Here is a 122,161-nt window from a genome sequence, read left to right on the forward strand (position 1 = left end):
ACTTTCACTGGAACTGATTAAACCAGAATAGTATGCAGATTTGGCTGAAGCAATGCAGTCCTTATACAACAAGATATGATCATTGGACATTTCTTTCTGTATGGTAAGTCCAGTTTTCTTGAACAGACAAGTCCTTTAGCTTTGAGATGGCACAGGTTAAGAGTAAACCATGGTGCTGAACGGGAAAATGAGACAGTTCGGTGTTTAAGTGGAGCAAATATGTTAAGAAGGTTATGGAAGTTGACGTTATAGTGAGAAACAAGTTCATCTGGGGATGAGGAGCTGTGAATAAATGGATGGTCATAAATGGCAGATGAAAGATCAGCAAGGTTAACATTACTAATTTTCCTAAATGTGATGTCACGGGGAGTACAGGTTTTGGAGGCTGTTGTATTTACAGTAAAAGAAATAAACTTATGATCAGATTGGGGAAACAAATGGGCTTTACAGTGAGTGGGGGTAACGCCAGAGCAGCAGACCAAATCCAAGATACAGTGGCTTGCAAAAGTATTCGGCCCCCTTGAACTTTCCCACATTTTATCACATTACAGCCACAAACATGAATCAATTTTATTGGAATTCCACGTGAAAGACCAATACAAAGTGGTGTACACGTGAGAAGTGGAACCAAAATCATACATGATTCCAAACATTTTTTACAAATAAATAACTGAAAAGTGGGGTGCGCGTAATTATTCAGCCCCCTGAGTCAATACTTTGTAGAACCACCTTTTGCTGCAATTACAGCTGCCAGTCTTTTAGGGTATGTCTCTACCAGCTTTGCACATCTACAGACTGAAATCCTTGCCCATTCTTCTTTGCAAAACAGCTCCAGCTCAGTCAGATTAGATGGACAGCGTTTGTGAACAGCAGTTTTCAGATCTTGCCACAGATTCTGGATTGGATTTAGATCTGGACTTTGACCGGGCCATTCTAACACATGGATATGTTTTGTTTTAAACCATTCCATTGTTGCCCTGGCTTTATGTTTAGGGTCGTTGTCCTGCTGGAAGGTGAACCTCCGCCCCAGTCTCAAGTCTTTTGCAGACTCCAAGAGGTTTTCTTCCAAGATTGCCCTGTATTTGGCTCCATCCATCTTCCCATCAACTCTGACCAGCTTCCCTGTCCCTGCTGAAGAGAAGCACCCCCAGAGCATGATGCTGCCACCACCATATTTGACAGTGGGGATGGTGTGTTCAGAGTGATGTGCAGTGTTAGTTTTCCGCCACACATAGCGTTTTGCATTTTGGCCAAAAAGTTCCATTTTGGTCTCATCTGACCAGAGCACCTTCTTCCACATGTTTGCTGTGTCCCCCACATGGCTTGTGGCAAACTGCAAACAGGACTTCTTATGGTTTTCTGTTAACAATGGCTTTCTTCTTGCCACTCTTCCATAAAGGCCAACTTTGTGCAGTGCACGACTAATAGTTGTCCTATGGACAGATTCCCCCACCTGGGCTGTAGATCTCTGCAGCTCGTTCAGAGTCACCATGGGCCTCTTGGCTGCATTTCTGATCAGCGCTCTCCTTGTTCAGCCTGTGAGTTTAGGTGGACGGCCTTGTCTTGGTAGGTTTACAGTTGTGCCATACTCCTTCCATTTGTGAATGATCGCTTGAACAGTGCTCCGTGGGATGTTCAAGGCTTGGGAAATCTTTTTGTAGCCTAAGCCTGCTTTAAATTTCTCAATAACTTTATCCCTGACCTGTCTGGTGTGTTCTTTGGAATTCATGGTGTTGTTGCTCCCAATAGACAACCTCTGAGGCCGTCACAGGGCAGCTGTATTTGTACTGACATTAGATTACACACAGGTGCACTCTATTTAGTCATTAGTACTCATCAAGCAATGTCTATGGGCAACTGACTGCACTCAGACCAAAGGGGGCTGAATAATTACGCACACCCCACTTTGCAGTTATTTATTTGTAAAAAATGTTTGTATGAACCGGAAGTCCAGGTATTACTCCAGTGTTGCCAACTTACCTAGTACCGGAAGTGCTCGTGTTGTGTTTATGGTCTCTTTCCTTTGTTAATGACAGCATACAGGGGTTACATTATTTATACCCCAACACTTTAAATGACAACTAATATCAACGAAATACGGGGAAAAAAACCGTGTGCTGCGCCAAGAGTTTTTTTTTGGCTGTACATCATTAACAAATTAGTTTCGTGACGAAATATTACTATCACTCTTTTTTCCCCTGGTTCATCAACGCCGCACGGGAAGAATTGTTTTTGTCATGTGACAGGAAGTATATGTTGAAGTTCGACATATTTCGAACATTATTCGGAAGTGTGTTATTTACAATGTAGCGACACATAACTCTAACGTATTGAAATACGACAGTTACAGGTTTTATTTTGTTTGGTTTTTTATTTTGTCTGAGAAGCTCAACAGTGTTGCCATCAGTTGCTTATTAGATTAGCGGGTTGTGATCTCTGTGACATGCTAGATTTAGCATTTAGCATACTGGCTACCTTGCTATGATCCGTCACCACAACCATCTCGACTTGGGTGCTCTCTTTTGACGGATAACGCTGGTCAATAAGTCCGCTTTCAGTTTCACTTTTTCCCCCTATTTAGCTAGTGCCCCTTCCTTAATGCCGGAACATATTTAACTACCTTGGGTTGCTGTTGCTGTCCCACTAAATGTTTCTAAAGTCCTGTCCTGAGTGCTCTGACATGACATGGCCACCGACTGACAGTGGCAATAGGCTGGTACTGACAAGAACTCAAGGATGGATCGATAAGGCAGCTGTCGTCTTTGGCGGTGAGTCAGTGGCACTTCTGTTCGTAAGAGTAACATTTGACCGATGTTTGTTGTAACACGCATATGCTAGCTAACTACTGACTTTCCAGTTGAGGAATTTCCAGTTAGTCCTTCTGTACTAACACTGGATAAATCAAAACATTCCTGCTAATCCCATATATATGTCGTTGCTTCATTAATAGTAGCCGTTTCTGACGACACGTGATTGAATAGCTTTAACCTGGTGCCTGCCGCGACTATTTCGGTGATGAAACCAGCTGCAGAACCGCTGATTTGTAAGGATACCAGTTTGTAGAGAAGGTTATCACAGCCTGGCTGCTACATTTGGCTGAAGAACAGCAAACCTACACCCCCAAAACTGTGGCGAAGCGGATTTTAACGTTATGCCATGACAACTACCTCAAAGTACTAGACCGCAGTTGGTTTGTCAGTGTTTCCAGCTGTTGAATGGAGGCATTAATGAGGAGTCAGTACAAACTCTGTGTTGAAAGTCGTACAGAAGCACGTTCTTAATTTTGGTTATGAACGCGGCAGCAGTTGCTTATAAATATGTGTGTTTACGAAACGAATTTCAGGTCTCTTAGTGGGGCACTGCACAGGTGACAAGTTAAAGAGCAATTCATGGAAAACCTGTGTTAGTAAAGTGTTCAGCCACCACATGCTGATAGAGTAGCTTCAGTCCTCGGATCTTTACAGGAGGGGTAAACATAATTGCTCCAACAGACACCATACTTTCATGTTTTCATGATGGTGTTGAAGACCATTTTCTGACCCCTCAGGCAAAAATCTCCCATAGTACTGGTATGGTGATTGTGAAAGTTATAGCATATGAATCACACAATTTTCATTCTCGTACAATTCAGTGAGTGCCCTGTGAACTGAGTAGTTGAAATCCCACATGAAACCAGTCCCATTAAGACAAAATGTTTCATTTTGGAGTACAGGCGCTCTCTCACAACCACTATAGCTTGATTTCTTTAAGCTGTCGTCTGTCTGTATCTGACTTGTAGCAATTTACTGGAGGTTTATAGGAACATAATGCAAATGGTTAAAAAAAAATTGTCTATGTTTATTAGACATTTAACGGCTCCCTCGTAAGACCTGCAATCAAGAGGGTCAATCTTTCATCATCACAATTTTCTCCCACCACGGGGTGGTTCTCATCACCCCCCAGCCATCAGGATGTTGGAGGGCCTTGTTGCCTGGGTGCTGAACACATACCTAGGAAAATATGTTAGCAACCTAAACACAGATCAACTCTCCATTGCTCTTCTGAAAGGTAATTACACATGCTTAAATTGTACAGACGAGTAACTTCACTTCTTTCATTTTTGCTTTTGTTTCTTCTTCTTGTCTTTGTCCATTTTCCTCTCACCTTAGTCTGTTGTACTTGATGGCTGCCACTCCAGACTTTAACCAGTTTATGGATATTAGTTCTAAGTAAAATTTATTCCAGGGGGTGGAAGATTGGCACACCTCTGCTATGCCGGTAGACTAATAGTGGTTTGATCTGCTGCTGTTTTAATGATATGCAGCTCAATCCCTCCATAAGCTTCAACTGGTTCAGAACTCTGCTGCTCGCATTATCACCAGAACCCCCTCCTACCAGCACATCACCCCTGTTCTTCAGGAACTTCACTGGCTCCCTGTGAAATTACGGATAATATTCAAACTTCTTCTGCTCACCTTCAAGGCCATTCATAACCTCGCTCCTCCTTACCTTTCTGACCTGTTAACCACTACCTGTTCTGCCCGTTCACTTCGATCTTCCTCTTCTATCCAGCTTGCTGTACCTTCCTTCCGCCTCACCACCATGGGAAGCAGAGCTTTCAGCTGCTCTGCTCCCAGGTTGTGGAACTGCCTACCCCCAGAAATAAGAAACATTGGTTCTCTCCCCCAGTTTAAATCCCAACTCAAAACTCATCTGTTCAAATCTGCATATTCACTGTGAATCCACTGTTTGTTAATTTTATCTTGTGCTTTTGTTTTATTGTTCTTATTTTGCCATTCTATGTGTCTTCCTATTGTAAAGTGTCCTTGGGTGACTTGAAAGGCGCTCACAATTAAAATTTATTATTATTATTATCATTATTATTATTAATATAATGTTAACTATGTGTGGTCAAAGGGAGTGTGTCAGGACATCTAAAACAGGCAGTGTGCTTGGAAAATCATTAAGAGACGGTGTAAAAGCTGTCAAGGTCATATTAATCAGTCTGAATTCAGACACTTTTAAAGGAGTGTGCAGCACCCTTAGTAAACATGGTGTTTATCTGTTTATTGTTATTCTTCAGGTGCAGTGGAGTTAGAGAACCTCCCTCTGAGGAAGGATGCCCTTCGAGAGTTTGACTTACCATTCGAAGTCAAAGCAGGTGAAACACATTCACTGATATCTGCACATAGTGTAGAGACAACTACTTTGTTTAAACAGATCTGTATCTGTGTGAATACACAGAACTACTTGTCACTTATTTGCTAAGTGCAATCACCAGCAGTCGAACGAGTGGTTACCCTAATTTGTCAGACTGGCTGAAGAATATTTTCAGAGTGCCTACATGTTCTTATAAAACAATTGATTTTGGGCATCAGTGTATCAAAAGAGGCAGTGGATATAATATATCTCTGTATCGATATTTCCTCACACATTTATTTGGTACCAGAAACCTTTTGTGTTGTGTTTGTAGTCCAAGTAGTGTCATATAGAACTAAAGAAACGTAATCGCAATGCCATGCTCTATTGGCAATTGTTGGCCTGTTTCGAATTTGCCCTTTGTTAGCAAATTAGTTTTAAAAAGTTGGAAAGTCAGTTCAGATCTTTATTATGCAAATGGCAGATTTTTGACCTTTTTCATTGGGATTTTCAAAAGCAACACTTGACTTTTGGAGGTCTATAGTTATTTTTTGATAGCTTTCGATGCAGGGAATTGCTCTGTATTTGTTCTACAGTGTTGATACTGTTTACCATAAAACTTTACCTAACATGCTTAAGGCTGTGGTGGATATCTTTGGCTCTGCTTTAAATTGTTTTTTTCCTATTTATCTGATAGGACTTTCTCTGTTAGGGCGTGTAGAAACATTGTCCTGCCAAATGCACGAGGAGTGTGTGGCAAAGTATTTCTGCGCAGTGTACCAGGGGCAAGTTTTTCTCTATCATTGCCTTTCTAACAGTGGGGTGTTCTGCAGACCTTACCCTGCCACATACCCTCTGACCGGCCGGGAAGCCATCTAGCGTAGTCCAGCAGGAACATCTGCTGTCTGCGCCTGTGTGAGATGGTTGTCACAATGAGGCAATGATGGAATTCGTGAATTAGACACTTCCAGTCCCAACCCATCTCTTTAACCAGGCTCACCAGAGAGGTGATTTAGCCTCTCTCCATTCTTTCAGGAGGTTGAGGTGATATATTTGTGTGGTACCCCCCCTATTCAACCGTACCACTGCATAGTGAACATCCCCTACTGGCTGTATCACAACGAAGGGCCATTGCCACTTGGCGAGTAACTTTGAGCTGGATGAAGGGAGCAATGAGTGAAAATTGTCTGAGCTGACATTCCTGACCCTGGTGCAGATTTTCCTGAGATAACCTCCCCAATCTGTGAAGTTCTGCTCTTAGGTCCAGAACCTATTGAATTTTGTTCTTAGGTGGGCTTGGACCTTCCGCCCAGTTTTCTTTAACCAGATCCAACACCCCGAGCGGCTTCCTTCCAAACAGTAACTCAAAGGGAGAAAAGCCTGGGGAGGCCTGGGGAGAGTCTAACCAGGGTTCTAATTGCATTCGTCCCTGTGAATGAACTTACAAAGCATGAACTTCAAGGTGTTATTCACTTGCTCCACCAATGCCTCAGCAGATGGTAGACGCTGGTTTGAATAGACTTGATGCCTAGTAACTTGTAAAGCTCCTTTAACCCTCTGGGGACAACAGGCACGCCGGGAAATCCATATCACATGACCGATTTAAGATGACATAGCATCAAAATGCAGCCCCACTAAGTCTCCATTTTTCCATGTTTGCAGTTATTTCATGATTCAGGCTTTAAAGGGTGGCTGCAAAAATATGACAAATGATACCTTTTGGATTCAAAACTGCAGCAATTACTCTCTTTAGTTCCAAAACATTACAGCATTTTGGTAAAAGAAGAGGTTGTACAACACAGTGTGAATAATTTTTGTTGTCACTTTTTTTGAAAGGTGTTGCTGCAGTCAAATGGAATAAGCACAAATGCTGTAAGGAGTCTTTGGTGGGTTGTGGGTTCTGGCTCAGCTGGGGAGGGTTGGAGCAGTGGGTTCAGGGGTGGTGTGAGGGGAGGCTAACCAGCATTGCTGGTCTCCATCGTCCAATCATGGCTTCCGGTCGGGCCTACACAAATAGGGGAAAAAGCTGTGGCCAACAAAGTGCAACAAAATAAACTCCCACAGCACTGCAGTGCCTTATGTGTCGGGTTCTTTTTGTGTTACTGAGTCATTACTCAGTTGGGGGTTTAAAAGCCATTTCAAGCCTTACGATGCATGATTACAGACATGACATAACATCTGCAGTATTTAAAAAAGTACTTAATCTGTTTCTTTTACTAGGCTTCATTGGAAAGATCACTCTCCAGATCCCTTTCTACCGGCCTCACAGTGACCCATGGGTCATCTCCATGTCCCAGCTCAACCTGATTGTTGGCCCTGCCCAGCTGCAGGAGTATGACGGAGAGAGGGACAAAGACGAGGAGAGAGAACGCAAAAAACGCCTCCTCAAAGCTCTCGAAGACAAATTCAAAGTAGATCAAGAGTGTTTTGTTTTTTCCCAGAAATGGTTATTAGAAAATAACAACGTAACAATACATTCATCTTGCAATGTAATTGTCTAATTGTTTACTAATAAACTTTGCCTCAGTGAAAACGCTGTTGTAAATTGTAGATGCAGGCCACTGCATCAGTTCTTGCCTAAACAATTTAAGGTTATCTCACCTAACTATTATTTTTGATTGTGATAAAATGATTTTCTGTCTTATGTCCAGACGAACTCATGACATGGCAAGTTGTCTGTCCGTCTGTCCATCCAGAATTCACAGGAATCGCTTTTATCTCAGACACTGATTTTATGATGTCTGGCTTTTCTACTAAGCACAGTTATCTTTAATGTATTTTTCGTATGTCTTTGGCTCTTTCAGAATGAGTGTGAACAGACAGGAGAGTCGTACTGGTACTCTGTGACTGCCTCATTAGTCACCAGAATTGTGGAAAATATTGAGGTAAGACATGAGATACCAGTTGAGATTATATCATAAGCAAGTAAAGGTAGAATAATTATTACAAACAGCCCAACGAATAAACAGAATTTGGTCCTTTTATGTTTTCCCCTCACAGCAGATCTCAGCGGTGGTGGATTGTTTGTTGGTCTCCTGTGGTTTGTCTTCAGCAGTTAAAAATAAATAAATAAATGACCTCCTTTTTTCCATGAAGCAGCTTTTAAAAGAAATCTTCCTGAAAAGTCTCTGAAAATAGAAATGTGCATGCAGTCAGCTTGTGATCTTTTTTTGAACAAGGAGCGGACGGTGACCAGAGGGTCATTTTGGCCTGTTGTGAGCACATGACATGTGAACAAATGGTTTACAAACTACACAGAATACACACATCAGGCACAGTTCTCTCAGGGTCACATTTACTGCAGACTTTGAATTTCTTCATTTATGAACAACGACACAGCTGGTTCACTTCATTCAAAAGTTAGCTTAACTCTTTGGTACTAAGGTAGTTCTCATTATCTCCCTTTGAGTTACAGACTGATCTGTGACTGAATGATGTTTTTTTTATATGTCTAGCTGAAGATCCAACATGTGCATCTACGATTTGAGGATGACTTTTCCAACCCTGAGAAGCCCTTTTCCTTTGGCGTTTGCATCAACAATATATGTGCTCAGAACCCTTCCAGGGAATTGGTAAGTGTTAGTTCATTTCATAAAATCCAATCATTTGTTATATTCATGAGAACAGATGATACAGTAGTCCATTTGGGGTTTTGGGGTTTTCTCTGTATTATTGTAGGGTCTTTACCTTACAGTATAAAAATATATATTTGCATTAGAAAGTTTAACTGATATGCATTAATATGTCATTGTTCTTGTTCTGATCATTCTCAGCCTCTTTCATGAAATGGGCAGTCATTACACATAGGGTTTAGGGGTGGGTTTTGATTATTGATTTATCGATTAAAATCGATTCTAGCTGGGATAACGTGATATCGATTCATTAAAATCCTGAATTGATTTTTAATATAAATTTATTTTGCCCGAAATGCCAGAATCTCAGGTTAAACCTCACAAAATTTCAACAACCACCAAACAGCTAAAACTGTAAATGAGACCAGGTACACGGAGTCTGCACAAAGATGTAAACCCAAAGCACGGACCCACCGACGGATCAGAATCAGTGAGATGTCGCCTTTCTCACCCGACGGCACGGACACGGTCGGGGCTTCTGGTGATTCTGGTGTTTCGGCAGGTCCGCACTTTGTGTTTACGTCCTTTTTGCGCTAGATTCTGAAGCTGTAGGTTTTATCTCTCTCCAAACAATATTGACCGAACCAGCAGCAAAAGAAGATCCAAACTACGCTTCACATAAACATCGTCATGAATTCCCTCTGACTTTTACTGTTTTGCTTCCACCACGATAAAAATCACACTTCATGCACAGCTCTCTCTCTCTCTCTCTCTCTCTCTGTCTCTGTACTTCAAGAACAGTTTCCCGTCTAAAAATCTGTTTTCTGCATTATTCGCTTGCTTGTTACGCACAAGTCTACTGTTGTTTACAGTGCTGTCAGCCGCTGTTTTTTTTTTTCCTTTTACTTACTTCTGAAAAGAAAACCTCATTTCTGCTGTTCAATAGGCTACTGAACAAATTTAAACTTTTTAAAATTATGCAAAATTGCAAAACGCTTAGCCGTGTCTCTAATAAAACCTCTGTAACTTTGCTCTGCTTCTCTTCAGCAGCATCAGGTAACGTTCATATGTTGATTAATGGTTTTCTTTCGTTTTTGATCTACTGCAGAATATTTTTATAAAATCCCAGGCCAGGAAAATCACCTTCACGTTTTTCTGTGTTTTATCTTCAGCTACTTTGACACAAAGGCATCTGCTGTGATGCTCACACCTTTGATAAAGTCTCGCAAGTGTCAGCTTTCTTTTTATAGATATAAAAATGTGGAAATGTACTGATGCATGATCTGAATTATAATATTTCTGACTGTCTGAGGCAAAATTTCCCCGATTCGAATTAAATTGAATCGAATCGTGGATCGAATCGATTCGGGACCTTGTGAATCGGAATCGAATCGATTCTAGAAATCGGTGACGATACCCAGCCCTAATAGGGATGTTCCTGGCGACTAATTTCTTAGTCACGTAACTGTGGAAAAAAAAAAATACGACTAAGAGACTACTCTGAAACTAAGACACACTGAGATGTGTAATAATAATGACTGCATTATTATATTACTCAGTTACATCTGAGAACTGTTTAATGAAAAATGTCAAAAACTAATAACAAAGGCGTTTTAAACTATTAAGGACATTCTTAATAATAAATCATGTGTCACATTATCAACATTAAACATAGCGTAATGTTGATAATGCAAGATCCGAGGTGCCGCACAGTTAAGTAGCAGAAGAAAAACAATTAAAATAAACCAACATGTTGCTATAAAAGCTATCACCTCGTATGACTAAAATGTGATCAGTTAAATTGCGACTGAAAAATGTGGAGCATTGTGCTGTGCATTATGATTCATGTGGTTTCAAAATTCATGACAACCACTAAAATGAAGGTTAAAATCTAAAATAACAAATCAGTAAATCATCCAACTATTTTCTTCCGCTTATCTGAAGTTAGGCCGCATGGCAGCAGGAAAGCCCAGACGTCTCTCTCGCCACCTCCTCCAGCTTATCCAGGGAAACGTCGAGCCTTTCCCAGGCCGGGTGATAGATGTAATCTCTCCATCTCGTCCCGGGTCTACCCCTGGGTAGGACATACCTGGGCGGAGCACCTTACCCGGGAGGTGACAGCCTTAGCTGTCTATTTCGATTCAGGATGAGTAGTGGCTCTACTCTGAACCCCTGCTGAATGATTGAACTCCTCACCCACCTTTCGGAGAAAGTTAATTTCCAGGTGTATCCGTGATCTCAGTCTAATAGGCTTAGCAAAAACATCAGGTCTAGATTAACAGATTTATGCCGTTTCTCAACAACAGTGTGCCATCTCGTGGCGGATGTCTGCATAATATTTAGGACAATAATTTACCAGCAATGGGCATCAATTCAAATTTTAACTATTAGATTAAAAGACTATTATGTCTGGTACCGACCAGTGACGACAGTGACAATTAGTCGGCTAGTCGGCTAGTCAACTAGTTGTGGAAATGCCTAATCACAAGTCATCCTCCTTAATGCTGTACTGGACATTATGTGTTACATTAATGCAAAATTGCCCTGGAAAGCACTAAATACTGTTAATAAGTATTACTGATGAACAGCGGAGTGTCACAAAAAGAGATTCTGTGTGCCTTTTCATTTTTTTCTGTGGAAAATTAGAAGCATTATCAAACATTTCCATTAAGAGCCATCACTCTGTTAATATGTCAGCTCTGTCTGAGACATGGCCTAAAATGAAATCAGTCAGTTAATATCAGATGTGCATCACATTTACAAAAGAGGTTAGAGGGTAAACGGCTCCTTTTATTGATTAAGGACTTGGTTTGGTCTTTGGATTTGAGGTTAGTGGTGGTTTTCTTTTGCAGGTCCAGAAGCTTTTCAGACAAAAGCAGTTGGAGATCGAAGACTTCAGTGTCTACTGGGACACTGAGTGTGAAATGCTGGGAAAGCTGCCCATTAACCAGATCCAGGTCAGTCATATGGTGAACTTGGTGGCAGATCTCTGGAGTATTACAGCTTAGTTCTGAAGACCACCTGGATGGCTTGTCTTTAAAATTCAGTTCACTGAAACTCTGATAGAATGAACAAGTGTCTTCCAAAATACATTCACTCATTTGCTGTTTTGATGATGATGAAAAGTATTTGGGTTGCATCAAATAACTATGATTTCCATAGCATTACAACACATTCAGAAGACGATTATTCTGATGACCATAGTCCTGCATGGACCCAAACTGTGTTTGTGAGATGACGCTCACAGCATCACAGGTCCACCTGATTGTTATACCGTGAGGATCGAGGGTTCAGGATTTTATTTTATTTTGTCAGCTCTCTGGGTATAGTCCACCAGTTAGAAATCCTCTTGGACTATGATCTGTGATTATACAAAGCTAGATCAAAAGTAAAATCTGCTCAAAAGAGATACACCATATGAGTAGGCTAATTGTTTTTTTAACTAACAGGATGCCATGAGCCAGTGTATGCAAAGCCGTGACCATCAGTACATCTTTGAGCCGGTGTGCGCATCTGTGCTGCTCCGAAGAAACACTTCCAAGGAGCCTTTGAGGTCCCGACACACCCCACGAATCGAAGGCCAGGTTCAGCTGGAGTCTATGTCTTTACGCCTTTCACAGGTCTGTATCAAAATCTAACGTCCTCTTTGTCAACAGTGACAACTGTTTCTGTAATATTACATATGTGAGTATTTCGTATCCCCAAAGAAGAATTTGAGGGTCTCCATAATCCCACAGTCATGCTGTGGGCATGTATAATTGAAGCAGTGTCTGGCCATAACTGGGGCTGAGATAACTGATGTAGGTAAACAACTGTACAGTGGCCCCCTGGGATGGATAAGATTTGCCCTACAAGTTCCTCAAGGCTCTGGATGTTGTAGGGCTGTCCTGGCTGACACGTCTCTGCAGTGTTGTCTTGGGTGGTACCTCTGGATTGGCATACTGGGTAGGTGGTTCCCCCTGTTTAAGAAGAGGGACCAGAGGATGTGCTTGAACTAGGGGGATCATCTAGGGCTGCCCTTTGTCACTGATTCTTTCATAGTTTTTATAGACAGAAAATCTAGGCTTAGCCAGGTAGTGACCTCCAGCTTTCAGTGGAGCGATTTGAGGCTGATCTTGAATTGGTGGGGATGAGAATCAGCACCTCTAAGTCTGAAACCATGGCTCTCAGCTGGAAACGGGTCAAGGACAAGTTGGAACCCCAGGTGAAGGAGGTATCGGGGTCTTGTTCGCTAGTGAAGAGAGAGCAAAGCGTGAGATTGACAGATGGATTAGGGCTGTACAGATCTGTTCTGGTGAGGAAACAACTGATCATAAAAGAGTTGTGTAATTTTTAAAACTGTGTATATACTGTATATTCTGTGTATTTATTATCTCACTCTTATTGCCTGTTTATGCCCTGTCCTTATCTTCAACGTCATGCTGCTCTGTTGTATGTTAATTGCCCCTTGGGGATAAATAAAGTCTTTCTGATTCTGATTCTGAGCAACTGGTCAATCTGGATTCCTCACCTATGGTCCCAAGCTATGAGTAGCTATGAGATCATGGATACAAGCGGCAGAGATTAGCTTCTGGGTAGCTGGGTTCTTCCTTAGAGTAGAGCCGCTGCTCCTCCACCTCGAAACGAGCCAGTTGAGGTAGTTCGCAGGCGTCTGACTAGGGTACCTACTGGAGGGCGCGTAGGTGAGGTATTCCGGGCATGTCCTACTGGGAGGAGGCCCCAGAGATTACATTTCTTGGCTGGCTTGGGGACGTCTCAGTGTCCCACTGGATGAACTGGAAGAGGTGGACTAGGTGAGGGAAGTCTGGGCTTCTTTGCTCAGGCTACTTGACCCACAACCCGACCTCTGATCACCGCTAGAAAATGGATGTATGAATTTTCCATGCTTAGGAACTGAAGCTAATCTAGAGCTTTCCCACTCAAAAAGTGTTTAATATGGACCAAGGCTAGAATTTTGGATGATGTTTGTTGTCTGTGTGTCTTGCCTCTTAGGTGCAGTACCAGCAGATCATGGCCTTCCTTAAAGAGCTGGATCGCAGGGAAAGAGAGATGTTTTACAGAAAGTGGAGACCGAAAGTACCTATTTCAGGAAAGTAAGTTTACACTTAAAGGTACAGTGTGAAAGATCTCACTGCTGGATGTCAGTAGATTGCAGACTGTAGTCAACTGAATTCCATTTTCTTACCTCTCTTGATTGAACTCCATAACACTGGCGACTATGACCAAAGTCATTTTAGTTTCTGAGTTATAAACTATTACTTTCTCTTAAAAAGATGATATTTGCGAATAGGAAATGACAAAAACGTGAACCTTTGTAATTGGATTACTTTATCCCTATGCTGGTCCCGATGTCCCTTTCTTTCATGTTTTTCTTCTTTGGTAAAGGACACTTTCTTTGATGATAAAACATAGGTGTGATCCTTGATATCTTGATTTGAAGGTATATCTTCAAGGTGTACACGCAAATCAAATTTGCCCCCACAGCACGCGAATGCCTACAAGTGCTTTTCTTCACCTGTGGTTTACTGTGTATTTGCCTGGTCTCTAGTTACATGCAGACACACACAAATACGATTTGTCCGCATCTGCCTCCGATCACCAAACTTGCAGCCTCTGATCCAGCATCCACTCTGCTCCGCCTCAGTCTGCAGCTCCCTCTCCTCAGCTCTGCTGCTCAGACTTGAAATTATTTGACCATGGAGTTTCCTCTTTATTTGCTTGGATTAGTTTTCCACACTCTAAAGTCTCTCTCTCTAAAGAGTTCAGCTACGTTACCCCGCTGCTCAGAACAGTCAGTAACCCAAGTCTTCACTCACATTCTCCCCGATTTGCTCCGGTTCAAGAAATCCCATCCTCAGCCCTGCAGCAATTATTTATCTCTTATCCAACCATAGCTCCCTATAGATTTATTTATCAGTCACATCTAGCTTGCGCTGGCTGTTATAGCAGCCTACATGTCAAAATGTGTGTAAATAATTATGTTGCTAGGCAATCCAGTGTGGCGATGCAGTGATTCTACATTAATTTCTGTGGGGTCAAAATGATGTCTGTTTTTTCCTTTACCAGTAGACTTGATAACATGCTGTACTGTATTTTAATACTCGGGTTGTTGTTTAATAAACCTTTGAAATCATGCAGCTGCCGACAGTGGTGGATGTTTGCCATCCAAGCCAACCTGAGTGACATAAAAGAGCAACGGCGGCGAGGCAGTTGGGACTTTGCCCTGCAGCGCGCCCGGGACTCCCTAACCTACACCAGCCTCTACTTCAGAAGGCTCAAAGGAGTCCTGAGTCCTCAGGAAGAGGTACTTCAGTAAGAGAAAGATGAGATGAATAATACATATTTAGTATAACATGTTGCTAATATAAAAAAGAAAAAATCTAATCCTAATAAAAAATACCAAAAGTACACAGGGTTGAGTTTTTTTTTTAAATGATGGCTAGATCCCTTACTCAGATATTCCTATTGCCCACATCTGTACCATTTTCTATAGATAAGAAAATTATTTTTGTATAAAATCTTGCTTAGCTGAACAGTGATGGCATGAAAAGTGTGTGAATACACTAACCTCATTATCTTCTTTGGTTTAGTCTTGTTGTCTGTCCAAGTGCATGGATAGGAAGGCAGTTAATTTGTACTGTACTGATCTTTCAAGATTATATTCTTTTGAGAATATTTCCTTGGACTTTTTCATCTAGAGTGAGCTGGAGCGGGTTGAGGATGAGCAGACATTTGAAGAGCTGCAGATTCTCAGAGAAGTTGTCCATGAGTGGTTTCGAAAGCAGGAAGTAATTGCAGAGGTATTCTCAGGTTTTTTAAATTGTAAACAAAAAACGCATTGTGTCATTTCCCAGCCTTAGGTAAATGCCTTTCAGATATTGTGTTGTCATTAATCACCACCACCCTTAAACAAGTCAGCCTACAAAAAATGCAGCCATCACTCCTCAGACGGTCATTGATCTTTGTGAATGTCATCTTATTTCTGTGTTACCTCTTTCAGAATGCACGTGAGCCCAGCAGTGAGCCCCAGACGTGTTCATCTACAACATCTGTTCCAAAGAGCGGGAGTTCAGGAATGATCCAGTACCTACAATCGTGGTTCCCAGGCTGGGGGGGCTGGTATGGAGAGTCCCAGGATCCAGATAGGCCACAAGAACTCCTGCAAAGTCCATCCTCTTGGAATATTCTTGGTGAGCTAGGCGATGGTTGTACCTTTCACAAATGCCAGCTGCAAACAGTTTTACATCTATTTTTCGTCTATTTGTAAACTCTAGTTGTGGTAGTGTAGACATTTCTTGTGAAGCAATCTTCTGTTTGAAATAATGTAAACATTTAATATTTTTCCAGCAGAAACAGAAGAATTGTTTGACCCCTTGGAGGACTCTCACACTTTGAACACGTTCACCAGGCGAGATCATCTGTTTGCCCGGTTGGACTTCTTACTGGAGAAGGGTGGAGTCACCCTCTTCCACCAGGACAAGTGTGGAGACACGCTGCATGAGAGTGGAGTCATACAGCTGGAATTCTCTGGTATATCAAAGCAGGAATTGTGTCTTTTTAAATGTCTAAACTCAAGCATCTCAAATGAAAAACCAGAATATTTGCACATCTAATCTGCTGTGTGTGGAAGAGTTGGATTGAGGAGGCTGTACTTTGGTTAGATTTATTAGAGAACCATTAATACTCTTTCAACGATGGTAACACTGGATAGAAAGAGAACAATGGTGGCTTTGTTGTGAGGGTAAAATGACGACTGTAGAGTGAAAACTGTGGCCACAGCAGCAGTTGAAAGACAAAAAATTCAGATAATTTTTCAACTTCTCCCACTCGGGCAGTTAATCAACCCTAAATGGACCCAGCAGCTCTGATAAACTGTAGCATGTTTGTTCATTTGTTTTGTGTCTTCATTCACCTGCAGGATGGAAACATAGTTAAATACAGTCTGCATTGATTATCAAGAGAGGGGGGTACCCTGGGTGAACAGGGTACCCCCCTCTAGAATAGAAATATTCTAGTTGAGATGGATGATGTCACGTAAAATATTCATGTCCTAGCCTTACAGATAAGGACCTGTTAGAGACATAAGAAACCAGCCAGTTAAGAGTCACATAACTGATGCGATCAAAGTCTTTGTTCCAACAAGGGACTGATGTTCACAATCTATTATAAGTTTAATCTACCTACAGCTATTTTTCCCATAGACTGGTGGGAAAATGTAGTAAACTCAAAACCTGTGCACGTCTGTCAAAATCCAAATGACTATAACTGTTTCCACAGGGGTGAAAGTGATGGTGGAGTCTCTCCCTCGCTCAGAGTCCTCCTTATTGTCTGTAAAGCTGGGAAGTTTGTTCCTTCGAGACTTGACCACTCAGGGCACTATCTTTCCTGTCCTGGTGTCGCCCAAAACGGTAAGCAGTGATGGCAGAGCATCACATAAAAATATTGAAAAAGTGAATTGCAGTTCCTCAAACACACAGTTAATATATTTTGCTGTTACATGTTATAGGGGAACGTTGTTGTTGCTGCTAACCAGTCATCGAGCCAGTCCAGCACTACTTCTGGTAAGGTTTTTGTTTTGTGTTAATGTTAATGATGAATTACAGTTATGAAGTAAAGTTTTATGGAAACAGAATAAAATAATTGGTTTGTTGAGCTTGTGGCTTGGGTGCGTATTAAATTGTGCACAAATGGTTGGCGGAAGATTTCAGTGTGTCGATATTTGTGCCCTGCCAGTGGATTAATTTAGACCATCTCATCATTTTGTCTGGAAAAATAGTTTGCTGCTTTTATTAAAAAAGCCCTTTGTAGAGCCAGAGCATCTTACTTTTCATCACTAATTGAAGAGATAAAAGCAACCCTAGGTTTCTCTTCAGCACTGTAGCCAGGCTGACAAAAAGTCAAAGCTCTGTTGTGCCAAGCATTCCTTTAACCTTAACTAGTAATGACTTCATGAACTTTGTCTTTTGCAGTCTTCTTCCTAGAAGTCCTACTATTAATTAATGTTTCAATCTTAAATATGATCAACCTATTTCGATTAATCTGCTGTGTACCAAATGTACCAAAGATCTTCAAGCTGGCAGTATTTAAACTGTTACTAAAAACCCATCACTTGACCCTTCTCTCTTAGCTAATTACATTCCAATCTCCAACCTTCCCGATCATCTGCAGAGGAATGGTTTATTTGAAGAGTTTCAGTCAGGTTTCAGCACAGAATATGGTTTCTGGGTGTGGATTCATCGACCTCAGTGCAGCGTTTGATACAGTTCACCATAATATTTTATTACAGCGATTAGAGCATGCTGTAGGTATTACAGGAACTGTGCTATAGTGGTTTGAATCATATCTGCCTTCTACTTTGATAAAGTGTATAGTTAGAACTGGATCAAGTGACCCTGAATCCCCTCTTAGTTACACTGCAATAGGTCTAGGATGATTGATTGATTGATTGATTGATTGATGGATGATATTTTATTTATCCCGAGGGAATAAATAAATGCTGGGTGATTCCCACAATGCATTGAGTGTTTCTTCTTCATTCACCTTTTTCACTCACTGTGTTTATACACCACTCTGCATTAATTATTATTAATCTCTGGCTCTCTTCCAGAGTGTGTCTTTGTCCTGTCTTTCTTCTCTCGTCCCAACCGATCATGGTAGATGGCCGCCCCTCCCGGAGGGTGGTTCTGCTGGAGGTTTCTTCCTGTTAAAAGGGAGATTTTCCTTCTCACTGTCACCAAAGCATTTGCTTATAGGGGGTCTCTCTCTGTTTTCTTTGTATTAATGTAACTAATGTCTTTAAATTACAATATAAAGCACCTCAAGGCGACTGTTGTTGTGATTTGGTGCCATATAAATAAAATTGAACTGAATTGAATGTTATGTCTGTGAGATGGTTACTCATAACTTTTTCTCTAAAGAGCAAAATTTTGTTTGTGGATAAATTCCTAAAGCCATTACTATTTAAGGTTGCTAGTTAAGATTTAAAGGATTGATTGGTTCAACAGAGCTCTGACTTTTTTGTGAGCGTGGCTACCGTGCAGAGAGAAACCTAGGGTTGTTCTCCTCTACAGAGGAGCCACAGTATCCAGAGCCGTATGCAGTGAAGATGTAAAGCTGAGATAATCCACCTACATGTTAGAGCAGAGTTCAGGTTGCTGTTCTGTTCTGTGTTGGCACATGGCACTGAAGAAAATAACAGTAGAGGAATTGTATTCTTAAACTTAGTTGCAGCATTTTCAGAAAGACACCTGCTGTGATGAAACTTATTACCCAATGCTGTGTAATCCATTATACGGGGAGTTATGCTTTTATTGCATACTACCAGATTTCAGTGACTATTTCCTTTTTTAACATAACACACTTGAAAACACTTTGTTTGTTATGTTTCTGTCAGGATGCAATGCGGAATGCGTATCATGCCCAGTGTTTGAGATGATTTACGAGCGTAACCCTGTGAGGTGCAAGTTTGAGAGAAGACTGGAAGTAAACACTAGTCCACTGAACATAATCTACAACCCACAAGCTATAAAAGAAGTGATCGAATTCTTTTATAAGGGAAGAATTCACACCTCGGGTAAGTATATTTAAAGTGGATTTTATACCTTGCTGGTTTTCCTCTGTAGCATTTTTTTGCAAGCACTGAGACCAAAAATATGTTCTGTAAGTGAGTGGTCATGTGATACACAATTACAAGCAGAGTTGACTGATTGAGACTGTTTAAAAAATGTTTACTGTTTAAATACATTTCTTTCATACCCAGGTTTTGGGTATCAGTCAGAACTGGAGCTGAGAGTGGCAGAAGCTGCAAGGAGGCAGTACAACAAGCTGAAAATGCAGACCAAGGCAGAAATCCGACAAACCATCGATCAGCTGCTTGTGGGAGAGTTCATTGTAAGAAACATTCTCTGAATTCAATTACATTTTTCAGGTCAATTCAGTTTTATTTATATAGTGCCAAATCACAACAACAATTGCCTCATGTTGCTCATGGTGGTATGAAATAGTTAAATCACCATTAAATCTGACTGGTGTCTGATTCGTAGGAGAACAGTAAGCGCTGGACCATGAAATTGGACATCTCTGCACCCCAGGTGATTTTTCCTGATGACTTCCAGTCAGGAGACCCAATGCTTGTTGTTGTTGATTTAGGCAGGATTCTGCTGACAAACTCTCAAGGTAAATCAGCTGTTTCACTAATATGCCTCAGTGTCTTTGTTCTTTTTCCCACTGTTAGATGCTTAACAGTGATATCTCACTTACCCCTGCTATTGTATCCATTGTTTTTCAAGATGACAATAAGTCCAACTCAATGGCTACTCAGCCAGAAAGAGAAAACATAAGTGATGATGAGTACCAGACTCCTCTTGCAACCCCACCAGAATCTCCCCCACCTGAACTCGATGTGCCTTTGAAAGCACAGGTGAAATACCCTGAGTTTACAAGCTTCAGGTCTCTGGAAGGTACTCAGGCCTATAGACAAAAGCTTTATGAAAAATACTCCTTATCCTTCAAAGACCTCCAGATAATGGTCGGTCGCTATAAAGACAACTGGAAACATCTTCAGGAGAGTGAGGTAGGGCCTACACACGTGGTGGAGAAATTCAATGTCCTCTTGCAGCTTGAGCAGAGACTGCGCTACACATCTGACCCCCAGCTCCCCGGTGCTGTGCTGTCAGGAACCCTACCAGACCTCAAGATCCATATGAACCTTGAGAAGATGACTGCTCTTAGGAGTTGTCTGGCTAGACTAAACAGTCCAGCTGTAAATGAAGGAAACAAAGGCCAAGAGAAGAGTCAGACTCTCAGACCTTCTGATCCTCTTACCCTCCGCCATGAAAAGATATTTCAAAGAGAAGAGAGCTCATGGAAGCTGCAGGGTTCAGCCAAAAATCTGACTCAGAGCGTGATGACATTGGAGCAGCATACACGTGAAGTCTTGGTGGAATCCCGTCTACTGTTAGCTGAATTCAACATTAACTACATGCAGCTTGGTGTAGAGAGTGATGGGCGGTACATATCTGTTCTTAAAGTGTTTGGCACAAATGCTCATTTTGTCAAGCGACCATATGATGCAGAAGTTGCTCTAACTGTCCATGGTCTTCTGCTGGTGGACACCCTACAAACTTACGGCTCAGACTTTGACCTCCTTGTTGCTTCTCATAAGCATCTCAGTTTTGACATACCCACAGGCAGCCTAAGAGAAAGCCAGCCATCATCTCCTGTTTCAGCTAATGGCAGTTCTCCTCCACATCAGCAAAGCTGTACTGAGCAGTCTTCTCACCTGCCCTCAGATGGACTCTCCCCCTTCAGTTCCCTTTTCAAAGACCAAGAAGCCCTGATTAAGCTTGAGTACCAGTTTGTCAGCTCAGACTGCCCCTCCATGAATTTGGAAAGCTCCCTTCAGGTTACAAGCATGCAGGTCAATAACCTGGATATCATTCTCAACCCTGAGACTATGGTAGAACTGCTCAAGTTCCTGCAGAAGTCTTTCCCCAAAGAAGAAGGCACCTGGACGTCACCAGTGCAACACGATAAAGCACAACAACATACAGAACAGGACTGTGGTGAGGAACAGGATGGGATATATCAGTCCACCTATGACCAGAACAAAGAACTGACCGTGGAGATCCATCGCCTCAACCTGCTTCTCCTCCGTACAGAGTCTACCAGCACTGTTTTAGGCACTGAGAAGAAAGGTTTGAAGATTGCCACTGCCAGCATTACTGGTACCAAGGTCAATGTGTCCATGGGTAGCCGGTTGGACATTAACGGTTCACTTGGATGCATGCAGCTGGTGGACCTAACCCAGGAGGGAGGCCGAAGCCAGTTTGTGGTCAGCATTGGTAGTGTTGAAGACTGCTCCCCAAGTCTTGATGGATTAACATTCCTCCCCGACACACGAGAACGTTCTCCTGCAGAAGCTTTGAATTTCCACCTTATGGAGAAATCCCAAGGAGAGTGTTCTTTGAAACTTCAAATGGCATCATTGCACTACAACCACTCAGCTAAGTTCTTAAAGGAACTCAGTCTCTCAGCCAATGAAGTAGAAGACAATTTCCGCTCCATGTTGAAAAGAGCTGCCACGAAAGTGTCAACAGTTCTAGCCAACAAAACAGCAGAGTATAGTGGGATGGTGTCACTCTTTGAGACGCCGTCACGGAAAATTCGATCTTTGAGTCAGAGCTGGGTCTATCCGTTTGAGGATGAAGAGGACGTTCCCATGGAGGAACCTGAATCCACTTTAGATACATTCTTAGTAAAACTGACCCTGAACATTAGCATTGAATCACCAGTTGTGTCCATTCCCCGTAAACCTGGTCACCCGGAACTCTTGGTTGGTCACCTGGGAAGCATAACAATCCAGAATTTTGTTGCTGGACAAGACTCAGAAGAAGAAAGGTTGCAGGTGTTGGTGAAGGACATTTGCCTCTATTCACTCAAAATGACTAATTTAGTTGTGAAGAGGCTAGGCAAAGGGGTTAATGCTGGCAGCGTGTCACCAACTCACGACAGGAGCAACACTCAGGATGGACCACAGTTCACACGTCATGACTTCTTTGAATCCTTAAATAAGGGAAAAGGTGAGCACGCTTAAAATTTCTAGGATAGTTTAATTTCGAATGGCAGATTCTCTCCATGCTAATGCAAGTATGTTCATATAAATTTTTTCTTTCATTAGCTTTCCATATACTGAAAGACACCACTATACAGTTCACCCTGGAGAAAGTTCCTGTTGATCGAGATGCACAGTTTACCCTCCTCACCACAGAGGAATCCTTCAAGAGCACAGGACTACTGAGAATTGAGGGCAAATTTGTTAATCCTGTTAAGGTATATAACATAACTATATATACATTCTGAATATGAGTCACTATTCATGAATGAAGGACTGGTTACTTCTAAATACATAAATTGAAAACACAGACTGGTGATTTTACATAGTACATTAAGGAAAGCACAACAGTGCTTGCACATCAGTATTACAACAGAGCTGGGCCCAATTTAACTTTTTAACATAAATGCTGTCCTTACAATAATTCAAAACTGTACTTTACCTTTCGTTCTTTAAACTACTGTCAGTAGATGTTTCTGTAAAGTGTTCTTGACATCAATACTGAACAAAGAACCATGAAGTAGAACATTTTTAATTGCTTATAGTAGGAAAAACCTGTATTTCTATAAAAGAAAAATTCTGAACAACAGTAATGTGACAGTTACTGAATATTAATGTGTGAGAAGTGTAAACTATATTTAAACAAAATTTATAAACAAGATTACAAAAATAACACAGATTCCTTGATTTCCTCCATTAGTTTATGAGCTGGTCTGTAACATGTAGCAAGTCATGTAATTTATCATATATACAAGTTGCTCCAACACAGAAAAAGGTCTAAAGGTCTAGTTCAGAGACCTAAGCTAAAAGCTGTGAGACATCTATGAAGCAGTATTATGACCACAATAAGAAACAAATATAGTATTGATCATTTTTAAATTAAAGTCAAAGTGAAAGTTTGCCTAGAAACAACTGTAATCTCCACATTTTGAGTTTTTTCTCAAAATAGAATTTCAACTTTATTCTCAAAATGATCTGTATTTGTTTTTTTCTTAATGTGGCCATAATACTCTGTCGTAGACACCAGATTACCCAAGCAAAGGAGTTAAAAAATTCACCATCCATGCATGTTTTTAATATAGAGAAAACTATAAATAGAGACAAAAAACATTTTTTATTGTAGGCTGTAACACATTGCTGTAGAGCTGTGCATTTTAAAATAAAAGTGGAATTCAGGTGCCAGCCGCTCGTGGAACTGCAGTTTGTGGCACATCTGCATCATTTATATTTTTCAGAGGTGGAAAGGTGGAGAGTGTTTTGTATTAATCTTCCTAAAATATACTTGTAAAAAGTTAAATGTAAGACTTTCATAATTAAAAGCAATAATTTAAAAAACACAGTTTTTGTTTAGATGTAACTGCCTCTCTTTTTTTCCAGATTTTAAAGATACAAATTTTAAACTGACTCTATTATTTTAATAATTTTGGCTTTTCACAACATCATATGGTTATACCAAGACTAGCTTGACTGGCTTCACCATTCCCTTTTGAGAATACTTTATTCCAATGCAGCTGAAACACCTTCTGCTTGAGGTGAAGTCAGATATAACATATTATGGCTATGCAAGTCTTACTGCTGTTACTGCTGGGTTATTAATTCCTTTAACATTTCATTCTGGTGACAGGTGTTCCTGTGCAAGCCTGTGTATGAACAAGTTCTCCAGACACTGGACAATTTGTCCCTGACTGAAGAGCAACATGTTACACCGAGCCAGCCGCCCACACCCCCACCACCAACACCTTCCTGCACCAAACCTCACCGCTTTCCCGACCCCCAGGGAGGAATGTTTGCAAGGGACCCTCCCCATTTCAGCTTCTCTCACATGTCACTTTCATCTCCTTTGCCTCTACAGTCGAACAAACCTACAATGGACTCTTCCTCGTTCACTCAGCTAAAAGTCACCTTACATGTGGCAGAATTGCAGGTTCATCTCAGTGCTGATCTAACACAGGGGTCCCAGGGCTTAGTCAGTTTGCGCTTCCAAGATTTGGAGGGAGACTTTACCAAGGATCACCCTCATTTACTGGAAATCCAGCTGGCTCTTCGTTCCCTGCTCATGGAAGACCTTTTGGAGCAGAATCCCGAGTCCAAGTACAAACATTTGATGGTGTCTCGCGGAGCTCCCAAACCTTCCACCTTTAGTCCAAAGGAGTACCTTTCTCAAAGCTGTCCGTCAGCATCTAATGCTTTGTACCCAGTCATGCCTCGGTCACTGCCCGCTCACATGGAGGAGGCTCAGAATGTCTTCCAGCTGTACCAGAGGCATCCCAGCAACCCTTCATCTAGCAGTCGCAAATCCAAGAGGGGCCCGGACTGTCCCAGCACTCCTCCTCCTTCTCCGAGCCACCACACACCCTCTCCTAACCCACCACCAGATTTTGACGAGTCACTTGTCCATATCAGTGTACAGCTGGTTGACCAGAACCATCCAGAGTTCAGAACGCATTATGGGAGCGTAGGCCGAAGTGTGGACGTTGACTTTAATTGCCTGGACGTTTTGATCACGCTACAGACCTGGGTGGTTATTCTGGACTTTTTTGGTGTTGGCTCTACTGCCAATAATCATGCAGTGAAGGTGCCTGTGACACCCCAACCCGCGCCGGGAGAGCCTCTCTATGAGCCAGACAGCGGTGAGAAGGACAAAAGAGAGCCTGTCAACACCAAAGTCGACCTAAAGGTATGTCACGTAGTGTGCTAAAAGTTATGAGGCCTTATGCTGAATGCATATGGATTCAATAACTAAGAGATCCTGTATGAAAATATAGTCTGTTTATCATTGATGCGGGCTGCATTGCTCTAAGGATAGCAATGTAAGGTTGTCAGACACAATTTTTAGGGCCCGAGCACTGAGAGTGCGAAGGCCCTATTGTATCTGCTCTGTTTGTTATCATTATTATTATTATTATTATTATTAGGGCCCGAGCACTGAGAGTGCGAAGGCCCTATTGTATCTGCTCCGTGTATTATTATTATTATTAGTGTGAATGCTTGTAAAAGCATTCACAGTATTGTTCTTCTAATCTTTATTATTAGTGTGAATGCTTGTAAAAGCATTCACAGTATAGTTGTTGTAATCTTTATTATTAGTGTGAATGCTTGTAAAAGCATTCACAGTATTGTTCTTCTAATCTTTATTATTATTATTATTTCCTATTCCGTACGTTTTTCGCCGACTATCTCCTTCAAAACCGTTCAACTTAGAAAAACCATTCAAACACCGTTAGATTCCTCTTCTTTTGGAATGGTGTGCTTCTATTTTTCTCATTTTTAACATTTATATTTTTAATTTTATTCAACTTTTTCCAACAAAAATTTCCCATGTATTTCAATGGGGAGACCCTTCAAATTCTCCTTCAACTTACTCATTTTTAAACTGTATCTACTTCAACATACGTTGACATAGAGCCACCATTCAAACTTTAAAACGAAGACAAGACATTCAACTATTCAACTTGTATTTATCTTTTCAATATCTATTATACTTTTTCTTCAGTTCCAGTTTAGGTTTCATGATGTTTTTTCACCCGTTTCAGAGTTTATAATGGGTGTGTATGGGACGGAATGTTGGGGCTAGAGTGAGACAGCTGAACTGCTAGAGTGAGAGGAGCAAAAAAATTAATCTTAAAATCTTTTTTAAAACTGCTGCTGTGTCCACGGTGTTTGGTCTACAGGTATGATTTTACCCTCAAAACGTAGCCATCGCTGTCCTCTTTCATCCAATGTGTTTACTATTGTACTAGGTGTTATGGTTCTTTCATAAATGTCACCAAAGCACAGCCTCCTCCCTCCAACTCCTCCATAGACTCTAATGTTAAAATGGCTCAGAAAGTTCCTTTGAAAATCAGAAGAGCAGGCTGTCTTTACACTGTCACCACGTCCATATAATAAACTCCACAGGCATGAAAACTGAGAATTAGGTAGACTGGACATTGCTGTCACTCACGGTGAAAGAATTTTGTCAATAAGACCTGTACTTTTCATTTGGGAGCGATTTGTTTCGACCTGACTTTTCTGTTCATTTTAAGCAGCAAAAGTGAGGCGCATGTCTGTGCGCGTGTGTATGGAGCCAGTGGGTGCAGTCACTATAGCAACCAGGCTCACACCTGCCTGCCTAACGAGCTCTGTCTCTCACTGTGCCAAGATTCATCTTAAACACTTCTCTTTCAACTGCTGCTGTGTCCACAGTGTTTGGTCTACAGCCATCATTTTACCCTCAAAACGAAGCCATCGTTGTTCTCTTTCCAACACTGTCTTTCAAAGCTCAGAGATGTAAAGTTTTTAAACTGTGTGGATCCAAGTGGAGGGATCACATTCTAGTCATTCAGTGATTCAAAGAATATGAACTTTTAATATTCATATCGATGTTTTCTGACTCTAAATTTTCTGTTCTCATTTCTTAGGTTTTCCAAATTTTAATTTAAAAACTTTTCAGCTATTTTCCAACTTCTTCTGTGTGAACATCAGCTTTCAAAAGTTCTGCACTTTTGTTTTCAGGTTAAAAACTCTGTATTTTCCAGCTCATTCAACATTTTTATTTTTCACTTAAAATTCAGCAATTAATTCATTTCAGTGCATACATTCAGATTCAAGCATTCACACTGCAGTTTCTTCAGAAAATGCACTTTCTAGTTATTATTATTATTATCTATTCCGTACGTTTTTTGTAGTCCTACTACTTCAAAACCGTTCAACTTAGAAAAACCATTCAAACACCGTTAGATTCCTCTTCTTTTGGACATGACTGCTTCTATTTTTCTCATTTTTAACATTTATATTTTTAATTTTATTCAACTTTTTTCAACAAAAATTTCCCATGTATTTCAATGGGGAGACCCTTCAAATCCTCATTCAACTTACTCATTTTTAAACTCCTACTACTTCCACATACGTTGACATAGATCCACCATTCAAACTTTAAAACGAAGACAAGACATTCAACTATTCAACTTGTATTTATCTTTTCAATATCTGTTATACTTTTTCTTCAGTTCCAGTTTAAGTTTCATGATGTTTTTTCAGCCATTTCAGAGTTTATAATGGGTGTGTATGGGACGGAATGTTGGAGGTTAGAGTGAGAGCTTCAACTGCCAGAGTGAGAGGAGCGAAAAAGTTAATCTTAAAATATTTTTTAAAACTGCTGCTGTGTCCGCAGTGTTTGCTCTACCGGTCTGATTTTACCCTCAAAACGTAGCCATCGCTGTCCTCTTTCATCCAATGTGTTTACTATTGTCCTAGGTGTTATGGTTCTTTCATAAATGTCACCAAAGCACAGCCTCCTCCCTCCAACTCCTCCATAGACTCTAATGTTAAAATGGCTCAGAAGGTTCGTTTGAAAATCAGAAGGGCATGGTGTTTTTACACTGTCACCACGTCCATATAATAAACTCCACAGGCATGAAAACTGAGAATTAGGTAGACTAGACATTGCTGCCGCTCACGGTGAAAGAATTTCGTCAATAGGACCTGTACTTTTCATTTGGGAAGGATTTGTTTGGGGCTGACGTTTCTGTTCATTTTAAGCAGCAAAAGTGAGGTGCATGTCTCTGTGCGTGTGTATGGAGCCCCTGGCTCAGTCACTATAGCAACCAGGCTCACACCTGCCTGCCTAACGAGCTCTGTCTCTCACTGTGCCAAGATTCATCTTAAACACTTCTCTTTCAACAGCTGCTGTGTCCACAGTGTTTGCTCTACAGCCATCATTTTACCCTCAAAACGAAGCCATCGTTGTTCTCTTTCCAACAGCGTGTCTTTCAAAGCTCAGAGATGTAAACCTTTAAAACTGTGTGGATCCAAATGGAGGGATTATATTTTAGTCATTCAGTGATTCAAAGAATATGAACTTTTAATATTCATTCAGATGTTTTCTGACTCTAAATAGTCTTTTCTCATTACTCAGGTTTTTCTAATTTACATTTAAAACATTTTCAGCTATTTTCCAACTTCTTCTCTGTGCTTGTCAGCTTTTAGCAGTTCAGCACTTTTGTTTTCAGGTGAAAATTTCTGTATTTTTCATCTCATTCAACATTTTTAACTTAAAATTCAGCAATTAATTCTTTTCAGTGCATATATTCAGATTCAAGCATTCACACTGCAGTTTCTTCAGAAAATGCACTTTCTAGTTCTATTTTATTATTATCTATTCCGTACGTTTTTTAAAGTCCTACTCCTTCAAAACCGTTCAACTTAGAAAAACCATTCAAACACCGTTAGATTCCTCTTCTTTTGGACATGACTGCTTCTATTTTTCTCATTTTTAACATTTATATTTTTAATTTTATTCAGCTTTTTTCACCAAAAATTTCCCATGTATTTCAATGGGGAGACCCTTCAAATCATCATTCAACTTACTCATTTTTAAACTCCTACTACTTCCACATACATTGACCTAGAGCCACCATTCAAACTTTAAAACGAAGACAAGACATTCAACTATTCAACTTGTATTTATCTTTTCAATATCTGTTATACTTTTTCTTCAGTTCCAGTTTAAGTTTCATGATGTTTTTTCACCCGTTTCAGAGTTTATAATGGGTGTGTATGGGACGGAATGTTGGGGCTAGAGTGAGACAGCTCAACTGCTAGAGTGAGAGGAGCAAAAAAATTAATCTTAATATCTTTTTTAAAACTGCTGCTGTGTCCGCGGCGTTTGCTCTACAGGTATGATTTTACCCTCAAAACGTAGCCATCGCTGTCCTCTTTCATCCAATGTGTTTACTATTGTCCTAGGTGTTATGGTTCTTTCATAAATGTCACAAATGCACAGCCTCCTCCCTCCAACTCCTCCATAGACTCCAATGTTAAAATGGCTCAGAAAGTTCCTTTGAAAATCAGAAGAGCATGGTGTTTTTACACTGTCACCACGTCCATATAATAAACTCCACAGGCATGAAAACTGAGAATTAGGTAGACTGGACATTGCTGCCGCTCACGGTGAAAGAATTTCGTCAATAGGACCTGTACTTTTTATTTGGGAACGATTTTTTTCGGCCTGACTTTTCTGTTCATTTTAAGCAGCAAAAGTGAGGTGCATGTCTGTGTGCGTGTGTATGGAGCCATTGGGTGCAGTCACTATAGCAACCAGGCTCACACCTGCCTGCCTAACGAGCTCTGTCTCTCACTGTGCCAAGATTCATCTTAAACACTTCTCTTTCAACTGCTGCTGTGTCCACAGTGTTTGCTCTACAGCCATCATTTTACACTCAAAACGAAGCCATCGTTGTTCTCTTTACAACACTGTGTCTTTCAAAGCTCAGAGATTTAAACTTTTTAAACTGTGTGGATCCAAGTGGAGGGATCACATTCTAGTCATTCAGTGATTCAAAGAATATGAACTTTTAATATTCATTCAGATATTTTCTGACTCTAATTTTCTTTTCTCATTACTTAGGTTTTTCTAATTTACATTTCAAACATTTTCAGCTATTTTCCAGCTTCTTCTGTGTGAACATAAGCTTTCAAAAGTTCTGCACTTTTGTTTTCAGGTTAAAAACTCTGTATTTTCCATCTCATTCAATATTTTTGGCTTAATATTCAGCAATTAATTCATTTCAGTGCATACATTCAGATTCAAGCATTCACACTGCAGTTTCTTCAGAAAATGCACTTTCTAGTCTTTATTATTAGTGTGAATGCTTGTAAAAGCATTCACAGTATTGTTCTTCTAATCTTTATTATTAGTGTGAATGCTTGTAAAAGCATTCACAGTATTGTTGTTGTAATCTTTATTATTATTATTATTATATCATATTCCGTACGTTTTTGTGCATCTATCTCCTTCAAAACCGTTCAACTTAGAAAAACCATTCAAACACCGTTAGATTCCACTTCTTTTGGACATGACTGCTTCTATTTTTCTCATTTATAACATTTATATTTTTAATTTTATTCAACTTTTTTCAACAAAAATTTCCCATGTATTTTAATGGGGAGACCCTTCAAATCCTCATTCAACTTACTCATTTTCAAACTGTATCTACTTCAACATACGTTGACATAGAGCCACCATTCAAACTTTAAAACGAAGACAAGACATTCAACTATTCAACTTGTATTTATCTTTTCAATATCTGTTATACTTTTTCTTCAGTTCCAGTTTAAGTTTCATGATGTTTTTTCAGCCGTTTCAGAGTTTATAATGGGTGTGTATGGGACGGAATGTTGGGGCTAGAGTGAGACAGCTGAACTGCTAGAGTGAGAGGAGCGAAAAAATTAATCTTAAAATATTTTTTAAAACTGCTGCTGTGTCCGCAGCGTTTGCTCTACCGGTCTGATTTTACCCTCAAAACGTAGCCATCGCTGTCCTCTTTCATCCAATGTGTTTACTATTGTACTAGGTGTTATGGTTCTTTCATAAATGTCACCCATGCACAGCCTCCTCCCTCCAACTCCTCCATAGACTCTAATGTTAAAATGGCTCAGAAGGTTCGTTTGAAAACCAGAAGTACAGACTGTCTTTACACTGTCACCACGTCCATATAATAAACTCCACAAGCATGAAAACTGAGAATTAGGTAGACTGGACATTGCTGTCGCTCACGGTGAAAGAATTTTGTCAATAGGACCTGTACTTTTCATTTGGGAGCGATTTGTTTCGACCTGACTTTTCTGTTCATTTTAAGCAGCAAAAGTGAGGTGCATGTCTGTGCGCGTGTGTATGGAGCCAGTGGGTGCAGTCACTATAGCAACCAGGCTCACACCTGCCTGCCTGCCTAACGAGCTCTCTCTCACTGTGCCAAGATTCATCTTAAACACTTCTCTTTCAACTGCTGCTGTGTCCACAGTGTTTGCTCTACAGCCATCATTTTACCCTCAAAACGAAGCCATCGTTCTTCTCTTTCCAACAGCATGTCTTTCAAAGCTCAGAGATGTAAACCTTTAAAAGTGTGTGGATCCAAGTGGAGGGATTACACTTTAGTCATTCAGTGATTCAAAGAATATGAACTTTTAATATTCATTCAGATGTTTTCTGACTCTAAATTTTCTGTTCTCATTTCTTAGGTTTTCCAAATTTTAATTTAAAAACTTTTCAGCTATTTTCCAACTTCTTTTGTGTGAACATCAGCTTTCAAAAGTTCTGCACTTTTGTTTTCAGGTTAAAAACTCTGTATTTTCCAGCTCATTCAACATTTTTATTTTTAACTTAAAATTCAGCAATTAATTGATTTCAGTGCATACATTCAGATTCAAGCATTCACACTGCAGTTTCTTCAGAAAATGCACTTTCTAGTTAGTGTGAATGCTTGTAAAAGCATTCACAGTATAGTTGTTGTAATCTTTATTAGTGTGAATGCTTGTAAAAGCATTCACAGTATAGTTGTTGTAATCTTTATTATTATTATTATTATATATTCCGTACGTTTTTTGGCATCTAATTCCTTCAAAACCGCTCAACTTAGAAAAACCATTCAAACACCATTAGATTCCTCTTCTTTTGGACATGACTGCTTCTATTTTTCTCATTTATAACATTTATATTTTTAAAATTATTCAACTTTTTTCAACAAAAATTTCCCATGTATTTCAATGGGAAGACCCTTCAAAATCTCCTTCAACTTACTCATTTTTAAACTCGTATTACTTCCATATACGTTGACATAGAGCCACCATTCAAACTTTAAAACGAAGACAAGACATTCAACTATTCAACTTGTATTTATCTTTTCAATATCTATTATACTTTTTCTTCAGTTCCAGTTTAAGTTTCATGATGTTTTTTCAGCCGTTTCAGAGTTTATAATGGGTGTGTATGGGACGGAATGTTGGAGGTTAGAGTGAGAGCTTCAACTGCTAGAGTGAGAGGAGCAAAAAAATTAATCTTAAAATATTTTTTAAAACTGCTGCTGTGTCCGCAGCGTTTGCTCTACTGGTCTGATTTTACCCCCAAAACGTAGCCATCGCTGTCCTCTTTCATCCAATCTGTTTACTATTGTACTAGGTGTTATGGTTCTTTCATAAATGTCACCAAAGCACAGCCTCCTCCCTCCAACTCCTCCATAGACTCTAATGTTAAAATGGCTCAGAAGGTTCGTTTGAAAATCAGAAGAGCATGGTGTTTTTACACTGTCACCACGTCCATATAATAAACTCCACAGGCATGAAAACTGAGAATTAGGTAGACTGGACATTGCTGCCGCTCACGGTGAAAGAATTTCGTCAATAGGACCTGTACTTTTCATTTGGGAACGATTTGTTTCGGCCTAACTTTTCTGTTCATTTTAAACAGCAAAAGTGAGGTGCATGTCTGTGTGCGTGTGTATGGAGCCAATGGGTGCAGTCACTATAGCAACCAGGCTCACACCTGCCTGCCTAACGAGCTCTCTCTCTCACTGTGCCAAGATTCATCTTAAACACTTCTCTTTCAACTGCTGCTGTGTCCACAGTGTTTGGTCTACAGCCATCATTTTACCCTCAATACGAAGCCATCATTGTTCTCTTTACAACACAGTGTCTTTCAAAGCTCAGAGATTTAAACTTTTTAAACTGTGTGGATCCAAGTGGAGGGATCACATTCTAGTCATTCAGTGATTCAAAGAATATGAACTTTTAATATTCATTCAGATATTTTCTGACTCTAAATGTTCTTTTCTCACTTCTTAGGTTTTTCTAATTTACAATTAAAACATTTTCAACTATTTTCCAACTTCTTCTGTGTGAACATAAGCTTTCAAAAGTTCTACACTTTTGTTTTCAGGTTAAAAACTCTGTATTTTCCAGCTCATTCAACATTTTTGGCTTAATATTCAGCAATTAATTCATTTCAGTGCATACATTCAGATTCAAGCATTCACACTGCAGTTTCTTCAGAAAATGCACTTTCTAGTTATTATTAGTGTGAATGCTTGTAAAAGCATTCACAGTATAGTTGTTGTAATCTTTATTATTATTATTATTATTATCTATTCCGTACGTTTTTTGTAGTCCTACTACTTCAAAACTGTTCAACTTAGAAAAACCATTCAAACACCGTTAGATTCCTCTTCTTTTGGACATGACTGCTTCTATTTTTCTCATTTTTAACATTTATATTTTTAATTTTATTCAACTTTTTCAACAAAAATTTCCCATGTATTTCAATGGGGAGACCCTTCAAATCCTCATTCAACTTACTCATTTTTAAACTCCTACTACTTCCACATACGTTGACATAGATCCACCATTCAAACTTTAAAACGAAGACAAGACATTCAACTATTCAACTTGTATTTATCTTTTCAATATCTGTTATACTTTTCTTCAGTTCCAGTTTAAGTTTCATGATGTTTTTTCAGCCATTTCAGAGTTTATAATGGGTGTGTATGGGACGGAATGTTGGAGGTTAGAGTGAGAGCTTCAACTGCCAGAGTGAGAGGAGCGAAAAAATTAATCTTAAAATATTTTTTAAAACTGCTGCTGTGTCCGCAGCGTTTGCTCTACCGGTCTGATTTTACCCTCAAAACGTAGCCATCGCTGTCCTCTTTCATCCAATGTGTTTACTATTGTCCTAGGTGTTATGGTTCTTTCATAAATGTCACCAAAGCACAGCCTCCTCCCTCCAACTCCTCCATAGACTCTAATGTTAAAATGGCTCAGAAGGTTCGTTTGAAAATCAGAAGAGCATGGTGTTTTTACACTGTCACCACGTCCATATAATAAACTCCACAGGCATGAAAACTGAGAATTAGGTAGACTAGACATTGCTGCCGCTCACGGTGAAAGAATTTCGTCAATAGGACCTGTACTTTTCATTTGGGAAGGATTTGTTTGGGGCTGACGTTTCTGTTCATTTTAAGCAGCAAAAGTGAGGTGCATGTCTCTGTGCGTGTGTATGGAGCCCCTGGCTCAGTCACTATAGCAACCAGGCTCACACCTGCCTGCCTAACGAGCTCTGTCTCTCACTGTGCCAAGATTAATCTTAAACACTTCTCTTTCAACAGCTGCTGTGTCCACAGTGTTTGCTCTACAGCCATCATTTTACCCTCAAAACGAAGCCATCGTTGTTCTCTTTCCAACAGCGTGTCTTTCAAAGCTCAGAGATGTAAACCTTTAAAACTGTGTGGATCCAAATGGAGGGATCATATTTTAGTCATTCAGTGATTCAAAGAATATGAACTTTTAATATTCATTCAGATGTTTTCTGACTCTAAATAGTCTTTTCTCATTACTCAGGTTTTTCTAATTTACATTTAAAACATTTTCAGCTATTTTCCAACTTCTTCTCTGTGCTTGTCAGCTTTTAGCAGTTCAGCACTTTTGTTTTCAGGTGAAAATTTCTGTATTTTTCATCTCATTCAACATTTTTAACTTAAAATTCAGCAATTAATTCTTTTCAGTGCATATATTCAGATTCAAGCATTCACACTGCAGTTTCTTCAGAAAATGCACTTTCTAGTTATATTTTATTATCTATTCCGTACGTTTTTTAAAGTCCTACTCCTTCAAAACCGTTCAACTTAGAAAAACCATTCAAACACCGTTAGATTCCTCTTCTTTTGGACATGACTGCTTCTATTTTTCTCATTTATAACATTTATATTTTTAAAATTATTCAACTTTTTTCAACAAAAATTTCCCATGTATTTCAATGGGGAGACCCTTCAAATTCTCCTTCAACTTACTCCTCTTTAAACTGTATCTACTTCCACATACGTTGACGTAGATCCACCATTCAAACTTTAAAACGAAGACAAGACATTCAACTATTCAACTTGTATTTATCTTTTCAATATCTATTATACTTTTTCTTCAGTTCCAGTTTAAGTTTCATGATGATTTTTCAGCCGTTTCAGAGTTTATAATGGGTGTGTATGGGACGGAATGTTGGGGCTAGAGTGAGACAGCTCAACTGCCAGAGTGAGAGGAGCGAAAAAATTAATCTTAAAATATTTTTTAAAACTGCTGCTGTGTCCACAGCGTTTGCTCTACAGGTATGATTTTACCCTCAAAACGTAGCCATCGCTGTCCTCTTTCATCCAATGTGTTTACTATTGTACTAGGTGTTATGGTTCTTTCATAAATGTCACCAAAGCACAGCCTCCTCCCTCCAACTCCTCCATAGACTCTAATGTTAAAATGGCTCAGAAGGTTCGTTTGAAAATCAGAAGAGCATGGTGTTTTTACACTGTCACCACGTCCATATAATAAACTCCACAGGCATGAAAACTGAGAATTAGGTAGACTGGACATTGCTACCGCTCACGGTGAAAGAATTTCGTCAATAGGACCTGTACTTTTCATTTGGGAAGGATTTGTTTGGGCCTGACTTTTCTGTTCATTTTAAGCAGCAAAAGTGAGGTGCATGTCTGTGCGTGTGTATGGAGCCATTGGGTGCAGTCACTATAGCAACCAGGCTCACACCTGCCTGCCTAATGAGCTCTCTCTCTCTCACTGTGCCAAGATTCATCTTAAACACTTCTCTTTCAACTGCTGCTGTGTCCACAGTGTTTGCTCTACAGCCATCATTTTATCCTCAAAACGTTGCCATCGTTCTTCTCTTTCCAACACTGTGTCTTTCAAAGCTCAGAGATGTAAAGCTTTCAAACTGTGTGGATCCAAGTGGAGGGATCACATTTTAGTCATTCAGTGATTCAAAGAATATGAACTTTTAATATTCATTCAGATGTTTTCTGACTCTAAATTTTCTTTTCTCATTACTTAGGTTTTTCTAATTTACATTTAAAACATTTTCAGCTATTTTCCAACTTCTTCTCTGTGCTTGTCAGCTTTTAGCAGTTCAGCACTTTTGTTTTCAGGTGAAAATTTCTATATTTTTCATCTCATTCAACATTTTTAACTTAAAATTCAGCAATTAATTCTTTTCAGTGCATATATTCAGATTCAAGCATTCACACTGCAGTTTCTTCAGAAAATGCACTTTCTAGTTATTATAATTATTATTATTATTATTATTATTAGGGCCCGAGCACTGAGAGTGCGAAGGCCCTATTGTATCTGCTCCGCTCATTATTATTATTATTATTATTATTAGGGCCCGAGCACTGAGAGTGCGAAGGCCCTATTGTATCTGCTCCGTTCATTATTAGGGCCCGAGCACCGAGAGTGCGAAGGCCCTATTGTATCTGCTCTGTTTCTTCTTCTTCTTATTATCATTAGGGCCCGAGCACAAAAGTGCGAAGGCCCTATTGTATCTGCTCTGTTTCCTATTATTATTATTATTATTATTATTAGGGCCCGAGCACCGAGAGTGCGAAGGCCCTATTGTATCTGCTCTGTTTCTTCTTCTTATTATTATTATTATTATTATTATTATTAGGGCCCGAGCACCGAGAGTGCGAAGGCCCTATTGTATCTGCTCTGTTTCTTATTATTATTATTATTCAGGCAAAATACGGGCCTTTTTGAGGGCCTAAACATGCTCAAAAACTCATGAAATTTTGCAGACATGCCAGGTCTGGTGAAAAATTTTGTATTTTAATGGTTTTACATATGAGCACTGAGAAATGGCTCTAGAGCGCCACCTATGCCTTGTTAAATGCAGCCCTACGAACACATCGTAGGAGCTACATGTATGAAATTTGGCACACATGTGTATTATGCCAAGACGAACAAAAAAGTCTGTGGGCCCATTGACGCAAACCCAACAGGAAGTCCGCCATTTGCAAGTGAAGGTGACATTTTGGCTCTAATTTTGCAATTTCCATGCCTCGAACTTTTTCGAACTCCTCCTTGGGATTTGGTCGTATAAGCTTCATATTTGGTCAGTTTCAACTACACACCTGGGCCATGTTAAATTGCGGAGCTTTTGAGTTTTCGCGATACTGTTAGGCCGTGGCGCCACGGCGAATTTCGATGACTCGCCATGAAAATCTTATTGTCTCTCATTCTGTCATACATGGTCCGACGTGGACCAAAGAGCACACATATGATAAGGCTCCACCCCTGAACATATTTCAACTGCCATATTTGACACCAGGGACAGCGCCACCTAGTGGCAACAGGAAATGTCATGTTTTACACTTTAGGGTACAGTATTGTGATCAGTGACATCTGCAGCCTCAAATTTCTCCAGGAAAGCCTTAAGGAGTTGGTCTTGGGTTACAGTGAAAACTGTGAGTTTTCGCGAAAGGGTGTGACCCCTGCAGCATGGCGAACATTGATGTCTCGCCATGAAGAAACAAATTAGTATAACTCAATGAAATCCAGTCGGATCAGAACCAGACTTTACAGGGATGATTTCAGACCCCCCCCTGAACAGATTGATGTGCCCATTGTCAGGAATACGTAGAGCGCCACCTAGTGGCAACAGGAAATATCATGGCTTTCATTTTGTTGTACTGATTTTCACGGTTTCATCGTGGGCACCTCAAAAGCGGTGAATATCACCATCAGTCCCTCATGATGCTTCAGTGAGAAAATTTTGACTTTAAACTGAACGGCGCACCCTGGTGGCAACGCGGTTCACCATGAAAGATGAAGTGGCTTTTGAGGGGCTTGGAAAGTTTAAAATGTCGTGAAATTTGGCGCACACCTCCAATATGATGAGGGCTTTCTTTTGATTTTACCATTTTCATTGAATAGCACAAAATGGCTCCACAGCGCCCCCTACAAAATTTCAAAACAACAGCCCCTGCTCTGTGTTTTATGGATGAGTCTGAAACCTGGTAAGCTTATGGAAGATATCAAGATGTACAAAAAAGTCTCTTCGAGCAATATCCCAAATCCAACAGGAAGTCAGCCATATTGAAATTAATGTGTAATTTTGGCGACATTTTCCCTTCTTTTCAGGCACCGTTCTTTGACGAACTCCTCCAAGGGATTTCATCAGATTTACACGATTTCCAGTGCGTGGAATCCAAAGACCTTTGTGATGTTAAATTGCAAAGCTTTTTACGTTCAGGGAAACGGGGTGGTCGTGTCGGCACGTGGAGTTTCAATCACACGCCAAAAAGCAGTAACCTGCTGTCGCTCAAAAACACAATGTCCAATCTCTCCCAAAGGTCGCAGGCGTGATGAGCCTCGAGCTCGGAAATGTTTGTTATGCCATTTGTCAGTAATGGTTAGAGCGCCACCTAGTGGGACGACTATAATAATGGTTGAATGAGATGAAATTTTAGCTGGTGGTTAAATGCATGAATTCCATCAATGTGACATCAGATCGGAAGCGCTGGTTTTAGGTGTTGGGCTTGGCTCGACGTGCCGGGGGTGCGAGGGCCCTCATATCGCTGCTTGCAGCTTTAATTATTAGGGCCCGAGCACTGAGAGTGCGAAGGCCCTATTGTATCTGCTCTGTTTCTTATTATTAGGGCCCGAGCACTGAGAGTGCGAAGGCCCTATTGTATCTGCTCTGTTTATTATTATTATTATTATTATTATTATTATTATTATTATTTTTTACCGAAATGAATTGCCTTTTTGAGGGCTTTAACATGCTCAAAAACTCATGAAATTTTGCACACATGCCAGGTCTGGTGAAAAATTTTGTATTTTAATGGTTTTACATATGAGCACTGGGAAATGGCTCTGTAGCGCCACCTATGCCTTGTTAAATGCAGCCCTACGAACACATCGTTTTAGCTACATGTATGAAATTTGGCACACATCTGTAACATGCCAAGACGAACAAAAAAGTCAGTGGGACCATTGACGCAAACCCAACAGGAAGTCCGCCATTTGGAAGTGAAGGTGACATTTTGGCTCTAATTTTGCCATTTCCATACCTCGAACTTTTGCGAACTCCTCATTGGAATTTTATCGTACAAGCTTCATATGTGGTCAGTGTCAACTACACACCTGGGCCATGTTAAATTGCGGAGCTTTTGAGTTTTCGGGATACGGTGAGGCCGTGGCGCCACGGCGAATTTCGATGACTCGCCATGAAAATCTTATTGCCTCTCGTTCTGTCATACATTGTCCGACCTTGACCAAAGTGGACACATATGATAAGGCTCCACCCCTGAACATATTTCAACTGCCATATTTGACATCAGGGACAGCGCCACCTAGTGGGAACAGGAAATGTCATGTTTTACACTTTGGGGTACAGTATTGTAATGGGTGACATCTGCAGCCTCAAATTTGTCCAGGAAAGCCTTAAGGAGTTGGTCTTGGGTTACAGAGCTTTTTACGTTCACGGAAACGGGGTGGTCATGGCGGCACGTGGAGTTTCAATCACACGCCAAAAAGCAGTAATCTGCTGTCACTCAAAAACACAATGTCCAATCTGTCCCAAACGTAGCAGGCGTGATGAGACTCGAGCTCGGAAATGTTTGTTATGCCATTTGTCAGTAATGATTAGAGCGCCACCTAGTGGGACGACTATAATCATGATTGAATGAGATGAAATGTTAGCTGGTGGTTAAATGCATGAATTCCATCAATCTGACATCAGATCGGACGTGGTGGTTTTAGGAGTTGGGCGTGGCTCGACGCGCCGGGGGTGCGAGGGCCCTCATAACGCTGCCTGCAGCTTTAATGTAATTTTGTTTCTTTATGCTGTAACAATTTAAGATGATGTCATTTAAGTGTACGCTTTAAACTTAAATTCGAGTAATACAATTATAAATAATAAGTAAAATAATTTGCAAGCGTTTTAGACCTTTTTGATACCGTCCCCAAGTTTTTACAGGCTCAAAAGAAACTGCACAATTGACCAAAGAGTAGTTTCATGGCTAGATGAAAAACACCTATACAGCATGTAGTCAAGTCAAGAACGTACTTAACAGGTAGGTGTATTATTTTCAAAGTCTGCAATCAAGAGATACCATAATAATTCAAGAACATAAGCTTCTGTCACGCTGCTAGAAATAAAAAAAGGAAGGAAAAGAAGGAATTTTGTAGCACAATGATAATAGGAGAGGGATGCTGGGGAAAAACAGGGCTTACCATGCATACCATGTCATTTGCTAATCATCTAGTAAATAAATTAGCAAATTCATCAAGTGTTGTTCATAACAATCAATCATGCTGTGGACCAACAGGAGAGACCTACACAGTAGAAAGATGACACCTGGAACACACAGCCCTGCTAATCCTGATAATCACAAATGAATAGATGGGAGTGAACTAGTCTCTTATGCATTTAAAAAAAAAAAAAATAGAATCACCTTTCATTGTCATTGTACAGTACAACAAAATTGTGGGTGCCCCACACCAGCTGTGCAGGAGTGAAATATGAATAGGGTGGAATGATTGTACAGCATTCATTTGTAAGGACATCAAAAAAAAAAGAATTAAGTGCACAAATTTGCATTAACGCCACTCAGGTTCAGGTTAGGCAGGCCACTCCTCCTAATCATCAGAGGTCAGAGGAGAATGGATTGTTACAACCAAGGTTTACAGAAGAAGAAGAAGCACCTCTGAATACACAGCACATTAAATCTTGAAGTAGATGGGCTAAATCTGCAGAAGACCATACCGGGTGCCACTCCGCTCAAATCATCTCAGACAAGTTTCTTGAACATAAGTTCACTGTACTGTAATGGCCTCCACAGTCTCAATCGAATTAGAGCACCTTTGGGCTCTAGTGCAACAGGAGAATTCAAATCATGGATGCAGGCAACAGATTGGCAGTAACTGTGTGATGCTGTCATGTCAGCATGGACTAGAATCTCTGAGGAGTGTTTCCAATACTTTGTTCAATCTGTGCCAATAACAACTGAGGCAGTTCTACTAGCAAGGTGTCCTTGATAAAGTGGCTGGTGAGTGTAAAGTGGCAATTCTGAAGTGATTTTTGTATGCTAACCCATTCCCATGTTTTCATTCATAGGTTCATTCTTTGTCTCTTGTACTGAACAAGAAACTCAATGAGCTTGCCAAAGCAAGTGTGTCCAAATTATCTGCTCATCTGGAGATGTTTGGTATGAATGAATCTCTTTTATTTTATTTTCTATATTGTAAAAGCAATAAAACAAACTGTGCCTATTCTGATTTTATCTTATTACTATCGATTCACCAAAATGTATATTGTTGTTATATTTTGTCTGGTATTTCAGACGGTGACATGGCATTACAAGGAACTCTAGGAAGTTTATCTCTGAGTGACCTGACCCCACATGGTGATCTCTACAGAGAGCGCTTCACTACACAAGGAGGGGAGGCACTGATCTTCAATATTCTTAAGTATGTATCACAACAATGTTTGAAAGACTGTTCCTCTGTGCTAAAGGAATTAGAAGTATCGTGCTGTTTTTAGTCACCAGTGTACTCTGTTCTCCTCAGGTATGGCCAGCCTGACCCTGACCTGGAGCGGGAATGTGACATCAAGGTGTCTTTGCAGATGGCGTCAGTGCATTACGTGCACACACAGCGCTTTCAAGCTGAGGTGGCAGCCTTCATCCAACACTTCACTCAGCTACAGGATGTGCTAGGCCGGCAGCGGGCTGCAGTGGAGGGCCAGCTTGTGAGTGCTGTCTGCTATAGGGCTGCCGTCATGGAATGACAACAGCATGATTTCTTTACGCTGCAGTTTTTACATTAGCAAACCAAATGTTAGTGAAGTTGGTGTTATTGCCTGTAGCCCCTTGTAAAGTTATGCATATGTTCTCCAGGCTGCATTTCATTTGGTTAGATATAAAGATGTTTTCTTAACCAAGGAAAGACTTCAGTTGTCCTCTGTAGTCTTCAGGCCTTTTAGTGTTCTTAAGAAGGTGCATTCCTTCTTTTGGAGAATAGATCACATTGTCGATTTGACCACTGCTAAAGTGGCACAGTTCACTCTTGGGCACAGCAGGCTTTGTCAGTAACTACACTTTGCATGACTGTTTTTTAATTGGAGGGGCACTCAATAAGCGCAGGTGTTTATTTGTTAATTTTTTAATTAGATTGTGTTCGTCCATTACATTTCATGATAAATCACTGGAGAGATTGTGCTAACCAACTGGGGTCTTTAAATTTGTTACATATTATTCATTCCTTCCTCCCTGTGTCTGTCTAAAGGTACGTGATCAACCTCAAAGGGCATCCAGAGTCCTGCTGGATATTGAAGCTGGGGCCCCAGTTATTCTCATCCCAGAGAGTTCCTGGTCACCAAGGCTCATTGTAGTCAACCTCGGTCAGCTGAGGGTGAAGAACCGCTTCCTTCCAGCAGGGGCTTATGGGACTTTTTCCCTCAGAGACAAGGTAAAGAAACTGACCATGGCACATGCCTTTTTCCCTTCACTGGTGAGTCATGCTTCTGGTTTCATCCATGCATGGAGTGATGCCTGCACCCCATTTCTCTTCCACTCTTTTCTAATTTCACCACATTTATTATTATTTAAATTATACGTAAAAAAAAACAAAACAAGTCACTTCACACACTAATAGTACTATACATTAGTATTGTACTATTATTGTCTGAAATGAATAGAACGTTGCCTGATGTTTAACAAGTGATTATCAAGTGTAGTTCAATTTCTGATTGGCTTTGGTGTTTAACCAGCTATTATGATAATTGTGTGCACGTCATCACTTTTTTTTTTTGGAATGATGCTATCTACCTGTGTGTGTGTGTGTGTGTGTGTGTGTGTGTGTGTGTGTGTGTATGTGTGTGTTTGAATGACAGTTTGTATGACACTTTGGTCACTGTTACTAAATGTTAGGAATTATTTTAGATATTTAGGTTATTATGATAAAGTATTTTGAAAATTGTATTTGTTTTTCGTGTATATTATTTGATGTCTGGGCCTTTCTAAGCTTTGGGTAAGCTTTTCCACAGTCCCCTCTCATAAATATATATGTGAAGCAGTTTATAGTGTGTTTTGCTTTTAGTTATTTTGACATTTAAAAAAAAAAAGATTTACTATTTGTGTGTATGTAGAAATCAATTTTTAAAAGTACTTGGTGTTCAACTTTACAGCTGTTTTCTTTTTCTTTTCGTTTTTTTAAAGGAGCATGTCCACAGTGCGGCAGAGAGATGCAGTGATCAGGAGACGCGCAGAGTCTCCACATGCAGTTCGACCTCATGCACAGGTCTGGGCCGGCCTGAGAGGCCACAAACCGTAGACACAGAGAAGGCACCTGAGAAGGATGGCCCTCGCAGTTTAGGTCAGCATCTCTGTAGCTACTGTACAATCCCAAAAAAAACAATGAATGCAAATGCTAATTAGCAAGATGAGTAATTTCTAAGTTCTTAAAGCCCTTGATAAGGAAGCACAGCCATTTCACACATCTCTAGCAGTCCTTGGTCTTTCATAGTGTTTGCAGGCCGTCATTTATGCACAGCTCTCTTAAGGTCCCACCACACCATTTTAATCTTGTTGAGGTCTGGACTTAGGTCTTGGACTGCATAACTTATGGCTGAATATCTCCACTTTCACCTCATCTGTTCAAAGGACATAATAGAAGTCTTATGTTTTGTTCAGCTGGAGCTTTGCAAAGTTTAGCCCTGCTGCTGTCTTCCTTTAAGAGCGAGGAGGCTTTCCTCTAACTCTTCCAAACAGGCCATATTTTCTGTAATTATACTGTTATGAAATGTAACATTTAACATGCCAGTTGAGGCCTGTAGAGAAACAACATTGGACTGATTCCCATCATTCTGGTACAGGATTAATATGTATCAGAATGATGAGAAGTGAAAAGAATTATGAAAGTAAGAGCAGCCAAAGGAAGCCATGTCATCTATTGAAGATGGTGAAGGCAGTGCTATAGCATTTGTCCAAAACACTATGAACCTAGCTGTATGTGGTGTGTCTTTATCCCCATTAGAAAACCACGTGTGCTTGTTGGACTGCATTGCATTGGACCTGCAGGAGATGGATATCTTTGCTGCTGAGCGTTTGCCAAGTCAGCCCTTGGACAGTGGTGGTAAACCTCTTGAATATTCAGACCTGGTCTTTCCTTCCTATTGTGTCCGTCGCACTGGAAACAACCTGCTGAAAGACTGCTGCCGCCTCAAACTTAAAGTGGAGCGCAACCTGGACAAGTAAGCCCTGCTTTTAAATGCTCATAACAGGCTTTTTCTTTTCTTTTTTTCTTTAGCAGTGGAAGCACCGTGAAGTGAATTTTGTTGAGATTTGGCACTAAATTAATAAAACTGAATTGAAAATCAGTTTTCAGGGCACATTTTCACTGTCCATCCATTATTTGTGTGGATGCCCTAAAAGGGCTTCCACACTGAGTTCCTGTTTCTCTTTATTGTGTGGATGCTTTAAGGCATCCACACTATTGTTTTCCTGTTTCTCTTTATTCTTTATTATTATTCTAGTTGCGTTCCGTACACTTTTTGGCACTTAACTACTTCCACAATTTTTGTGCTATTTTCACCGTTCAAATTTTAAACTATTCTCCTATTTCTGCTAATGTACGCTATATCTTTTGGTATTTTTCACTATTATACTTTTTAAAATATTACACTTTTTCCCTTTAATTTGTCCCATTGAAATGAATGGGAAACTTCCGCAATTCTGCTAAAACTTGCTTGTTTTTGAAACTTAACTATTTCCTCATATTTTCACGTAGAAACTCCATTCAAACTTTAAAATGTTCTCAAATTATTGGGCTATTCCTGAATAAATCAGCTTTTTCAAATCTTTTACCGTTTTATTTTTATCCCTCTTAAAGTTTTGAGTTGCAAAATTGTGATTTTTCAGGAAATACATGCGTTGTTATGGTTGCTATGCACTTGGCTTTCAGTGTGCCACTGTAGGTTTCGCAGTCTTCTCTTCATGTCCGAACAACTTCTTGCTACTTGCTCAATTTTCACTCAACTTCCACAAATTATACATCAAAACGTAGGTATTTTTGCTGGCTTTCAGAAAATGTCACCATCATTGTTGTGAGATTTATAGAATTTTGGCAAATCTCCTCAGACCAACACAAAGTCTGAAAACTCTCCATAGAAAGTCAATGGAGAGTTTGTTCAAAATCACCGCTTGATTTCTGTAATGAGAGGCATATTCGAATCGTCATATCTCCTTAACGAAGCGAAGTTAAAACATGAGGCTTGTCCCAGTATATCTTCAGACACTCCTGACGCTCACAATTCAAGAATTTTTTTCTCACCTATTACCGTTCTGAGATGAGTTACACTTGTTTGAGGGTAGGAAATTCGTCCTTCGCTCAGATTTCTTCAGATTTCAAACTCTGGAAACGAACCACTTTTTTCTCTCGTCATATCTTTTTGATGGATTTCCACAGAGACCTGAAAATTTCCATGACTGTTCACCAAAGCCTGCTGTCTCTTACGGTGAAAGAATGATATCGATACTCCAAATAGATTTAGAGTTAGAAAGCGTTGTTTGAGGGCAGGTCAAGGCAGTTTTTGCTTCGCCTCTACTCAGTTATGGTGCATTACAAGTCAAATATCTTTAATAATTCATATTTTAATGATAAATTGTCAACACTTGAAGATTCCCCCATCTCTTCTGAACAAAACGGTGTAAGAATGACCGTTCTAGCCCCTACGGTTAGGAAATTATGGCCATTTGTTTGAGAGGAATCCTCACTATGAGAAATACACTGCAGAAATCCTGTCTCTCTCTGTGCTGAGTGTGTGTAAAAACGGCTGCACCTGTTTTGGCGGGAAAAAGTACACAGCCTCTCTGATTGGTGGATTCAAATTTAGCAGCTCCCAGGCTGCTTGACTGACCTAGAAAGTTGCTCCTCTCTCCCTGTGTGTGTGTGTGTGTGTGTGTGTGTGTGACAGAGAGAGAGAGAGAGGGAGAGAGAGCCTTTTTATGGGAGCATCTTATTGTATGATTTAAATTCAATATATTTAGACTGGTTGACTGAATTTGATCCTGTGTGTGTCTCTCTGTGCATGTGTGTTTCCATATGTGTCCATATTTGTGATTGTGTGACTGTTATACTTTTTTTTGCTGAGTTTTTTTTCATTTAACAAGTACATTTGAAGGATCCTTAGCATGTTCAGCATTTTTTCAGCTGTCCATTTTGCTTTTCCAATTTTACTGTTTAAGTTATTACTATTGTGCTGAATCATACTATTTCTGCTATTTTATAAGATTTGTGCTAAATATAGTATTTCTGCCAAATATAGTATTTCTGATTAATTATAGTTTTTCTACCAAATCATAGTACAGTATTTTTGCTTTTTATAGGATTTTTATAGGATATTTATATTGCTCAATATAGTAATTCTGCTTTTTATAGGATTTGTGCTTAATATAGTATTTTTGCTTTTTATAGGATTTGTGCTTAATACAGTATTTCTGCTAAATGTAGTATTTATGCTTAATCATACTATTACTATATATTTCTGCCAGGTCCCCAGGCAGCCAATCCTCTGAGGACTGAGACATTCAAATTTACATATCAGGGCCTGCACGGCTTCCCAGCCAGCCAATCATATCTGAGGTCTGCCCTTTCTTCTCTCGTCATATCTCAGCGACGGATGTACAAAGAGCAATGAAAATCGCAGTCAAAGTACACCAAAGTCCGCTGATTCACCCAGTACAAGAATTATGCTTCTAGTTCACCTAGCTTTTGAGTTACACGACGTTTTGTAACTCCAAAAACCAGCATTCTTCGCCTCTCACCGCGATCTAATTCTGACTGCTCATGACCCTGTTTTCCAATAGCTCACTGTCTTTCCCAGTGGCGCAGCTGGTAATGACACGGGTCTGCAACCCAAAGGTTGTGGGTTCAATTCCACCTTGGTTAACATGTTTTTTTCCCTAAAAATTAATACACTATCACAGACCACTAATTCATATTGATCATTTATTACAATTCTGCAAACTTTTTAGCAGCTTTTCTAATATGGACCTCAGATTCTTGTTAACACTCCATGGCACAAATACTGTTCCCTTTAGGCTCTGTGAATGTGTGTGTGTATCAATATTTCTCCCATTTTAAAGTATTACTCCTCCATAATAGTATTTCTGCTAAATCATAGTATTTTTCCCAAATCATGGTTTTTGTGCCAAATCATAACATTTGTGTTATGTTATAGTATTACTACTAAGTGGAGGAATTTCTGTCATGTTACAGTATATGTGCTGATTACAGTATTTCTGCCAAATATAGTATTTCTGATTAATTATAGTTTTTCTACCAAATCATAGTACAGTATTTCTACTTTTGTACTTGTACTTAATATAGTATTTCTGCTTAATTATAGTATTCCTGTCATTTTATAGTATTTGTGCTAAAACATAGTATTTCTACTAAATACAGTATTTCTGGGTAATCATAGTATTTCTATATATTTCTGCCAGCTCCCCAAGGAGTTAATCCTCTGTGAGGAGTGTAATATTCAAATTTACATATCAGGGCATGCACGACTTCCCAACCAGCCAATCATATCTGAGGCCTGACACATTCAAATTTGCATATTGGGGCATTCATGGCTTCCCAGCCAGCCAATCATATCTGAGGCCTGACACATTCAAATTTGCATATTGGGGCCTTCGTGGCTTCTTAGATAACCAATTATCTATGTCATATATCTATAATATTTCATATTTTTATTTTAAATGGTCAACATTTCAAGATTCTCCCATGTCTTCTGAACAAAACGGTCTAAGAATGACCGTTTTAGCCCCTACGGTTAGGAATTTATGGCTGTTTGTTTGAGGGGAGTCCTCACTATGAGAAATACACTGCAAAAATCCTGTCTCTCTCTGTGCTGTAAAAGACTGCACTTGGTGCACCAGTTTTGGCGGGAAAAAGCACACAGCCTCTCTGATTGGTGGATTCAAATTGAGAAGCTCACAGCTGTTTGACTGACCTAGAAACATGCTGTTAACAGCGCCTGTTCACTTGCTGCTGCTGCTGCTGCTGCTGTGTGTGTGTGTGTGTGTGTGTGTGTGTGTGTGTGTGTGTGACAGAGAGAGAGAGAAAGCCTTTTTATGGGATCATCTCATTGTAAGATTCAAATTCAATATATTTAGACTAGAGCTGGGCGATAGAACGATAACGATATGTATTGCGAAATAACTTTTTCTCGATAGAAAAATGAAACTATTGCGATAGACCACAGCTCTCTCCCTTCCTGTCTTAAAAAAAAAAAGCACAGCCAATCCAAATTAAGTAGCGCATAGCCGAACCAATCACAGCCGCAGCGTCACGTCACGTGGCTTGTTACGTACAGCACAAGTGCCCAGCCGCACATGTGTATTTGTTTGGGAAGCAGCCAGCCGCCGTGCCGGCCGGTTAATGGAGAAAATGAGTTTGCCCGCTAGAGAAAAATCAACCGAGTGCTTGGGTGATCAGGCTACCGAAGAGAACACAGATGACGGTTCCAATGCCGGAGAGATTGTCGAAAGGAAGGGCCAGAGAAGTTCCGTAGACTGAAAGCGCTAATTCGTCATCGAAAACAACCAGGAGAATCCCTGCGAAGCAACAACAGTCAATTGAGTCAGCTTTCTCCAGCGTCTTACCATATGACAAAAAAGCTAAGAGACATAGCGACATAACGAATGCCATAGCCTACCGTCTTGCTAAAGACATGCTACCAATAAACACGGTCGAAAATGAAGGATTCAAGCAGCTAATTGAGGTAATAGCTAAGCTATACAACAAGGAGAGATTGAGAATTTCCTTTTAGTTCTCAGTTTATTTGATATTGACAAAAGTTAGTCAATTTTGTCTGTTCTTCTGTAAAACAAACTAAGATTTATTTTTAGAATTAATATTTTGTTTCTAAGTGGAATTGACAATTTAGTAGTCTGTTTTGTTTGTTCTATTTTGAAACTTAAATGCTTTAGCGGCTACCTTATGTGTAGTTTGCAATATTTGCCTTTATTTATCTGAAACTGAAGTCTCATGTTCTTTAAGTACATCTGCCCTGTTGAACTTATTATGGGAAATAAATATTTAAATCAAAACAAGCTGCTGATTATTTCACATTTTACTTGTGAGCAACGGCACATTTAAATCTTACAAATATAGTTATTTGGCTTATATCGTGATATATATCGTTATCGCCTGAAATGAAAAAAACATATCGTGATATGAAAAAATCTTATATCGCCCAGCTCTAATTTAGACTGGTTGACTGAATTGGATCTTGTGTGTGTGTCTCTCTGTGCATGTGTGTTTCCATATGTGTCCATATTTGTGATTGTGTGGCTGTTATAATTTTTTTTTGCCGATTTTTTTCATTTAACAATTATATTTGAGGGACCCTTAGCATGTTCAGCATTTTTTCAGCTGTCCATTTTGCTTTTCCAATTTTTCTATTTAAGTTATTACTATTGTGCTAAATCATACTATTTCTGCTATTTTATAAGATTTGTGCTAAATATAGTATTTCTGTCAAATTACAGCATTTCTGCTATGTTGTACTGTTTCTCTAAATCATAGTATTTCTGTAATGTTTAAGAATGTTTGGCTAAATATATTCTTTCTGTTATCTTATACTATTTCTCCTAAATTCTTGTATTTTTGAGAAGTTATCGTGTTTCTGGTACGTTACAATATTTCTGCTAAGTTCTGCTATGCTATTGTATTTCTGCCAAGTATTATGTTTCCTCTAAGATATTGCAGTTCTGCTAAGTTACTACATTTTAGCAAAGTTCCTTTGTTTCTGCAAAGTTTTTACAATTTCTGCAACTTTTCAGCTTTTTCAGCTAGTTTTAGCAGACAGCTTCAGCTTTAAAGCATCCACACAGCATTTTTGCAGGAAATGCAAATTTTTCTAGTTGTATGGATGCTTTAAGGCATCCACACTATTGAGTTCCTGTTTCTCTTTATTCTTTATTCTTCAAGTTGCTTCCGTACGTTTTTTGCACCTTAACTACTTCCACAATTTTTGTCCGATTTTCACTGTTCAAGTTTTAAACTATTCTGCTATTTCTGCTAATTCCGGCTATGACTTTTGGTATTTATTACTATTATACTTTTTAAAATATTAAGCTTTTTATGCAATTTTTTGTCCCATTGAAATGAATGGAAAACTTCCAAAATTCTGCTAAAACTTGCTTGTTTTTGAAACTTAACTACTTCCTCATACTTTCACGTAGAAACTCCATTCAAACTTTAAAATGTTCACAAATTATTGAGCTATTCATATATGATTCAGCTTTTTCATATCTGTTACCGTTTTCATCTTATCCCTCTTTAAGTTTTGAGTTTCATCTTTGTGATTTTTCAGAAAATACATGCGTTGTTATGGTTGCTATGCACTTGGCTTTCAGTGTGCCACTGTAAGTTTCGCAGTCTTCTCTTCATGTCCGAACAACTTCTTGCTACTTGCTCAATTTTCACTCAACTTCCACAAATTATACATCAAAACGTAGGTATTTTTGCTGGCTTTCAGAAAATGTCACTATCATTGTTGTGGGATTTATAGAATTTTGGCAAATCTCCTCAGACAAACACAAAGTCTGAAAACTCTCCATAGAAAGTCAATGGAGAGTTTGTTCAAAATCACCGCTTGATTTCTGTAACGAGAGGCATATTCGAATCGTCATATCTCCTTAACGAAGCAAAGTCAAGACATGAGGCTTGTGCCAATATATCTTCAGACACTCCTGACGCTCACAATTCAAGAATTTTTTTCTCACCTATTACCGTTCTGAGATGAGATACACTTGTCTGAGAGTAGGAAATTCGTCCTTCGCTCCGATTTCTTCAGATTTCAAACTCTGGAAATGAACCACTTTTTTCTCTCGTCATATCTTTTTGATGGATTTCCAGAGAGACCTGAAAATTTCCATGACTGTTCACCAAAGCCTGCTGTCTCTTACGGTGAAAGAATCATATCAATACTCGAAATAGATTTAGAGTTAGAAAGCGTTGTTTGAGGGCAAGTCAAGGCAGTTTCTGCTTCGTCTCTACTCAGTTATGGTGCATTACAAGTCAAATATCTTCAATAATTCATATTTTAATGATAAATTGTCATCACTTTAAGATTCCCCCATCTCTTCTGAACAAAACGGTGTAAGAATGACCGTTCTAGCCCCTACGGTTAGGAAATTATGGTCATTTGTTTGAGGGGAATCCTCACTATGAGAAATCGACTGCAGAAATCCTTTCTCTCTCTGTGCTGCGTGTGTGTAAAAACAGGTGCACCTTTTTTGGCGGGAAAAAGTACACAGTCTCTCTGATAGGTGGATTCAAATTTAGCAACTCCAGGCTTTTTGACCCACGTAGAAACATACAGGAAACATTGTATGTACAGCCCCTGTTTGTTCACTTTCTGCTGCTGGTGTGTGTGTGTGACAGAGAGAGAGCCTTTTGATGGGAGCATCTTATTGTATGATTTAAATTCAATATATATTTAGACTGGTTGACTGAATTTGATCCTGTGTGTGTCTCTCTGTGCATGTGTGTTTCCATATGTGTCTATATTTGTGATTGTGTGACTGTTATATTTTTTTTTTCCTGATTTCTTTGATTGAACAAGTATATTTAAGGGACCCTTGGCATGTACATCATTTTTTCAGCTGTCCAGTTTGCTTTTCCAATTTTTCTATTTAAGTTATTACTATTGTGCTAAATCATAGCATTTCTGTTGCTTTTTAGTACTTCTCCTAAATCATACTATTTCTGCTATTTTATAAGATTTGTGCTAAATATAGTATTTCTGCTAAAACATAGTATTTCTACCAAATATAGTATTTCTGATTAATTATAGTTATTCTACAAAATCATAGTACAGTATTTTTCCTTTTTATGGGATTTGTGCTTAATATAGTATTTCTGCTTAATTATAGTATTTCTGCCATTTTATAGTATTTGTGCTAAAACATAGTATTTCTACTAAATGTAGTATTTCTGGATAATCATACTATTTCTATATATTTCTGCCAGGTCCCCAGGGAGTCAATCCTCTGTGAGGACTGTAATATTCAAATTTACATATCAGGGCCTGCACGGCTTCCCAACCAGCCAATCATATCTGAGGGCTGAGACATTCAAATTTGCATATTGGGGCCTTCGTGGCTTCTTAGATAACCAATTATCTATGTCATATATCTATAATATTTCATATTTTTATTTTAAATGGTCAACATTTCAAGATTCTCCCATGTCTTCTGAACAAAACGGTCTAAGAATGACCGTTTTAGCCCCTACGGTTAGGAATTTATGGCTGTTTGTTTGAGGGGAGTCCTCACTATGAGAAATACACTGCAAAAATCCTGTCTCTCTCTGTGCTGTAAAAGACTGCACTTGGTGCACCAGTTTTGGCGGGAAAAAGCACACAGCCTCTCTGATTGGTGGATTCAAATTGAGAAGCTCACAGCTGTTTGACTGACCTAGAAACATGCTGTTAACAGCGCCTGTTCACTTGCTGCTGCTTCTAAGCCAAACAATCATCCATGTCATATATTTCTAAAAATTCATATTTTTATTTTAAATAGACAACACTTGAAGATTCCCCCATCTCTTCTGAACAAAACAGTATAAGAATGACCGCTCTAGCCCCTACGGTTAGGAAATTATGGCCATTTGTTTGAGGGGAATCCTCAATATGAGAAATAGACAGCAAAAACCGGTCTCTCTCTCTGTTCCTGTGTGTGTGTAAGGGTGTACCTTTTTGGGGGGGAAAAACACACAGCCTCTCTTATTGGTGGATTCAAATTTAGCAGCTCCAGGCTTTTTGACCCACCTAGAAACATACAGGAAACACTGTATGTACAGCCCCTGTTTGTTCACTTGCTGCTGCTGCTGCTGCTGCTGCTGCTGCTGGTGTGTGTGTGTGTGTGTGTGTGTGTGTGTGTGTGTGTGTTTAGTGAGAGACAGAGAACCCTACCCTTTTTTGGCAGCAGTGGCGGAGCGGGGGGGTGGCTTACTGGGCTTAAGCCCGGGTAGTTTTGTCAGAAGCCCGGGGTCTTTTGGAGTGTAATTTTGTCATAGTTAGATGCCTGGCTGACAACTGTATAAAACAAAAAACTACACACAATATTTGAAGCACATAGTGCACATTGTGGGAATTTACGACTGTGTGTAAATCCCCCCTAATATTGGTATGATCCGAGCTCAGGCACTAAGCGACTGAGCGAGGGGGCAGGGCAGCTGCTGCCTGCAAGTGCGCTGAGAGAAACGGAGCCAGGCAGACAGAGGAGAGCTTAAGTTCGACCAGGTACCAAAGCAAATCATTCGTACTGTACAAATAATGTGAATATGACGGTTTATCATGAAAGATTGATATCAAACTGATCACTTGACCCATATTACGTTACTTGCTCTTCAAGTGAATCAACAAATGGCGAAATGAAAAGCCGAACAACAACAATGCTGTTTCTTTAGAGAGTCTTAGCTTACATGTGTGTTTATTTCATATTTTCAGTTGGTACCCTTCATGGCTAAATAAATCGGTTTCAGTAATGTACAGATACACAAGAATGGACATAAGGAGCTTCTTTCAAAGAAAAAACTGTGGTAGATGTTATTTAATATATTATGCTTTGTATGTTGTTCAGTATATTTCTATGCAAAACAAGAGGAATTTCAATACACAGCAGTTTATTCACAGTTTAAAGCAGATATTTACATACACATATGGAAAACACAAGAACATTTTTTTTACTGTATAACATCAATTTAGAGTAAATTTGTTTTGTTTTGAACAAATAAATATTGAAATATCTTTTGAATTAGTTAAATGTCAGAATAAAGACAGACAGAGCTGTCTATTTTTTATCACTTTCTTTAAATTTAGGAGTACATATACACTAAGTTTATTGTTAATTAATAAGAAAACTCCAGACGATTCCATTCTGAGCTTAAGAAGCTTCTGATAGGTTAGTAGAGTCCATGTGAGTAAATTGGTGGCACATCTGTGGATGCATATAAAGCAAAACACAGAGCCTGTTTCTTTGACATGGGAAAATCAAGAGATATCAACCAAAACACCAGGAAAAGAATCGTGGAGCTCTATAAGTGTGGCTCAATTTTGAATACAATTTGGTGCCATTTACAATTAAGAAATACAGATAGTTTCTCTCTTTACTCTTAAAGTTAACAAATATGTTTTTATATTTATCAATCTAAAAGAAAATAAACATTTAGTCTGATTTGATGTTACAATTAAAAAAGTGTTTGTGTTTTGATCTGAAGAGTGTGTAAATATCTGGTTTCCACTGTATATTTGATGATTGTCAGCACAAAGAGGGAGAGAGAGGAACAGAACAGAGATGGAACAAGAGCAGGTGAGACAGACATGTTGGTCAAATCGTTGTTTACCAAAAGTATCACCGTACTCATGTATCTCGTACCTTGTGTTTCTTTTTAGTTTTGTTATTTTTCAATTTCAATTTTTTATTAAGTTATGCAGGCTTGTTTGCACAACAAGGCTAAATAATTATATAAACTTTTTTAAATACTGTACTTTGGTAGAATTAAAAAATAAGTGTAGTGCAGATCTATGATGATTTTTAGTGCTACTATCATCTAGTTCTGATTCTAGTTCTGTCTTGGTTAAGTCCTAAGTAGTCCTGATTTTGAACTGTTGTAGTCCTGTTTTAATTCCGGATCATTTCTGGGTCTGCTTGACCCCCCCCCCCCCCCGAATCCCACATGCATACTACCCTTTAGGGCTAAGCCCCGGGTGTTTCAAATGTCTGCCTCCGCCTCTGTTTGGCAGCATCTCATTGTAGGATTTAACTTGAATATAGTTACACCAGTTGACTGGATTAGATCTTGTGTGTGTGTGTGTGTGTCCCTCTGTGCATTTGTGTTTCAATATGTGTCCATATTTGTAATTCTGTAAGTTATTACTATTCTGCTAAATTATAGTATTTCTGCTACTTTTCGGTATTTGTGCTAAATACAGTATTTCTGCTAAATCATACTATTTCTACTATTTTATAGGATTTGTGGTAAATATAGTATTTCTGCGTAATTATAGTATTTCTACCAAATCATAGTATTACTGCTAAAACATAGTATTTCTGACAAATCTTGATAGTTCTGCTATGTTATTATACTTGTAATTAAGTATAGTATTTCTGCCAAATCTTAGTATTATTGCTAAATCAAAGTATTTGAGCAAAATCATAGTATTTGAGCATATTCATTCTATTTGTGCCACAGCATAGTATTTTGCTGAATCACAGCATTTCTGCTATGTTTAGGTATTTTTGGTTAAATAAAGTATCTCTCTAATCTTGTACCATGTTTGCTAAATTCCTGTATTTCTGAGAAGTTATCATGTTTCTGCTAAGTTACAATATTTCTGCTAAGTTCTAATATGTTATAGTATTTCTGCCAAGTATTATGTTTTCTTTACGTTATTGCAGTTCTGCTAAGTAATTACATTTTTGCTAAGTTCTTATGCTTCTGCAAAGTTATTACAAATTTCTGCAACTTTTCAGCTTTTTCAGCTAGTTTCAGCAGACAGCTTCAGCTTTAAAGTAGAGCAGGGCGATATGACCAAAAATATTTATCACGATATACATTTGAAAATTTGCGATAACGATATAACTGATGATATAATTGATACTAGACAAAATACTTTACAACTCCACAACTTTATTAGTGCAAAAAACCTCATCAATGTATTTTCACTTAAACAAGCAGCTATTTTTTATGTGCATTAAAGTTATATAAAAATTTAACAGTGCAAATGTAAATTCCTTGCTGACAGTTTAACCAAAAGGCATTTCCAGTGGAAATTGGCCGACACATCCTCAGCATAACCATGTATAATATCCACAAAACTTAAAAAGAGGTTATACACACACAATACGGTAATATTATGTTGAAGCACAGTACGTATCACTCCGCGAGGCTCCTGCCTACGATCGCCGTAATGCTCTGACAATCCATCAAGCGGTGCAGCTTCGTAGCTTAGCAAAGTCGTACTGAAACATCTCACAGATTTTCGAGCGCGTGTACCACATAAAATCGTTTCGAGGTCAGTAAACACAACCAGAATTCATACATAAGGCACACGGGATTATAAGGGGCACTGTCGATTTTCAGAAAAATCAAAGGATTGATTTTAAGTGTGCCGTATTTTCCAAACAACACGGTAATAACGACGGCCCGCTAGCATGCGCTACCAAAAACAGTGCTTTGTTGTGTATCTGACAGACGAAAGCTAAACCAGTTCCACACCACTGAAGTTGCAGCATTTTTACAAACCAGTTCTGGTTCATCCGTTTCATTTAACGATCCACTTTCGCTCTTCTCATTCTGCGTCGCCGCCATGTGCATATGTAAACAAAGGCACTGCGCATGCGCGTTTTACCCATATTCTATCGCGATATTTCATTTTCCTATCGTTGTCCAAAATTACACCGGTATTACCGTGAACGGTATGATATAGCCCAGCCCTACTTTAAAGCATCCACACAGCATTTTCGCAGGAAATGCAAATTTTTCTAGTTCTTTATTATTCCTGTCGCTTCCGTACATTTTTCGCCATGGAACTAGTCCCACAGTTTTTATCTGATTTTCGCCGTTCAGATCTTAAAAAATTCTGCTATTTCTGCTAATGCCGGCTATATCTTTTGGTGCTCATAACTTCTATACTTTTTGAGATATTGAATTTTTTTTGCAATATTTTTGCCCATTGAAATGAATGGAACACATTATCAATGTGGTCACATATTTCTGCTCGCCGGGCTGAGCTGTGTTTTAGCTCAGTGAGATGAGCAGCCGTTCTCACACTGGGAGGCCCGGGTTCAAATCCCGCTTATGGCAACAATTTTTTCAGTTCACAGTTAAACTTTTTTAACTGTTTTCAACACAAATTTTAGCCTTTTCACCCCTTTTCAGCAGAATTTTCAGTTTTTTCACCATTTTTCAGCACAAATCCCAGCTTTTTCAGCTGTTTGCAGCAAAAACCTCTTTTTAGCAGAATTCTGCTCATTCACCTCTTTTCAGCGGAAATTCTGCTGATTGAGCTCTTTTCAGCACAATTTTCACCTCTTTTCAGCCCAAATTCTGCTTATTCACCTCTTCTGCAAAATTTTCAGCCTTTTCACCTCTTATTAGCACAAATCTCAGCTGTTTTCAGAAAAAAACTCTTTTCTGCAGAAATTCTGCTGATTCACCTCTTTTCTGCAGAATTTTAAGCCTTTTCACCTCTTATCAGCACAATTCTCAGCAGCTTCTGCTCATTTCAGCAAAATTGTCAGTCTCTCCACCCATTCTTTTTCAGAATGAGTTTGGCTCAGTGAGATGAGTGGCCGCCTTGAGAGCAGGAGGGCCAGGTTCAAATCCTGCTCACAGCAATTTTTTTTTCACCACTTTTGAGCAAAAATTTCTCCGTCTTTACCGCTTTCAGTAGAATTTTTTGCTTTTCACCACTTTTCAGCAAAAAATTTCTGCTTCTTCACCTGTTTTCAGCAGAATTTTTAGTTTCTTCATCGCCATACAACTTTTTGCAACTTTTCAACTTTTTCAGCTTTTTTCAGCAGACATCTTCAGCGCTAAGGCATCCACACAGCATTTTCGCAGGAAATGCAAATTTTTCTAGTTCTGTGTTGTTTTGCTTCTTTACCGTAAAATAAGTCATTATAACTCAGGGCATTTAGGTTCACGAGCACCCAAATTTGGCTTTGTTGGGTGTGCCTCCAACTTTGGAGGATACTGAAAAGTACACGTTTTCAGTATATCAAATTTTTTAATCCTACGCTCATTGACATGTTTAGTTTTAAACATCAGCAACTCTCCCATGAATAATGGGATAATGTTCAGAGAAAACCTTTATCTGTAGCAGATGCTAGAATTGTGTCAGTATATGACCATACTCATAATCCAAACCTGGTCCTAACTCAGAGAGCTCAGCCATGTGGTACCCGACATGTCCATCCAAGGCAGCCTGTCATCGGTACACTGCTCTCTGGATGTGGACCACTACCATCTGATCAGAGGGCTACTGGAGAACAACCTGGGAGAGCCTATTGAAGAGTTCCTGCGACCCTACAACCTGCAGGATCCCAGCACCTATGTGAGAAAGCACACATACGTACACCTGAGCAGTTTACAGTGCATTGTAGTACATTTTTTTCATGACAAATAAGGATATGTCATATATCCTACAAAATATAGCATTTGCTGGTTTTTGAAGTCTTAAATACTGCAGAACATTTACTCATTTTAAAAAGCTTTAAAAAGGAGCGTAAAGCTGACATTGGAAAGTCAAGGGAATTCTTCAGGTGAGGCTAGGTGATGGGTAGTGAGGACAGCAACTACAATTATGGAAGATCTCATTGCCAGAATGGCAAAACAGATTAACTCCTTTTTCATATTTCAGTTTACAGACTGACTTTCTCTCTCTCTCTCTCTCTCTCTCTCTCTCTCCCTAGACGGTGTTGAGTGGAGATGTTTATACCAACTTCTCATTCTTGTTGGACATGATGGATGTCAGTTTGGAGCTACTATACAATCCCCAAAACAGTGAACACAAATGCTCATTAGCAAGGTAAGTCCTTTCTGAGTTTGTATAAAGAAGCATTTACAGCTATTTCACGGCTCTTTAACAGTTTTCGGGCTGGTGTTGTTGTGGAGGAGCTACAGCGTTCCTTCAGTTCACTGAGATTTGCAGGCAGTTGTTCATGCACAACTCTCTTACAGTACCACCAGAGCACTTCAGGTTGTTTGGACTTTGAGTCATGGTAGCACCTTGTGGGCGGGGTTTCAGCCATGGTGTTATACAGCAGGTAACAGGTATGGTCATTTTCCTAAGTAAATATATTTCTAAAGGTGCTATTGACTTGAAATTTTCACCAGATGTCTGTAACAACCCATCCAGTCCACACATGCAAAGAAATCCAACCATAGATGTCCAAAAATTATGTCACTGAAATTCATTTACTGAAAGCATTTATTGGTGATGACAGTTTCAAGGTGCCTACTGTATGGGGAAACTAGTCAAATACATTCCTCAAGTGTGATTTTGGCCCATTCTTCCACAGAGTCTCCAAATCCTGAAGGTTTGAGGGCTCCTTCTTTGAGCTCTGAGCTTTAGCGTTTAGATTTTCAGTTAGATTCAGGTCAGCTGATTAGCTGAGCCATTAGAGCAGCTTTATTTTCTTTCTCTAAAACCATTTGATTATTTCCTTGGTTGTGTGTTTGGGATCATTGTCCTGCTGAAATGTCCACCCTCATTTCATTTTCATCATCCTGGTAGATGGCAGCAGATTTTTAACAGGAATGTCTCTGTATGTTTTCCATCCATCCTTTCTTCAGTTATATGAAGTGGTGTGTGCTGAAAAACAGCCCTACCTCCAAACTTCATGGTATGGTGTTTTGGGGGTGATATGCTGTGTTTTTTAGACCTCCAGGTCTAAAAACACAGGCTATAGTTTCCCAGTATTTCACAGGCTTTCTTCAGCAATGGAGTCATGTGGTGAACGTGCATACAGGCCGTGGAGATTGAGTGTGTTACTTATTGTTTTCTTTGAAACAATCGTACCTTCTGATTCCAGGTCTTTCTTCAGCTCTCCACAAGGGGCCCTTGGCTCTTGCACAGCTATTGTGATTGTGATCTTGGTGGGCAGGGTGGATGTGGAAGGATGTGTGCCTCTGTGCAGTTTCTGTGTGTGTATGTGTTTGGCCAGTCTTGGGTCCCTCTGGGACATTGGTATTGAACGGTAACAACCCCGTGATGTAGGTGCTTAGTGGGTGGTTGCTAGCCTGCTCCCTGGTTTGGTCACTTAGGCCTCTCTGTTGTGCAGTGAGAGCTGCGCCAGGTGTCAGGCAGTTCTTGGGTGGCTGGTGTCTGGGGCCCCTTCCTTGGCTCATGCTGGGGACAAGTGCTCATGCACAGACAGACACATTCTCTTGAATGTTTGTTTGTTTACCTCCCTCTAACTTGTTTTATGACTTTTGTTGCCCCTTAGTATGTTTTGCAGTAATAAGGTCACAAAGGTCTTTAGGGTCATGACTTTCGTTGTCATGACCCCCTGTTCTACATGTGTTCAATACTTTTTTCATTTCTTATTGCTAATTGCACTTAATTTATGGAAATCTATAATTAGATTTCATTGCTTGTGTGGATTGTATGGCTTGTTACCACATCTATTAAGAAATTCATGTCAATAGCACGTTTAGACATATATTTACTTAGAAAATCAGTGTGGGGTTAAATACTTATTTTACCTACTGTAGATTTCCTGCTATGCTTGGGATCATTGTCCTGCTGAATGACCCGGTTTAATTCAAGCTTTTATCTGTGGGAGACGAGGCCTCACATTTGACCCTAGAATTTTTGGTATTGAGATTCTGTAGACATGTTAGTTTGTTTGCCATTTTGGACACATGACAATGTGGGATCAAGAGAACCCACATTCTCTAAGCTTGTGTAACCTCAGTTACACAGTCCACGCAGCCTGACCAGTTACGCTCTGAGCTGAAGTGAAACTGAGGGTGCCTCAAACTGGAAATGGAGACTGTTTGTCTTCAGAGTAAATGCTGTGCCTTATGAACCGTGTTGGCTGCAGCACCAAGGCACAACTTTTATTTTGAGATTAATCTTCTTCATTTGTGGTTTGCGTCACTCTTTCTTAAGATGTACTACTGCTCAACTCGTAGTTTGCAGACAAACGTGAAAAACTACAGCAACTGTGGCAGTCTGCTAGCAATCAAATCAAACACTTGGAGGTTTTCTGGTACAATACCTTCTTTGCATTCAAGGTCACCTACCAAAAGCCAGAAACCTCCAGAAACCTCCAAAAACCTCTGCCAGCCAGTGGGGGAATAGACATTTTTCCCTAGCAAGTGGTGCTTTTATCATGTCTAATATAGTGGACAGTTCTTGAGCTATGTGCACGGATGGTTCATGGTCTCCATACTTAGTGACTGCAAGTGACTGCAATCTAGCCCGTCACTGCTCTAGCATTAAGCTAACAGTTGGCATGAGGTGTGCTGATATGCTGTATTTGGTTTTCTCCAAACGTGGCACTGTGCATTATAGCCAAACGTCTCCACAGAATTTTATATCATTTGGTATTGTTTTAGTTTGTGCACCAAGAAGAAATGGAAGGTATATGTCTTCTTTGATTTCCTACAAACATTAGCTAAAAGTTGCAACTTGGGTTTGGTCATCTAATATTCGATGGATGAAATACTGTGGTGGTGTTCGAGGGATTTAAAGTGGTAATTTTTTTTTTACAGGGGAGTCTGAAACTATTCCATTTCACCCTTTTGTTTTTATTTTTCTTGCAAAGGTTCGACTTCCTTAAATCAAAGCTGCTCTTTGAGAGTTTCTCTAATGGATCCAAGTCTGTCAACCTGGTGTCTCATTCCCTGCTGGCATATGACACTCGATACACCGGGTTAAATAAAAGAGCTGGTGAAGATGATGGGACAAGGCACAATGTATTTGATTGCATTCTCCAGGCATCCAAAACAGGCGCTAACCGGGCATCCTTACAGCTTGAACTGCATTATAGGTAACACTGGAGAACATCTTTGAACTGGAAGAAGTGGACATTCTAGATAATGTTAGTCACATACATTATGATCCCCCTTTCTGCAGATCCACACGTGAGTCTTCCAGCTTCACAGTGGTCCTCAATAACCTCAGGGTCTTTCTGATCTTTGACTGGGTCCAGCTGGTAGGGGACTTCCTGCAGAAGCCGACTGAGAAGATACCCAGTGATGCCAGACATCATCAGCGCTGGCCTAGTAACACTAGCACAGATTCAGGTTCTAGTACCATGGCCAGCACAATAGGAACTGTTATGCCAAAGACGGTCAAGAGTGGGGTAGTCACCAAGAGGTCCACGGTGTCAGTCACCCAGGAACGCTGCCTTGAGATCAAGATCAACGTCACAGGTCAGAGATGAAGAACAAAGAAAGAAAACTGTGTGTGCTCTTATATTGAAAAGTAGTCAAAGTGTAGCTGTTGGGATACCAAAATGTAGCTTAAACCTCAGATTACAGTGTCTACACACAGTACTGTAACTAATGCTACTAGCAGTCTAACAGAACCTTTTTTTTTTAAGATTTTATTTTTTACTTGACTTCAAAAATACTTCCATTTAGCAGTTGTATTTTCACTGCAACTACAAATGAAAACAGCTGTAATGAAAAATGATTGGTTTTTCTTCTGGAAGACACTCATTATATGGAGCTAACGACTTCATAAGGCTTTTATGTTTTTCTTTTTTTGTCACAGTCCTTTAGTGCTTGTGAAATATTGGGAAAAGATTGCTTGGTCTGTCACAGTCAGGTTTGCTGAGTTTGTAAGTTTGCCCACCAGTAAAGAAATGATCAGTCTATAATTTCATTGGTAGGTTTATTTGAACAGTGAGAGACAGAAAAAATCCAGAAAAATGCATTTCAAACAAGTTGTAAATTAATTTGTATTTTGAAGGAAATAAGTATTTGATCCCCCATCAATCTGCAAGATTTCTGGCTCCCAGGTGTATTTTATACAGGTAACAAGTTGACATTGGGAGCCTTCTCAACTCGTTACCTGTATAAAAGACAGCTGTCCATAGAAGCAGTCAATCGATCCAGATTCCAAACTCTGCACCATGGCCAAGACTAAAGAGTTTTCCACAGATGTCAGGGACAAGATTGTGGACCTACACAAGGCTGGAATGGACTTCAAGACTGCCTCAAAGCAGCTGGGTGCGAAGGTGACAATGGTGCAATTATTTGCATATGGAAGAAACATAAAATAACTGCCAGTCTTCCTTGGTCTGGAGCTCCACACAAGATCACCTCGTGGAGTTTCAATGATAATAAGAACGGTGAGGAACCAGCCCAGAACTATTCGGAAGGAACTTGTCAATGATCACAAGACAGCTGGGACCATAGTCGCCAAGAAAACAGTTGGTAACACACTAGGCAGTGAAGGACTGAAATCCTGCCGTGCTCACAAGGTCCCCCTGCCCAAAATCGAGCTATTTGGCATCAACTCAACTTGCCATGTTTGGAGGAGGAAGAATGATGTCAATGACCCCAAGAACATCATCCCCACCGTCAAACATGGAGGTAGAAATATGCTTTGGGGGTGTTTTTCTGCCAAGGGGACAGAACAACTGCATCACATCAAAGGGAGGATGGATGGGGCTGTGTAGCACCAAATCTTGGTGAGAACCACCTTTCTTTAGCCAGGGCATCAAAAATGGGTCGTGGGTGGGTATTCCAGCATGACAATGATCCAAAACACACAGCCAAGGATTTGCTCAAGAAGAAGAAAATCCCCCCTGAGATGTGTGCAATACTTGTGGCCAACTACAAGACACGTCTGACCTCTGTGATTACCAACAAAGTACTAAAGCACGTTTTGCAAAGGGATCAAATATTTATTTCCTTCATGAAGATGCCAATTAACTTGTAACTTTGTCGAAATGCATTTTTCTGGATTTTTTGGTTATTGTTCTGTCTCTCACTGTTCAAATAAACCACTGAAATTATAGACTGATCATTTCTTTGTTAGTGGGCAAACTTACAAAATCAGCTGTATACCCTATCTCCTTTACGTGACCTGCTGTATTTCTCTCACGATCTTCATGCACAACTTAGTTGCTGTATACACTTCCATTTTAAAATGCTATGTTATTAACAATTATGTTGCATTGTGTTAAAAAACAGGACTTGCACATCAGGCAGTCACTGGTCAGACAACTAAAAACTTTTTTTTAAAATTTATAGTTAAAAAAAAAAATCACATATATTAACTTACATGTCCCTGAAGTTGAGCCTGAGAAAAGTATATTTGCATAACTTTTCATCTCCTGCATTTGTAAATTATGCCAGGGCCTACTCAGAAATATTTTGGGTTATCCTAAAATACCTGACCTGCATATTTTACTGAGTTTGCCATTTTAAATATTTGCCGTTTGGTGTACAGGAACAGAGTTTGTGGTTGTGGAGGATTCATCCTGCCTGGATACCAATGCCATCATTTTAAAAGGCACCACTGTCCTTACCTACAAACCCCGTCTGCTGGACCGACCCTTCTCTGGCAGCCTGGCAGGAATAGAGGTGACAGCTGAGACTGCTAGTTGTAGTACTGCTGCTGATTTATCACATTTCCTTTACTCAGTTCAAAGAGATGATGTTTAAAAATGAAAACACATTAAATGATCTAATTGTGGTATTACTATTATGGCTCTACCAAAAAGTTCATCTGGACATAGCGCTTTCAGTGGAGAAGCGTTTCATCACTTATCCACCCATCAAGTGTGACGTCCATTATTTATTTAACAGTCCAAGTCAAAGAGGCCATTTGCATGAAAAGGGAAATACAATCTCTGAATCGAGGAGGGGGCCTGAGGGTACATCTTTCGCCATCTTACAATGCTGTGATTGCAGCTATTCCCCAACTCTCTGTGAATGGTACTCATGGCCATTGATCAGTTGAGATTGATCAATGGTCTTTGATCAGTATTTGCTGATCAATGGTCATGATGCATATTAATGGTCAAGAAATGACCTCACAGCCCATTGTTAGTCAGCAGTGCTAGTTTCAGTCAATATACAAATGTTCTGTTTATAATGATGAGGAAACCTGCATTCAGCTGAAACTGCAGAAGTCACTTGGATGAGTTAGTAGGTTAGCATATGAAAACTGCTATCAACTTCAACTCCTTTGATTCTGAGGAATTTTGTGATGCCAGGTATTCTCATGTCGGCTGGGCAGCGAGCAGGAAACTGCACTCTCCATCATCGACCCGGTCAATATCCAGCTGGAGCTGTGTGGGAGCCCCACATACCAAAGCAGTTCAGGTCTATTGGACGCCTTCAATGTAGAGGACATCCCACCGCTGCTGGAGGTTAGAGGTTTACAATCAACCTGTGTACAGTAAACTAAGGTCGGGGGTTACTTGCAAGTTCAACATATTTTTAAAAGAGACATAGGATAAGATATTGCATTATATTGGCAGGACGCCGCGAGGATTATGAAGAAAGCCTTGCTGTCCAGGCTGCCTGTTAGTGCATAGAAATGGACATGATTCAAGTTTAATGACAAATGGCTTTGGAATAATGATTACACTTGGTGATTAAAGCTGGTAACTGGAAATGCACATGAAGCTAACTGTACTTGTGGGAAAATCTATTACAAACAATGGGAAAATACCCAGATTCCTTTCAGATTATTATATTTTTGGACACTTTCCTTAAACTCAACTCCACCTTTTCTGCCTCTATGTCAATAAAATTGAATTCACATATCATTTCCAATCATTGTTTATTTTTTGTTAATGTTTGATAGCTTCAACTAGTAACTACATAAGTTTGTGAAAATATTATCAATGAGGCTGAGCATGGCTGGTAAAGACTAGTACTGCGATTGAGGTTTCAGAATTTGTCTTATTATAGTTTTGTCATTAAATAGTTGAAGTTGGAAGACATACGTTAAAAAGCTTTGAAAGCAGATATGCAGTATTTCCCAGTATTTCTTCACAGAATGTAACATTATTGGATTACCTAGTTAGCTTTGGATCTGATATTCTGGCAGATTCAGTTTCCAGCCCTAGACATCCGTCTGTCCTACAACGACATACAGCTCTTCTTGGCCATCACCAAGTCTCTCCCTACTGCGAGTGCCCCACTGCCTCATGTCTCTGACACCACTGCTCCCCCCACCAAAGGAGCCAGCCCTGCACCCAAAGACATCTTCAGGCAGAAGACTGAGTCACTTATAGGTATGCTGTACTGATTTGTAAGTCTTCATAGATCAACATTTTTGAGAACATAATGCCTTTAAGTTTCTTGAAAACATTTCATCCAGCAAGCTTCTTCAGTTCTAAGGTCAAATGGTGGAGGGTCCCAGATTTTAAGCCCTATGGGAGTGTCCCCAAGAGGGACAAGGACCCCCTATTGATCCTCTGCCTAATCACACTAAGCCAAGGTGTGAAAACAGGTGTGGGTCACAATCAGCCATGGTTTTGGGTGAACCCACTGTGAAGCCTAGCCCCACCCTATCATGTGATTTCCTGAGGTCAAATGGCCCAGGATGTGAGTGGGCATTAAGGCTGGAACTCTCCACCAGTTGCTATTAGAACTGAAGAAGCTTCTTGGATGAGAGGTGAAACATCTTCAAGGAAACTTAAAGAAGTCCACATGCTTTTCTTTCCAAGCTCCTTAGACCAGTTTGCATGTATATGTATACTTTTTTACATTATTAACTCATTCCTGAGTTTTTAGATTGTATTTTTAGTTGCACTGATTACTGAATATATGCTGTTATTCCACTAAAATATGTTTCTCCTCAGAGGGTCAGCTAACCCACTTAGAAGACCTTGGTTTCAGGAAGGAGGACTGCAAAACAGCCCTGATCCACTGTAAAGGTGAGTGAGACTATTAAAACTGGAAGTAGATGAAATGCTCTGTGAAAACCTTCGTAAAAATCCAATTGTTTGTCCATCAGGTCAGCTGGATCAAGCTGCAACATGGCTGCTGGAGAATGCTGAGAATATAGCAGGTCATCCTCGAGCCAGGGCTAACTCTGGGACCAGCAGCCACTCAGCTCCTTTGTCAGGAGTGGAGGTGAAGGCTGATAGCATCTGCATCTGTTTCATCGATGACTGCCTGGACTGTGACATACCGCTGGCAGAGCTAACCTTTTCCAGTAAGTCTCTCTAAATAATGGTTGTTACCAAAGACATTTAAAATTGATTAGCCAGCATCCAGTAGTTTAAGCTCAAGTGGCATATTTTAATCTTACCTCAGCAACCATTTATTAGATTCAGTTAGAAGTTACTGTTCTTGTGCCCACTAGTGTGGGCTGTTGTAAATTCTGGTCATTTAAAATCAGGGCTAGTTTCACATAACTGCCTCGTCCTAGTGCAAATTTTCTCCCTGAATCTTCAAACAGTCAAAGACCAAAACAAATAATGTTGGAAAACAAAATTGAAAGCACTTCTTTTATATTACTAGAGGAAATACTTTAGTGTTGGAAATTTTAGACCTTAATCATAAGATAAACAGGTAAGCACCTTTAACTTCACTAAATCCAATGAACAGCATCCACCTGTTTCTCAGCCTGATCTCAGAGTCTTTGTTATTAAAGGGCTTTACGTGCTGCAGCGCATTGGTTCCATCCAAGAAGGCAACGCTAGCTTCACTCTGTCTGGAGACTACTACAACCGAGAGCTGTCAGGTAATAGGATTTACTTACTGCATGTTTACACCATATGGTGAACATTCTTTGTTTCCTATATCTGTGTTTATGCAGATTAATCAAATAATACTTTTGCTTACAAAAAGAGTGTCTCAGTAGACTTTTACAATGGCATTATAAAATGTATTAGGATGTTTCACAACAGAGTTCAGAACTCTCTCTGTCTAGAGAGACATAGAGAGAATATATATGTGTGAAAAACGTGTTTACTTATTTTACAGCCATTAGAAAAACAACAGCTCATTTTCATGTTGTCAGCAGCTTTGTATAACAGAATCATGTACACCACGGTCAACAAAGTGAGTCATGTCAAGATCAGCCACTGTAGGCAGGCCAGGCCTCTTCTACTGTCACTGCACATTGTACCCACAGGGGGGCACTGAGGCCTAGTGGAGGACCCTAAGAGTCCATTAGGGCGCAGTTCTAAAGGTATAGAGCACAGGCGTTGAACTCCAGGCCTCAAGGGCTGGTGCCCTGTAGGTTTTAGATGTGTCCTAGATCCAACACAGCTGATTTAAATGGCTAAACGACCTCCTCAGCATGTCTTGAAGTTCTCCAGAAACCTGGTAATGAACTAATCATTTGATTCAGGTGTGTTGACCCAGGGTGAGATCTAAAACCTGCAGGACACCGGGGCCTGGAGTTCGACACTTCTGGTATAGAGCTACAGCCTCCAAAGCTCATCCTCCTCTCTGATCTGAGAAACTCAGATTCCTTCTGGCTGCTCTTTTTAAGCAGCTCTTTAAAATGGGCACGTTCCTGACAACAGAATGCTCTGAATGCAAAACCAAGATTTGTGAATTATATTCTGTAAATGAGAGGAAAACATTCATCCACCCAACCATCCATCTATCGAGGAACAAGGGCCTGACTTTAACATTGTTCCTGAGATGAGAGAAGCGACATCCACACACAGTCCTACCTTATAGAGGAAAGGTATAACAGAAGAATATAGAGAGCCAAGAGTTGCTATAAACTTTGACATAATGTTAGATAGGCAGAAATAGGAGCATCAGTTCAGGCAGTATTTAGCTCTAAAAAATAAGAAGAAATGAATACTAACATGATACTGCATACTACACAGTGTTTTGCTAAGTTAATCTCTGTGTGCGTGCCAGGCTGGGAGCCCTTTATTGAGCCCTGGCCCTGCATCCTTTCGTGGCAGCAGCAGGCCGCTGGTCGTCTCCATCCTCCACGTCTTAAGATGGGGATTCGAGCCAAGCAGAGACTGGACATCAACATCACTTCTGTCCTGCTGGGTAAGTAAGGAAGGTCTTTCACACAGTGTTTCCAGTTACAGTGTTAAAATTGTCCCACATGGCAGACCTGTGGCTCATGTGTATGTCTGGACTTTTCAGAACAATACACCACCACCAAGAGCTCCTGGATAGCTGACTACTGTAATGAGGAGGACCAGGCCCCCCAGACTTCGCCCCCCATGCCCTGGATAGGCTCTTCAGTTGATCCACCCAGCTTTGGACAAAGTAAGTTACAGCAAATCGGTAACAACTAATACGTGTCTGTGAACTCTAGAACTGTTTTTTAATGTGTAAAAGAGAAAATCCAAAAACCTAAAATCACCTGAATAATAAAGTCACCGTTTCAATTGTCATCAGCACTATTATCAGTGCAATGCTAACACTGCAAGACAAGCTGCGTGACATTTCCAGTCTTGTAATTTTGTAAAGCTGAATGAACAGTTAAATTGTGTTCTTTGAACAGTTTTTATTTGTATTGTCAGCTCAGACCTTCCTTACTTACCCAGCAGGACAGTAAGATTGTTGCCAGGGTAAGAAAACAGAAGCCCGCCTGTTACCTTAGTTTAGAAGCTGGTCAAGCGCTGGTTGGTTATCCTGTGAGACACTCGGTTGATAAGCTGCTCTCTTCTAAAGAAAACACTTAAGCTGCCATTCTCTTTCTTTAGTTAGCTTTTCCTTCAATACATTTCAAAGAGCCAGTCACAAAGTCGCTCACATTATCCCCAGCTGCTAGATTTTTCTGCTCCCTCACTTGAATAAGATGGGAATCATCTACTTGAGTGTTGGTTGGGAGAGGATTTTCAGTGCAGTGCTGGTGTTCTTGTTTGAAGGATGACACTAACCCTCTTGTGTGTTCCCTCTGCATGTGTCTCTGTTTCAACTATCTGTCTCTACTATCAGGTGCGCCTCTTGCTCACCTTAGAACTAGGAGCACAGCCAGCTTGACTTGCCTCGAGCAGCAGATTCATTCCAGAGGTACAGTTCAGAGTTAAGCCACCGACTCAGCCTCCTCAGTAGCATCAGTACCACAGTTAGGGATTTTTTTTTAAACTACTGGAGCGCTGGTTAGGTTCTTGTTTTGCATGCCTGTCCCTTTTAGGAACCACATACCCCATGTGTTTCCACTGGTACACAAAGCCAGCTTTTTCCTAAGCTCTGCAGACCTTTTGTTCTTCTGTGTAGTCTCTTTAGTTCAGTACTTGTAATTCGCGTTACTACTTGAACTAAACCTGTGAAGTTGAATTGTAGCTGACCTGATGTCAGCATCGTCATCATTTAAAAGGCACCTGCTTCATGCTGGGAACCTATTTTAGGTACTAAACCCAAACTGTTTGTGCTCAAAATTGCCACAAGTTGTTTAGAAGTGAGAACAAAATGACTTCTGTTGGCTAGCCTCACTTCATCCATTGATCTGTCCATCTGTTTTCTTAACTGTTTGAGCCTATCCCAGTCATAGGGCGAGAGGCAGGTGCACCTTGGACAGGTCCCCGGGCTATTACAGAGCTAACACTGACAGGCAGAATCATATTCTCAGCTGCAGGCTGCCAGTCACCAGTTACCCCAACCCAATGTCTTCGGACTGTGGGAAAAAGCTGTCGTACCCAAACAACACAGAACATGCAAAGCTGGCCGATGGGTTTGAATCTTCTCATCACTGCATCACAGTTTGTTGTGTGTTCCCTTATTATACTAGGCTCACTCAGATTCTTACTAGCACCAAAATGATCATACTCTATAAATTATGTCTGATATCAGTATTAAAAATGCCAAACTACAGACAAAAACAACAAAGAAGCCGACTTACAGCAAAGCCGCTCCATCTGTTCATTCTCTCTCACTCTCTTTTCTCCTCATGTCTGCAACCTAAAGCTTTTAAATAAAAAAAATGTGGTGTTTCCATCTTCTAAGTGAGTATTGTTAAGTTTGTGTTACCAAGTGAAATGCAATACTTCGTGCATTTCAGTCTCTGGTTGTGGATGAACTGCTAAAACCTGTCCTGGATGTTAAACTCTTGTGCTTGCACATATCATTCCTTTTGGCAATTGATCATTAATTATTAATAGTGTACTCACACAGGGGAAAAAAAAAAAACAACCTGCATACAAAGAAATAGGAATGACTTGGAATGGAAAAAAATGTCAAAATGTCAACATTTACAGCTCTTTACCAAAAAATGTTAAAAAAAAAAAAAAAGCTATTTGAGTCTAACATGAAATGACTATGAGCAGATATAAAATTATCATTTAAATCTGTGTGAAGACAACAGAATGGGGGCTTGAACATAAAAAATAATTCTAATAATTCTAAAGTGGATTTTTTTAAATGAACAAATAAAGGTAAATTTAAATTTTATACTTTTAAAAATAAATCCACAGATAAAATCGAACTTTGATACACGCGAGTTTGATTTTCCTCTCTGACATGTCTCCTTTGCTTATGATTCACTGATTCCTTTAAACAGTCATAGATCTTCACACTCTGGAAATCACTGATTGGAGACAGAGGTGTGACTAAAAGTACTGTGAGCAGAGTCAGCTTGACTTCAGCAGCAGATTCATTCTGTTGTGCAATCAACTTGTGATCTCCCTGCCTTTCAAGTGAATGCTTTGAAGACCATTGCAGTTAGTTGCCGTTGTCAAAGCCTCAAAAAACAGGGATAAAAATGGCAATAAGACTGAGTTAGTCAAGGTCAAGGTGGCATATGCAATCAGTTAACAGAGATAACAGCAATTAACTGTGATAACTCTCAAAGCTGCTGCCGTCTAAAGACTACAGATTTCATTTCATTAATGACAAGCACTCTACCATGAGCACCTGCTGGAACATACATTTCTCCTGAACAGGATGACTCCATTGCCTTCTCAGTATCTGTGAACAGACTGTTAGTATTCTAAAGCCACTGTCTTCACTGTAGTTATCATTTACAGTGAAGACAGTGCTCATCAGCACCCCCATCTGCTCAGCAGCGCTACAAACATTACTGGAAGGATTCAAACTAATCCTGCAGTTTATATTAGGATGAACCATTTTCAGTATTATGTGTTTTATTTATATATATTTAATTTTATTGTTATCCTTTCCGTTCCCTATTCTCATCCGTCATCCACGTACACCTGCTATCTGTCTGTCTGTCTATGTATATGTATATATACAATTCTTTTAATTCTGTTTCTATCAGATGTCAAGTTGTCTAAGAAGAGGCAGCCCTTTGTCCCCTATGCTCTACGCAACCATACAGGATGTACTATGTGGTTTGCCACTATGACTACAACACCCACCAGGTAAGTGTAACCATAACGATCTTCATGTATGCAATCTGCAGAAACACCATGTTTCATAGAAATGAACTGCCAACAAGTGAACAGTGAATGTTCTCTGACAGCGCTGTTAATGCTGAGTGTATGTACATCAGTTTGCTAACACCACAGCTTTCTCAGTTTGGTTTTAATATGTATGAAGCGTGAATTTACACAGCAAGGAATTGCCTCAGCTACGAAGAATAGACAAGTACCTGAAGCTCTTTACATGTTTCCCACAGGGTAGCACTCTCCCACAGCAGTAGTGCAGACTCCATTTCTGATGTCCACAGTTCAGGATCTGATGACAGCCACAATGTGAGCCAGTGGAGAGAGGTGCTGCCTGGGGAGGAGATTCCCTTTGAGTTCGAGGCCCATGAGAAACTCCGTCATCGGTACTGCTCGGCTTCACGTAGCATCCAGTGACTTGGTTGACTGTCTTAACCTTTATTCCTCCTGGTGTGATGATTTGTGATAACACAGCAGGTTAACTGTGCTATAAATAAGCAGCTGTCTGAAATTAAGATGTTGTCAAGAAGCTGTCTGCTTTGCTCAAATGATGATATGCAAGAAGAATCTGAATGATATTTGCTTAATATAAAGCATTTCACATTTGCCTTTTTACTTAAAAGAAAACTGTCAGTACATTAACAGGGTGAATAGCAATTTGGTTGAGGTAAATGTTACAAGAACATCTCCATCCAGCCTGATGCAGCTCATATTATTAGATGGTTCATCTCTATAGAGCTATGGGCCCTTACTGTGTGTCACTGCCTTTTTCAATACAGACACACTCATGAGCTGAAACTGCACCAGCTGCTGGTTCGTGTATGTGGATGGGAGCAAGTGAAGCCGGTGTCTGTGGACAAAGTGGGCATTTTCTTTCGTTATGCAGCTCCAGACAGGAGCAGCTCTTCCAACACTGTGAGCGCAACTCAAAAACAGAATTCATATTAGTAATGCTAAGGTTTTCTGCCTTCTAGGGTCAGATGATTTTTTGTTGTTCTTTTTTTTTCATCTTAAACATTTTTTGCTCCTTTACTTTCCCACAGGTCGGCAGCCCTATTAGCAGGACCAACATTATCCACCCACACGTTTACGTAAGTATGCCACATCTTGTTTCCAGATTAGTGAACAGCAGAGAAAGCAAGCATTTTGAAGAGAGTCTAAAGCTACGGTAACAACTTAATGCTTGTTACGCAGCAGGAAATCAGACTGTGAAGAAACAGCTCTGTCAGTCTTTAGTCTAGTCAGGTTTTTCACAGTTTTCAAATGACTTGCAACAAATAGCAGCCCAATATAATACATGACAAAGGATGATCTAGTATAATGTACCTTGTACATTGTTGATTATCATCTAAAACTACAAATCAAAAAAATTAAGTTCAGTGGAGTTAAAAGGACAAAGAAGCTGAAGACAAACTTACTGCATTTGTCAAAGTAATTACAAAAGTTCTAAGCTGTTCTCAGAAGTTAAGAGACTCTGAGTGTGAAGCGATGGATGGCTTTGACGTGACTGTTGCTAATAATACACCTTATACTTAATGGGTCCTCAGTTCTCTGCCCTGCCTCCTGTGAGAGTGGTCTTCTCCATCACAATGGAGGGCAGTGCCAGGAAGGTGGTCACAGTCCGCTCTGCCCTCATGGTCAAGAACCGACTGGATGTTCCTATGGAGGTCAGACTGGATAGCCCCTCCGCGCCTGACAGTAAGACGCTGCTCAATTTCCCATCTACTGTAGGGTCATTTATTCTATCAACCATCCAATCAACCACTGATTTATCCTATTTTTAAATTATGTTTTATTGTATGCAGTTTAGCTCATTCTATTTTATTTTCTTGTCTTCTGTTAAATCCTTCTATTTGTTTGTGCGACTGTGTGTTTTGACAGAACCAGTAGTGTTGCCTCCAATCCTGCCTGGCCAGGCCTTGGCAGTCCCCCTCCACTTGACCTCCTGGCGGCTGCAGTCTCGGCCTAAAGGCCTGGGTTTGTTCTTCTGTAAGGTTCCTATCCACTGGACCACGGTGGAGCGGCCTGGAGAGATCAGCAGCAGTAAGAGGGAGTGTCAGTCAGCAGACTTTGATGACAGCCTCAAGCACAGCTTCAGGTATATGTGGTCAAACATTTTTGCTCTTTCTTCTCGTCTCACCTGCGCTCGATAGCATTCTTTTTGTTTCCCCATGTCTTGCAGGTTTTGCGTGGTCATAAAAAAGGAGAACTACCCAGACCAGCAGCCTGCCAACAAATACGTTTCTGGCAGTACAAAGCAAATCTATCGACAGCCAGGGCACACGGTCTACCTTCTGCCTACCATGGTGCTGGCCAATTTGCTGCCCTGTGACATCAGCTACTACATTAAAGGAATGTCCATTAAAGGCTCACTGAAGCCGGGAAAAGAGGCTGTGCTCCATGCTGCTGACACCTCACAGAACATGGAGCTGGGTGAGCATTAGCCAAACATCAGCTGGTGTTTATGTCATAAAGTTTTAATCTCAGTCTCCATGTTGATGATGTGCATCCTTCTCTAGGAGTCCTGCTGGAGAACTTCCCTGTGTGTAAAGAGCTGCTGATTCCGCCGGGAACTCAGAACTATGTAGTACGCATGCGCCTGTATGACACCAACAAACGTCTTCTTTGTCTCACCATTCGGATCATTTTACGAGCACAGGGAGCATTAAAAATCTTGATTTCTGCCCCCTACTGGCTTATCAACAAGACTGGTAATGTTTTTTGAACGCAATAGTTACTCTGATTTTTAAAAGCAAATACTTTCCCGGAAGCTTCTGTTCCCTAAAGCCAGTTTTATCCCTCAGGTCTGCCATTAATTTTCCGTCAGGACAATACCAAGACTGATGCAGCAGGCCAGTTTGAGGAGCACGAGCTGGCCCGTAGCCTCAGCCCATTGCTCTTCTGCTACACCGACAAGGAACAGCCTGCTATGTAAGTGTGTGTCATAAACAACAGGGATTCCACAGTAAGCCTCAAGTTCTACCCAGCAGGAGCAGAATTTGATTCCTTCATTCTTACTTTCTATTTATTTCCCCATCTATAATGATCCCAGGTGTACAATGCGGATTGGTAAAGGAATCCATCCAGATGGAATTCCTGGCTGGTGTCAAGGCTTCTCCCTGGATGGAGGAAGTGGAGTCAGAGCAGTCAAAGTGATCCAACATGGAAACAGGCCTGGCCTCATCTACAACATCGGCAAGTTGGTCTATTCACAACCGGTGTTAGCCGAATGATTGAATGATGTGTGGCAGATTTTATCATAGTATGTTCGTGACCTCTCTGGATGATTTGCTGTCAGTGCTGATGCAACAAATTCATGGTTACATTTTAGATGAGTTAATATTTGTCCTCTAATCGTTTTCTTAGTATTCTCCCTCATTTTTTGGATCCGTTTTGAGTTATTTTGTGCCTTGTAAATGGTGGTCTTTTGCCCTGATTCTATAGTTCTGTGCAACAAAGATCTTTCTCCAGCTCTTAAATGTCGCCCGTTAAAGCACGCTCTTCTCACTACCCCAAAATATAATGACAGTTCATTAACTGTTCCCTGTCTCACTGACACAGGTATCAGTGTGCGCAAAGGAAAAGGACGCTATAGAGACACACACATCGTAACCTTTGCTCCACGCTACCTGCTGGACAACCGATCTACACACAAACTGGCCTTTGCTCAGAGAGAATTTGCAAGAGGAAAGGTGAAAGAAACTCTGGATAATACTTATTTTATTTTTTAGTTCTTGTGCACAGGTGTTTTAGAGTAGTGGCACCTTAGAGTGAGGCAGAGATCTTTGTTTCATACTCCTCTCTATCATTCCCTGTCTTTACTCTTTACTCTGACCTGTAAAGATACGATACGCAAACAGGAAAAAAAACTCGATAAAAAAAAATCCTGTCCCTACATAAACAAACCAACCAGGTTCAGTGCTTGACATCCCTGTCACTCTGGACTTTTACTTTTAACTAAAAGTAAAAGGTGACTAAAACAGTGCTTCTTTTTGCTTTTCTGGTTGGTAACTAAGTAAATAATGAAAGATAAATAAAGTAATAAAGTGATTCCAGGGAACCAGTATTCCCATAACAACAAATATTCATGTGTGTCCTAGGGTACGGCCAACCCGGATGGTTACATCTCCACCCTGCCAGGCTCCAGCGTTGTCTTTCACTGGCCGCGAAATGACTATGACCAACTGCTATGTGTGCGCTTCATGGACATCCCCAATTGCACATGGTCAGGAGGCTTTGAGGTTAACAAACCCAAGTCTTTTCATGTAAATATGAGGTGAGCTCCTACTGTATGCAGACACATTAATCTTTTAGTAAATGTCCATGTTGTCTTTCCGTGATGCCAAAGTCCCTCTAGAAGAAGCATGTTTCCTTACTCAGCAGCCAGCTTGATGAAATTTACATGCAGTTATTTAAAGAAGTTGCCATTTCTATTCAAGTGTAGCGCGGCCTCTAAAGGAAAAATTCAAAAGCTGAAATGATATACTACTGTGGAATTCCTATGTGAATGTGTAGTCTGGATTATTTGATTGCCATGTCCCGCTCTCATCTGTGTCTGCTATGACGTGATTAGGTCAGGTCATGGCAGACAAATTCATGATAAACAGCTCCATCTGTCACTTGATGAGGTGTTTCGAATGTTGCATTGAAAGCAATCTTTTTACTGGCTGTAAAACTTTTTTTCTCATGAATTTTGTTTCTCTGATAATCTGAGAGAATATTTTATGGATAAAATCTCTTAAATCTTGAGATTTCATTTTCACCCAGGTGTCATCCACATAGCCGAGCCAATGACAATGACCAGGGTAGGATAACAAAGCCCTGTTTTTCCACTTCTTCCATGTACAAGTTGCCACAATGGCTGAAACTGGGGAGCCCATGGTTAATTAATGGACTTCTTTGAGTAGTTTTGTAGGAATGAGGTCTAAAAGACACGTTGATGGTTTGGAGGAAATAATTATTGAAGTTAACTCAGAAAGACCAATTGGAGAAAAGACTAGATAATGTAGATAATATTACATCTGTGAGATGATTATGAGTAATTTTTTTCTCTAAGGATTAAAATTTTATTTGTGAAGAAGTTCATGAAGTCATTACTAGTTAATGTTAAAGGGATTGTTGGCTCAGTAGAGCTCTGACTGTTTGTCAGCCTGGCTACAGTGCTGAAGAGAAACCTGGGGTTGTTCTTATTTTCTTCAATCAGTGAAGAATAGTAAGATGTTCTGGCTTTGCGGAGGGCTTTCTTATAAAGCAGCAAACTATTTCTCCAGGCTAAATGATGATCCTCTAAATTTGTGACACGCCATTTCCTCTCCAGCTTACGAGTTATCTGCTTTAGGCTACGTGTTTGAGAATTATACCACGGAGTCAGGTACTTCGGATTTGAGACCTTAGTTTTCACAGGAGCTACAGTATCCAGAGTCGTATGTAGTGAGGATGTAAAATTATCAACAAGATAATCGACCTCTGTTGGAGTAGCGTTCAGATAGCTGCTCTGCTCTATGTTGGTACAGGGCATTGAAGATGATAACAGTGGGTGGATTATAATCTTAAACTTAGTTACAGCACTTTCAGAAAGACATCTACGGAATGGGGGACAGTTAGTGAATAACGAAGAAGGTTAGTAAGGAAAAAGTGAGTTTAGCTATGAAGAGTGGAAAAGTGGTTCGTGTAAATACCTACACAGGTAGGAAGATGTCTCGGAAAAAAGGACAGTGAATGTTTTACTGAGATTGTTTTTCACAATCTTGGAAATTGAAAGAAATGTGCTGGTATCAATTTTCAAGAACAATGGTGGTGTGTAGAGCTGAGTGCAAGTTAGAGAGATGGTTTGCACATGTGCAACTGAGAGATGGTGGATACAATAGACAAAGGATGTTGAAGATGGAGCTGCCAGGCAGGAGGAAACCTCAGAGACAATTCATAAATGTAGTGAAGGAGGACATGAGAGGGTTGATGAGACAGAGAAGGATACTAGGGAGCAGGTGTTACAGACAGACAAACAGAAAGATATTTCACAATATTGTAATGTATTTATTTGATTTTATTTGTATCTTATTTTAAAAAGGGACACACTGGGGAATTGTTTCTTCCTACGGACAGAGATTACCCTGAAGGGAGCCACCTACCAGATCTCCTTTACTGACACTGACCAGCTGCCTCCTCCTTTCCGCATTGACAACACCTCTGAGGTTAGCCCTAACTGTCAGGTGCTTCTGTTTTAGTCAGATAAACAACACCTGTACCCAAATCACTGGACTCGCTGAAGTCTTTCCTCTGTCTTTGACATACACACATCCACTGTTAGCTCTCTTAGAAAGACAAAATGACATGCTTTGGTAGAAGTTCAGTAATGGTAAACTTATGTACCACTCTTCTACTCTCAGCACTCTGTGTGCTTTTTTTTTTTTTTTTTACACATTTCACAAAACTTTATCAATTCCAAAGGAAATTCTTGCATCATGTGGTTGGCTGCTTCCACAAACAATAAAATAAAACATTCACTCTTTAAAAAAAAAATGATAATAATACAAGCCTCACACAATCAAACACCCATTTATGTACTTTATTCTGAACCTGAGTGCTTTTGTCTAACGTTCACGCACACTGTCACACGTTAGGTAAACCAACGGTTCAGTAACTTGCCCAAGGATACTTTAATGTGCAGACTAGAATAGCTTCTGATTGGTAAACCAGATGCTCTACCTTCTGTAATGGATAGTATACTAGAGACAAAGGGTCTTATTATTAATTTGGAACTTTTGGGGCGTTGTACTGAGAGGAATTCAGAATCTTTTTTTTAAGATCCATAGCAGTTATGGTCTGGTTATTTGTTATTTCTTATCTTTTTATGTCCTTTACATGCAAAAGTGTCTGGGTTGGCTTTGTTATCTGTTACACGTCTTCAGTAAAAATGAAAGACAAATGGAGCATTAGAATAAACTCCTTTGTTTTAATTGTTGCAGGTGCCTATTCAATTCTGGCAGCACGGTGTAGTTGACATGCAGCTGCACACTGAGGTGAAGCCAGGCGCAGTGCTAGACTATGCCTGTGATGAGCCTACATTGCCCCCGTGCCTCATACTCACTGTGAAGGGAGCTGGATCTTCTGAGGTCACAGCTGACATGAACTTCTTCCGAGAATACAACAAACTCTACTACGAGAACTTCATCTACATCGCAGCCACGCACACTTTCTCACAGTATGGCTGAAGGAATTAAAAAGGACATCATTTTCTTTGTTTTCCTTTTTTTAAAAGTTCAAAGGTTCATTTTGTATCTGCAGGACTGTCGAGAGAAGACTTGTTGGGAAGAAGTGTTTGGTGAGCTGTGCTGAACTGGTTTTAGATGTGGACACTAAGACTCAGAGGGTCATCCTGAGGAAGAAGGTAGTATATTTGTTAGATTATACATTGTTAAATGTAAAACAGAATGCACTGATTTACAAGTAATTTAAGATAGCGATGTAATTGATTTATTTATTGGTTATTACCTTTATTTAACCATAAAGCTTCACTGAGATAAAATCTCTTCTTCATGGGAGACCTGGCCAGGTTAGCGGCCATATAAACTCAAAACATCTCAAAAAGGCAATGAATGCAATAGAAAAAGACAAGAGCTACAATATGACGTAGATCCACTTTCCCACAACATAAGACTAATGGCCTCCCAAGAAAAACGTCCAAGTCTCCTCCATCACATTGCTTGTGATGAAATTTAAAACTACCAATAGATGTAGTCAAGATATTTAATATGTCCAGTGTGTCCTGGGTCTGGGTGTCTTCCCAATGGGACATGCCCAGAACATCTCCCCCAAGATGCATCCTATTTAGATGCCTGAACCATCTGAACTGGCTCCTTTCAATGTGGAGGAGTAGCAGATCTACTCTGAACCCCTCCCGAATTGCTAAGCTTCTCCCCCTGGCTTTAAGGGAGGGCCAGCCACCCTTTAGAGAAAGCTCATCCAGCATCCAAGATCTAATTCTTCCAGTCACTAGCACTTGTCTATAGGTGAGTGTAGCAACTTGGATTGACCGGTAAATCGAAGGTTTTTCTTTTACGCTCAGCTCTCTCTTCACCACCATGGACCGTTACAACGTCCGCATAACAGCAGCCGCAGCCCCAGTCCATCTGTCAACCTCCCCTCTCCCTCCACTTGTGAACAAGACCCCAAGATACTTAAACGTCCCCACTTGGGGCAGCAACTCATCCCTGGCCTGGAGTGGGAACTCCACCCTTTTTTGCCCGAGGACCATGGCCTCCTCTCAGCTCTGGAGGAGCTCATTTTCAATTCCTGCCTGTTCACACTTGGCTCCAAACCTCTCCAGTGCGGCCTTGGTTAGCTTGTGGGACTTTGGAGGCAGCTAATGGATACCAGGATGATAAGTCGTATGCCGCTCAGGCAGTGGCTGAAGCAAAAATTCAGGTCTGGAAGGAGTTTGGTGAGGATAAAGACTTTTGGATTGCATTGAAGCAATTCTGGCAAACCATCAGGCGACTCAGGAGGGGAAAGCGGTGCTCTTCCCACATTGTTTACTGTTCAGGTGAGGTGCTGTTTCTTTAACTAAGGATATTGTCCGACGGTGGAAGGAATACTTCGAGGACCCCCTTAATTACATTGACACGCCCTCCGAAGAGGAAACTTCAGTCTGGGGACGAAGGGGACAACTCATCCATCACTTGGTGTTAGATCACTGAGGCAGTTAAACAGCTTCTTGTTGGCAAGAGGCCCTGGGGCGGATGACGGTGGTACCTCCAGACTGGCAGACTGGGGTGGTGGTTCCCATCTTTTAAAATGGAGACCGAAGGGTGTGCTCCAACTATAGGGGGATCGCACTCCTCAGCCTCTAGACATTTACTAGACAATTAACTGCATCCCTCTGAGTATTCTGGTGGTGCTTCTGGAGCATGAGGTGTCCGGCCTATTGCTTCTATCCATTTGGTCCTTATACAACCGTGCAACAGCTTGAATCTCCAGTAATAGGTGCCCACTTTTAAAAATGGTCAATTTGCTAATACCACACTTTGAATACTACCTGGAATTGTGTTAACGCATTCATCTGTGTGCAGATGAAAGTAGCAACCCAGCAGCAAAACTTGCCATCAACTCAAGTTTTATTTTGAAACAAAAAAGGTTTTTTGGGCATGTGTCAGGCTGATCAGAAAACCTGTTGCCATTATCTTTTCCTCTGTGTGTGTGTGTGTGTGTGTGTGTGTGTGTGTGTGAGAGAGAGAGAGAGAGAGGGAAAAAAAAAGAAAGGAAAGTGATAAAAAGTATAATCATTCTGTATACATGGATTATTGTGCAGGAGCCAGGGAAGCGCTCCCAGCTGTGGAGGATGACTGGGACTGGCATGCTTTGTCATGAAGGTTCATCTCCACCACAGAGCAAACCAGCTCAGCCACGCCCACTGGACTCCTCTCTTGTACTGGACATCGCTGGACTTGCAGCTGTTAGCGACAACAGGTTTGTTCTCTGCAGCTCAAGAATTCTCTCTCAGGAGTAATTTTCAGTAATTTAATGACCCCAGACCATAAGCTGAGATGAACTCTGGGTGTAAAAAGTATTTCTTTGCCTGTCTACCTCTCCCAGCTTTGAGCCACTGATGCTGAGGAGGCCAGACTCACGACGCAGCACCACCCAGACATGGTACTTCAGCTCAGGCATGCTGACCTGTGGCCTACCTCGACTGGTAGTACAGGTAGGTGCACCACTAGCTTAGCATATTATTGTGCTTGTCTTTTTCCTTTCATGATTTTCTTCAGTTTTACACTATTCGGTGACTGGTACTCTCCAGGTGAAAGGTGGGGTTGCCGGCCTGTATGATGGAGCAGAGGTGGTGCTAGGACCAGATTCTGGACTTCTGGAGCCTAGTCTTGAGCAGCAGTTCATCAACCAGAAGATGAGGCCGGGTTCTGGGGTTCTGTCAGTCCAGGTGCTGCCAGATGGACCCACACGTGTCTTACAGGTGAAAAACCCAAAACAAGAAGGTCTAAAGAAATGACAAAAAGCTGCTCTTAAAGGATTGTTTTGACAAATAAAAAACACAGCAATTACAAACAGTTTCATCTAACAGGCTCTTCAAAATAATAAATAAGAAAATGCATTCTCCTACCCTTTGTTCATCTTAAAAGGTCACACCAATAGTTTAACCTGCTTGTTTGTTGTAGTTTGTTGTTGTTTTACCTGGTTTACTAGAAACCACAACGTACCAGGGAGTTATCAATCTTTTCTTCCCTACATGGCAAACTCGCCTACCCTGTAGATTAGGTGCAGTACTCTGTTTTCAAGCTACAGGTACTTGAAAACAGGTAGCTTGTTTTAGAATCTTTAACATACTGTTATCAGTGGGAGAAACGTTTCATCACTTATCCAAGTGTCTTCTTCAGTCTCAGCTGACTGCAGGTTTCCACAGCCTTATAAACACTACATTTGCACAATGAATAAAACTAACACCACTTGCAAAAGAGGAGCGGATCCGACAGAGACTTACAATGCAGCCAGAAGAGAGAAGGATGCCACACCGAAGGGAACAAGTGGGTGAAAAATATGTCTAACAGACAAGTCATCCAAGCAGAGAAAAGCAAAAGGGTTGAACTTTGCTGTGACACAGAAACAAATCCCTCTAGTGGAACTGATCACAGCCACAGAAACAGCAACATTGCAGACGTGGAAGCAAAGCAACTGTGGACAAAAGTTTCGGCCTGTCTCAGCAATGCAGCACCCCCAGCGTCCAACATCCAATCGCCTGTATGATCAACCTCACCAAGGATTGGGTCCCCCAACACAAACAGAGTAATATAGTGTACACTGTTAAGTGCCAGGAGAATTGCCATGATGTATACATCGGGCAAACCAAACAACCTCTGGCGAGGCAGATGGCACAACACACAAAAGAGCTAACTTGTCAGGCCAGGACTCTGAGGTCTATCTTCACCACAGTGGACACTCTTTCAATGATGAGGATGTACACATCCTGGACAGGGAGGAATACTGGTTTGAGTGGGGAGTCAAGGAGGCCATTTAAATGAAAAGGGAAAGACCATCTCTGAATCGAGGAGGGGGCCTAAGGGTACATCTGTCACCATCTTACAATGCTGTGATTGCAGCCATTCCCCAACTCTCTGTGAGTGGTCAGTGACCAGTAGGGATGGGTATTGATAAGATTTTCACGATTCCGATTCCATTTTCGATTCTGTTTAACGATTCGATTCTTTATCGATTCTCTTATCGATTCTTTTTAGAAAGGAGAACACTAAGGTCGATTAGCTTAGAACTTTGTTTTATATCTTCTCTTTAAACCAGATAGAAATTTAGGAGTAACATGGCCTTACAAACCCAACAGTGAGATCTTAAGAGATCCACAGCCTACGGCTCTTCAATGGGGTGTCACAGGGTCCCCAGGAAAAAAAATTGTAAATGTAAAATAATAAAATAAATATTCTTCTGTAGCAATATCAAAGTATAACATAAATTATTCTGTAGCAATTACACAAGAATATCCAGTAATATCCCTGCCTACAATTAAACACATTCACTTACTGAAAATCGGGGGCATCTGCTGTGGCAAATGGGTGCAAGCCTTTGACCACAAACTTAGTCACTGCTCGGTGACATTCGTCTATCCTGGCCTGAAAGGAGACACTACCGGTAGACTGCAGCGAGAGCTCCTGGCATCTGAGCCAGCTGGACTCTGTCTGTCTCTCTCATCATGGTCGCCTAAATGCAGCGCACAGTAATGGCAGATCGTGCTAACATAATATGCACTGTTAGTTGCTGCTGGGTTGAGATTCACGAGTCCGGAGCGGAATTAAAAACACGACATTCATTTAAGGTTATGGCGTGTTTTGTGAGCAAATGCTTTTGCATATTCGTAGTGTTTCCTCCTTTAAATGAAATATCTACTTTGCAAGTATTGCAAGTTGCCCTGTTGTCATCCGTTCTCGTAAAGTATAACCAAACTTTTTAGCGTTTGAGCTGCTTAGGCGGCATGTTTCCTGCCAGGTAAATGACACTCCGCAACGTGGTGACGTCATTCGGGGTGACTGGAATTGATAAGGGAATTGTTTGCAAAAATGGCAAACAATTCCAAGGAATTGAAACAGTGGGAACCGGTTCTCAACAAGAACCGTGTTTCGATACCCATCCCTAGTGACCAGTGGTTAATGATGTGCAATAATCATCAAAAAACTGACCTCGTAGCCCATTTTCCACAGGTGGTGCTTGTTTCGGTCATTATGCAAATGTACAGTTTATAAGGTTGCAGAAACCTGCAGTCAGCTGAGACTGAAGAAGTCACTTGGATGAGTGACAAAATGTTTCTCCCTCTGAAAACGAGAAGTCCAGATGAACAGAATCAAGTTTTTGGGATCATGATATTGGGAGCAGGTCTTTATAGTCCCCTTGCAGGACTCCTTGGTCTTCTTGTTAATGAAGAAAATTCTTTCTCACTCAAGCTTGTTTTGACTCATTATCCTGCTCCTGAATATGCTATGGTCGATAGGACACCCCCCAGTAATTGTGTGAATCAGAAGCCAAAGGTACACTACCAACCCACTCATGTTTCCACCCTAGAGACTAGTCAATGTATTCCAGGGGACAGAGCATGCAACACTGAACCAAGTTAGAAACCTCTGGCTAACATTCCTAAAAACACTGGTAGCGAACAACTGTGAGCAACAAAATGATGCATGACAGGCAAATCAGTTCCTGTGTGAGCGTGGCTTGAGACAAAGAATTGAATGTTCTTGAATGGTCACCTGATTTTAACCCATCTGAGCATGTGTTTTTATTTACTGAAGGTGGCATGGTAGAGTAACACATTTGATGTTGAAAAAAAATTACAATTCCATAATACAATTGTTTTTGAGTTCCAGAGTCTGTACTTCAGTCATTTATATTTGACCTGACTCCAGATGTTACAAATCTGATAGACAGTCTCTTTGGTTTTTCTTTTCTGTTCACATACTATAAATCTGGTAACTGCTTCTTTTACAATGTACCAGATATTTATCACGTTAATGATCCAAAAATACTCATGAAAATATCTGCATTTCATCACTGTGAATGTCCTCAGTATTGATTTTGGTTTAAACTGCATTTTTTGCAGATCAGTGATTTCAATCAGAGGAGAATGATGAGGAGCTCCCCTAGTACAGAACAGGATCGGGGCAAAGATGATGTGAAGAAGAGAGAGGCTGAGCAGGAGCTGGAGGTAAAATATGGAAGAAATATAGTATCATCAGAATCCAACTATTTTTAGACATTGAATTTATAACACTGAATTTTTATCCTCCAAATTTCCCTGCAAAAATATTCACCTGCAAAAATTCACCTGCAAAAAATTCAACTGCAAAAATTCACCTGCAAAAAATTCACCATCAAATATTCACCTGAAAAAAATTCACCTGCAAAAAATTCACCGTCAAATATTCACCAGCAAAAAATTCACCTGCAAAAATTCACCTGCAAAAATTCAACTGCAAAAGTGATGAACTTAAATGACCCAAGCCAGAGCAATCAGCACTAGATCGAGTCGAGCGGCTCTCAGCCAATTAAATTACGCTGTTTGATCACATGACATCGTTAGCCAGCAGTGTGTCTCCTAGAAGATAGCTGTTTAGAGGTGAGGGATTAAGGCTGTATCCCAATTCAGGGGCTGTATCCCAATTCAGGGTCTGCAGCCTTAAAGTACGCAGCCTCAACGATCTTCCAGGGCCGCGTACTCAAAGACCGCTAAGGCCGGAAGTGCGAGGCTCGTGAAATTGGACGGTCTAGCCTCCGTCGCGCTTCCCAGGTTGCCTAGCAACCATAACACCAACCACTGGAAACGTTTCATACAGCTTTGTTTGACAGAAATGAAGGAGAACAATTTTGTTCGTGTGTTTGTTTCTACACCAGCTTTGTGTGATTTAATAAGTATCTGAGGCTGAGACCACAGGACTGTAAAACATGATTGTTGGCCTTCATATCTGTACTGAACAGTCATTTAAGATTAGCTAGTAAACAACAATTAGCCAATGTTGTTCATGAGACTAAAGTCAGTGTAAATATGATATGGCCAATATTATAGTTATTATATTAATCATTATAAGTTATTACAGCAGTGAGTTTGAACTCTCAAATCAAATAACTTCTATTGTCACATCACATGTGCAGGTACACTGGTACAGCACATGTGAGTGAAATTCATGTGAGTGAACTCTGTGTCAAATACTGAGCTTCAGTAAAGATTCAAGTTCCAGTTATTTATAAGTCCTATCACCTTAAATCTTCACTCAAAGACAAGTATCTCTGACAGTGTATATACAGATGTATTATATATAAGAGACAAATGTTGTTCGTCTAATATGTTGGCATTACTAAATTTGGCTCAATGCCTACATATATGTGTAAAAAGAAAATGTACGAGCTGTGATAACTGTTTCTGATAGAATGAAGATCAGACTGATATATGAAATATTCCTTTATTGGGTGAGAAAATCAGACCATGTCATAACTGCTTTAAGTCATACAGAATAGATATCAGAGCCTTAAACAGGCCGACTTCTGCTAAATGGGTCAAACTGGGCAGAAAGTCTACAAACACATGACATCCTTATAGAATATGATGTAACACTATAGATCAACTTACCTCAGAATATATAAAGCATATAAACAATTACAGCAATATGATGCAACAAACACAGCAGTGCTACTAATCCAAAATACTCAAAGCTTCATAGAACTGAAACAAACATTTATTTTTAGCTCCATTCTGCTGCTGATACATACTTTAGGTTTCTGAATATTAAACTTGTTGCTGCCTTTCATAGTGTGTAACTTGAAGGCCCTGAGTACTTTCTCCCACACTGAAAACACTGGGATGATAACATTATTTGAACATTACCTAATAAGACTGATTCAGGACCAGTGTTGGTCAAGTTACTTGAAAAAAGTAATCAGTTACTAATTACTGACTACTTCCCCAAAAAAGTAATCCCGTTACTTTACTGATTACTTATTTTCAAAAGTAATCAATTACTTAGTTACTTAGTTACTTAGTTACTTTTTAAAAAGACGATTTACAACCTGAATAGGTGATAAAGCGATAGATCTTTCAGCCCAATTCTACTTTTTCTGCATAATCCATCATACAAAATGTAATCAAATGGAAACGTCTCTTTTTAAAACTTTAAACTTTAAATCTTTTAACATTATGCATCAAGCAAAAACTTAATTATATGCAACATTCTCTGACTGGAAGAAATTTGTTTAACAATTAAACCTATTTTCTGCACATTCCAGCATATAAAATAAAATATTTTTTTGTGTTTACACTCACTCTTTCAAATAGATGAAAGTAAAACACAGCAGAAAATAAATAAAATCAAAGACTCAGCGGTCCTGTTGCTCTATTTTCACCTGTAAAGCAGGACTGGGTTAGGCGGAGGTTTACCCTGGTGCAGGTGTGCCGCAGCGGTCAGTGGAAGAATCCGCGAGTTTCTCTGTGAATTTCCCATTACAGTCGTAGCGCACTCAGTGCTTGCTTGGAAGTTTAGGGGTTTTTTTCGCTGTAAAAAGAAGTTTTCTTCCCACGCACAACGGACACTAATGTTTTTGTCACTTTTTATGGAATCAAACTCAAAATAAGGTCAGTACTTCCACGCTTTGAACGCTGCATGCTCATACTCTCTCGCACTTGATATATTATGATCTGCACACAGCTGTTGTCACGAACGTCGCACTCGCTTACGTCACTGTCATGAGACATTCTCGCAAAAAATCACGGTTTTAGTAACGCAGTAACGCAGCGTTCCTACGTGAAAGTAACGGTAATCTAATTACCGTTTTTGCAATAGTAATCCCTTACATTACTCGTTACTTGAAAAAAGTAATCAGATTACAGTAACGCGTTACAAGTAACGCGTTACTGCCCATCTCTGTTCAGGACAGACAATTAGTTATGTTAAACTTTCCTAGCAGTCCTTCACAAACAGGGAACAGTCTGTCTATTCTCTCCATCTGTCAGCTGCTGCTGGCTCTTCCTCCTCCTCTTCCTCACACACTGCTGAGTTTGTCCTGGTGGATCATCAGGGGTGCAAAGCCTCACAGATGATGTGCAGCAGTGGGTCCCTCAGTCTGTCCTCACTCTGGACACTTGCAGTTGTCACACATGGAAATCAAATGTGTGATAAGCTGCAGGATTCAAACACAAGTGTAACTTATAAATACATGTTCATACTTTTATTCCACAATCAGAGAGAAAGAAACAGAGAGAGAGTGCAGGACAGACAGACAGGTGACAGTCTCAGGTGTACACACTGCTACAAAACAGCACAAGAGAAGGAGGATTTAGTGTTTGTGTTATTACGAGTGCTAAACAAGAAGAGTTCCAGATGGTCCAGTGGACACATGTGTGACTCCTGTGATTAAAGCATCTTTCTTTCAGCTTAACGAGTGAACCGTCAGCTCGTTCAAACACACGTTAAAGTCCGTTTGGCTCCACACCACCGAACAGAGGCAGCAATATAACACAGCTAACATTAACAGTGCAGTGAATCCTGCTTGTGCCGTCATATTCAGGACTGCAAACCGAGCAGCATCACTGACTTTCAGCTTGTTGTGTTTGTGGATATATGACTGACTTTAATTATCCATAAAATCATCACATTCTCTGTAAGAGAATCAGTGAGTACTAAAAATGTGCACCTTTACCTGTGTGTTTTCTGGAACAGGAACAGGGTGATATCTGTGACACAACTCCCACAGCTGGTTGGGACTCGTGTTGTTTTCTGTTCGCAGTGGATGGTTGTCCCATCCACTGCAAAATGTATTAAAATCATCCTCCAGTCGAGGAAGAAAGATGTAATGGCAGCAAAAGGTGTGCGCAGCATTTGAAATGTCAAGAAGGCCTTCTTCCTCAAGGTTGTGAAGAACATCGTAGTAAATGCATGCAACGGCCACCCAGAGGTCTCTCCACAGTCGCTCTATTCTGAAATAATATATAAAAAAAAATATTTAAATTAGGTATGGCCTTTCTTTGGTGTGTATGAGAAATTCCCTGCTTGTTTCTAACCCTACATGAAATGTGTGCATGACAACAGTAATAATACATTATCAGGGCATGTAGGAAGGACCCAGGCATATCACTTAAAAGGTGCCAAAAGGGTTGTAATGATCAGTGGCAATACATGAGATGACAACCAGACCATTAACACAGAATGAACATTCAGGGAAGGAAGTAACAGACTGGAAAAGGTGTGTGAATAACTAAAAATAGGGCAGAGTCCTGAAGGCTCTTTGGGGTTTGTAGGACCTGTCCAATATTTTCTTCCTTGAGGGGTAAATAATGGAAATTGAAAGAAACAACAACAACAAAAACACCTGACACATATGAGACAATATATCCTGCTGGATAGGGCACTGTTCTCTAAAGACATTTTACTATAAAACTTTTTTCATAAAACTATTGTTACGTTCTTTGTCTAGGCGAGTATCGAACGCAACAAGAAGTTGGCCCACCCACACACCACCCAACTAAGTACACAAACCACAATATCTTCTAAAACTGCTAAGCAGCCATTTATTTTGCTTCAGCTGTGAGCAGTGCCAAAAATAACAAACAAAACTCCCTACTGGTCCCTATGCTGTCCTACACAAAATAAAAACCAACCAAAAGACAATCCACTTACCTAACTTTCTAACAAAAACAGGAGAAAACTTAATCAACAAAAATGGCTTCTCACGCCTACTATGCTGCTGCAGTGAAGGATATATACACAAGGTGAACAAAATGTACGATCGCTACTTGACAAGACTATTTACAACTATTTACAAAACTAAGACACTAACACCAAACACACGAGTGGAACATGGTGGATACACAGACGGACCAGCCAGCACAAAGACAGAAGACGCGACTTAAATACACAGAGAAACACAGGGAGATTACACACAGGTGGGGAACACAGCTGGGAATAATCAACCAGACGAGACAGAGGTAAAACTGAACACACTCACATGAGACGCAGACCTTCACAATAAAACAGGAAATGAGAACACTACACCAAGACGAAGACCTGACACTGAGAGACAGAATGACACATGGACCCTGAACTAAACTAAACGTAAGATACAACCGAGAACAAAATCCTTAAACATGACATAAAACACTGACAACATTAAATCATAACATTATACCCTTTAAATGTTTATGTATTTTTAAATAATGGAAATAAAGCTGCAACACCTTCCATCTTATGTCAGAAACATTTGAGGTTGACAGTATTTTATGAGAACAAACCTTTGATTGTGCACACTCATTCCTGAAATGAAACTGCCTCTTCCTGTGCCACGAACAGTAAACATCAGCCGTGCAACCTCCACATTTTCCCATCCGTGGTTGCAACGAATCCTGAAAACAAAGAAAAGCACCTCAAAACATTCGAAGCTTTAAACAAACTTAGATCTGATAATAAAGAACAACTTATGCCTTAATCAGAGTGTTTTTAAAAAATGTAAAAGAATCCTTAAAATCTTTGATTGCTACTGCTCTAGAAGGCATAAAAAAAAAAAATTGTCTCATGAATGCACTTTCCAGCATGTGTCAGTATGAAGTTTAATTTAACACAGCTGTTAAAACATTTTTCAGGATTTACCGGGTTGGTAACAATTATTTAGATTTATTGAATTTATAGGAAATTACACAAGTGCCATCTTGTATCATTATGATCTGTGTAAAGAGACAAGTTTAAGAATATTTTTGCAAAAATACGTTAAAGTTGGAAGTAATTGGCCGATGTTCCAATCTTGAAGATCAGCTGTGCCCATTTGTTGCACATTGTGGGAATGGAGAAGTTGAGGCCCTTGCAGGCTACCCACAATTTTCCCCAAACTGAGCGACCCAGCTAATTCAACACCTTTACCAAGCAGTGCTGTTATGTAATTGGATACAAGGGGTGAGACAGTAATATTTTCCCTCCTTGGTTGTAGCTCCCTGACATTACAAGGGTAATCATTTTATGATGTCGGGTTCAGTGTTACACCAGGATTTCAAATACAGTATCATCATCAATAAGAATTAGTATTATCATTTCAGAATTGTAGGTAACCACTTTTAAATGCCATAGACTACTTATTTGTTTAATTTGATGTATTCTCTCTAGGAGAAAGCAGAGGGAATATCCCGTTTAACTTATGCTATCTGTTTAAGTTTAGATTTGTAAAGATATTGACCATATCCTTTTCTGAAAGTGTGGATATAATGGATGGGGTAAGGTACTGGCATGCCACAACTTTATAGTTGTTAAATTCTGGGTACAAGTATACATGCCCATCTTGTACATGTTTTTTAATATTATTATTATCATCATCACCACCACCATCCTACCCAATTACATGTTTCTTTTACTCAGGTTATGCTGTTTTAATGACTTTACAGTATAATTTACATTGTGTTCCTTCAATTTTCCCTAATTGTATGTTATATTAATCCCATATTTCCGTTTTAATATTTCTAATGTTTGCCTTGTTTTCTTCGCTGCCTGGTCTGCTTCTGTCTCGCCTGTATGGATGCATTTACACCTAAATTTCCCCAACAAATGATGTTTTAATTCACAACTATTCCAGTGAAACACGAGTCTCCCATCTTCCTGATACCGGTCTCGAGTTTTTGGTCACCAAAGCACACACCAACTTCATACTGACGGACATATCACTGCCCTATTCCCGCCTTGTCTGACCGTGTTTTGTGGCTTTGGTTCACTTCACCTCACTCTTCCCCATTCTTGTCATTAAATCAGGCCGTTCTGCAACCATGGCAGCCATTCACTCTATGGCTTTATTCATGGTGTATTTTACCCCTTCACCAAATGCCGTTCTCGTTTCCCACATTATATTTGCAGTGTTCGTCTATCTATCAACATCTGTGGAGTATGGTTTTGTACCGAGTATCCTATTTTGTAGAGCACAGCATGTAAAGGTTAGCTCGGTTAGCAGGATGGTAGCATGTAGCGCTTAGTGAGACACGCCTCAGACGAGTTGAGCAAAGACCCCGTCTGTGTACTTTTATACGTGACCAACGGATTTAAATAAAATTAACGTTTCAAAAGACAAACTTGAAGATAAAACATAATATACTTACCGGAGAACCGCCAGGGTTTGCCGCTCCTGAATTCAAAACTGCCTCTGCAGACAGGCAGGGGAGGCGCGGAAATTTTCTTTGAGTTAGTCAAACGTTTTCCTCAGTTCGAGTAGATGATAAAATAAAATAAAAATGAATGGGATTTTAAGTAGGACTAGGCGTCCTGTAATGATCTCTATTTAGGTGAAAAACTTAATCCCTCACCTCTAAACAGCTCTCTTTTCAGGAGACACACTGCTGGCTAACGATGTCATGTGATCAAACAGCGTAATTTAATTGGCTGAGAGCCGCTCGACTCGATCTAGTGCTGATTGCTCTGGCTTGGGTCATTTAAGTTCATCACTTTTGCAGTTGAATTTTTGCAGGCGAATTTTTGCAGGTGAATTTTTTGCTGGTGAATATTTGACGGTGAATTTTTTGCAGGTGAATTTTTTTCAGGTGAATATTTGACGGTGAATTTTTGCAGGTGAATTTTTGCAGGTGAATTTTTTGCAGGTGAATATTTGATGGTGAATTTTTTGCAGGTGAATTTTTGCAGGTGAATATTTTTGCAGGGAAATTTGGAGGATAAAAATTCAGTGTTATAAATTCAATGTCTAAAAATAGTTGGATTCTGATGATACTATATTTCTTCCATAGTAAAACAACTTTAAATGCATCTATTATGCTGTAACAGAATCTTTCACTTCACGTATTTATTTGTAGTGTATATATACTTTTTAATTTGGGGATTCAGATATTCTCACAGTTTAAAAAAAATGTGGAGCTATACCAGCTTCCCATTTGTAAGAACGAAGACTGGAGGCTGTGCTGCAACTACAGGGGGATCACACTCCACAGCCTCCCTTGAAAAATCTGTTCCATGGTACTGGATAGGAGACTTCGTCCATTAGTCGAACATCAGATGCAGGAAGAACAAGAAGGAACATTGTCATGGAACTGGACCAGCTCCTAATCCTCTCTATGGTATTTGAGGATGTGTGGGAGGCATTTGACCACGTCCCTCAAAGTGTCCTGTGTGGGTTGCCTCAGGAGGATGGGCCTTTGCTACGAGCCATTTGGTCACTGTACAATTCAATTCCATTTTATTTATATAGCGCCAAATCACAACAAAAGTTGCCTCAAGGCGCTTTATATTGTACAGTAGATACAGAGAAAAACTCAACAATCATGTGACCCCCTATGAGCAAGCACTTTGGCGACAGTGGGAAGGAAAAACTCCCTTTTAACAGGAAGAAACCTCCGGCAGAACCAGGCTCAGGGAGGGGCGGGGCCATCTGCTGCGACCGGTTGGGGTGAAAGAAGGAAAACAGGATAAAGACATGCTGTGGAAGAGAGACAGAGATTAATAACAGATATGATTCGATGCAGAGAGGTCTATTAACACATAGTGAGTGAGAAAGGTGACTGGAAAGGAAAAACTCAATGCATCATGGGAATCCCCGGCAGCCTACGTCTATTGCAGAATAACTAAGGGAGGATTCAGGGTCACCTGGTCCAGCCCTAACTATATGCTTTAGCAAAAAGGAAAGTTTGAAGCCTAATCTTGAAAGTAGAGATAGTGTCTGTCTCCCGAATCCAAACTGGAAGCTGGTTCCACAGAAGAGGGGCCTGAAAACTGAAGGCTCTGCCTCCCATTCTACTTTTAAATACTCTAGGAACAACAAGTAGGCCTGCAGTGTGAGAGCGAAGTGCTCTAATAGGGTGATATGGTACTACAAGGTCTTTAAGATAAGATGGGGCCTGATTATTTAAGACCTTGTATGTGAGGAGCAGGATTTTGAATTCAATTCTGGATTTAACAGGAAGCCAATGAAGGGAAGCCAAAACAGGAGAAATCTGCTCTCTCTTTCTAGTCCCTGTCAGGACTCTTGCTGCAGCATTTTGGATTAACTGAAGGCTTTTCAGGGAGTTTTTAGGACTTCCTGATAATAAAGAATTACAGTAGTCCAGCCTGGAAGTAATAAATGCATGAACTAGTTTTTCAGCATTACTCTGAGACAAGATATTTCTAACTTTAGAGATGTTGCGCAAATGGAAGAAAGCAGTCTTACATATTTGTTTAATATGTGCGTTGAAGGACATGTCCTGGTCAAAAACGACTCCAAGGTTCCTCACAGTGTTACTGGAGGCCAAGGTAATGCCATCCAGGGTAAGAATCTGGTTAGATACCATATTTCTAAGATTTTCAGGGCCGAGTACAATAACCTCAGTTTTATTGATATTTGATTTGATTTGATATACCTTTATTAGTCCCACAAGGGGAAATTTCATAAGGCTGCCGACCTATTGCACGCAATGGCGGCGCCATCTTACCCTCCGACCATACATACATTACACAAAAACATCACATGGGGAAGACAGGTCAGAGAGGTATAACAATGGAAAATGCACCACATAAGGAAAGATAAGGAGAAAAAAATAACTCCCCCCAGACTGAGCTCCAGTAGGGAGATCAGTTTGAGAACAGAAAAAAAACACCTCTGCACATAGCACATGAAAAAAACTCTTAATACACCAAAGAAACACATGACAAGCAACAGGGGTGGGTAAAGGGTGAGAGACAGCCGATTTAGACAGTACATCCGGGCCTGCAGCCTGTGCGCTGGTCTCCTTGATCCACCGTCAGCATCGGAAGGGAATAAGCGTCGAAGGCGTTTGGAAAGGGAGGGGGGATGAGTGTGTGCAAATCAGTGTATATGTATGTGTGTGCATGTCCAGAGTTCAGCTGAGACAGTGTCCTTCGCCCTGCCAGGCTAAGTAAACGGTCCTCCAGCCAACCCAGGTGGCCTTGCATAGAATGGGAAGAACAGTCACAACACAGTCGTTATCAGTGTGTTTTTGTTCGGCTCCAGCCTTGCGACCGCAGCCGGCGCCGAGAGGGTATCCGCATGAAGTGATGGTGCTTTTTACTTTAGTGCGAACAGCTCATATGAATTTCCAAGCAGTTCTACAGTCCAACACTGGTCTCTCAATCTCCCGTTGGAGAGCCGCGAGCTTCGCCATACTTGCGCTCTGTGATGTCATTCTTGTGCCCAAAGAGCCGATTCTGAGAACTCACGACAGTGTGCCTCCCCGAAATGTCATCCAATTTACGCTCAGAGATGTTATTCCGAGCGAGCCCTTCCGAGATGTAATCCAGTCTGCACTCAGAGATCTTATTCTGAGTATTCACAGCAGCCGTAGCTTCTCCAAGATCTTATCCGTGCTGCACTCAATGAGCCCATTTTGAGAAACTCACGCCTCGTCCCATCGTTTCAATCCCAGCGGGCAGCCTTGTGGAGGTTTGAACAGCCGGTTCCGCTTTCTTAATTCTTCGATAAGTCAGGGCCAAGCCAGCTCCGATCAGCCAGAACCCTGTTACCATGGTTCCGAATAGGTAGATATCTTCAGCACTCAGGCTCACCCAAGCCCAAACTTATCGTTGAGAAAGGGGTGTCAATTGCATTTAGGGACCAGTTGATCCAATCCATAATTCCTCTTTTAGGTTTTAGAGAACAGACTGTGAGAGAGTGTTCCAGGGAAAAGTAATACAAAAAACGCGAGACTAGACAAGGACACAAGAGGCTAAGCAGGGAAGCTAAGGGAGAGGAGGAGGAGGAGAGGAGAAAAAGTGCGACCGCCTTCGTCAAGAGCAAGAGCAAGATCTGAATTAAGAAGCAGAAAGTTAGAGGCCATCCAGCTCTTTATGTCTTTAAGACATTCCTGCAGTTTAACTTATTGGTGTATGTTATCTGTGTTATGATGATTTCTGATATGAGGTTCAGTTCTACGGTGGTGATCGCAGGGTGTGCACAGGTCAAGTGCCACTATGACCCTCCAGAAAATAACGAGGCCAGGGGATGATCGTTCAGCTCTTTAATGGCAGATTTAGTGTGGGTGTGGGTATGTATGTGTGTGGTTCTACAAAACAGAATGAACAAACAGAACACAAATTACAATCAAATGCAGACAACAATAATCACTATATAACCTATTACAGGCCACATACTTGTCTTATAGGCCTTACTACTAAGCTGGCAGCCTTTACTTATAGTCTGAACCTTATTTGGCAACAAAGAAAATAAACATCGTTCCAGCACTTAACTCTTGTGCCCCACTCACTTATGATGCCAAACAAAGACGGCAAATACACATAACAAATCACCAACTCAAACTGAACTCAGTTTGGCCTAGGCGAACTTAGCTTAGCTTAGCCCAGCTTAGTTTAGCCCAGCTTAGCTTAGCTTAGCGATAACTTAGCTTAGAGAAAATGTACAAACAGTGGATGTCCAGAGAGATAAAACATACAGGCTATCCTTCTTACACAAGAAATATCCTGTAACTCACCAGTCTTATGGAAGCACACTCTCAATGAACCCGCATAAACTGCTCCCGAGCATAACTTGTGATTCACACTGCCTCCATGAATACCATTTTTCATCCCAGTCAAAACATTACTCACAAAACGGTGAGCAGTGTTTTGCCTCTAGTGGCGAGGCAGAAAACTGCATCACAGTCCTGCCTTCAGAACAATCTGGCTTCATGGATAGATAGAGTTGGGTGTCATCTGCATAGCAGTGAAAATGTATACTATGTCTTCTAATGATACTGCCTAGGGGAAGCATGTATAATGTAAACAGAATTGGTCCTAGCACCGAACCCTGTGGAGCACCATAATTGACCTTAGTGTGTGAAGAGGATTCTCCATTTACATGTACAAATTGGAGTCTATTAGATACAGGGAGTGCAGAATTATTAGGCAAGTTGTATTTTTGAGGAATAATTTTATTATTGAACAACAACCATGTTCTCAATGAACCCAAAAAACTCATTAATATCAAAGCTGAATGTTTTTGGAAGTAGTTTTTAGTTTGTTTTTAGTTTTAGCTATTTTAGGGGGATATCTGTGTGTGCAGGTGACTATTACTGTGCATAATTATTAGGCAACTTAACAAAAAACAAATATATACCCATTTCAATTATTTATTTTTACCAGTGAAACCAATATAACATCTCCACATTCACAAATATACATTTCTGACATTCAAAAACAAAACAAAAACAAATCAGCGACCAATATAGCCACCTTTCTTTGCAAGGACACTCAAAAGCCTGCCATCCATGGATTCTGTCAGTGTTTTGATCTGTTCACCATCAACATTGCGTGCAGCAGCAACCACAGCCTCCCAGACACTGTTCAGAGAGGTGTACTGTTTTCCCTCCTTGTAAATCTCACATTTGATGATGGACCACAGGTTCTCAATGGGGTTCAGATCAGGTGAACAAGGAGGCCATGTCATTAGTTTTTCTTCTTTTATACCCTTTCTTGCCAGCCACGCTGTGGAGTGCTTGGACGCGTGTGATGGAGCATTGTCCTGCATGAAAATCATGTTTTTCTTGAAGGATGCAGACTTCTTCCTGTACCACTGCTTGAAGAAGGTGTCTTCCAGAAACTGGCAGTAGGACTGGGAGTTGAGCTTGACTCCATCCTCAACCCAAAAAGGCCCCACAAGCTCATCTTTGATGATACCAGCCCAAACCAGTACTCCACCTCCACCTTGCTGGCGTCTGAGTCGGACTGGAGCTCTCTGCCCTTTACCAATCCAGCCACAGGCCCATCCATCTGGCCCATCAAGACTCACTCTCATTTCATCAGTCCATAAAACCTTAGAAAAATCAGTCTTGAGATATTTCTTGGCCCAATCTTGACGTTTCAGCTCGTGTGTCTTGTTCAGTGGTGGTCATCTTTCAGCCTTTCTTACCTTGGCCATGTCTCTGAGTATTGCACACCTTGTGCTTTTGGGCACTCCAGTGATGTTGCAGCTCTGAAATATGGCCAAACTGGTGGCAAGTGGCATCTTGGCAGCTGCACGCTTGACTTTTCTCAGTTCATGGGCAGTTATTTTGCGCCTTGGTTTTTCCACACGCTTCTTGCGACCCTGTTGACTATTTTGAATGAAACGCTTGATTGTTCGATGATCACGCTTCAGAAGCTTTGCAATTTTAAGACTGCTGCATCCCTCTGCAAGATATCTCACTATTTTTGACTTTTCTGAGCCTGTCAAGTCCTTCTTTTGACCCATTTTGCCAAAGGAAAGGAAGTTGCCTAATAATTATGCACACCTGATATAGGGTGTTGATGTCATTAGACCACACCCCTTCTCATTACAGAGATGCACATCACCTAATATGCTTAATTGGTAGTAGGCTTTCGAGCCTATACAGCTTGGAGTAAGACAACATGCATGAAGAGGATGATGTGGACAAAATACTCATTTGCCTAATAATTCTGCACTCCCTGTAGATATGATACAAACCACTGCAGTGCAGTACCTGTAATACCTACAGCATGTTCTAATCGCTCTAATAGGATATTATGGTCAACAGTATCGAACGCTGCACTTAGGTCTTGCAGGACAAGCACAGAGATGAGTCCACTGTCAGAGGCCATAAGAAGATCATTTGTAACCTTCACTAAAGCTGTTTCTGTGCTGTGATGAGCTCTGAAACCTGACTGAAACTCTTCAAATAAGCCATTCCTCTGCAACAAGCGTTGCCAAAGCCTGTTCTGCATTTCCAACAATAAGTCAGACTTGTTTCCCGTGGGTGTCAGCCATGGCTGCCCTTGGTCACTAATTCTACTCATAGTTTCAGTTTCTAACTATAGCCAGGTGGCTGAAGGCCATATTCATATTTGGCCTTCAGAATTTCATCTCTTCTTTTTTGCAGATACTGTGGTTCTGTTGGCTTCATCAGGTGGTAGCCTTCAGGTTGCATTGGAATGATTCACAGCAGAGTGTGATGTTTCAAGAATGGGACCTAGCACCTACAAATTTAAGGCCATGGTCCTTAGCTGGAAAAGGGTGGAGTCCTCCACGTGAGCTGCTGCGTCATGTGGAGAAGTTTAAGTATCTCAGGGTGTTGTTCATGATTGAGGGGAGAGGGGAGCAGGAGACATGGCTGCAGTGATGCTCTCTGGTCTGGCCTTCTCCTTAGAGATAGAATGAGGAGATAGTCGTTTGAGAGAGTCTTAGAGAAGAGCTACCATTCCTCCACATCGAAAGGAGCCAGTTGAGGTGGTTCAGTAATCTGGCAAGGATGCCTCCTGGGTGTTCCAAGCATGTCGCACCAGGAGAAAGCTGATGGATCCGCTGGAGAAACCCTCAGTGTTCTCCTGGTTAAGCTGGATGGGGTGGGGAGAGGATGATGATGATGAATGTATGGATGAATATTATCTTATTATTTTCTGGAACTTTTTACATTGTTGCACTGGTCTTGGTTAGAATAGGCTTTCTAGAAAACCTTAAAATGGTTCTCTCTAGGAATCATACACTTCTTCTCTGTAATTATACCCAGGTGTTGGTGAACTTGGAGGAGGGGCTAGGGTTGTCTCTGGTCAACAAGGTTCCTGAGGAGCTTGTTTTTACTACGCTGTCTGGTATAGATGTCCACTTTACTCGCACTGCTGCCAATGAAGTGTTGGAGCTGAGCATCCACAATATACAGGTGAGCGTATTGCACATTTGAAAATATTTACAGTACTTAATAAACGTATTAGAGGACCACGCAGTGTGAGGTTTATTCCACAGCTACTTTAAATGAACACTTTCACATGCTCAGGGTATCTTTCCATTATCTGGATTTACTTACCCTAACGCTGACAATCAGGATAAGTTTCACACAAAGCTGGCTATCAACGTTAACACGAGGTTTCACTAATCTGTTTTTTCTTAGCTGTAGCCTCTGTGGTGTATGATAATCTGGCAGTAAGCATAAATTACCATGGCAACATACTGGTTTACAGTAGGAAGTAAACCACCTTCATAATACATAAAACCCTAGAGTAAGACAGTTTTCCAGCTGCCTCTCTCTAGTGTAGGACACCGCTCTGCCGTCAGGTCCCAGCATCCTACTCGCGCCTCCCTTGACACCACACCCTGAACCCAGCGCTCCGCTTCTCCCCTGCAGCTGAGCCATAAACCACTTAAAATCACTTAAATTTGAATTCATGTTATTAAAAGACACATAAATGACTTCAGTTAAGCAACCAATATTTTACTGAAATCTGTAGTTTCAGCTTAAATGGGTGGCAGAATGATACAGTGGTTAGCATCATTGCCTCACAGTAAGAAAGTCCTGGGTTAGAGTCCAGACTGGGGCCTTTCCGTGTGGAGTAAATGGGAAATGGACTGATTCTTATATAGTTCTTTTCTACACTACCTGAGCACTCAAAGGATTTTATACAACTTGCCTCATTCAGCCATTCATACAGGCACTTTTTTCTATGCTTACATCCTTTCTATCTAACACTTACACACATTCAGCCCCACATGACCTTGAATTGGAATAGAGCGGTTGATAATATAGATAAATGAATGCAAAAGATGCTTCATTTTACATTCATGTGTTATACATGCTAAAAATTAAGAAAACAATGTTACTAAGTACAGTGGGGAAAATAATTATTTGATCCCCCTGTGAATTTGTAAGTTCACTTACAAAGAAATAAAAAGTCTCTAAATTTTATAGTAGTTTAATTTTGTTGGAGAGAGACATAATATGAACCAAAAATCCAGAAAAACACTTTATATAAATAACAGTCAAGCACAGGCATGGATGCTTTGGAGTTGTTTTTCTGCTAAGGGTAAAGGATGACTTTGTTGTATTAAGCGGCCGATGTATGGGATCGTGTATGGTAAAATTTTGGATGAGAACCTCTTTCCCTCAGCCAGAGCGCTGACGGTGGGTCATGAGTGGGTCCTCCAGCATGACGGTTATCCAAAACATACCAACAACATAACCTAACAAAGGAAAGGCCAGAGAAAAAGCACATTAACGTCATGGAGTGGTCTGGCCAGTCTCCAGACCTCAGTACTGGAGAAAATATGTGGAGGGAGCTAAAGCTTCGAGTTGCCAAACAGCGCCAAGAAACCTAAAGGACTTAGTGGGTTTTTTTGTGAAGACTGGTGGGCCAAAATCCTACAAGAAACATCTTATTACTGTGTTTGCCAACAAAGGTTTCTAAGTCATTTTTTAGCTCAAATACTTAATTCACTCAATGACATGCAAATCAATTTGTAACTTATTATGAAATATGTTTTTGAATCAAAATTAAACTGCCATAAAAATGAGAGATTTCCCATCTTTGTATTGTAAGTGAGCAAATTTACAAATAATTATTTAACTTGCTGTACTTTGAGTCTGATGAGTGCATCTGGAAAGTATTCACAACATTTAACCTTTTCCAGATTTTGTCATATTATTCCAAAATGGATTGAAATTTTAAATTTTTTTTTACACACATACCCTATAATGACAAAGTGAAAAAGTTTGCTTGAAATTCTTGTAAATCTGAAAATAAAAATATAACATGTACATAAGTATTCAGTCTGACACTCCAAATTGCAGAACAAGTGAAGTGCTGTGAATGCTTTCCTGATGGACTGTATATGTAGTGAATGTTTCGCTAACTCTATAAGTACTTTTTCTGTCACATTGTGGTTATCAGGTGGATAATCAGCTCTTGGGTACCACTCATCCCGTCATGCTGTGTGTGACTCCCAGTTCCAGTGAGAGCAGTGTAAGTGACAGTGGCCCAGCAATGCAAGTCAATTCAGTCAAGGTTCCTAGCAGCCTCATGCTTACTGACCTCTACAAGGTGAGTACCACACTGTGCTCCTCACGGGTGATCACTGGGTGTAGCAAAGTAGATTGATGAAACTGTCAGAAAGGATATTTTTTAACTGAACCTTGATATTGTTTTAGAAAACAGATAGCTTTGTTGTACCAGAATCTTGTGACTAAAGATGTAACCATCATATATACACAGCACCTGATGGTGACAGCTCGTCGCTTCACTGTCATAATTGAGGAGAAGCTGCTTCTCAAGCTGCTCAGTTTCTTTGGATATGGACAGACAGATGCTGGTGGGTCTTTGTTTCAGCATCATTGTTAATAGTGGTGAGAGGCTCACTGCAAAACTCATCATTTTTATCCTTATCCAGAGCTGGAGAAGTTGGATGAAAACCTCCGTGACAAGCCCAATGAGGACACTGGACCTCCAAAACGGTACTACTTTGAGAATTTGAAGATCAGCCTTCCTCAGGTGAAACTGAGCGTCTTCACCTCTCACAAGCTGCCTGCTGAACTCAAGGTAACCAGACACTGATCTTTTTTTATAACCAAGCTTTTAGTCTGAAATTACTTTGATAATGCAAAGTGGCAATGTCTTTGATAGAGAGCAACATGTCCAAAAACCAAAACTTAATGGTAGACATAACTATTCAAAGGTTTTATTTTCTTAAAGCAGTTGCTCAGCATTTTGAGAATATTTTCTCTTTTCCTGAATACGGTGTTTACATGTAAATATATTTTGGTTAACCTAACCAAGTATAAAAATGGCAGTAGTTTGCATCTTTATATATAATAAAGCTAAATTAATTGTTTAAAGTTGAAAAAGTCTTTGTAAGGCAGATGAAACCTTAAAGGATTGATATAACAGTAGACAGGCACCGGTTACGTGTAGCTCTCACTGATGCTGCCAACAGCAGCAATATTTAGGTGGGTGATATCTAGGACACAAGGTTTCCAACCAGAACATCATATTCTGTCACAGGAGCTCAGTGCTTTTCACTTCTTACATTAAATACTTATAATGTTTTGTCTGATCAGATTGTTTTCACACCATAAAATTGTGACTTTGCTGATTATTTTATGGACTGCAGCTGTCACCATATTGGGTTTTGGCCTGACTTTGCAGGCACTCTGCATTTGTGGCATAAAACAATTCAAGTATCCGAGAGCTGCCATGCTACTACCTTATATTATTACATGATTTGTTTTTCTTTTCCTTTTTTTTTGGTCATTTTAGGCCCTGAAAGGTACCCTGGGCTTTCCTCTAGTTCGCTTTGAAGATGCAGTCATCAACATGTACCCATTCACAAGAGTGCATCCCTATGAGACACAGGAGATCATCATCAATGACATCCTTAAACACTTCAGAGAGGTAATAGGGGACACTCTTTATATATTTACATATATGTGTGTGTGTGTGTGTGTGTGTGTGTGTGTGTGCGTGTGTGCGCTTAGCATAGTAGTAAGACTGTATTTGCCTTTGGAGCATTTGTATTAAGTAAGGGTCCCTAGGCTAGAAGCCCCATGCTAACCAATCCTACCTCTGATATGAGCGAGAGACTGAAGCCATACCAGCTCAGACGTCACCCAGATTAATAATGTCCCGCGTCAGGTGTTGACGAACCAAGACACACTGATGAGAAGTGGGCTTCTGGAGCAAGAAGGCACAAGTGAGCAAGAAATGAGAATAGGACACTGTATACACTACAATGCTGATAACAACAAAGAAGATATAAAAGATGATAAAAAAGATGATAAAAACTGGACTTGACAGTAGCCCTAATTTTTAACGAATGAGAATCGATAAGCAATATTGATAATGGAATCAGAATCACTACATTCTTATCGATTCTTATTCCCATCCCTAGCTGCCTAAGACACTTCAGGCTGTGTTGAAAAATACCAAATACAGACTTTCAAGCTTTGTCAAATTGTACAGCCTCTGTTTTGCCTTATATACTGTATTTCCATATACATATCTGTATTTTTACATACCTTTCAATAAAAGGCTGCAGCTATTGTATCCCATTTTCATAGCAAAACAAAAAGAAATGTGGTGAGCTCAGGAATTTTGCACAGAGATTTCATTTAGAAGAATTTAGTAGAATAAGAAAGGAAACTGAAAACTAGTGCCATTTAATTTATAAAAAAGTAAAACGGGTTTATAAAAAAAAAAAAAAAAATCCACTGCAAGCTATCACATAGACAACTATGTCATGTGCTGTGGTAGACAGTGTAGCTTGTGTCAGAGCCTTACAGTGCAATGTTGTCTTTATGTAGGAGCTCATCAGTCAAGCGGCTCAGATACTTGGGTCTGTGGACTTCCTGGGGAACCCCATGGGCCTCCTCAATGACGTCTCTGAGGGCATGACTGAACTCTTCAAACATGGCAATGTGGGTGGTCTCATACGCAGTGTAACCCACGGTGTGTCCAACTCTGCAGCCAAGGTATGTATATCTTAGCTTTGGTTCACGTTGCTTCTCACTTTTTAGGTTTGGTTAAAATCAGATAAACTTTATTCATTCCCAACATTCAGGGAAATTCTGTATTTGTTTGATATTTTTTATATAGTTTATATACCCTGGTCATTAGGTATGAATGTCATCTTTTAATCATTTCTTTGAACTTTTCTTTTTCCAGGTTAGAATTATTGTGCAGCATCTCTAATGAGATTAAAAAAAAAACAGATTCGGGTACACAACTTCAAATTTATTTTGGATTTTCTGCAAATCCATACATGATCAAAAATATACATAAAGCCTCAAATATATACATTGACATTAGAAGAGTAAAGTAAGTTTTGTTGTTTAGGTCTATAATATCTTTTAAATCGACAATGCCAGCCAATGACAGCAAATCGTGATTTAGTTTTAGTCATAATTTAGGCATCTAAATTCTTTTACTTAGTTTTCGTTGATTAAATATTCTAAGATTATGGTAGATTAAATCTGAAATGATTCTGTTTAGTTGCCTAAAATGTGAAGTGTGAAAGTTTCCTGTGATTCTAATGGTGAGAGTTGCTCCTCACAGTTTACTTACCTTTCCTTTGACATCAAACATGAAATGTGTCCATTACTTCATCCAGTATTTCCTACCAAGCGCTGACATTTTGTTGCGTTTTCATGAAAGTAGGGGAGCTCCGTCGTTCTCACCTCACAAGCGTTTCAAGTCAAGAGTTCTTTATTTGCGCCTTTTTCTGAGTTTTTGGTGAGTGCAACTTTCCAGCTGCCTTGCCTGGGTCAGCCTCCCCTGACACCAGACCCTGAACCCACTCCTCCACCCCTTCCCTGTAGCTGACAAGCGCGAAGGTGGTTTTGGTTAATCAGCTGATGGTTGGGCCATTATTTGGTCCAGAGTTTTGTCATATTCCATATGTACTGTCATTGGGTTATAATGGGCCACATGGAAAATCATTTCCCAATGGCTTTTAGGCACCAACATCTGGGTGTGTTTCTCTTCCATGTGAGTGTGTCGACTCAAGTCTGCATGCAGCATTACTAAGCATTGCTAAGCTTCGGATGCATTTGATGATACTTGTTGTAGAAAAGTGTTTTAAGTGCTTGAGTAGAATAGAACAGTGTATAAAAGAACCAGTCTATTTACAGTGTGGTGGGACTCTGCTTTGTTTGTCAGTTTGCAGGCACTTTATCGGATGGGCTGGGAAAGACTATGGACAATCGGCACCAGAATGAACGAGAGTACATCAGATACCACGGAGCCACCAGTGGAGAGCACCTGGTAGCAGGGATTCATGGATTGGCTCACGGTACAGCTTCAAAACCTTTCTTTGTCTGGGTAATGATAGCGCTAGTTGATAAAAGATTCATTTAATGATTGTCTGAATGAAGAGCCTCCTAAACCCTTAAAAATGTATTTTATGTAAACTCTGACTGTTGTCCATATGCTAAAATAGTACTGGGGCGAACAAATTATTGTTGAAAAAAAAATTTACAATCAAACGATACAGATTACTGAATGAAAGATAACACTAAAATGATCATTGTTAACAGAAAATATTTGAGCCCTTTGGAATAAGTGTGTGTTTCAGAATTGATTTTTTTTACATAATTTGAGCTGATCTTCAACTGAAATACAATTGCAAAAAAAGTAGTCAAAATTCATACAGATGATGACAGAATTATTAGCCCCCTATGGAAATTTTGAAAAGTCTAAAAGTGCTGTTAAATAGAGCAAGGAATTTTTTAACTATTATCCACAAAGGGCGAAAACATGGAACTTAGTGAACCTTCCCAAGAGTAGCTGGCCAACCAAAATTACCCAAAGAGCGCAGCAGCGACTCATCCAAGAGGTCACAAAAGGCCTCAGAACAACATCCATATACCAGAAACATTACTCATATGAAATAACAAAGTTAGGGATTGTCTCCATGAAACTAAAGACCCACTGCCTGTTCTCCTTGAAGCTAGCATTTTTGCAAGTTTGTACATCCTTTTAAATACACGTTCTGTCCTCTCTCAGGTATCATTGGAGGCATGACGAGCATCATCACTTCCACAGTGGAGGGTGTGAAGACGGAGGGTGGAGTCGGTGGCTTCTTCTCTGGCCTGGGTAAAGGCCTTGTTGGTACTGTGACCAAACCGGTGGCTGGAGCTCTGGACTTTGCATCAGAGACAGCCCAGACAGTCCGGGATATGGCTAGTCTCAGTAATCATAGGTGGGTTAAGTCTGTTCCCTGTAGTATTTGAATCCAAGACATTATTTTATTTTGTTAAAGTGATGTTTTGTTAAAGTCAGTTTTATTTTTCAGGTAATTTTTGTTTGGTTTTTTTTGTTTTGTGCACTTTATGTTCAACATATGTATTTTGTTGTGCCTGAAATGAACAAATAAATGAATGAATGAATGAATGAATTATATAACCTCAACCTCAACATGCACCAGCTTATATTTTGACCATGTGCACACATGGCAGATTAGGCCACTCTGCGTGTTGGGTGGAATGAATTATTGGCCGTATTAGAATAGCATTTGCACTTTACAATAATGGATTATATAGCAGTGGGGAATAAACTTCATTTCAGTAGATGTCTTTCTGATAGTGGTGAAAGTTAGTTTAAGGATATAATTCCTCCACTGCTATCTCCTACAATGCCTTGTGCCAACATAGTGCAGAGCAGCTACTTAAACTCTACGCCCCCAGACGTCAGTTATCTTATTAAAAGTATTACATGCTTGGTGCATACAAGTCTGGATACTGTGGCTCCTCTGAAAAGGAAAGATGTAACTGAAATGTGCAATCTACATTTAGCCTGAAGATGCTTTGAAATACTTTGTTACTCTATAAAAAAGCTCCCTGTGAAGCTAGAACATCTTACTGTTCATCACTGATTGAAAACAATAATAGCAACCTTAGATTTTTCTTCAGCACAGTACAGTTACTTTCAGCATCACTGACATTTATTTAGACTCTTTTTCTCCAACTTCAGTAATTATTACTTCAGTAATTCCAAAACATCAACATGTGTTTAAGACCATATTCCTATAAGACTGCTCAATGAAGTCCTGCCATCTACAATCCTTTACTCTTAAACATGCCTATCTCTACTAATAACCTAGGTACCACAGACCTTCAAGCTAGCAGTTATTAAACCACTACTTAAAAGCCATCGCTTTACCCATCTGTTTTAGCTAATTATAGACTCTGTAATTATAGACAATCTCCAACCTTCCTGTTATCTTAAAAATGGTTGAAAGAGTAGCTGTAAAACAGCTAACAGATCATCTGCAGAGGAATGGTTTATTTAAACAGTTTCAGTCAGGTTTCAAAACTCATCACAGCACAGAAACAGCTTTAGTGGAGCTTACAAATGATCTTCTTATCTCCTTCTTCTTCTTACAGTGTGCTTCTTCTTCTTTAGCCACTCCTTTGTTGCCTTGGTGGTATGTTTTGAGTCATTGTCATGGTGGAAGACCCATCCAGTGAAGGTCTTCACTGTTCTAGCTGAGGGAGGGAGGTTCTCGTTCAGGTTTAAATGGGTCAGTTGATCCCAGAAAGTTGTTTTTGGTTTCATCTGACCACAGCACTTTCTCCCAAGGCTTCTCTGAACCATTTAGACCTACATTCTTATCTGGCACGCGAGATCATTTCAAATGTCAGTTGTTAATGGTCCATTGGTATGTGGGAGCCAATCTTCAGCCCTGCTGAGAATCAAGAAGAGATTCCTGCTAAAGTACTACCAGCATGTACACTTTCCAATGAGACTTTCCATAACATCCTGGATCAAATTTACAACTCAACGTCTCCAGTCTCCCTCGGAATGCTGTTACAGTTCTGCCATAGGTGGCCCCTGTATGCCTGGCAGAGGCATACGTTTTAGGTGTGCCAGGTCTGTCCAGCATCCTCCCTTGCCATCTGATCCAACTCACCACCATGTGTTCATCAGTTGACAGCTCAGCCCTTGTCTTTACCCGAGTGTTCAGAACATATGGCTGCAGATCTGGTGATATGATTACAAAATCAATCAGATCCTTATTTATGTCTCTAAAATGTGAAATCTCTAAAATTTAGACTTAAAGTGTAGACTTAAGATGAAATGTCTAGAACGTTACTTCTTCTTTGGCTAAAATAAGATTAATTGAATAAACATTACTCATGTGAGAGTAATTTAGCTGATAAAATTAGGATTTAAAAAAAAAAAAGTGTGGTTCATAAAAACTCATTGATAGAAAAATCCTCATTCATACCGCTGGGGTGCAGACTCTTAAAACGGAATATCCAAAATGCTTCTCTTTTTTTCCGGATAAAATTTATATTGCCACCTCTTTGGTTTAGTTTAATGGCTTCTATGCCTAGGAAAAATAATGGTGAATTTGGATGTTTATCATTGAAGTGTCTTGCAACAGGGCTGGTTAAATCATTCCTTTTGATCAAACTTCTGTGCTCATTAATTCGATCTTTAAGAGGGCGGGATGTTTCTCCTATATATATTTTATTGCATGGGCATTGTATCATGTAGATTACATTTTTAGTTCTGCATGTGATAAAGCCCTTTATGGCAATGGTTTTGTCACCTATAGGGTCTTTGAATGTCTTGTAGTTAAGCAATTTTTTAGAATGTTTTACTATGACCCTGATGAAGGCCACAAGCCGAAACGCGTTGGTCAATTATTAAAGTTGTTCATCTTCCCTCAAGTGTTGCTGGAGTTCCTGCTTTGTGAATTCTTTCATCCTCTCTATGCACCTTGGAAGCAAGTGAAGTTGTGCCAGAAATTTTTTGCTGCAAACTGTGATTTGCACAGAAGTCCAACAACAAAACAACACTCGGGTTAAGATCCGGGAGGCCGTTCCTCCCATTCACGACCCTCCAGGTCACACTGTCGTTGCCTACATGAGTGTTGAAGTCTCCCAGTAGGACAAAAGAGTCCTCAGGTGGAGCACCCTCAAGCACCCTGCCCAGTGTTACGAAATCAGTTTTGCCCTGGTTCTTTTATTCGTCGAAGCATCCAGAAACGGCACCGGAACTCAGTAGTTATTTCACAAACCTTTATTCATCTTTATTCATCTTCATTTAAGCGTGCACTTCTAGAAAGGAAGACGAGGCCGGTGTCCCTCTGCAAAATCTTCATCCCTTTGTTAGTTACAGCCAGCTTTATAGAAGCTACCGCATCATAAAACCCCCACGGTGTGCTGCAAACTCTGTCTCTGTGTGTATGCACGAGCATGTGAGTGCCTGTGTGTGTGCGTACCCACGTGTCTATGTGAGTGCACGTGAGTGAGTGTGCATGTGGATGTGTGAGTGTAACAGTTTAAGCACTGTGTGTGTGTGTGTGTCTCTGCGTACGTGACTCCCTGCCGGTCATAAAAGTCCATCTCCCTTCCAGACCACCAAACAAAACTCCCAGTGCACTGTTCAAAAAACAAAAGAAAAAATAAAAATAACAGATCAAAATGAAAAACAAAAATTAAATAAAAATACAGAAGCCCGGTCTTAGGACTTGTCCCAGAATATTCTTTTTCTAATAGGTGAAAACACACCAAGTCTAAGACTTGGTGCCATGGTAAAACCTTCCCCATACATTAGAAACAAAAAACAAAACAAAACAAAAAAACAAAAAATCTGCTAGTTTTATTCATTTAAACTCTGGCTGCAGGATTCTGTTCACCCCTGTTATCATGTTCCCCAAAATAATACTAATTCAGTTGTCTATGTATCACTTCTCAACCCACTCAATAAACCAGACAGGATGATGGTAACAGTATTGCCTACTTAAAATTGTGTTTGATTCTAATGAGCTTCATTGTGTGTGTGTGTGTGTGTGTGTGTGTGTGTGTGTTAGTAGGGTTAATACATTTTCTATTTCTGTGCGTTCTTTTATGTACCTTCCCCCTTTTTTCTGAAACAAAACTCTGTTCACTCCAAGTTTTGTTTCAGAAACGTCTAAATGAAAATCTCTGTCATAGTCAGGCACAGCTAAACCCCAAGTGCTTGCAGGTTACCATCGGCAACCACGCTGTGTGTTATTAACCCCTTCTACAAATACCCTCTTTTGATGTGTAACACTTTATGTATGATTTTGTATTCTCTGTAGTGCATATCATGTGCATGTGTGGTGTTGCCTTTCCTTTTCTCTAACAGTACTCTTGCATACCTCAGTGCTTGTCTTCCTCCCCCTTTTGTGGTGGTCTGGACACTTTGTCAATCCTCCACTTCAAGGCAGTCGTTTGTCTCCCCAGATTCCTTAACCCAATTTGATTCCCCACACTAAAACAGCCTTCATCTGTCCTGACCTGGTCCTCTCTCTCCGTTCTTCTCTCCCACTTTGCAGTCCAATCGCAGCTTTGTCCCATGTATGCTCCCACTGTCTCTTTCATTGCCATCATGCTCCAAACACGGCAAATGTCAAACTCCAACAATCTTCTCAAAAGTCCTTCACACACAGTGAACTCGCAGCATGCTGGAAACGCATCTCCATTCATCCAATCAAGATGATGGATCTTCTCTTTCTGATGCCGTTTGCCCATAGTGCTGCTGGACCTCTCTGCTCAGGACTCTGGTATTGTCTCTTGGACTGCTGTCCACTGTTGATGTTCATGCTTGTGCTTCTGGAACTGCACTCTGTGTCTTCAGGGAGAAATTAGCTTCCTTGGAGCTCGCTTTTTCAGGAAGAGGACGGGAAGCTGCAAAACAATTCAGCCAAAATCCTGGCTGGGTGTTTCTATTTTTTTATTTCTAATGATCTTAACCTAGAATTTTCTTCCGACTGCCGCCCGTGGAGAATTGATCCAGGTCCGTTCCCCACCTGTAATCGACAGACTGAGAGACTTTCATTATTCACTGTGACTGCTGATATTTTAATCACTCCTAAAGCAACACATCTCTGCTTATTCCGTTTTGAACTGTACTGACTTTAAACCCCAAAAATGAAATTTTTATTTGTTCTCAACCGCAAACACAAAAAAATCTTCTTGATGTTGTTGTTAATTATTTTCATCCACAACACTCCAAATTATGTTTTCTTTTGTGTCCAGCAGGGGAAGAAGGTGACCTGTAGTGTCACTGCTTCCCTCAGTTGGAGACAATTTCCCACTCACACTCCCACACTTTTTATTTTTTTTTTCATTATTTTACCTCATTGTTTTACACCCACACATTAACCTGTTAACTCACTCCTCCAAGCTCATTTTCCCTTCACCCCAACAGCTCTCATCCAGTCCAATCAAATTCCATCCATCCTTGAGTACTTGGTCACCTTTAAATGTCACTATTAATTTTATCAATTTATTTATCATTAACTTAACACTAGTTCACTGTTTAGTTTTCTTTATTTATTTTAGTTCACTTTCTCCTAGTTGATCACTTTGATTTCTTGACTATTATTATTTCACAGGAAATCAACTAATGTACTTTTTTCTCCCTCTTTTGTCATCAAGGAATTCACACACACACAGCCTGGTCACTCGCCCCCACCTTTCTTTCTCTCTCTCTCACTCACACACACACACACACACACACACACACACACACACACATTTTACTCCTCCTTTGTTCCACCTGTGAACCCGCCCCTCGAGGCTGGCTCACACACACCTCATGCTTCTCACAGTCCCATTCAAACTTTCTGTGAGACACTTCCTCTGCTGATTCAGGACAACGCCCTGATCAGCACAAAGAGCAGGTGCCATCCTCTCTTGTACGCCTCAACCTAACTAGGACAATTAGGCTCACAATCTTCAGATCGCACCACATTTGCCTCACGAATTATTCAAACTGCGCCACGGACTGGATACCGCAGTTTTTCTTCCCCATAAAAAATAAAACCAAATTAAACCCCCCAATTGACTTCACAGTTTGCAACAATTCGCGACACGGCCTCCTGCCGCAATTTCTACACACCACAAACACACACTTTTAGACCCAAATTCTTTTTGTTACTTTAATTGACTCCCATACTTCAGACGAGACGCCGACTCTAACGGCGCTTTCACACACACTACGCAATCTACAAACGCTGCAGTCAGTGGGGTGAGCCAAGTAGTCGAACTCTGACTAACGAAGCAACTTGCCCCCACTCTCATGCAGGTTATCAACCGCGACTAGGATCCAACACCTAGCTTTAGTTATTTAAGGTGTCCCCAGTTCCCTAGGTAACCACCCTGGAATCTCCTGTCCCACAGGTCCTATCCCCGCGTCCGAGAATAGGTGGAGCTACCAAGCCCGGAACACACCCGGCAATCAGCCGGGCGACGAGGCCTTTCAGCCCCGCTTTCTAACTAATAGTAACACACGTTTCCTGCTTTAACGCATGGGGACGGATCACACACCGCCACTTTTTTCCTAATAACCAAGACGGATCACACACCGCCTCGGATGAAACACCGATTCTATTAACTACTAACTAAGACGGATCAAACACCGTTTCTTTAACATACTGAGTGAAATTACACTGAGATACGTTCAACTTAGCGAACAGATAATTTAGGCTTTAAACAATATGCACGGTTCGAAAATAAACAGGTCGTGCTTACCTTTTAATCATGTGAGCTAGCTCTCTGTTCGCCTTGTTTTACGATCTCAGCTCTGCCAATTCATCCTCTCTGGGCCTCGAGCGAATCCGGGTCACGGCACCAAAACTGTTACGAAATCAGTTTTGCCCTGGTTCTTTTATTCGTCGAAGCATCCAGAAACGGCACCGGAACTCAGTAGTTATTTCACAAACCTTTATTCATCTTTATTCATCTTCATTTAAGCATGCACTTCTAGAAGGGAAGACGAGGCCGGTGTCCCTCTGCAACAATCTTCACCCCTTTGTTAGTTACAGCCAGCTTTATAGAAGTGACCGCATCATAAAACCCCCACGGTGTGCTGCAAACTCTGTCTCTGTGTGTATGCACGAGCACGTGAGTGCTTGTGTGTGCGCGTACCCACGTGTCTATGTGAGTGCACGTGAGTGAGTGTGCATGTGGATGTGTGAGTGTAACAGTTTAAGCACTGTGTGTGTGTGTGTCTCTGCGTACGTGACTCCCTGCCGGTCATAAAAGTCCATCTCCCTTCCAGACCACAATTATCAAGTTACAAACTTTGAGACCCCCACCCAGGTATGCCCTGAGGAATTTCCACTCAACATTAACTCCTCTTTGTCTTACTTTCACAGTTCAAACTGGGGGAGGGTCTCCTAAGTTCATGACACAGTCAGGCCTTTATTTATATCCAGGGCAGTGTCAGTGTCTCACAATTCTATATCCTATCTAACACATTCCTAAACTCTAAAATAAGCAAAACATTCCTACACCAGTAATTCCAAGAAGGCTCGGTACTCTGAACCATCGTTTGGCGCATAAGCGCAATTGACAGTCAGGACCCATTCCCTGACCCTAAGGCACAGCTTCATTGTTGTGGCAGTTTTTGTCTAATGTTCTTAAAACTGAAATATCCTGACTCGTTCTTGTTCTTTGAAGTGTTTACATTCTGCTGCTATGTCATTCAGGCTCACTGTGCAGCGTGTGAGGAAGCCCCGCTGCTGTAAGGGACCCCAGGGTCTGCTGCCTCGATACTCAGCCACACAAGCGGACGGTCAGGAGCAACTGTTCCACCTCACAGACAACATTCACTCCGAGTTGTGAGTGTAACTCAGTTCATTGTGTGTTCTTACAGTTGATTGCCTGCAGATTCAGCAAAGCTTAATGTTTTGTTTCCTACACCAGCTTCATTGCTGTTGAGCCCATCGACACCTACTGCGTACTCATCTCCTCAAAAGTTGTCTACTTCCTGAAGCCAGGTGACTTCGTGGATCGTGAGGCCATCTTTCTGGAGGTCAAATACGATGACCTCTACCACTGTCTGGTATCTAAGGATCATGGGAAGGTATATGTGCAACTCACCAAGAAGGCTGAGAATACTAGCAGTGGTGTGGCAATTCCTGGTCCTTCCCACCAGAAGCCCATGGTGAGTTTTCACAGACATTTTTGGATTGTTCCAATTTGATTGATCCAAATTAGACAAAAATACTGTCTCCTTTCTTTTTAAGCAAATAGTTTGGCTTTTATTTGTTCTGCTTGGTCTAATGCAGACAAGATTTCATTCACAGAAGAAGAAACCAATCCACTATGTTTTTATTTTGTGTCCTGTGTCATATTCAAACAACTACACCCCTCAAGATGGCTTACAGCAGAAAAAGAGAATCTAAATTTCCCTTTGAACAACTTCTGCAGTATGTTTGGTGACTAAGAATATGACTTCATCTTAATAGCCACTAAACGAGTGGCAAAATTTATCAAATGTGAATCGTAGTTTGGATCTTCTTTTGCTGCTGGTTCAGTGAATTTTGGTTGGAGAAAGACAAAACCTGCAGCTCAGAATCTATCACAAAAAAGACGTAAACATAGCGCGGAACCGACGCATCAGAATCAGAGCTGTCGGCTTTCAGCCCCAACAGCGTGTCCATGTATGTGCTGTCGGGTGAGAGAGCCAAGAAAGAGAAAGCTGGTTCTGATGCGTCGGGTCCGCTCTGTGTTTACGTCTTTGTGTGGAATCCGTTTACCTGCTCTCATTTACTGTTTGGTGGTTGTTGAAATAGTTTTGTGAGCTTTAACCTGAGATTCTGGCGTTTCTGGCAAAATGCATTTATATTTAAAAGTCGATTCAGGATTTAATGAATCGATATCACTTTATTCAAGCTACTCACCTCCCTCTATCTGCCTGCACTTTCAAACGTGCACAAGAAGGACCACAGGAACATCTGGACCACGGACAATCAAAGAGGTCCCGCCCCTGACTATCTCTCATTGGTTTAGACCACGATAGGGGCATAATGTGTGTCTGTTGTTGACCACACAGAGACTTTCAGAGTTGCGGTGACTTTTTTTTTTTTCACTCAAACAGTTGGTCGCTTCAGTGTGACCAAAGATTTTTTTTTAGTCGCACCACTGAAAATATGGTCGCATTTGCGACCAAATTGGTCACACTCGAGAGCCCTGATATCAGTTTAAATTTGAGAACTATTTAATGAAGGATGTGAAAAACTCTAAACAAAAGCATTTGAAACCAATAATCACATTCAGCATTAATGATTAAACTGTGCAGCACTTGAATCGTGCATTATGAACACTGGACTATACTCCAAAAGACAACAAAGAAAAACACTTAAAATAAACCAATGTTAAATATGATATGAAAATATGTTACTACAAAAGATGCATTGTGTTGTGCATTATGATTGTTGCACATTGTTCTAGAATTTCAATAAAACCACTTCATTGAAAGTTAAAATCTGAAATAACAAAACAAGAAATCCCCCAGCTATATTTTTTGCTTATCTGAAGTTGGGTCGTGGGAGCAGAGGCCTAAGCAGTGAGCCACCTTCTCTACCTTATCTGGGAAAAAACACTTCATTCCCAATCCAGTGTGTCCTGGGTCTACCCCGTGGCCTCCAGTTGGAACCCAGGAGGCAACCGCATCAACTGGCTATTTTGGATATGGAAGAGTAGCAGCTCTACTGTGAACTCCTCCCAAATGACTCAACTCCTCACCCCGTGCTAAGGGAGAGCACATCCACCGTCTGGAGAAAGCTAATTTTCCCATTTCGATATCACAATATCAAGAACAGTGATATAACTGCTTTCTCCCATGTAATCGACAGTCTGCCTAGCAGAGACAATTTATCTGCTCCTGATGAACTCTTCTGGATATGTTTGCTTCTTTAAAAACTCAGAGTGTCTCCTTTATCCACTCTGCTCCCTGGTTCACGTCAGAATTTTGCCTTGACCCACTTCCCACTCAGGAGGCTAAATCCTGTTTATCCTTACTCTTTCCTTTAATAACGGACATTATTCATTCTTCCCTAATCTCTGCTTTTTTCCTTTACCTCTTAAAACAGCTGTGATAATTCCAACTCTCAACAAACCTGATGCAGACCCTTCCAACCTAAATAATTTGTGTCCAATTGCAGATCTACTCTCACCTTTCTAACAATCGTCTCTTTGAGCATTTTCACTCTGGTTTTTGGTCACTTCACAGTAGTGAGACAACCCTGGTCAAAATCACAGATATTTTTATGGCAGCTGACTCTGGGCTGCCCAGACCGCCATGGGCTTCAAAGCTGTCAGCATGCAGTCAAGTCTATAGAGTCTTGACCTACTCATTTTACTCAGGTGTGTTGCAGCAAAAAAAGTAAAAGGTTGGGGACACCAGCCCTCCAGGACTGGAGTTTGACACTTTACAATAATGGTTTGGGAAAGCCTGCAGATACAAAATTCATGGTCTTAGACGTGCTCTCCTCCTACATAATGTGATCACGACATTGTTGTTAACTAGAACAACCGAGGTCAAGTTGTGGGTTAGAAGACCAAAATAACTTTCTTTAATCCTGAACCTTCATGAACTAGGTTTTTTTTTTTCAATCACTTCAGCTGAATTTTTAAAATCAATGTAATTTTAAATTATAAGAAGTCATCCAAATTAGGTCTCTGATTTCAGTAACTGGTGGCTTATAGGACCAGTTTTCATTCAAATTGTTCTGTCTATTCCCAGCTTCAGTGTTTTCATTCTTTGACACTCCTTCCATAGGTCCATGTGAAAAGCGAGAGCCTCGCCATCAAAATATCCCAAGAAATCAACTACGCCAAGAGTCTGTACTACGAGCAACAGCTCATGCTTCCTTCCACTGAGAATGAGGACTGCTTACTGCTTGAATCCTGATCAGGACTCTTGGAGATGGTGTCTGTGGGACTGTGGGGCATTTAATTGATTTTTGCAGATAACAGTTTTTTAATCTGTTTTGACAAACAGCAGTAAAGGGTACTGGGTACAGATACGTGACCTGATGTTTCAGAAAGCACAGACATGTACAGGATAGAAAAAAATAAAACTTGCACTGCAGTGTTCTTTTCACTGTGTATATGTAGAAAGCCCTTGTACTGCATTTGGCCTTTGCATTTATGACTTATATGGCTGTAGTTGTACACATTCTATAGCAGTTCTATATATTTGTGACTAGACTTAAATGTAAATAGAGCTGCATACCAAGAGTATAAATTGTTGTGCATACTCTATTATGATGAAATATAGAAAGTCACAACAAAAGTGGATTAATTAACAAACTGCCTTTACAAATGTATTTTGTGTAAGAGTCTATTATAGATGGGGACATTAATTTACACTGACATTGGGGTGGGACATGCAGCCCCCTCAACCTTTCAATTATACACACTGGAGTGTCCATCATCGCCTACACTGCTTTTTACAATCATAAATCTAATGTGTCTAATTTTATTTAGCTACCCTTTTTTAATGACCTCATAATGAGCCTTCTAACCAGACTTTAAAGCAAAGTGAGGGCTTCCTTTTTACCTTTTACTTTGAGCACCCCCAAATGATAGGAAGCCACTGTTTGCAGGTGTGCGCGTGCGTGCGTTAGCACAGGCCTGTCAGAGAGATGACACACTCAGTCTGTGATCCTGTTAAAATGGTAAGATTTAAATAGACACTACTTCAAATAAAGCACCAGATTGCAGTACTCACTGTGGAGGACGCATTATTTTCCGACTCATTCAAAACACACATTTCCATTATTGACTTCTTGCTTGTCCAGTGGTTTTTACTTAAATGAATCCAAAATCAGATATATTTTAAATTGATTTTCTCAGTATCTTTAAGCAATAGCAGTAATCATTCATCAAAACTGCACCTTTTTGGAGTGATGGATAAAAATAATTAGACTGAATACTATAATGTATTTAATTTATATATGACCAAATCACAACTATTGCCTCAAGGTGCTTTATATTGTTGGCTCCAAGCAATATTAGTAAGAAACAAACAGTCACATGACCCCCCGTCCTGTGACCAAGCAACGGGCAACAGTGGGAAGCAAAAACTCCCAACCGTTTGGGGGTGATGGAAAAAGAAAAAAGCCAAAAGAGACAGTACAATGGGAGACAGACACACTATGGGAGAAAGAGTCGGTTGAATATTAATTTTATAATTCCAGTAATAATCATTACTAATGATTAAATGCCGTAGTGATGTATAGCACATTTAGAAATTCCAGTCACCCCTGTTAAAATTCCAGGTTTTTGTATGGTTGATAAAAAGACTACAAGAAATGGTTTCAAAACTTTGTTTGGTACACAGGGGCCACTACTGTCCTGTCTCAGGAAAACCAAGACCAAACAGTGGAAGAAAGAGCTGCACAAGTCGTCAATCTTAGTGTTTTTTCCCTATATAGTTTTTGTTTTTGTTTTTATTACGGGAGCCACAGCTGAGGGGTTGCAAAACACTGAAATTAGACAATCAGCTGGCAAGAAAGATTAATGCTGCTGTCAGTCCTCTTCCTCCTCCTCTGCCTGTTATTCAAGGATTCTGAGAGTTAGAATGATTTAGGTATTGATTCATTTTAACTATTGCATTCATCCTACTCTATTCAGATTCACTTAATTTTTAATAGTTGACATTTAATCGATTTACTCATATGCAGGTGACAGTTTCTTTCTTTTACATAACGTTTGTATATAAAAGTATAATGATATAAAAAATTACACACATAATCTATACTTTAAATTAAATCCATAAAAAAACTGATATTAGTCTTTACTACCTCATTTTAAGTAAATTCCACCTAAAGTTGGGGTCAGCTTCATAACAGTTAATGTACATTTAAGGTATTTTTGTGGTTTAACATTTAAACAGCAGTTTATTCATTTTTTTTCTTCTGAAAACTCTAATTGATACTCTATTTCCCCGCTCAAGTTCTGTACAACTTGTGTTTCATTTATATAGCACCAATTTACAGCACTTTACCCCTACAATATTAGAGAGAAAGCCAAAGCAATCAGATGACCTTCCAATGAGCAGCACTCTGTGACAGTGGGAATGAAGAACTCTTAACAGGAAGGGATGTGATTATTCGTAACTTTTTCAGTGATGGCTTTAAATTCAGTTCATGTACATAAGTCACGCATCTGAAAAAAGACTGGGCCCTCCAACACGGTACTGGAAGGAGATGCCAGTCAACAGGTAAATAATCCAAAGCAAGAGCTCAGTACCCACCAACTACTTGAACAAAAAACAAAACAGATATAGATAAATATGCTCAGTGAAAGCAGCCCAAACGCCTCAGAATATGAAAATGATGACAAATCAACAAACAGCTATATGGATGCTGCCAAAGTGGCAGTGCATTAATGTTTACATAAAACCTTATTTTAACATAGTTTTTTTTTCACTGTAAAATGTGTAAAGACAACAGTACAAGTAGACTCTTGTTGACAGACTTTTATGTTTCAGGACATAATAAAAATCATCTGGTCCTTAACAGGTATACTAAATCCAAATGCAGAAGCAGTGTGAACTAATTAAGTAAAGCTGTATTTAGGCAAATAAATGGAAAATGGACTGGTTCTTATATAGCACTTTCTACTCTACTTTTCTACACATTCCAATGATCAGAGAGCAACTAGGGGTATCAATGTCTTTTCCACAGATCCTTGGGCATTGTTAGAATATATTTGTTATGTCTAATTATGAACCTCATTACTTTATATTACAAATAAACTCATAACACATTTATGTTTTATCTAATCTCACACATTCAAATGATATCTTTCCAATGTGGGTGTTGGGTTGTGATACCTGCAAGAAAACAACTCTGGGTCTCCTGAACAAACTAAGAGACATGGTGTTTTTAACTTGAACCATTTAACTGCTTAATAAATTTAAGAAAATATACTTCAGGCATATTTGTCTTCCATCTCATAAAATGAATCTGACAGCATGCAGACTGGAGCAGCCACAGATCAAACCACCAACCTTCCAATTAGTAGATGGACTCTGCCTCCTGAGCTACAGCCAACGTTAGCAGCCCAGCCAAATATCAAGTATCATATTTACGTTGATGGCAGTGCAATTAGACTGAAAGTATGTCTTGTTTGAAAACCCGTAGTGGAGATATTTGCCCATAACCCACAATGCCACCGCAACCTATACTAACTGCTAGCATAGTGATGGAGGGGTCGTGACCTGGGCCCTTTAATATGCAGTTCATTCAACGTTCCCAGGATCTCCTTCTGTTATCAATTGTTGATTCTTATTTGCTGCTGCATCTTTTTCCAACACCTGGAAACACAATTCACACACCAAGAATAACTGTTCAGTCAGTCACATTCATTAACTTTGATCTGCAACAGACTGCAGTGATTTCCTTTTATCATGATGTGGGACAGTAAGCTTTGATGTTTAAATGGATTGAGTTTAAAGTTTACAACTATAATGTGCAGCTGTCACCTTTTGTGTATGGACACTGACACAATTTTTTTTTTGTTTTTTTTGTTACCTGTTTACTGAAACCCATTCCAATTATAGTTATATAATGGATATAGACATGTGTCGACTCTCAGGTTTCATTTGAGTGCATCCACATTCAAATTGGATGAATGGTTTACGAGTTTCAGCTCCTTAACATGTCCCACCCTATTTTTTAAGGGACCAAAGGTAATTGGACTCAAAGGCTTATTCGTGGGCATATGTAGGCAATTCCTTATATCACTATCAGATACATAGATAAAAGTCTTGAAATTGATTTGAGTTGTGGTGCTTGTATGTGGAAGATATTTCTGTGAAAAGTTAACCTGCGGTCAAAGGAGCTCTCCCTGCAGGTGAAACAAGCCGTCCTTAAGCTGCAAAAACAAAAGAAAAAAAAAACCACAGGACAGAAGCAGATGAATGAAGTCCAAGGTTTTTAGAGACTATCTCTGCTCAAATCCAGCTAAATGCAGTCAAATTGATTGGACAGTGTTTCATAATACAGAAAAACAATGACCCTAAACATACAGCCAAAGCAACCCAGAAGTTGATCTTAGCCCAACCGAGGATGCATTTCACATGCTGAAGACTAAACCACTAGCCTGTCGGTGTAAATAGCCCTAAATAGGCCATTGGTGTACCAATTTTTCACTCCGCGTGTTTTTGGAATTCAAAAGCCACATCTGTTTAGAAAAAATGCGTCTCAGAGCTTGTATGTAAGGAAAAGGATTTCAATGTCAACACTGGATTTAACAGGAAGCCAAGGAAGAGGGGGCAGCATGTGAGGAATAAGCGCTCCCTTTCTAGTCCCTCTCAGTACTCTTGCTGCAGCATTTTGGATTAACTGAAGGCTTTTCAGGGAGTTTTTAGGACTTCCTGATAATAAAGAATTACAGTAGTCCAGCCTGGAAGTAATAAATGCATGAACTAGTTTTTCAGCATAACTCTGAGACAGGATATTTCTAATTTTAGAGATGTTGTGGAAATGGAAGAAAGCAATCGTACATACAGTGGCTTGCAAAAGTATTTGGCCCCCTAGAACTTTTCCACATTTTGTCACATTACAGCCACAAACATGAATCAATTTTATTGGAATTCCACGTGAAAGACCAATACAAAGTGGTGTACACGTGAGAAGTGGAATGAAAATCATACATGATTCCAAACATTTTTTTTTACAAATAAATAACTGCAAAGTGGGGTGTGCGTAATTATTCAGCCCCCTGAGTCAATACTTTGTAGAATCACCTTTTGCTGCAATTCCAGCTGCCAGTCTTTTAGGGTATGTCTCTACCAGCTTTGCACATCTACAGACTGAAATCCTTGCCCATTCTTCTTTGCAAAACAGCTCCAGCTCAGTCAGATTAGATGGACAGCGTTTGTGAACAGCAGTTTTCAGATCTTGCCACAGATTCTGGATTGGATTTAGATCTGGACTTTGACCGGGCCATTCTAACACACGGATATGTTTTGTTTTAAACCATTCCATTGTTGCCCTGGCTTTATGTTTAGGGTCGTTGTCCTGCTGGAAGGTGAACCTCCGCCCCAGTCTCAAGTCTTTTGCAGACTCCAAGAGGTTTTCTTCCAAGATTGCCCTGTATTTGGCTCCATCCATCTTCCCATCAACTCTGACCAGCTTCCCTGTCCCTGCTGAAGAGAAGCACCCCCAGAGCATGATGCTGCCACCACCATATTTGACAGTGGGGATGGTGTGTTCAGAGTGATGTGCAGTGTTAGTTTTCCGCCACACATAGCGTTTTGCATTTTGGCCAAAAAGTTCCATTTTGGTCTCATCTGACCAGAGCACCTTCTTCCACATGTTTGCTGTGTCCCCCACATGGCTTGTGGCAAACTGCAAACAGGACTTCTTATGGTTTTCTGTTAACAATGGCTTTCTTCTTGCCACTCTTCCATAAAGGCCAACTTTGTGCAGTGCACGACTAATAGTTG

At 40.3% G+C, this 122,161-nt stretch overlaps 1 protein-coding gene and 1 long non-coding RNA gene across 6 annotated transcripts; one reads left to right on the plus strand and one right to left on the minus strand.

Annotated features, from left to right (window-relative positions):
- The first annotated feature begins 2,226 nt into the window (after nucleotides 1-2,226).
- vps13d (vacuolar protein sorting 13 homolog D) lies at nucleotides 2,227-117,429 on the plus strand. 3 transcript variants are annotated; one of them, XM_019349809.2, is made up of 70 exons: nucleotides 2,227-2,768; nucleotides 3,845-4,047; nucleotides 5,063-5,140; nucleotides 7,339-7,529; nucleotides 7,923-8,003; nucleotides 8,574-8,690; nucleotides 11,543-11,647; nucleotides 12,140-12,310; nucleotides 13,683-13,783; nucleotides 14,829-14,994; nucleotides 15,389-15,490; nucleotides 15,691-15,880; nucleotides 16,041-16,220; nucleotides 16,968-17,098; nucleotides 17,197-17,251; nucleotides 19,084-19,263; nucleotides 19,450-19,580; nucleotides 19,733-19,865; nucleotides 19,979-22,270; nucleotides 22,369-22,520; nucleotides 23,927-24,979; nucleotides 41,003-41,093; nucleotides 41,229-41,355; nucleotides 41,455-41,635; nucleotides 42,172-42,354; nucleotides 43,104-43,260; nucleotides 43,921-44,137; nucleotides 57,850-58,021; nucleotides 58,380-58,495; nucleotides 61,242-61,466; nucleotides 61,553-61,851; nucleotides 63,881-64,014; nucleotides 64,650-64,805; nucleotides 65,492-65,678; nucleotides 66,249-66,323; nucleotides 66,404-66,604; nucleotides 67,046-67,135; nucleotides 68,275-68,415; nucleotides 68,515-68,640; nucleotides 69,316-69,390; nucleotides 71,594-71,696; nucleotides 71,954-72,106; nucleotides 72,500-72,635; nucleotides 72,764-72,811; nucleotides 73,268-73,418; nucleotides 73,602-73,818; nucleotides 73,903-74,153; nucleotides 74,240-74,431; nucleotides 74,525-74,651; nucleotides 74,773-74,915; nucleotides 75,282-75,412; nucleotides 75,821-75,996; nucleotides 77,788-77,911; nucleotides 78,686-78,921; nucleotides 79,005-79,107; nucleotides 81,028-81,185; nucleotides 81,312-81,420; nucleotides 81,517-81,687; nucleotides 84,829-84,933; nucleotides 99,181-99,330; nucleotides 101,333-101,482; nucleotides 101,654-101,750; nucleotides 101,829-101,977; nucleotides 102,695-102,829; nucleotides 103,738-103,905; nucleotides 105,092-105,224; nucleotides 105,938-106,133; nucleotides 113,403-113,534; nucleotides 113,620-113,860; nucleotides 116,480-116,611. In XM_019349809.2, the coding sequence occupies exons 2-70, from the start codon at nucleotides 3,951-3,953 to the stop codon at nucleotides 116,609-116,611; spliced, it is 13,176 nt and encodes a 4,391-aa protein (XP_019205354.1). In that variant the 5' UTR covers nucleotides 2,227-2,768; nucleotides 3,845-3,950. The 3 variants fall into 3 exon arrangements, with proteins under 3 accessions (XP_019205354.1, XP_019205353.1, XP_019205355.1); XM_019349808.2 differs by having other exon boundaries at nucleotides 2,228-2,768; nucleotides 16,038-16,220; nucleotides 116,480-117,429; XM_019349810.2 differs by lacking the exon at nucleotides 69,316-69,390 and having other exon boundaries at nucleotides 2,228-2,768; nucleotides 16,038-16,220.
- Nucleotides 87,839-92,289, minus strand: LOC109196217 (uncharacterized). 3 transcript variants are annotated; one of them, XR_002057720.2, is made up of 5 exons: nucleotides 92,047-92,289; nucleotides 91,843-91,886; nucleotides 90,004-90,114; nucleotides 88,416-88,692; nucleotides 87,839-87,896 (listed from the first exon to the last, which is right to left on the minus strand). It is a non-coding gene; the product is annotated as an uncharacterized LOC109196217 (long non-coding RNA). The 3 variants fall into 3 exon arrangements; XR_002057719.2 differs by lacking the exon at nucleotides 92,047-92,289 and having other exon boundaries at nucleotides 91,843-92,013; XR_003215533.1 differs by lacking the exon at nucleotides 92,047-92,289 and having other exon boundaries at nucleotides 87,852-87,896; nucleotides 88,410-88,692; nucleotides 91,843-92,014.
- Nucleotides 117,430-122,161: the final 4,732 nt, after the last annotated feature.

This window comes from Oreochromis niloticus, linkage group LG20 (assembly GCF_001858045.2).
Source record: "Oreochromis niloticus isolate F11D_XX linkage group LG20, O_niloticus_UMD_NMBU, whole genome shotgun sequence".
NCBI classification, from domain to species: Eukaryota; Metazoa; Chordata; class Actinopteri; order Cichliformes; family Cichlidae; genus Oreochromis; species Oreochromis niloticus.

Bases quoted from the DNA above. Each gene is read 5' to 3' on its own strand.
- vps13d (XM_019349808.2), top strand. From the start codon at position 3,951: ATGTTGGAGGGCCTTGTTGCCTGGGTGCTGAACACATACCTAGGAAAA. The intron at 101,751-101,828 runs GTGGGTCTTTGT...ATCCTTATCCAG, and splicing joins ATATGGACAGACAGATGCTG to AGCTGGAGAAGTTGGATGAA. The intron at 103,906-105,091 runs GTATGTATATCT...TTTGTTTGTCAG, and splicing joins TGTCCAACTCTGCAGCCAAG to TTTGCAGGCACTTTATCGGA.